Raw genomic sequence first — 144,179 nt, 5'->3', positions numbered from 1 at the left:
GTACTGGTCAAGAAATTTCTCCTGAACACACTTCAGAAATTCTTCCCCTCTCTGCCCTTTATACTACATGTATTTCTATCCCATTCTATATTATGATAGTTGAAGTCCCCCATTATCAGGGGAAGACAGCAGCAGCCAGGTTCATGGCACCATGGGTGGCTCTGCTGCACAGAAGGGCGGGAAAAAGAGTGGGAGAGCTATAGTGATAGGGGACTCTATTGTAAGGGGAATAGATAGGAGTTTCTGAGGCCGCAACCGAAACTCCAGGATGGTATGTTGCCTCCCTGGTGCAAGGGTCAAGGATGTCTCGGAGTGGCTGCAGAGCATTCTGGAGAGGGAGGGTGAACAGCCAGTTGTCGTGGTACATGTAGGTACCAACGATATAGGTAAGAAGCGGGAAGAGGTCCTACAAGCTGAATTTAGGGAGCTAGGAGATAAATTACAAAGTAGGACCTCAAAGGTAGTAATCTCTGGATTGCTACCAGTGCCACGTGCTAATCAGAGTAGAGGGAGCAGGATAGTTAGAATAAATACGTGGCTTGAGCAGTGGTGCAAGAGAGAGGGATTCAAATTCCTGGAACATTGGAACCAGTTCTGGGGGAAGTGGGAACTGTACAAAAGGGACAGTCTGCACTTGGGCAAGACTGGAACTGATGTCCTGGGGGTAACATTTGCTAATGCAGTTCAAGAGTGTTTAAACTAATATGGCAGGGGGATGAGAACCTATGTAGCGAGACAGGGCAAAGTAATATGGAGTCAGAAACAGATGGTAGAAAGGTAAAAAGCAATAGTGGAAGGCCGAGTAAACAAAGGCAAGAAACAAAAAGGGCCACACTACATCATAATTCTAAAAGGACAAAGGGTGATAATAAAACAAGCCGGAAGGCTTTGTGTCTTAATGCAAGGAGTATCCGTAATAAGGTGGATGAATTAATGGTGCAAATAGATGTTAACAGATATGATGTGATTGGGATTACAGAGACATGGCTCCAGGATATCAGGGCTGGGAACTCAACATCCAAGGGTATTCAACATTCAGGAAGGATAGACTAAAAGGAAATGGAGGTGGGTTAGCATTGCTGGTTAAAGAGGAGATTAATGCAATAGTTAGGAAGGACATTAGCTTGGATGATGTGGAATCTATATGGGTAGAGCTGCGGAACATCAAAGGGCAAAAAGCGTTAGTGGGAGTTGTGTACAGACCTCCAAACAGTAGTAGCGATGTTGGGGTGGGCATCAAACAGGAAATTAGGGGTGCATGCAATAAACGTGCAGCTGTTATCATGGGTGACTTTAATATGCATATAGATTGGGCTAACCAAACTGGAAGCAATACGGTGGAGGAGGATTTCCTGGAGTGCATAAGGGATGGTTTTCTAGACCAATATGTCGAGGAACCAACTCGGGGGGAGGCCATCTTAGACTGGGTGTTGTGTAATGAGAGAGGATTCATTAGCAATCTCGTTGTGCGAGACCCTTGGGGAAGAGTGAGCACAATATGGTGGAAATCTACATTAGGATGAAGAACAAAGCAGTTAATTCAGAGATTATGGTCCAGAACTTAAAGAAGAGCAACTTTGAAGGTATGAGGCGTGAATTGGCTAGGATAGATTGGCGAAAGATACTTAAAGGGTTGACAGTGGATGGGCAATGGCAGACATTTAGAGACTGCATGGATGAACTATAACAATTGTACATCCCAATCTGGCGTAAAAATAAAAAAGGGAAGGTGGCTCAACCGTGGCTATCAAGGGAAATCAGGGATAGTATTAAAGCCAAGGAAGTGGCATACAAATTGGCCAGAAATAGCAGTGAATCCGGGGACTGGGAGAAATTTAGAACTCAGCAGAGGAGGACAAAGGGTTTGATTAGGGCAGGGAAAATAGAGTACAAGAGGAAGCTTGCAGGGAACATTAAAACGGACTGCAAAAGCTTCTATAGATATGTAAAGAGAAAAAGGTTAGTAAAGACAAACGTAGTCCCCTGCAGTCAGAATCAAGGGAAGTCATAATGGGGAACAAAGAAATGGCAGACCAATTGAACAAGTACTTTGGTTCGGTATTCACTAAGGAGAACACAAACAATCTTCCGGATATAAAAGGGGTCAGAGGGTCTAGTAAGAAGGAGGAACTGAGGGAAATCCTTATTAGTCGGGAAATTGTGTTGGGGAAATTGATGGGATTGAAGGCCGATAAATCCCCAGGGCCTGATATTCTGCATCCCAGAATACTTAAGGAGGTGGCCTTGGAAATAGCGGATGCATTGACATTCATTTTCCAACATTCCATAGACTCTGGATCAGTTCCTGTGTAGTGGAGGGTAGCCAATGTAACCCCACTTTTTAAAAAAGGAGGGAGAGAGAAAACAGGGAATTATAGACCGGTCAGCCTGACATCGGTAGTGGGTAAAATGATGGAATGAATTATTAAGGATGTCATAGCAGCACATTTGGAAAGAGGTGACATGATAGGTCCAAGTCAGCATGGATTTGTGAAAGGGAAATCATGCTTGCCAAATCTTCTGGAATTTTTTGAGGATGTTTCCAGTAGAGTGGACAAGAGAGAACCAGTTGATGTGGTATATTTAGACTTTCAGAAGGCTTTCAACAAGGTCCCACACAAGAGATTAATGTGCAAAGTTAAAGCACATGGGATTGGCGGTAGTGTGCTGACGTGGATTGAGAACTAGTTGGCAGACAGGAAGCAAAGTGTAGGAGTAAATGGATACTTTTCAGAATGGCAGGCAGTGACTAGTGGGGTACCGCAAGGTTCAGTGCTGGGGCCCCAGCTGTTTACATTGTACATTAATGATTTAGACGAGGGGATTAAATGTAGTATCTCCAAATTTGCAGATGACACTAAGTTGGGTGGCAGTGTGAGCTGCAAGGAGGATGCTATGAGGCTGCAGAGTGACTTGGATAGGTTCGGTGAGTGGGCAAATGCATGGCAGATGAAGTGTAATGTAGATAAATGTGAGGTTATCCACTTTGGTGGTAAAAACAGAGAGACAGACTATTATCTGAATGGTGACAGATTAGGAAAAGGGGAGGTGCAACGAGACCTGGGTGTCATGGTACATCAGTCGTTGAAGGTTGGCATGCAGGTACAGCAGGCGGTTAAGAAAGCAAATGGCATGTTGGCCTTCATAGCGAGGGGATTTGAGTACAGGGGCAGGTAGGTGTTACTACAGTTGTACAGGGCCTTGGTGAGACCACACCTAGAGTATTGTGTACAGTTTTGGTCTCCTAACTTGAGGAAGGACATTCTTGCTATTGAGGGAGTGCAGCGAAGGTTCACCAGACTGATTCCCGGGATGGCGGGACTGGCATATCAAGTACGACTGGATCAACTGGGCTTGTATTCACTGGAGTTCAGAAGAATGAGAGGGGATCTCGTAGAAACGTTTAAAATTCTGATGGGTTTCGACAGGTTAGATGCAGGAAGAATGTTCCCAATGTTGGTGAAGTCCAGAACCAGGGGTCACAGTCTTAGGATAAGGGGTAAGCCATTTAGGACCGAGATGAGGAGAAACTTCTTCACCCAGAGAGTGGTGAACCTGTGGAATTCTCTACCACAGAAAGTTGTTGAGGCCAATTCACTAAATATATTCAAAAAGGAGTTTGATGTAGTCCTTACTACTCGGGGGATTCAAGAGGTATGGCGAGAAAGTAGGAATGGGGTATTGAAGTTGCATGTTCAGCCATGAACTCAATGAATGGCGGTGCAGGCTCGAAGGGCTGAATGGCCTCCTCCTGCACCTATTTTCTATGTCTCTATGTTTCTATCACTACTCTATAGTTCTGTAATTTCCCTGCAAATTTGCTCCTCTATATCCTTCCCACTAATTAACAGCCTATAGAATTCGCCTAGTAGTTTAATGGTACCTCTATTATTTCTTAACTCTAACCAAATAGATTCTGTCTTTGACTCCTTCAGGACATTCTCTCTCTCCACCACTGTAACATTCTCCTTATTCAATATTGCCACTCCACCTCCTTTCTGTCCTTCCCTATTGTTGTGTATGCAATAACTCAATAGACTGAATACTGTAAACTCCGAACGGGTACAAATCTGGCTCTACTTTATTAGTGCCCAAAGTGATTACATTACAAGATGGCTTGCCTTTTATACCTGGGCCGCACACACGTGCGCACAGCCCAATGACCTCAGACAGTGGCGCCACCTGGTGGCTGGTAAACCCAAGCATACATACATGACAATATCCCCCTTAAAGATATTAGCAACGGGCTTTTTACAAATTGAGACGGTCCAGGGCTTTCTGCTCCCGAGTTGAATGTCTCAGTTCAACTCCAGCCTTGGGCGAGCGTTCTGAGTCTGTTATGACTGGGGGCTGGGTAGCCGATCTGATGGGAGTGACAATGACCACGTCAGTGATTGAAATTCCAGATTCATTGACCATGTCAGTGATTGAAAGTCCAGATTCATTGATGACAGCGGAGTCCTCTGATGACTGAGTTGGTCACTGATTGTGTCTTCCTCAGACTGTTCCAGTTCATCCGTGTGCCACAGGTTTATCTGATCGACATGTTTCCTGCATGTCTGCCCATTCTTGAGCTTAACGATAAACACTCTGTTACCCTCCTTGGCCGTAACTGTACCGCCGATCCATTTGGGACCTTGACCATAATTCAGAAAAGGATCATTGATAGAAATGTCGCATGACACAGTAGCGCGATCATGATACCCTTGCTGACTTTGACGTCTGTATTCGACACGATTATTCAAGTCAAGGTGGCCAAGAGAGAGCCTGGTCTTGAGACCTCTCTTCATCAATAGTTCAGCAGGGGAGACCCAGGTAAGTGTAACTAAGCAATATGCGTGACAAGCGAGTTTGCAGTGAACCTTGAGTTATACGTTTCATACTCTGCTTGATGGTTTGGACTGCACGCTATATTGGATGCGGGTTTGAATGGTGCTGACTTCACATGTTTGATACCATTGAGTTTCATAAATTCTTGAAACTCCATACTGATGAAGCAAGATCCATTGTCACTTACAACAATGTCGGGCAGACCATGCATAGCAAACATGACACGAATGCTCTCAATGGTAGCTGTGGATGTTTAGATGACATGATTGTACACTCTATCTGTAGTGTATAGAGAAAGAGTCAGACTCAACACTGTGAGCTCAAAGTAAAGTGTGACCTTAGTCTTTTATTGCAGGTCTCCAGAGTGCCTCTCCAACATGTGAGGCCTCCTTACATACCTGTGCTCCCAAGGGATTATGGGATCACTTGGAACTCCAGGGGATGAGCCCTCTGGTGGCTGTACAGAGTAAATACAAGTTCACATATATAACAACAATGTCAATAAAAACATAGAAACATAGAAACATAGAAAATAGGTGCAGGAGTAGGCCATTCAGCCCTTCTAGCCTGCACCGCCATTCAATGAGTTCATGGCTGAACATGCAACTTCAGTACCCCCTTCCTGCTTTCTCGCCATACCCCTTGATCCCTCGAGTAGTAAGGACTTCATCTAACTCCCTTTTGAATATATTTAGTGAATTGGCCTCAACTACTTTCTGTGGTAGAGAATTCCACAAGGTTCACCACTCTCTGGGTGAAGAAGTTTCTCCTCATCTCGGTCCTAAATGGCTTACCCCTTATCCTTAGACTGTGACCCCTGGTTCTGGACTTCCCCAACATTGGGAACATTCTTCCTGCATCTAACCTGTCTAAACCCGTCAGAATTTTAAACGTTTCTATGAGGTCCCCTCTCATTCTTCTGAACTCCAGTGAATACAAGCCCAGTTGATCCAGTCTTTCTTGATAGGTCAGTCCCACCATCACGGGAATCAGTCTGGTGAATCTTCGCTGCACTCCCTCAATAGCAAGAATGTCCTTCCTCAAGTTAGGAGACCAAAACTGTACACAATACTCCAGGTGTGGCCTCACCAAGGCCCTGTACAACTGTAGTAACACCTCCCTGCCCCTGTACTCAAATCCCCTCGCTATGAAGTCCAACATGCCATTTGCTTTCTTAACCGCTTGCTGTACCTGCATGCCAACCTTCAATGACTGGTGTACCATGACACCCAGGTCTTGTTGCACCTCCCCTTTTCCTAATCTCTCACCATTCCGATAATAGTCTGTCTCTCTGTTTTTACCACCAAAGTGGATAACCTCACATTTATCCACATTATACTTCATCTGCCATGCATTTGCCCACTCACCTAACCTATCCAAGTCACTCTGCAGCCTCATAGCATCCTCCTCACAGCTCACACTGCCACCCAACTTAGTGTCATCCGCAAATATACCACATCAACTGGTTCTCCTTTGTCCACTCTACTGGAAACATCCTCAAAAAATTCCACAAGGTTTGTCAAGCATGATTTCCCTTTCACAAATTCATGCTGACTTGGACCTATCATGTCACCATTTTCCAAATGCACTGCTATGACATCCTTAATAATTGATTCCATCATTTTACCCACTACTGAGGTCAGGCTGACCGGTCTATAATTCCCTGTTTTCTCTCTCCCTCCTTTTTTAAAAAGTGGGGTTACATTGGCTACCCTCCACTACATAGGAACTGATCCAGAGTCAATGGAATGTTGGAAAATGACTGTCAATGCATCCACTATTTCCAAGGCCATCTCCTTAAGTACTCTGGGATGCAGTCCATCTGGCCCTGGGGACTTATCGGCCTTCAATCCCATCAATTTCCCCAACACAATTTCCCGACTAATAAAGATTTCCCTCCTCCTCCTTACTAGACCCTCTGACCCCTTTTATATCCGGAAGGTTGTTGCTGTCCTCCTTAGTGAATATCGAACCAAAATACTTGTTCAATTGGTCTGCCATTTCTTTGTTCCCCGTTATGACTTCCCCTGATTCTGACTGCAGGGGACCTACGTTTGTCTTTACTAACCTTTTTCTCTTTACATACCTATAGAAACTTTTGCAATCTGCCTTAATGTTCCCTGCAAGCTTCTTCTCGTACTCCATTTTCCCTGTCCTAATCAAACCCTGTGTCCTCCTCTGCTGAGTTCTAAATTTCTCCCAGTCCCCCGGTTCGCTGCTATTTCTGGCCAATTTGTATGCCACTTCCTTGGCTTTAACACTATCCCTGATTTCCCTTGATAGCCACGGTTGAGCCACCTTCCCTTTTTTATTTTTACGCCAGACAGGAATGTACAATTGTTGTAGTTCATCCATGCGGTCTCTAAATGTCTGCCATTGCCCATCCACAGTCAACCCCTTAAGTATCATTCGCCAATCTATCCTAGCCAATTCACGCCTCATATCTTCAAAGTTACCCTTCTTTAAGTTCTGGACCATGGTAACTATTTACAATGTGAGTCAATGTGAGTCAATCTAGGGTCCTTCTTGCCCTGGTTGATCGTCTCGGTGTGAAAGCTGGTATTGTTGAATCATTTGTTGGGTCCTCGCTGGGCTGCTGTACAGCTGGCCTTGCTGGGCTGCCTAGTGTGTTGGGTCCTGCTGGGTTGCTGTGGATGATGGGTTCTGCTTCATGGTCAGCCGTGGTGCTGGTTGCCACTGGTGTGTACCTTGGGGCATCAAAAAAGGTAGGGTCCAAGATGGGTTGCTCAGGATAGTCCGTAAATCTGAGTTTGATTTGGTCCAAGTGTTTCCGGTGAATGAGTCCATTTGAATGTTTGACCCGAAACACCCTGCTCCCCTCTTTGGCCATGACAGTGCCGGGAAGTCACATATATAACACGATCCACTTGGAATAAGCATCCACCACATCTTTTTCAGGAAGGGACCTGCAAAGTCGATGTGGATCCTGGACCATGGTTTAGTTGGCCACGACCACAGACTCAGCGTCGATTCCGCTGGTGTTTTACTCAGCTGCATGCAAGTGTTGCACTGATGCACACATGATTCCAGATCCGAGTCAATTCCAGGCCATCATAAATGAGACCTGGCAATGGCTTTCATCATGATAATTCCGGGATGCGTGCTATGTAGATCATGCACAAATTTTTCTCTGCCTTTCTTGGACATAACAACACGATTACCCCACAGTGTACAATCTGATTGAATGGATAGTTCGTCTTTGCGATGGATGTAAAATTTGGTCTCCTCAAACATTTGCTTGGGTATGGCAGACCAATCACCACTAAGGATACAACATTTCACAACTGATATAATCGGTTCCTGGCTGATCCAGGTCTTCAGTTGTTGGGCCGTGACAGGGGTTCCTTCACTTTCAAAAGCATCCATGACTAACAGTAGGTCTGCCGATTGTGGCGTTTCCACCTCCGTGGTGGGCAATGGCAGATGGCTCAATGCATCAGCACAATTCTCAGTGCCAGGTCTATGGCGAATGACATAATCATAGGCAGATAATGTCAGCACCCACCTCTGGATGCGGGACGATGCATTGTTATTGATACATTTTTTTCCAAAAACAATGCATTGAGTAGCTTGTGATCTCATTCCAGTTCAAACCGAAGACCAAACAGGTACTGATGCATCTTTTTAACCCCATACACACAGGCCAATGCTTCTTTTCTTACCATGCTGAAGGCTCTTTCCTCATTTGACAAACTTTTAGAAGCATATGCAACAGGTTGTACTTTACCCGACTCATTAGCTTGTTGGAGCATGCAACGAACTCCATATGATGAAGCATTACAGGCCAATACAAGACACTTACCTGGATCATAATGTACCAGCAGCTTGTTAGAGCAAAGCAGATTAGTAGCTTTCTCAAAAGCGGCAGTTGGTGAGTCGGAGAGACAGCGTGGGGAGGCCTATAAATAGGCCCAGCGGCAGTTGATGAGGCAGCAGCAGTTGGTGAGTCGGAGAGGCGTGGCTTGTGCAGCTGCAGCAGGGGCAGAAGGCAAAAAAGAAGTAGAAAGAAATTGAAAGGTGATGTCACAGCCAAGGGGGTAAGTGATTGGCTGGTGATTGGTAAGTAGTTTTTCGATTTCTTTCTTTATCAGTAAGTAACCTTTTAACATTGTTGTTGCCCAATTAAGTTAATCCAAGGGTTAAGTCATGGCAGGAGAGCTCAGACACGTGTTATGCTCCTCCTGTATTATGTGGGAAGTCAGGGATGCTTCCGGTGTCCCTAACGACTACGTGTGCGGGAAGTGCATCTGCCTGCAGATCCTGACAGACATCACTGCAGCACTGGAGCTGCAGGTAGCTTCACTCTGCAGCATGCACGATGCTGAGAATGACGTGATTAGCACATTTAGCGAGTTGGTCTCACCGCAGATAAACGGTACACAGCCAGATAGTAAATGGGTGACCAACAGGAAGAGCAGTGCAAGGAAGGTAGTGCAGGGATCCCCTGTGGTCATCCCCCTGCAAAACAGATACATCGCTTTGGGTACTGTTGGGGGGGATGACTCTTCAGGAGAAGACAGCAGCAGCCAAGTTCATGGCACTGTGGGTGGCTCTGCCGCACAGAAGGGCAGGAAAAAGAGTGGGAGAGCAATAGTGATAGGGGATTCGATGGTGAGGGGAATAGATAGGCGTTTCTGCGGCCGCAATCGAGACTCCAGGATGGTATGTTGCCTTCCTAGTGCAAGGGTCAAGGATGTCTCGGAACGGGTGTAGGACATTCTGAAAAGGGAGGGTGAACAGCCAGTTGTCGTGGTGCGTATAGGTACCAACGATATAGGTAAAAAATGGGATGAGGTCCTACGAGAAGAATTTAGGGAGCTTGGAGCCAAATTAAAAAGTAGGACCTCAAAAGTAGTAATCTCAGGATTGCTACCAGTGCCATGTGCTAGACAGAGTAGGAATCGCAGGATAGCTCAGATGAATGTGTGGCTTGAGGAGTGGTGCAGAAGGGAGGGATTCAAATTCCTGGGACATTGGAACCGGTTCTGGGGCAGGTGGGACCAGTACAAACCGGACGGTCTGCACCTGGGCAGGACTGGAACCAATGTCCTCGGGGGAGTGTTTGCTAGTACTGTTGGGGAGGAGTTAAACTAATATGGCAGGAGGATGGGAACCTATGCAGGGAGGCAGAGGGAAATAAAAGGGAGGCAGAGGCAAAAGATAGAAAGGAGAATAGTAAAAGTGGAGGGCAGAGAAACACAAGGCATAAAACAAAAAGGGTCACATTACAGCAAAATTCTAAAGGGGCAAAGTGTGTTAAAAAGACAAGCTTGAAGGCTCTGTGCCTCAATGTGAGGAGGATTCGGAATAAGATGGACGAATTAACTGCGCAGATAGCAGTTAATGGATATGATGTAATTGGCATCACAGAGACATGGCTCGGGATGACCAAGGCTGGGAACTCAACAACCAGGGGTATTCAACATTTAGGAAGGATAGACAGAAAGGAAAAGGAGGTAGGGTGGCGTTACTGGTTAAAAAGGAAATTAATGCAACAGTAAGGAAGGACATTGGCTTGGATGATGAGGAATCGGTATGGGTGGTGCTGCGGAATACCAAAGGGCAGAAAACGCTGGTGGGAGTTGTGTACAGACCACCAAACAGTAGTAGTGAGGTTGGGGACAGCTTCAAACAAGAAATAACAAATGTATGCAATAAAGGTATAGCAGTTATCCTGGGCGACTTTAATTTACATATAGATTGGGCTAAACAAACTGGTAGCAATGTGGTGGAGGAGAATTATCTGGAGAGTATTAGGGATGGTTTTCTTGACCAATATGTCGAGGAACCAACTAGAGAGCTGGCCATCCTAGACTGGGTGATGTGTAATGAGAAGGGACTAATTAGCAATCTTGTTGTGCGAGACCCCTTGGGGAAGAGTGACCATAATATGGTAGAATTTTTTATTAAGATGGAGAGTGACACAGTTAATTCAGAAACTAGGGTCCTGAACTTAACGAAAGCTAATTCGTCGGCATGAGGCGTGAATTGGCTAGAATAGACTGGCAAATGATACTTAAAGGGTTGACGGTGAATAGGCAATGGCAAACATTTCTAAATTACATGGATGAACTTCAACAATTGTGGAGTAAAAATAAAGCAGGGAAGGTGGCTCAACCGTGGCTAACAAGGGAAATTAAGGATAGATCCAAGGAAGAGGCATATAAATTGGCCAAAAAAAGCAGCAAACCTGAGGACTGGGAGAAATTTAGAATTCAGCAGAGGAGGACAAAGGGTTTGATTAGGAGGGGGAAAATAGAGTACGAGAGGCAGCTTGCCGGGAACATAAAAACTGACTGCAAAAGCTTCTATAGATGTGTGAAGAGAAAAAGATTAGTGAAGACAAACGTAGGTCCCTTGCAGTCGGATTCAGGTGAATTTATAATGGGAAACAAAGCAATAGCAGACCAATTGAACAAATACTTTGGTTCTGTCTTCACGAAGGAAGACACAAATAACCTTCCGGGGACTGAGGGTCTAGAGAGAAGGAGGAACTGAAGGATATCCTTATTAGGCGGGAAATTGTGTTCGGGAAATTGATGGGATTGAAGGCTGATAAATCCCCGGGGCCTGATTGTCTGCATCCCAGAATACTTAAGGAGGTGGCTCTAGAAATAGTGGATGCATTGGTGATCATTTTCCAACAGTCTATCAACTCGGGATCAGTTCCTATGGACTGGAGGGTAGCTAATGTAACACCACTTTTTTAAAAAGGAGGGAGAGAGAAAACGGGTAATTATAGACCAGTTAGCCTGACATCAGTAGTGGGGAAAATGTTGGAATCAATTATTAATGATGAAATAGCAGCGCATTTGGAAAGCAGTGACAGGATTGGTCCAAGTCGGCATGGATTTATGAAGGGGAAATCATGCTTGACAAATCTTCTAGAATTTTTTGAGGATGTAACGAGTAGAGTGGACAAGGGAGAACCAGTGGATGTGGTGTATTTGGACTTTCAAAAGGCCTTTGACAAGGTTCCACATAAGAGATTTTTGTGCAAAATCAAAGCACATTGTAATGGGGGTAATGTACTGGCGTAGATAGAGAATTGGTTGGCAGACAGGAAGCAGAGAGTCGGGATAAACGGGTGCTTTTCGAAATGGGAGGCAGTGACTAGTGGAGTGTCGCAGGGCTCAGTGCTGGGACCCCAGCTCTTTACAATATACATTAATGATTTGGATGAAGGAATTGAATGTAATATCTCCAAATTTGCAGATGACACTAAACTGGGTGGCGGTGTGAGCTGTGAGGAGGGTGCTAAGAGGCTGTAGGGTGATTTGGACAGGATAGGTGAGTGGGCAAATGTATTGCAGATGCAGTATAATGTGGATAAATGTGAGGTTATCCACTTTGGAGGCAATAACACGAAGGCAGAATATTATCTGAATGGCGGCAGATTAGGAAAAGGGGAGGTGCAATGAGACCTGGGTGTCATGGTTCATCAGTCATTGAAAGTTGACATGCAGGTATAGGAGGCGGTGAAGAAGGCAAATGGCATGTTGGCCTTCATAGCTAGGGAATTTGAGTATAGGAGCAGGGAGGTCTTACTGCAGTTGTACAGGGCCTTGGTGAGGCCTCACCTGGAATATTGTGTTCAGTTTTGGTCTCCTAATCTGAGGAAGGACATTCTTGCTATTGAGGGAGTGCAGCGAAGGTTCACCAGACTGATTCCGGGGATGGCTGGACTGACGTATGAGGAGAGACTGGATCAACTGGGCCTTTATACACTGGAGTTGAGAAGGATGAGAGGGGATCTCATAGAAATGTATAAGATTCTGACGGGATGGGACAGGTTAGATGCGGGAAGAATGTTCCCGATGTTGGGGAAGTCCAGAACCAGGAGACACAATCTTAGGATAAGGGGTAGGCCATTTAGGACTGAGATGAGGAGAAACTTCTTCACTCAGAGATTTGTTAACCTGTGGAAATCCCTGTCACAGAGATTTGTTGATGCCAATTCATTGGATATATACAAGAGGGAGTTAGATATGGCCCTTACGGCTAAAGGGCTCGAGGGGTATGGAGAGAAAGCAGGAAAGGGGTACTGAGGTGAATGATCAGCCATGATCTTATTGAATGGTGGTGCAGGCTCTAAGAGCCGAATGGCCTACTCCTGCACCTATTTTCTATGTTTCTATGTTTCTATCTTGAGATGCACCCCACACTCAGTTGTCATCTTTTCTTAACAGCATGTGCAGTGGCTCTAATAAGGTGCTCAATCTAGGTAAGAAATTACCAAAGTAGTTGAGTAGACCAAGGAACGAATGCAGCTCCGTTACATTCTGAGGCTTGGGTGCATTTGTGATGGCCTTGGTTTTCGAGTCTGTCGACCTGAAGCCATCAGCAGCAATTTTCCTCCCCGGGAATTCGACTTCCGGTGCCATGGAGACGCACTTCGAAAGTTTCAGTCTGAGTCCCACTTTGTCCAGACAATGTAGAACCTCTTCCAGGTTGTTCAGATGTTCGGCAATGTCACGACCTGTGACCAGGATGTCATCTTGGAACATGACGGTTCTAGGGACGGACTTCAGTAGACTCTCCATGATCCTCTGAAATATGGCTGCAGCCCAGCAAATTCCGAAAGGACACCTGTTGTAGATAAACAGTCCTTTATGAGTGTCGATGCACATAGGTTTCTTCGACGTCTCGGCCAGCTCCTGTGTCATGTAGGCTGACGTCAGATCCAGTTTAGTGAATGACTTCCCCCCGGCTAGCGTTGCAAACAGGTCATCAGCCTTCGGTGGGTATTGATCCTGTGTAGAAACTCGTTTGATCAAATCCTGACAGTTTCAACACGGGAACAATGGGGCTGGCCCATTCGTTAAATTCAACCGGTGATATGATCCCTTCACACTGGAGTCTTTCCAGTTCAATTACGACTTTCTCCCTCATCATGTACGGAACTGCCTGAGCTCTATGCTGGACGGGTCTTGCATCGGAGTCCACGTGGATCTGTACCTTGGCTCCCATGAAATTGCTGATGCCTGGTTCAAACAGCGAGGGGAACTTGCTCAGCACTTGAGCACATGGAGTACCCTCCTCCATCGACAATGCTTCGATCTCATTCCAGTTCCATTTGTTTTTTTCGAACCAGTTCCTGCCGAACAGCATTGGACCATTGCCTGGAACAATCCATAACAGTAAATCGTGAACCGCACCATCATACGACACCTTGATTAATGTACTGCCAATCACCGTTATGAGTTCTTTAGTGTACATACGCAACTTGGCATTGACTGGATTCAGCTTAGACCTCACAGCCTTAGTATCCCACAGCTTGTCGAATGTCCTCTGGCTAATTATTGATCGCACCCGTGTCCAATTCCATAGATGCCAGCACACCATTAAGTTTTACATTAATCATTATCGGTTGGCTCTTTGTTAGGAATGAATACAGTCCATACACTTCCTCCTCTGGTATCTCGGATTGCATATCCAGATCCACACTAGACTGGTCATCAACCTCCACGTAGTGTGTCGCAGTACGTTTGCTCAGTTGCGGACACATGCGCTGGAGATGCCTCACTTTCGAACAGCCTTTACAAATATACTGTTTAAACCGACACTGATGATGCCGATGATTTCCCCCACAACACCAACACGGTGATAACGGATTCATTCCCGTTGGCGGACTTTGAGCAGCCACATGTTTCGCGTACGCAGTTGGGTAGGCCCTGCCATATGCAGCTCTGCCAAACGACGATACTATCTTGTTTACAATACTTGCCGAGTTCCGATTTTTCAATATCTGATTTAAGCTTTTGTCCATCGGCATTCATGATTGGGCAATCGTGATGGCCTTGCTCAAATCCAGTGTCTCCACCACTAGTAGCTTACAAAGGATCACCTCATGTTTGATGCCAATTACAAAGAAGTCCCGCAGCATGTCTGCCATCGCAGTTTCGAACTTACATGGTCCAGTTAGACGTCTTAGGTCGGCAACGAATTCCGATACAGCCTGGACCTCAGAACGAACATGCGTATAGAATCAATATCTTCAGATGATGATGCCTTCATCTGGTTTGAGATGATCATGTTACAGAGTACACAATGTTTCATGGTCCTTGTCTGTTGGACTTAAGGGCGAGAGGAGATTCTTTATGAGTCCATAGATTTTCGGACCACAAACCGTGAAGAGGACTGCCCAGCGCCGAACTGCGTCTGCCTCTTTCTCCATTTTGTTGGCCACGAAGTACTGGTTGAAGCGGGCTACAAAGTCTGTCCAATCTTCTCCCTCCACGAATTGCTCCAGAATTCCAATTGTGCTCATTTTTGCATGCGAAGGTTCTTGTTATCTCGTCGCCAAATAACTCAATAGACTGAATATTGTAAACTCCGAACAGGTACAAACTGGCTCTACTTTATTCGGGCCCAAAGTGATTACATTACAAGATGGCTGGCCTTTTATACCTGGGCCGCCCACACGTGCGCACAGCTCAATGACCTCCGACAGTGATGCCACCTGTTGGCTGGTAAACCCAAGCATACATACATGACAACTATCTTTCCTGAACATCTTATATCCAGAAATATTTAATACCCAATCTTGCCCTTTTTTGAGCCAGATCTCCATTATCACCACAACATCATATTACAATGTGTACAAAGATCTCCATTATCACCACAACATCATATTCCAATGTGTACAAAGACACCCAAATCCCTCTGAATACCAACATTTAATGGCCATTCATCTTTTAAACAATATTCTGCTTTTCTATTCTTCTTACCAAAGTGGATCATTTCATATTTCCATACATTATACTAATTCTGCCACCTTCTTGCCCTGTCTATATCCATTTGCAACCTCTTTGTGTCCTCCTCACAGCATACTTTCCCACCAGCTTTGTTTCATCAGCAAACTTGGATAAATTATACACGGTCCCTTATCTAAGTCATTGATATTGGATTGTAAATAGCTGAAGCCCAAGCACTGATCCTTGCGGCACCGCACTAGTTACAACTTGCCAATCCGAAAATGACTCGTTTATACGTACTCTCTGCTTTCTGTACATTAGCCAATCCTTACTCCAAGCTAATATATTATCCCCAATCCCATGAGTCCTCATCTTATGTAACAACCTCTTGTGTGACACCTTATCAACTGCTTTTTGAAAATCCAAATATATTACATCCACTGTTCCCCTTTATCCACCCTGCTAGTTCCGCCCTCAAAATTAATACATTTTTCAAACACAATTTTCTTTACAAAAAAATGTTGACTCTGCCTAATCATATTATGATTTTCTAAGTGCCCTGTTGCCACATCACTAATAATAGATTCTAGCATTTTCCCTACTACTGATGTCAGGCTTACTGGCCTATCATTCCCTGTTTTCTCTCTCTGTCCTTTCTTGAATAGCAGGGTTACATTCTATGATTATTTAAGAAAGGATATTCTTGCATTGGAGGCTGTTCAGAAAAGGTTCCCTCGGTTGATTCCAGAAATGAGGGGGTTGACTTATGAAGATAGGTTGAGTAGGTTGGGTCTATACTCATTGGAGTTCAGAAGAATGAGAGGTGATCTTATCAAAATATATAAGATAATGAGAGGGCTGGACAAGATGGATGCAGAGAGGATATTTTCACTCATGGGGGAAACTAAAACTAGGGGGCATAGTCTCAGAATAAGGGGCCGTCCATTTAAAATTGAGATGAGAAGGAATTTCTTTTCTCAGAGGGTTGTAAATCTATGGGTCCTTGAATATATTTAAGGCGGAGATAGACAGATTTTTGAACGATAAGGGAATAAAGGGTTATGGGTAACAGGCAGGGAAGTGGAACTGAGTACATGATCAGATCAGTCATGATCTTATTAAATGGCGGAGCAGGCTCGAGGGGCCAAATGGCCTACTCCTGCTCCTATTTCTTATGTTCTTGTGTTCTTGTGTTTTTGTGATTCTATATTTGCTACCTTCCAATCCATGGGGACTGTTCTAGGATCTGGGGAATACTGGAAGATCAAAATCAATGCATCCACTATCTCTGCAGCCCCCTCTTTTAAAATCCTAGGGTGTAAGCGATTAGGTCCAGGGGAATGTCAGATTTTAGTCCCATTAATTTCTTTAGTACTTTTTCTTTACTAATATTAATTACTTTGAGTTCCTCACTCTCATTAGGCCCTTGGTTCCTCACTATTTCCAATATTTTTATTTGTGTCTTTGACTGTGAAGACTGATACAAAATATTTGTTTAATGCCTCTGCCATTTCCTTATTCTCATTGTAATTTCTTCTGTCTCTATCTCTAAGGGACCCATATTTACTTTAGTTAATCTCTTCCTTTTTAAATGTTGTAGAATCTCTTACAATCTGTTTTTATATTTCTTGCCAGTTTATTCTCATTCTATTTTCTCCCTCTTTATCAATTTCTTGGTCATCCTTTGCTGATTTCTAAAACCCTCCCAATCCTCAGGCTTATTACTCTATTTGGCAACATTGTAAGCTTCTTACTTTAATCTAATGCTATCCTTAAGTTCTCTAGTTAGCCATGGTTAAGCCACTTTTCCCGTGAAGTTTTTATTCCTCAAGGGAATGTACGTTCATTGAGAATTATGATTTTTTTTCTTTAAATGTTCACCATTGCTTATCTACCATTATATCTTTTAATCTAATTTCCCAATCTAACTTACCCAATTCACCCTTCATATTTACGTAATTTGCTTTGATTAAATTTAAGACCCTAGATTTGAACATAACCACATTACTCTCAAACTCAATATGAAATTCTTTCACATTATGATCACTCTTCCACTGAGGATCCTTTACTATAAGATTACAGGTTGAACCTCCCTTATGTGGCACCCTCAGGACCTGGCCTGTGCCGGATGAAGGATTTTGCCAGATGAGGGGAGGTCATGGGATGGGGGGAGGTCACCCAAGGTCTGGGGGGGGAGGAGGAGGAGGTCGGCGGCCCAAGCAGGCCCCGAAGAGCCAGCGGGCCATGAAGAGCTGACGGGCCGGCGGGCCTAGAAAAATTGGCCCGACCCCCCCGGAGGGAGTGCGATGGGGAGGAGCATCCGCCCCGAGGACTGTGGCTGCAGGAGTTCCAGCAGAGCAACGAGGAGGAGGCAGCTGATTGAGGAGAAAGATTATATTGGTGAGTAGGATTTTGACCGGCCGTGTTCTGCACATATGCCACCTGGCAGCCAGGAATGGTGCCGGACGAGGGATGGTGTCGGATAAGGGTGTCCCGGATAAGAGACGTTCAACCTGTACTAAATAATCCTGTCTCATTATACAATACTAGATCTAATATAGCCTGTTGCATAGTTGGCTTTTCGACATATTGTTGTAGAAAACTGTCTCAAATGCATTCAATGAACTCATCCTCCAAACTAAATTTGCCAATTATGTTTGTCCAGTCTATGTAAAGATTATAATCCCTCACGATTATTGCATTACCCTTGTTACATGCTTACGGACTGACCGGAGGTATTCAATAAAACAATCACCAAATCTATGTTTGGTCTACCCAATGTAAAGGAGACCACATTGTGAGCAGTGAATACTGTATAGTAAATTGGAAAAAGTACAAGTTAATCGCTGTTTCACCTGAAAGGAGTGTTTGGGGCCCTGGACATTGGAAAGGGAGGAAGTGAAAGAGCAGATGTTGCAGTATTTCCAGCTTTTTCTGTTTTTGTTTCAGATTTCCAATAACCCATGATATTTTGCTTTTTTTTTAGCTGTGATCTAAGTAAGAAGACAATAGATGCAATGGATGGCTGTCGTGAGGCATTAGGATAAGAAAAGGCATCAGTGACAAATGAAACGGGAGTACTGAACAAGTATTTTCAGACACTGGTTACGTATTAGAATGAATTATAAGGCAGTATGGGATACCAGGCAGGATTTGTCAGAATACCATTAATTCGTACAAGAAAGTCATTTTCATTTGCCCCCATAAAATATCAAATTTTCTAAATGAACTAAAATGTGCCATTAATCTATTGCAAGACATACATGTTTCTGAATAGGATGGGTGCTGTTGGGTAAAGAAGCTTTTGTCTGAGATTCTTCCTCAATAGAAGTATGATGATACTAGTACAAAAATATCTCTACTTTTAAATTATGTAAATAATTCTCGATGAAGAGGGGTGATAGTTGGTTACAGAATGAGAAGAGTTGCTACTGTACCAGCATTGGTTTATGAGTGTGGTACCCCTGGTGCAATCTGGGACCTACTGTGCCCCACCTCCCTCACACATATCACCATCGCCCCTCCAGCACCCACCCCCGCACCACCACCCAGGAGATATTCTACTTTGTGTCACTGAGCCTTCATTTGCAACCCACAGGCACAGAGAGGGAAATAAATGACCCACTATGTAAAATAAGTGAATAATCTTGATTTATCTTCACAATAGGAATTACATTTGCTTTTGATTCTAATTCAAAAACATTGCGTTCAATTTTCCCCAGTGATTTGTGCTGTTCTTTTGGCACATGCCGCTTTTTTTGGTGTTAAGTTAAAAAAATGCAAATTTCCCCAAGGAATCTGCGCCAGTGTAACTGAGTTAATTACGATATTTTAGGTTAGGTTTTTTTTGCATCATAGGGGGCGTAACCCGATGTCTGCGCCAGTTTTTGGAAGTTTGCTCCAAAAGAATTTCTCCTAGGTCAGCGTATGTGACCACTTCGGAAAAACCTTCTGGTGAGTTAAGAAAAAGCAGCGCACATTGAAAAATCTGCCCTGAAAGGCACCATTGCTTTTCAGCAAAATTTTGGAGGGAGTCAAGAAGACTTAAATATACATAATAAAGATTTTTTTTTTTACCTTATAACGCAGTAAATGGAAGTCTGATGGAATTCTGTAACTTTTCATATTCTTTCAACTGACACGCTACCACCGAACGTCTGCAGACAGGTCTCGAGGGTTGGAGCTTTGGCCGGCAGAATCGGCCCCACGCCCGGAAATGGGCTCGGGGCTCGGCTGCAAAAGAAGCCCCGGGAGGGAGGTGGGGTGCTGTGGAAGACGATTGGAAGGCATCACAAGATTGCATTATGCATCAAATGTAGCCCGGTGGGCTGCGGAGGGGATCACTGCGCCTGCTCAGACCTGGGTGTGGTCCATACAGACCTGTGGGGAGAGAGAACAAAGAACGTTGGGCTAGATTTTCCACTTTTTTTGCATGCATAACGTCCACTTAATGTCCATTTTAACACTGAAATGATGTAATGCCCAGATATCGCCCATTTAGCCACAAAATGGAAACTGACACCCATTTTTCGGACACTTATCGCCGAGCGTTACTTTCCCCATGTGTATGATGCCGGGAAAAAAATAATACCTCCCGCCCACTTTTTTGGGGCGGAATAATCAGAATGGGCGAAACCAACGCCCATAATATCGCCCAGCTTTACTTTCCGCACATAATTAACGCCGAGATTCAATAATACCCACTTTATTTTGTCGTAAAGATCACATTTGTCGAAACTAACGCCCAGGAGATCGCCCAGCGTCACTTTCACCACCTCGTCCACATCTCGCCCACAATATTGCTCGCCCAAAAGACTGCCCAGAAAAAGTGGAACTAACCGGAACGAATCACAGCGTTATGGACGTCATGTTCCAAATCACGTCACATCATTTAAAAGGCTGCTCTGCTTCAACCTTGGGGGAGTTCGGATGTACTCTGGAGGTCTTTGGAGGTGATTTGAACATCTGAACAAACATCTTTATCATACTGTGAATGATTGGAATTTAATAGGCGTCTTCGTCGGGACATTCATTCTTTGTGACCAATCGGTGGAAAACAAATAGCTATTGGAATGGGGCCTGTCCTTTCTCACCCTCTCTTGATGACCAATTACATGCTGCAGACTCGAGATAGCAGAAGGTACGCTCCACAGCATTATGTATTCAATGTAAGACATGCCAGACTAATGAGGAGGATCAGACATTACACCCCCTGCAAGTACAGGGAGAAGCAGTCTTACTTCAACTTGCCCGACACCACCTGCCTTCGGAGACTGCGCTTCCACAAACAGGTTATCACTGAGGTATGCCAGCTCATAAGGGAAGATCTGCAGCCTGCCATCACCATCAGTACTGCACTGTCCGTCGAGGTCAAAGTCACCATGGCACTGTCGTTTTACGCGTTGGGTTCGTTTCAGGCCTCAGCTGCATTCGCAGTCTGTCTCAGCATGTACGCATGCAGGATGGACTTTATCAGCTTCCCTATGACCAGGGAGACTCAGACTGAGAGGGCTTTAGGATTCTACCGAATTGCTAACTTCCCCAAGGTGCAGAGAGCAATAGACTGTACGAACATCGCCATGTGGGCACCTTTTCAGATGCAGAGGTTTTCAGCAACCGCAAGGGATTTCACTCCCTGAATGTGCAACTCGTTGTTGACCACCAGCAAATTATTATGGCAGTGAATGCTAAATTTCCGGGCAGCATCCATGATGCTCACTTCCTGCATGAGAGCACTGTATCTGACTTGTTTACCAATCAGCCACAAGGTCAATGCTGGATGCTTGGTGACAAAGGATATGGCCTTGCCACCTGGCTGATGACCCCCCTGCGTGACACCCACACCGAAGCCGAGAAGCGATGCAATGAGAGCCGCAGAGACACTTGCAATATTAGGGAGAAACCATTGGAGTACTTAAGCAGCGCTTTAGATGCCTGGACCACTCAGGGGGCGACCTCCAATACCACCCTGAGCAGGTAGCTCAATTCGTGGTAGTGTGCTCCATGCTGCACAACTTGGTTATCAGGAGGGGAAAAGAATTGCCTGATGAGTCTGACGGTCCGCCTCAGCAGACAGAGGAAGAAGAGGACGAGGAGGTGGACGCTGACATCGGCCCAGACAATCAGGCTTATGCTGAAGCCATACCCCGCCCCCCTGTAGACCGCATGAAAGGGCCCGTGGTGGCATGATAACTCCCCCTCCCCGACCTGACCTCCCCCTCCCCCCCTGACCTGACCTCCCCCTCCCCCCCTGACCTGACCTCCCCCTCCCCCCCCTGACCTGACCTGACCTCCCTCCCTGACCTGACCTGACCTCCCTCTCCCTCCCTCCCTCCCCCTCCCTCCGCCGACCCAAACCGAATCTCTCTTCCCGACCTGACCCAACGCCACCTACCTCTGGTGCTGGGGACGGGCCCTGCCCGAAATCTCGGGCCCGGCCCGTTCAGCCTTCGGTCCCGACGGCAAACCGCTTCCTAAAGGTAGGAACATGGTTTATTTAATCTTTTCTTTGCTTACAAATTTTTATTCAGGTTGGATTTATTTGTATAATATTTGTATAAGTATAACTAAGGATTTATTGTAGAATTTAATGACTTCCCTTCTCCCCCCCTCGTTCCCTACGCCTAATTTGTAACCTGCGCCTGATTTTTTAATGTGTAGAACTGGTTTTTTCAGTTCTATAAAAATCTTCACCATTCTAAGTTAGTTTGGAGTACGTTTTCACTGTGGAAACTTTGAAATCAGGCGTCAGTGGCCGGACACGTCCTCTTTTGAAGAAAAAATTCTGTTCCAAAGTGGAACTGTTCTAATTGACTAGAACTCAGAGGCTCCACCCCCTGAGGCTACTGGTCAGGCTGCGTGGCACCAATTTTGAAAAATACAGCAGGGAAACATAGCACATTTATTTTTGGAGTAATTCTGGCCTGGAAAAACAGGCGTTACTCTGGCAATACATCAAAAAACGGCTTTGGACAAAATTGAGCCCAGAGGATGTGAAAGGTGGGGGGAATAGGTTTCAGTCAAATTAATAATAATGTGCTGAACAGGTTGATCACACTTTGTGAAAAGAACTCCCTCATATTATTCTTAAATTTATCTTTTACTAGTTTGAACCTCTGTCCTCTTGTCCTCCTCTTGCAATTTAATTTGAAGTCATTTTTCAGATGTGAATTTTCCATACCCTTCACTATCTTGAATAGTTCTATAAGATCATCTCCGGGCACCTTCTTTCATGGCTGAAAAGCCCATATTTCTCCTGTCTTTCCTCATAACGCAGACCCTTGACACTGGGGATCAGCCTTATGGCTTTTCTCATCACTGCCTCCAATGCTGAATTGTCTCCCTTTTTTGTCGGTGACCAGAACTAGATACAGTACAAAAAGGAGCAGTCTGACCAGAGTACTGTACAGTTTGATCATGATTTCCTCTAATTTATAATGTACTCCTTTAATTCAATTGGCTTTGTTAATTGCTGCTCTGTATTAGTTGGACATGTTGAGCCATTGAGGAAAGACATCGAGTTTACTCAGACTCTTAATCTTTCAAATTCATTCTTTAGCCATTTCAATATGATTCATGAAGTATGTGTTTTGTCCATTTTCTCTTTCTATGTGCAGTACTTTATACTTGCCTGCATTAAATTTCTTCTGCAATTTTTCCTGCAAGATACATAGCTAGTCTAATTCATTTTGTAATGTCTTAGCTGCCTGTGTTGATTATACTGCCCCTCTTAGTTTACTAGCACCTGTAACTTTAACTAAATTACATTTAGTTTCTGAATGCAAATCATTGATATAAATTAGAAACAGTCGTGGTCGCAATATTGAGCCATATAGCAACTAGCTCACTACTCTCCCCCACCTTGACCTGACTACTCTAACAGGTACCTGTTGTTTGCTACCCTTCAGACAATTTCTTATCCATTCCCAGGTTTATCAGGAATTTTTAACATTGTGAGTTTAACTAACCTTTCATGTGGAGCTTTGTCAAATGCCTTCCGGAAATATAGATAAACTAGGTCGTAGGGTTCCCAGTCTACTTGGTTGTCACTTCCTCAGATGTCAAAGAGATTGATCACGCAGCTTTTTCCCCTCGGCTGCCATGCAGAATGTTGTACAGATAATCCCCAAATTTACTACTGATAATCATTTCCATTATTTTACATGGATTTTAAGAAAGCCTAATGGATTTGTAGTTGCCTTTGTCTGTTCTGCCACCCTGGTTGAATATGGACACCGCATTAGCCTGTATCCAATCGAATACATCCCCAGTGACCAATGACTCCCTCATAATCATTATTAATGTTCCTGTCTCACTCTCTCAACACTGGGATAAATACCATATGTCCCTGGGAATGTATTTGTTTTCAGCCCTTTTAGCCTTTCTAGAAGTTCCATTTAATTTGTATCAAGGCTATAAATTTTGCTTTGGGTATCACTTGTTAGGGAGGGCGTATTGTACAGATCGTCCCCAGTGAATACTTGGAGGAAGCAATCATTTAGAATATTTGCTATCTTGTACTTATTTTCACTTTAGAGCCTTTTTAAATTGTTTTCACCTCCTCTCTGACTGACCTCTTACTATTGTATTACTGAAATAAATTTTTACTGTTATTTTATTTACCTCCAGGTTTTTTGTCCAGGTTTTCCTTTGCTCCTTTGATCATCCTATTAATGAGGCCAATTTCGGTTTGCAATCATGGGTTGCAATCATGCCATCATCATCACAGGCAGTCCCTCGAAGCAAGGATTACTTGCTTCCACGCCAAAAAAGGATGAGTTCACAGGTGTTTCAATGAAGGATCTAATATTCCAGGTCCTGAACTACATTCTGAAGGGTGGAAGATGCCTGTGCGTGAATTTTTTAACGTGTGGTGACCATTGCACGCCAGCCAACACACGGGCTTGACAGAGCTAGGTCTTGTTCCAGTGGCAAGGATTAACTAAGATGACTGGAGACCTGCTCTGCTGCACAGGGCTAGTGCGCACACATATCGCAGTGTGGACTGGCCCGTACCGCCCCTGGGCCCCTGGCTCCGAACTCACGCCTCTCCTGGGCCTCGATCACATCCCTCCACAATCTCTCGCCGCTCCTGCTGTACCTGCCCAGGCTCCAATCAGCGACCTGGATCTTGATGACGTCACTCTTTGCTGCCATCGCCCTCCTGCACCAGCTAGCACTGCTCCCAAGCCGCCGCATCTAGGAAGAGTCGGCGTTGAACATGTCAAACACAGGGACGCGTTGCAAGAAGCAAATACCATCAAGTCGGAAGATCCTGGCAAAGGACCAAAAATTAGACTCCCTTTTTTTTTGGAAGATGCCTTCATTTTTTCTGAGTCACAGGAGCCTCCAGATCCCTCACACAGGCACAGAGCGAGGGCCGTCTCCCTTCTGAATAGCGATTGCAATCATGCCACCCACCCAATCGCAGGAGGCCCAAACCATTTTGGCAATCAAGCCTTATTAGCACATGACTGGCAAGCTGCGAGCAGGTGCTCCGAGTATGCTTGCTGTTCAGGGAATGAGGGAAATCAACAGGTTCCTACACTGGCAGTACAGACCTGGGGGGAATTCAGAGTGGGGGCCATGGAGAGAGTGGCAGCAGGCCAGAACATTCTTGTGCGATCAGCTCCTACTGACCCCAGAAAAATGAAAAAAAAATTCCCATTTCTGGAATCCCTTTAAGGACTGCTCATTAGGCCACTCCATGCAGGACATTCTGAAAAGGGAGGGTGAACAGCCAGTTGTCGTGATGCATATAGGTACCAACGATATAGGTAAAAAAACGGGATGAGGTCTTACGAGACGAATTTAGGGAGCAAGGAGTTAAATTAAAAAGTAGGGCCTCAAAAGTAGTAATCTCAGGATTGCTACCAGTGCCACGTGCTAGTCAGAGTAGGAATCGCAGGATAGCTCAGATGAATACGTGGCTTGAGAAATGGTGCAGAAGGGAGGGATTCGAATTCCTGGGACATTGGAACCGGTTCTGGGGGAGGTGGGACCAGTACAAACCGGACGGTCTGCATCTGGGCAGGATCGGAACTTACTAGGGGGGAGTGTTTGCTAGTGCCGTTGGGAAGGGGTTAAACTAATATGGCAGAGGGAGAGGAACCTATGCACGGAGACAGAGGGAAATAGAAGGGGGGCAGAAGCAAAAGATAGAAAGGAGAATAGTAAAAGTGGAGGGCAGAGAAACCCAAGGCAAAAAGCAAAAAGGGCCACATTACAGCAAGATTCAGGAAAGGGCAAAGTATGTTAAAAAGACAAACCTGAAGGCTCTGTGCCTCAATGCGAGGAGTATTCGGAATAAGGTGGATGAATTAACTGTGCAGATAGCAGTTAACGGATACGATGTGATTGGCATCACGGAGACATGGCTCCAGGGTGACCAAGCCTGGGAACTCAACATCCAGGGGTATTCAGCATTTAGGAAGGATAGACAGAAAGGAAAAGGAGGCGGGGTGATGTTGCTGGTTAAAGAGGAAATCAATGCAATTGTAACGAAGGACATTAGCCTGGATGATGTGGAATCGGTATGGGTGGAACTGCGGAATTCCAAAGGACAGAAAACGCTAGTAGGTGCTGTGTATAGACCACCAAATAGTAGTACTGAGGTTGGGGACAGCATCAAACAAGAAATAAGGGATGTGTGCAATAAAGGTACTGCAGTAATCATGGGCGACTTTAATCTGCATATAGATTAGGCTAACCTAACTGGTAGCAATGCGGAGGAGGAGGATTTCCTGGAGTGTATTAGGAATAGTTTTCTTGACCAATATGTCGAGGAACCAACCAGGGAGCTGGCCATCCTAGACTGGGTGAAGTGTAATGAGAAGGGACTAATTAGCAATCTTGTTGTGCGAGGCCCTTTGGGGAAAAGTGATTATAATATGGTAGAATTCCTTAGTAAGATGGAGAGTGACAAAGTTAATTCGGAAACTAGGGTCTTGAATTTAAGGAAAGGTAACTTCGATGGGATGAGACATGAATTGGCTAGAATAGACTGGCAGAGGATACTTAAAGGGTTGACAGTGGATAAGCAATGGCAAACATTTAAAGATCACATGGATGAACTTCAGCAATTGTACATCCCTGTCTGGAGTAAAAATAAAACTGGGAAGGTGGCTCAACCGTGGCTAACAAGGGAAATTAAGGATAGTGTTAAAACCAAGGAAGAGGCATATAAATTGGCTAGAAAAAGCAACAAATCTGAGGACTGGGAGAAATTTAGAATTCAACAGAGGAGGACTAAGGGTTTAATTAAGAAGGGGAAAATAGAGTACAAGAGGAAGTTTGCAGGGAACATAAAAACTGACTGCAAAAGCTTCTATAAATATGTGAAGAGAAAAAGATTAGTAAAGACTTGCAGTCGGATTCAGGTGAATTTATAATGGGGAACAAAGAAATGGCAGACCAATTGAACCAATACTTCTGTTCTGTCTTCACAAAGGCAGATACAAATAACCTTCCGAATGTACTAAGGGACCGAGGGTCTAGTGAGAATGAGGAATTGAAGGATATACTTATTAGGCAGGAAATTGTGTTCGGGAAATTGATGGGATTAAAGGCCGATAAATCCCCGGGTCCTGATAGTCTGCATCCCAGAGTACTTAAGGAAGTGGCCCTAGAAATAGTGGATGCATTGGTGATCATTTTCCAACAATCTATCAACTCTGCATCAGTTCCTATGGACTGGAGGGTAACTAATGTAACGCCACTTTTTAAAAAAGGAGGGAGAGAGAAAGCAGGTAATTATAGATCGGTAAGCCTGACATCAGTAGTGGGGAAAATGTTGGAATCAATCATTAAGGATGAAATAGCAGCCCATTTGGAAAGCAGTGACAGGATCGGACCGAGTCAGCATGGATTTATGAAAGGGAAATCATGCATGACAAATCTTCTGGAATTTTTTGAGGATGTAACTAGTAGAGTGGACAAGGGAGAACCAGTGGATGTGGTGTAGTTGGGCTTTCAAAAGGCTTGTGACAAGGTCCCACACAAGAGATAGGTGTACAAAATCAAAGCGCATGATATTGGGGGTAATGTACAGACGTGGATAGAGAACTGGTTGGCAGACAGGAAGCAGAGAGTCGGGATAAACAGGTCCTTTTCAGAATGGCAGGCAGTGACTAGTGGAGTGCCGCAGGGCTCAGTGCTGGGACCCCAGCTCTTTACAATATATATTAACGATTTGGATGAAGGAATAGAGTGTAATATCTCCAAGTTTGCAGATGACTCTAAACTGGGTGGCGTTGTGAGCTGTGAGGAGGACGCTAAGAGGCTGCAGGGTGACTTGGACAGATTAGGTGAGTGGGCAAATACATGGCAGATGCAGTATAATGTGGATAAATGTGAGGTTATCCATTTTGGGGGCAAAAACACGAAGGCAGAATATTATCTGAATGGCGGCAGACTAGAAAAAGGGGAGGTGCAATGAGACCTGGTTCATCAGTCACTGAAAGTGGGCACGCAGATACAGCAGGCGGTAAAGAAGGCAAATGGTATGTTGACCTTCATAGCTAGACGATTTGAATATAGGAGCAGGGAGGTCTTGCTGCAGTTGTACAGGGCCTCAGTGAGGCCTCACCTGGAATATTGTGTTAGTTTTCGTCTCCAAGTCTGAGGAAGGACGTTCTTGCTATTGAGGGAGTGCAGCGAAGGTTCACCAGACTGATTCCAGGGATGGCTGGGCTGTCATATGAGGAGAGACTGGATCAACTGGGCCTTTATTCACTGGTGTTTAGAAGGATGAGAGGGGATCTCATAGAACCATATAAGCTTCTGACGGGACTGGACAAGTTAGATGCGGGAAGAATGTTCTCGATGTTGGGGAAGTCCAGAACCAGGGGACATAGTCTTAGGATAAGGGGTAGGCCATTTAGGACTGAGATGAAGAGAAACTTCTTCACTCAGAGAGTTGTTGACCTGTGGAATTCCCTGCCACAGAGAGTTGTTGATGCCAGTTCATTGGATATATTCAAGAGGGAGTTAGATATGGCCCTTACGGTTAAGGGGATCAAGGGGTGTGGAGAGAAGGTGGGAAAGGGGTACTGAAGGAATGATCAGCCATGATCTTATTGAATGGTGGTGCAGGCTCGAAGGGCCAAATGGCCTACTCCTGTACCTATTTTCTATGTTTCTATGCAAAGGACCAATGGTCAAGGCATGCATAGTGATCATCTCCCTTGTTTCCTTCTGTACTTTTGGACAGTGCCTGGTATCTGTTAGTTGTTGTATTCCTTTGGATAGTGTTGCAAGTGTTCCCTTTCACTTCAGCTTTTCTTCACTGCTGCCTTTTAAAATTAAATACTACAACAACAACAACAACAACAACTTACATTTATATAGCGCCTTTAACGTAGTAAAACATCCCAAGGTGCTTCACATGAGCGTTTCCAAACATAATTTGACACCAAGCCACAAAAGGAGATAATCTTGGTCAAAGATTATCTTGGTTTAAAGGAGGAAAGGGAGTTGAGAAGTGGAGAGGTTTAGGGAGGGAATTCCAGAGCTTTGGGCCTCGGCAGCTGAACGCATGGCTGCCAATGGTTAAGCGACTAAAATCAGGAATGAGCAAGAGACCGAATTGGAGGAGCGCAGATATCTCAGACGGTTATAGGGATGGAAAAGGTTACAGAGATAGAGAGGGGGGAGGTCATGGAGGGATTTGGAAACAAGCTGAGAATTTTAAAGTCAAAGCAAGTTCTTCCTTTAAGTCTACCTCTGCTTATTCTGTCATTTCTGGTGCCTGAATTCTCACAACATGCTTGATGTTTTCAACTTTTTTGTGGTGTGATATGGCCTGGTGGACTCTTAAATCAGTTGGCTTTAATCCTTTTTGGAGACAGATTGGAACCTGACGCAAGTTACAGAGCCACGTTTGCATCCATAATTGTTTTGTTGCAACAGATAATTGACGAGCAGTGCAATGGCACAGCATGTTGAAGCACCAAGTGACATCATAGGTTAGTAGGGGTCAATGGGGTCGAACATTTAGGACTGAGATGAGAGGTATTTCTTCACTCAGAAGGTTATGAATCTTTGGAATTCTCTATCCCAGAAGGCTGTGGATGCTGAGTCATAGTGTATATTCAAGGCTGAGATAGATTAATTTTTGGACTCTCGGGAAATCAAGGGATATGGAGATCAGGTGGGAAAATGGAGATCAGCCATGAACTTATTGAAAGGTGGAGCAGCCTTAAGCAGCCACATGGCCTACTCTGTTCCTAATTCTTATGTTCTTATGTTCTTAGAACCTAGATTGGCATCCATGATTCCCACGGCTTTGAATTACTGATCCCTGTTGTGTTGCATGAGGAAGCCCCAACTGAAGGCTTGGTGCTTTCCTACAGAAGGAAGGGAAAATTGGAAGAGAGTCAACTCTTGGCTGTTCCATGCACATTTTTACAGTCAGTTTCAAAGTAGCAATGATGGAACGATTGGTTTCATTTGACATCAGTTCCTGCTCGCAGAGATGGAGAGGCGGCAGTGCCGAGTTATGGGGGCAATTGATAATAACATTGTGATTCTCAAGCAGTTAATGAGTCAATACAAATATTGAAAAGTTTGAAAATCCAGCTGTGGAATGGGCAATTGTTGGAGAAATTCAACCTGAAGTCAACCTGTCAATAAGGCCCTGCAAATGCTAGTAAACACAGTGATGTAATGATAGCAGCATAGTATGCAAAGAAGCTGTGAAGCATGGTTGTATGAGACAGACTGGGTCAACACTGTCTCTGTCATGTATCTCACACTACTGTATATAACTGTATCTTACCATGCTATACATGACTGTAACTAGATATGACCTGTAACCGCAAGCATACTTTACCACCAGGGGTGCACTTGCAGGAGACACTGCATACCTGTTCCACACAGGTATATAAAGGTAGGTCTCAGGCAAGTGTGGCACTCGAGAGCTGTAAAATAAAGGTGCAGGTCCTGAATGACCTTGACTTCAGCATGTGCCTCGTGTAAGTATGTACTGCAGAGTCAGGGCTTTACAGTGGCGACGAGTTATGGGATCACAGAATCCACAGAATGGTTACCAACGGCTCAGATGAGAAATACAATGCCGGAGACAATTGGGAGGACTTTATAGAAAGGCTCCAGCAAAGCTTTGTAACCAAAGACTGGTTGGGCGACGATAAGGCAGACAAGAGAAGAGCCCATGTCTTGACCAGCTGTGGCTCGAAAACATATGCCTTAATGAAGGACCTGCTGGCACCCGAGAAACCAGCAAGCAAGTCATTTGAGGAGTTGAGCACGTTGGTGAGAGACCACCTGAAGCCAGCGAGCAGCATACACATGGCAAGACACAGGTTCTACAACTACAGATGCTGTGTGGGCCAGAGCATACCCGACTTTGTGGCGGAACTTCGGAGGCTGGCTAGTTTATGTGAGTTCTCCGATGAACTAAGGAGAGAAGTACTGAGAGACTTTTTTATTGAAGGAATAGGCCACGCAGGCATATTCCGAAAGCTTATAGAGACCAAGAACTTGACCCTAGAGGCAGCAGCAATGGTCGCACAGACATTCTTGGCAGGAGAAGAAGAAATTAGGTTGATCTATACTGCGGGTACGACAACTAACGAAACATCGGAACAAGAGATTCACAGTGTGAAACAAGCCGCTACCCTCACACACAGAGAAAGGCAGGAGAGCAGGCCTTCAACAGCAGGCAGTGGCGCCAGAAGCCATCAAGGGCCACATGAACGGCCGTTCACACCTCATCAACCCACAATGCGAGCAATCAACTACAGACTGAGAGAAGCTCAAGAGAGATCAGCCAGACGCAGCTCATCCTTCGGAAACAATGGAAGCGGTCTGTGATGGAGATGTGGGGGAAGGCACTCAACAAGGAGGTGTCGGTTTCAGCATGCTGCTTGCAGAAATTGCAACTATACAGGACATCTGGCTCGCATGTGCAGAAAAACAGCAGCTCGGCTGGTATACGAATCAGAAGGGTCGGAAAGCGGACCAGAAGACGGTGGGGACAGTGCCCGGGACACCGAGGTACAGCGAGTCAACACGATCAATGTCCACTGTTCTTACAACAAGATGCCTCCAATAATGATGAGGGTCCTACTCAACGGGATACCCGTCAACATGGAACTGGACACGGGAGCTAGTCAATCTCTCATGAGCGTACAACAATTTGAACAGCTGTGGCCGCACAAAAGCAACAGACCAAAACTCACAAGGATCGACAGCAAACTAAGGACCTATACCAAAGAAATCATCCCAATCCTTGGCAGCGCCATGCTCTCAGTCACACACAAAGCACGGTGAACCGACTTCCCCTCTGGATTGTCCCCGGAGATCTCCCAGCACTGTTGGGGAGAAGCTGACTGGCAAAATTAAATTGGAAATGGGATGATGTTCAAGCTATGTCGTCAGAGGAACGAACCTCCTGCTCAACAGTTCTAAGTCGTTTTCAACATCTCTTTCAGCCAGGTGTAGACACCTTCAAAGGGGCTAAAGTTAAAATCTACATCACACAGGATGCCAGACCGGTCCATCACAAGGCTAGAGCTGTGCCTTATGTGATGAGGGAAAAGATTGAACATGAACTGGACCGGCTTCTGCGGGAAGGCATTATCTCACCCGTGGAATTTAGCGACTGGGCAAGTCCCATCGTTCCCATCATGAAGCCTGATGGATCCGTACAAATCTGTGGGGATTACAAGTCTCCCTACAGGACCAATACCCGCTGTCCAGAGCGGAGGACCTATTTGGCACATTGGCTGGAGGAAAACTTTTCTCGAAACTAGATCTTACATCTGCGTATATGACGCAAGAACTGACCGAAGAGTCTAAGCTACTCACCACCATCAATACACATCGAGGCCTTTTCATGTACAATCGATGCCCATTCGGCATCAGGTCCACAGCTGCTATATTCCAGCGCAATGTGGAGAGTCTGCTCAAGTCCATCCCGGGGACGGTTGTGTTTCAAGATGACATACTCATCACGGGCAGGGATACCGACTCCCATCTCCGCAATTTGGAGAAAGTACTAAGTCGATTGGATCGGGTAGGCCTAAGAGTTAAGAAATCCAAGTGTCTGTTTCTCGCACCCGAGGTTGAATTTTTGGGCAGAAGGATTGCCGCTGATGGAATCCGCCCAACAAAATCCAAAACTGAAGCAACTCGTCTGGCACCCTGGCCCCGGAATGTCTCAGAACTGCGCACCTTTCTCGGGCTACTCAATTACTTTGGGAACTTTATGCAGAACTTGAGCACGCTGCTGGAACCTCTCCACGTGCTACTCAGAAAGGGGTACGATTGGTTTTGGGGGGATGCCCAAGAACGCGCCTTCAGTAAGGCACGCAACCTTCTATGTTCCAACAGAGTTTTAGCCTTTTTTGACCCAGGTAAAAAGCTAGTTCTTACATGTGATGCGTCAGCGTACGGGGTCGGGTGCGTTTTACAGCATGTCAATGATGCGGGTAAATTACAACCCATTGCTTATGCCTCCAGGTCACTTTCGTGGGCGGAGCGCGGGTACGGTATGGTTGAGAAGGAGGCGCTCGCGTGCGAGTACGGTGTCAAAAAGATGCACCGATAACTTTTTGGGACCAAGTTCGCGTTAGAAACCGACCACAAACCCCTCACGCCCTGCTATCCGAGTGCAAGTGTATTGTAGCCAAATTTGCTGATGATACAAAGATAGGTGAGAAAGCAAGTTGTGAGGAGGACACAAAGATTCTGCAAAGGGATATAGATAGGTTAAGTGAGTGGGCAAAAATTTGGCAGATGGAGTATAATGTAGGAAAATGTGAGGTTATCCACTTTGGTAGGAAGAATAGAAAAGCAAAATATTATTTAAATGGAGAGAGACTACAGAATGCCATGGTACAGAAGGATCTGGGTGTTCTCGTACATGAAACACAAAAAGTTAGCAGCATGTAATTAGGAAGGCAACTGGAATGTTGGCCTTTATTGCAAGGGGGATGGAGTATAAAAGTAGGGATGTCTTGTTATAAATGTGAGACCACACTTAGAGTACTGCGTACAGTTATTGTCTCCTTATTTAAGGAGGGATATAATAGCATTGGAGACAGTTCACAGAGGGTTCACTAGGTTGATTCCTTGGATGAAGGGAATGTCTTATGTGGAAAGGTTGAGCAGGTTGGGCATGTACTCATTGGCATTTAGAAGAATGAGAGGTGTTATTGAAACACAAGATTCTGAGGGGGCTTGACAGGGTAGATGCTGAGAGGATGTTTCCCCTCATGGGGGAATCTAGAACTAGGGGGGCATAGTTTCAGAATAAGATGTCGCCCATTTAAGACAGAGATGAGGAGGAATTTCTTCTCAGAGGATTATGAATCTTTGGAATTCTCTATTCCAGAGAGTTATGGAAGCTGAGTCATTGAATTTATTCAAGGTTGAGATAGACAGATTCTTGGGGAACAGGCAGGAAAGTGAAGTTGGGGCCAAGATCAGATCAGCCATGATCTTACTGAATGGTGGAGCAGGCTTGAGATGCCGTATGGCCTACTCCTGCTCCTATTTCTTATGTTCTTATGTTCTAACAGCACTTCAAATGCCCTGCCCCTTTCCCATCAAATATCCTGCCACTTTCAGGCATCAATACATTCCCTGCATTTGGTCCAATGGGACCACGCCTCCTGCAGGGGGCGAAAGTAAATTTTGGGGCAGGGACGCTAACGGGGCGATGCGCGCCGCAATGACGTCTCGATCTCTGAATACAGGAGATTGAGGTGCAAAGCCGGAGCGCCGCCACTAAACTCCCACCCAATATGGCGGGAGTCGTTGCCAGTGCCACATCCGGGCAGTAAGGCATTTGCGCCCCATTAGCACCCCCGGGGTGCTAACAGGAGACGCAAATGTACCATATTTCTAGCCCTTGAATTTGCAGTTATATAATAACTTTCACAACTTCACAATGTCCCAAAACATGTTACAGCCAAAAAAGTATTTTTTGAAATGTAGTAATTGTTGTAATGTAGGGAAGGTGGCAGCAAATCTTTGCACAGCAAGGTCCCAAAGGCAGCAATGAGATAAATGACCAGTTCATCTGTTTTGATGATTTTGGCTGAGGGATAAATGTTGTCTGTGACATCAGTGGAATTCTACGCTCTTCTTTGATCAAGTTCCAGTCTTGTCCTTGTTATATTAGGTTTTCCAGCCAGAAACCCAAAGGCCAGAATTTTGCAGTAAGAAAAATGGTGCAGCAATCAGCACTGTGATTAAGGAGTAAATCGGACAACAACTTCCGGCAACCACAGTAATTACAGGCCTGTCAGCCTAACCTCAGTGGTGGGAAAATTATTGGAAAAAATCCTGAAAGACAGGATAAACCTACATTTGGAAAGGCAAGGATTAATTAAGGACAGTCAGCACGGATTTGTTAAGGGAGATCATGCTTAACTAACCTGATTTAATTTTTTGAGGAGGTAACCAAGAGGGTCGATGAGGGTAGTGCATACGATGTAGTATATATGGACTTTAGCAAGGCTTTTGATAAGGTCCCACATAGTAGACTGGTCATGAAGGTTAAAGCCCATGGGATCCAGGGCAAAGTAGCAAGTTGGATCCAAAATTGGCTCGGAGTAAGGAAGCAAAGGGTAATGATCGATGGATGTTTTTTGTGACTGGAAGGATGTATCCAGTGGGGTTCCGCAGGGCTCAGTACTGGGTCCTTTGCTTTTTATGGTATATATCAATGATTTAGATTTGAATATAGGGAGTATGATTAAGAAGTTTGCAGATGACACTAAAATTGGCTGTGTGATTGATAATGAAGAGGAAAGTCATGGGCTGCAGGTGGATATCAATCTACTGGTCAGGTGGGAAGAGCAGTGGCAAATGAATTTAATTCAGAGAAGTGTGAGGTGATTCTCTTTGGGAGGGCTAATAAGGAAAGGGTATACACAATAAGCGGTAGGCCACTTAATAGTGCAGATGAACAAAGGAACCTTGGAGTGCTTGTCCACAGATCCCTGAAAGTAGCAGGCCAGGTGGATAAGGTGGTTAAGAAAGCATACAGAATGCTTGCCTTTATTGGCCGAGGCATAGAATATAAGAGCAGGGAGAATATGCTTAAATTGTACAATGCTTTAGTTAGGCCACAGCTGGAGCACTGCATGCAGCTCTGGTTGCCGTATTATAGGAAGGACGTGATTGCACTAGAGAGGGTGCAGAGGAGATTTACTAGAATGCAGAATCTTAGTTATGAGGACAGCTTTGATAGGCTGGGTTTGTTCTCATTGGAACAGAGGAGGTTGAGAGACCTCATTGAGGTGTACAAAATATTGAGGGGCCTGGACATGGTGGATAGTAAGGGCCTATTTCCATTGGTGGAAGGAATATTATGATGGGGCATAGTTTTAAGGTGGTTAGTGGAAGGTTTAGAGGGGAGTTGAGGGGGAGCTTTTTTACGCAGAGGGTTGTGGGGATCTGGAACTCGCTGCCTGGAAGAGTGGTGGCTGCAGAAACCCTCATCACTTTTAAGAGATGGTTGGATGGGCACTTAAAGTGCCATAACCTGCAGGGTTATGGACCTAGAGCTGGTAATTGGGATTAGACTGGATGACCTTTTGTTGAATGGTGCAGGTATAATGGTAAATACTGCAGGGAATAGAGTATGGCCAGGATGACCTCCTAGACTAGTTTCGATCACCTGGATGGATCAGAGAGGAATTTCCCCAAATTTTTTCCCCCAAAATTGGCCTGGGTTTTTATCTGGTTTTTGCCTCTCCCAGGAGATCACATGGCTCCAGTTGGGGTAGAGTGTAGAATGTTTCAGTATAAGGAGTGTCGCAGTTGTGTGAGGCGGTGTGGTTGGGCTTGGTGCTCTTTGCCTTTCCATCATTGTTCATAGGTTTATATGTAACCTTTAGGGCTGTTAACCAAGGGCCTTGCAGCTCTTTGTCGGCCAACGTGGACACAATGGGCCGAAATGGCCTTCCTCTGTACTGTAAATTTTTATGTTTCTATGTTTCTAACTACACATGCACAGTTAAATGCAGAAGTCAAGAAGTTGCTGTTCGAGATTCCATGCTCCTCCAGAAGCTGCCCTCTACTGGTATCTCACTGAGAGACTTAGCATTCAAATACATGCAATGATGGGAAGTTGGATATTTACCCACAAGGTACCCACTAAACACACCACAAAAAGTTAGAGCTGTCCAGTTAAGTATAAGTGAATTTTTAATGGCGTGGTAAATCTTAATTACTGCCAAACAACCTCTCTGGCACTGAGAATTTATTTTAGAAGTGTGGAATCTCATTCCTTCAGATTTTAATTATTGTTGAAGATTTAATCAAATTAAAATATTTTTTTAATACTTTTTCTATCTTTCTCTTTTATTTCTCTCTCTTAATCCAATCTTTCTTTCCTTCTCTTCATTTCGCTTTCTGTACATGATTTTACATTGCATTAAATATTCCAACTTACACTTCCTGATTCAGACTCTGTGCCTCAGTAAGTATTCTTCAATCTGATTGGTTGAGGAGACACACCGTTGCTTGTTCTGTTCACACAGGTACCAGTTCTCCAGCAGGGAGTGCCGCGCTTTTCAGCGCTCTACTTACCACAAATTATAGTGTAAAAGTCCACAAAAAGTCTGTGGGCAAGTGGAAGTGCAATGAATAATGCGTGCCATTCATTCACCACTGATCGCAAAATCCGGGCCAATATTATTAGGAATCCATTGCACTATTTATAGCCATATATGATAAATAGGACTCATTGGTTGATTTTCTTAGCTGTTTATTTTTTATTATAAATAGTAAATATTCACTGTGTTTGTACAGGAAAGAGAATCTTTACATCAAGGCTGTATTTTGCAGTCAAATGACAAACAGAAGGTTAGATGACAGACACTACAAAACATTCAGTTCCATTCAGTTCCATCACCCTTTAAAACCAGGATGTGACAAAAGAGGTCACATCATCTACATCATTGTACGTAATGGCAGTAATTATCTAACTTGTTTCTACATGCTAAGCAAAAATGTACATATCATGAGATACATGCTAAGTTCTAAAATAGTTGAATATATAGGAATAAATAATAGCCTCTCTATGAATGCCTATGCTGCAATGCAACAACTTAACAGGTTGATATCATAATCATAATTAAGTTTATGAACAAGATCATGGGAAATATTACCACAAACTTCTACAAGTATATAAACATCAAGCTACCAAATGTTCTGTGTGATTTTGGAACCATATTTGTGAAAGGTTGTATGATAATGTCCATATTGCCACTATATTTTAAGCATTTAGCAGAAAGGTAGTAACAGTCCATTATGAACGATTCCTGAAATTCCTACTATCTACAAATACCATTCCTCTAGTCTTACTAAAATAAGATATGGTTTTCAGTCTGTGATATAAACATTACACATGTTGTTTTTCTACACATCAGATTTTAAAGTTGAGAATTTTATGTACAATATCAATGGAATGTATATTTTCCTCAGCTCTTGTATATTCTTAACAATGGCCAAAATACCTGTCAGTAAACATCTTATATAGTCAACCAATTAAATTACAATGATGTCAAGAAAAAAATAGAATACAGTACAATACTTTCAAGAAATACCATGGTAGACACAGAAGTACATAATATTGCACATTGCTGTTTCATCACTAAAGCTAGAGTTAGTTTGTTGCTTTTGTTCTTTTTGCACTGAATACATTTTGATAATATACCTAATTATGGAACTTTAAACAGCTCCATTTATTTCTGACTAAAGGACACCCTTCCTTCATATTACTTGGTCCTTTATTTGGGTGATTTTAAACCATTCATTGGCAGAGACAGAAACCAGAGTGGCCCTTGTGGTAAACGTTTAGATTAAAAAAGGAAATGATGGTTGTTTACATGTTGTTTTGTCATTGACTACTACTTCAAAATACTTCAGTTGTAATAGTTTAATCTATTGCCATGGGGACCAACCCTAAAAATGATCAGTGAAGTTTGCCCTCGAAGTTAATTTTGGAGTCAAGCCACATGTGGTGTCACAATTTAATGAGAATCAATGAGCCATTGGTGACTAAATGAGTATTGTTTGGTAAATTGGTAACCAGCAAATAGAGGTTAATGTAGTGGAGAGCTACCATGTAGTGGATATTATTCCACTAGCCAGGATCTGCAAGCCAAGTAAACCATGGCAAAATATTCTACAGGTCATTCATAATTAAATGAACAGGATGTTTTGAAGTAGAAGTGTTTTTCTTTTGTGAGAGTGGTTCATTGAATTAACAGCCACCCCTGTAGAAATGGTTCTAAATCAGTTTTTCACTATAATCCTGATCAAGTTACACAGATATAATTAATATTGAATGCTTGAAGCATGCACAATATTTCATTATTGTGGCAATAGCATGGAAAGCATTCTTACTCATCATTTACTGAATGATTGCCACAAATCCTTAATCGTATGTGTGGGCCACAAATGGAAATTAAATTTCTCCACCTTCTCTAAACAGAAGAGCCAATGTCTAAGGCAAAAGAAGTAATATTAAACCAAAACTTAGAACAAGGGACTCTTCTTTTGATCACAAATGAAAACCATTATCAGAGAAAGACAAGAGTTGGTTTGTTTCTGAGGAACAGATCCAACCGTTGTGGGCATCATAGTCCCATTATGTTTGTGTGTCCAGAACAAGGGTCGTTTCAACTTTTTATGGACATTTTCACTCATGCTATATCTGGCTTCAGATAATGAAAGGCACCTGTAATGGAAGTAAAAGAAACTTAGGAATGCTTCTTGTGACAACATCGTTGCAAGGGGCCATGTCAAATGCAGGTACAATGTTGTCAGGGGTAATCATGACCTGCCAAAACTATGAGGGTTACTTTGTTTATATTAGGACAAGTTTGACAGTACCACACGGATCCAGGAATATTGTCCAAGATGATGCCTGATTTGGCCTTTTTTGGAACATGTGTTTTTAATAGTGACATTCCAGTGGCTGTTTTATTTTTTGACAGACCTTGGCCTTAGGTTCTACATAAATGGCAAGCATATATTAGGTCTCGGCAATTAATCATATCAAGATGCTGCTGACAGCACTGAAGATAATTGTATATAGTGCTTTAACTCAGCCCGTCAACAAAATTATTTTATTGGAAATAGGCAGAACTTTTAAGTGCATGGCAATGTTTATTTGTGGATATTTTGTACCCATTATCTGAGTGATCTAACCCAATTTGTTGACTTTCCAGTGAGCTCATTATAACGAAGACTCTTCTTGCCAAAATGAACTTTTATTCCATTTGTGCTAACTCCCTTTTATGAACCAACAGGAGCACTGTAATCACAACCTTAGATTTGTTTAGCATCTCAGTTGTGGAGGAAGGGAAGCTTAAGAGGAAAGATTTACCAATTAATGTTAATATATCAATCATAGCATCTTTAAGCCTTCACAAGTATAAAAGACATGTAGAGTGCAAAAAACGTTAACAGGTTGAAATTCCAATCTGTGCACTGGTTAATGCGTCCACATCAAATTTTTCTGTATGTTCTTTTGCTGGAGTTGTAAACCTGTCTAGTTAAATGAGTTAATGACTGTTCAAATAGCATACACAGAATTTGATAACGCAATAACCAGTGGATTAAAAAGAGTAGGCAGAGAGTTTTCAATCCCTGCATTATCACTGAATAAAACTCGTATTTCTGAAGTAAAATATGATACAATTCACAAACCTTCCATTCCAGTGAAAATCAAGATAAAAAAGTAATGGACTGAAGTTTTGCACTGCACGCCAACTAAAAACAGATACTGTGTCACTTAGTTAGAAAGGAATATAAGAGAGATGTTGACTAAGCTTTAGTTAGTATAGTTCAAAGCAAACATTTCTTTTAAAAAATCTGGGTTAAAACTATAATAGGACAGCCTATAAATAATTAAAAAGTTAATGTTCTTTTTTCAGTAATTAAAGCAATAGCCCAGCTAATATAAGAAATAAAGTATCATCTGGCTGCATGCTATAAAGACAGATGTTTACAGCCATGAGATTAAATATTTTCATGGTAACAGATTTTTGGCAGCCTAATAGAACTAGAGGGGAAAAAAGTTGAATGTAGTCCGGCCAGACTGTGGTAACTTTCAACGTGTAGACTGCTATCCGAATACAGGGCAAGACATTACATTTTCCGATCTTAGAACAACACAGAAAAATGTCAACCTTACTTTTGTTTCTCAAATTTAGCATCATTTTAATTCTGAAAAGTCTGTGTGCTGATATTGGCCCGTCCCCTCATTATGGTTCCTCTGAATCAAATAAAAATGTTGACCGAATACTAATTTTTCTTTCCATTAACTTTTGTATGCTCTGCTTGTGGATATGGCTGGGATGTTGCACTATGTGCCAAACATACTAAATGAGCAATATACTTTGCAATTATTTCAAAACATATTTTTACACAAGACTAATAAGTCATACTGAATTTCACATTCATCATCAAAGTTTGTACACTGAGTCACACATTTTAATACAAATCGATGAAGGATGGGGTGGGTAGGCATTTTTATAGCTAAATGTATTGCTTAGATTTACATGGCACTTACTTTGCCCATATTGTCCATACTGGTATCCTGCCACTGAATCCATGCTGTAACCTGAGGAGCTGTAAGTTGATGGGCAGTATGACTGAGAGGTGGGCAAGCTGTCGAGAGATTTCATAGGGTCCAGCCGCTGACTACAGCTGGCAGAAACTGAAGTGGATGGTTCCAGACCTCCAGTTAGTGGTGACAGGGCATAGTCAGTTTGTGGTTGGTGTGGTACACCACCAGGATTTGCCAGGAGTCCCATTACCTGCGGAAATGTTCAATTGCACTGTTAATAATATACCAATACCAAAGCTATATTTTATTTACACATTATTATTTGTACAGTATTTTAATGCACTTCACACAGATCATTATGCAGTGAGGTTGTGATCCCTAATGTTAAGTGTTGCAATTTTGTCCAGCACTCTTGGTGAATCTAACAATATGAGCACAATAAAAAATTACAGAACATATTGCAGTAATCCAAAGGTAGTTTTTTCATCCTATACTTCATTTTCAAGACAAACCAGAAAAGAACAATGAGACATGATTTATAAACTGAGGAAACTGTGAGGAAAGAATGATCTGTGGCATTATTTCTTTTAAATTAGGACTGCAAACCTATGAAATAAGCCCCTAAGGACTGTAACAAATTCAGTTAGATCATTTAAAACATAAAGTTGACGAGTTTCTGGTTCAGCAAGAAGTGGAAGAACAATTGATTTGATTCTGGAGCAGGATGATGCTGACACTGCGATCTGGATTTTCCTCTACTATCCCACCTCAAATCAGACAGGACAGTGGTAGAAACAGTGAGGAAAAATAAGAATGTAAGGGCTACCACAGCCTCCCTGCTCCAGCATGATTTCCCTCCCCAGCCAACCCCCACCTGGACCATTGCTAGCCGCCCTTTCCCTACACCTTGCATGTAAAAGCCAATGGAGGCAGGTCCCAAGTTCCAGCTGCACTTTCTTCCTGCCTACCATTCTTTCCACTGCTCCCCAGCACCACCATGTAAAGCCTGGCGATAGACCTTGGGGTACTGGCACAAAGGTCACAAAGTGTCCTGATGGTGGAAGAGGGGCTAGGAGCAGCTTCTTATCCATCCATTTTGGCCCAATTCCTCACCTGCTGAAGGTCTCTACCAAGGCCTTTGGTAAGTGAGTTGCTACAGTCTTCAGAGCCTTGTGGCCCCTTTAAAATGGCCTCTCACTTCTGGTGCTGCAGGGATCCTGCCAGGAGTTCGCCATTAGTAGATAATGACTCCTGACCCAGGAAGCTGAGCCATGGTCATGGTGGGATTGGGATAACAGAAAATCCAGCCCAGTCTATTTAAACAATGCCAGAATGAGTACAAAAAGAATGAGCTGAGTAGGCCAAATGGCCTTTCTCTTTCCTAGTTTTCTTTATATTCTCAAGTGGAGCATGTAGAAAAAATGAGAATGGTTGCTGTTGAGTGACTTGGAGATTTGGCAGGTATCCAAGACATTGTGCCAGGATGTAGGAGCAAGGAGTACACACAAACACACAAAAGTAAAGGACCGGAAAAGACCAGCTGGTCCACCAAACTTGTCCGTTTGACTTCTACAGACCATCACCGTTATCCCCACCAACACCACCCCCACCCCCACCCCCAACACCACCACCACCTCATCAACAGCAAGAGAGACTCTCCACTTCAACCAACCTAATGTTCCTATATTTTCCAGATGTTGAAGATTTAGCAAAGACTGCTGGATAATATTAGATGATATGATTGGTTTGCATTCAAGGTCAACGTCTGTGATTCAAATAGCTAACTTTAAAATAAATATATATATTTTTTTATTGCATTTTTAAGAGTTCTCTTAGTTTCAGGTACAACTTTAGACACAAAAGTAAAAGAGTATTGTCAGCTCCTACAGATTACACTCAGTCAATTTTTGAAAGGTTACAATGGAACGTATATCTTTGCTTTAAATTTATGCAGTATCATCTTCCACAAACATAAAAAGCAGCACTCAAAAGTAAAATTGCTGCCAATTTATAAACAGGTACAGGATAGTCGACTGAAGAGTAATTTCTTGTCAAAGACAATTTACATCTATAGACCAATTTTCTGATCAAATAACAGTGAAAAGGTGAAATCCTCATAAGAATAATTTTAATTGAGAGTACATTTTTTTGGTTGGGAAAGGACAATGCTACTTTTTCCTAAGAGGAACTTGATACACTCTCTTTAATATTTCTATAACCCAAGGCGTTGTGGTATTCTTTCAATTGTATGAACCTACCCAAAGGCAAAACCTTAATATGTTTGGAGGTATGCCAGTGAAAGGATTAAATATGTTAAAGTTTCCTGTTGCTCACACAAATTCCGTTTATGACCCTGAATGTCCACCAATGCAATTTATTAAGTGCTAATTGTTCTTTGGCAAAGTCGGAAAAGGGAAAACTTGCTAGGAAAATAAGATAACTTGAAAGTTTGCAACACAACCTCCACTTCAGTGTAAGTTGTTCCTAAATGTTGCAATATAAACAACCAACCTCGTGTGCTGAACATTTAAATTACTTTTTTGTAAATGAACAATTTTAATTATTTGTCTGTTTCCTAAAAAGTGGAGTTAGACAAAAAAAAGTTACACTTGGCTTTCTATAAACTACAGATTATTTTCTTTAAAAATTGCTAAATCTTTGTACCACAATCAGATCATTCAATTGAAACAAATGCGACAAAGAATGTTGAACAAAATTAAACATTTACACAAAATTGCACTCCCCCCTCTAGGCACAGTTTTGATAGTGGATTAATCATATTTAGTTTGCTAAGGATTAAAATGAGATAAAATGGGAAACTTTGATGCTCAGAGGAGGATTGTGTATTTAAGTGTCACATTTGGATTTTAGATATCAAAATAGCGGTCAATCAGAGGTGATTTTATATGTTGAAATTCTATACCTGCATCAGGATTTTACTCATAAGGTGGGATGGTTTGCACTCGTTAAATTTTAATGGCCCAGAATTTGCAGTTGTAATGATGGCATAACTGTCAGCGCTCGCCATCATTACTGTGTAAAAGCGACAGCAACTTCTGGCACATGTGCAGTTAAATGCAGAAATCTGGAAATTGCTGTCAGTGATACCCTGCTCCTCCAGAGGGTGCGCTGTTGCAGTCTTCACAGATGGAGTCAATTAGAAATCACTGATTTGACATGAACTTCAACTTTTTATGCACTATTCTCTCTGTAAAAACCCTTGAAAAAGTTAAGCATTGTTGAATGAGGTACAACTGAGTTTTTAAATGATGTACTGAGTCATAATTCCAGTTGAACAACCTCTCTGGTCCTGAAAATTGTATATGTGTGGAGTGTCATTCCTTCCAGTCCATGATTAAAAAATTCCATGAATTAGATTTTATTTTTATAAAGTTTGTTTATGATATTTCATCTTCTATCTTAATTGCATGTGTATGTCACAATCTTTATTTTGCTTTCTGTAAAATGATTAAAAAGTGTATTGATCAAATTTGTTTTTTACTTCCTGGTTTGCTGTCTGTGAGAATTCTTCAATATAATTGGCTACTCAGCCTGTTTGATAACATCACTGTTACTGGACACCACAGATCCACTACTGATGGCGCCAGATGGAAAGTCACGTCAGAAAAGGGGAAATCGACACCTGCGTTCCCGCTAAAACTTTGTTGGCTGCTTTCTTCGCAGTCCGCAACAAGCATCGTCACTACACAGGAGAGTGGGGGCAAGTGGTATCTTGGTCCCTATCACTAGTCATTGATTCTTACTGGAAAATGTATGTCTATGGGTGTAGGGTGTGATCTACCAAAAGTTGAATAACTTGTTAAGATTCACAGTCTCGGCTCACATGTGTAGAGTGGCAATTCGGATGAGGTGCTGAAGGGTGACTAATGCCTGTGGAACTGTAGTCTAGTTTGAGTCAGCACCTTCAAGAGGAGAACAGAGAAAGTTAGAGGGTAGATGGAAAAAAAACACTTAAAAATAAGTTCTGGAAATGAATAGCATCTTTTATGTTTGACTTTTGTTGAATAATTTTGGAAACTTCACTCTTTCAATTTGTCACAAGACTTCTTCTGAAAGCATAATTCAAGGATTATTTTGAAAATTCGTTTCCATGATCAAAAACATTATTTGGATTAAATGCACCTTTTGTGTGTTTTAGTTAGTGGTCCTGCCGATGCAGTATTATCACAAGTTAGCCATCTACCAATGATAGCCATTTCAAATGCACGTTGACTATGGAATCCATTAACTGCTTACATTGATTTCCAATAATATTTTAGCATAAAAATTCAGAAAATCAATTTTTTTAGAACTGTTTGTGACAAACCCTTACATGTCCATTGAGTAATGTTTTCTGCCGTGAGTGGTTTACTGCTGATAAGAATGCTCCAGGAATCAACCTGCAGTTGATTAACAGCAAAATAATTAGATTTTAGTAATTTCTGCATGGTTCTTTGAAAACAAGAAAAAGAAAGTAGCCTGGAGGCACAGAGTGTCAGCTAAGGTATTTCAATGTGACCTTCTCACTTAAAGCATGGAGTTACAGGAAGGGCAGAACTAGTCTGCACCAAATCATACTGCAAATACTGAATGAAAGCAGGACTAGTCTAGAGCATCCACCCCCTGTCTGTGGGTACCAGGGTGTTTCCATCAGTAAATAAATGATTTTCTGAATGCCCAAGAGTAAAAGATTAATTTATTGGAGAATTGACAATTTTCAGTTTTGAATTTTGTAAGACTCATAGTTTAGACAAAATAAGAAGTATGTTGGCGTTCAATCAACAGTGCATTACTCCTTCTCTCCAGAAAAGAACCTTTCCAACATTTTCAACCTCTGGCCTCTCTCAGATGAGATTACTAAAAAAGCACCATTTTATTCCATAGACTAATGTCCACTGGGAACAAAGTTAAGACAACAAAAACTCATTTAACTTGGTATTAAGCATTGAGATGAATTCACAAATTCATGGGGAAATTTATAGTGAATGGGAAAGAAACTAAAACCTTCTCAATAGTCTAAAGGCTGTATTGGTTTTCAATTTTATAGCAATTTAACCTCAGAATGAAATCATTGAAATATATTATGTACTTTATTAAATCATATTTATGAGAAAAGAATGAGATAGGTACCTTTATTGTGATACAATAGTTGTGATGAATTGCATAGATCTATGACACACTATAAAACGGCACATACACTCTCAACAACATACATTTTAATTGCAAAAAAGTTCACATATTTGGCAAAACTAGCCCCTGTTTACCTTTTATAAAATTTGATTTATAAGTTACATTTGAGGCTGTTTATTATTGGTTAACTGTGGCTACAAGATAAATGTTAGCTGTGCACTAAAAAACATTACTAAAAACATTATTTCCATTTTGTAAGTACTGTAACTAGTGTGGATGCGAAATACTGTCAGAATCCATTGAAACCCTTCTGCAAAAGCTGAGAGCAAAATCTTAGTATATTATTTATGTCATGTTAAAGGTATATTCTACAGGTAAGCTAAGGGTTTTTGATCAGGGCCCAGGAGAGGCATAGTTCAGGGCCCAGCAGAGGCGAGGGTCATGGGGCAGCACGGGCCAGCCCACACTGCAATATGTGTGAGCACTAGGTCCGTGCAGCAGAGCTGGTCTCCAGTCATCTTGGCTAATCTTTGCCACTGGACCTAGCTCTGCCAAGCCCGCATGGTGGCTGGTGTGCAACGGCCACCACACGTTAAAAAAATCCACGCACAGGCATCTTCCACCCTTCAACATGTAATTCAAGAGCTGGAATATTAGGTCCTTCATTGAAACACATGTGAACTCATCCCTTTTTGGCATGGAAGCAAGTCATCCTCGATATGAGGGACCGTCTATGATAATGAGGGGTTTTTGTTCCAAGGAACCCTTGTTTACAAAAATCTATGCACCATTTCATATCAGGAAGTGACAGAACACTGCTTAGTGACCTTTAACAAACTGAAGGCAGTAACAAATTCATGTTCAGTTACAGTTAACAGCTCAACTTGAGATTGAACTATACTGCCTTTATGCTGCAATTTTGGCACTAGTACCATGTCTAGAATTTTGGTGTGCTGGAAAATGTTAATACTAATACAGCCTCCTATCTATTATATTTTTAATAATCCAGAGAGCTGCTGACCTGGAAATCTCAGCGGGTCAGGCAGTATCTGTGGAGAGAAATCATTGACCTGAAACGTTAACTCTGCTTTCTCTCCACAGATGCTGCCTGACCCGCTGAGATATGCAGCATTTCCAGTTTTTATTCCATATTCCAGCATCTGCAGTATTTTGCTTTTTATGAGCTGTTGACCTGGTTGGCTTATCTCAATAAGTAAAAGTCTCACGAGCAATTAGGGGCCTGCCTTATTATGGACCCTTGCTCACATCACTCCACAATTGTTCTAAATAAATGAACACAGCATTAAAGAACATTGGCCCCAAAAATGTACAGGCCTTCTGGTGAACTCCCCATAACTTCAGCTTGAGTTCAGTGGAAGGCCTTAAAAATAGGCCAGTACTCGGATACGCTGGTCCCAGCCCTTCCTGCAAATTTTGGGAACCTCTTGTCCATCCCCAAACACGATCCCATGCATTAAAGGAGGAAGCACAAGAGCAGAGAGTTCCTGCTTCTCCTGCTGCTTGCCCAATGTTAATTAGGTGCTTTTCCATTGACCCAGCAACTCTGGCAGAGTCAGTGCTGGAGGGCACCGTGAGTACAATCCCGGTTTGTAACAATTTGGAGCCAATGACCGCTTTAGGTTCTAAGTCTAACCTGAAATTGACTGCATCTATAGCACATGTAAATACTGTGAAACTGTTTCCTGTGGCTGAATTAGAATAAATGCTTTTAAAATATGTAATCAATACCGTAATTATACTTTGAGTTCTGCATCAGAGTAGGCCATGCCACTCTGTTGCAGATCTACAGCATAATTCCAGAAATCTGGAGTTCTAGTGTGTTTAGTACTTGCGATCCTGCATCATATCATGCTTTTAAAAGATCTTACCAAGCCTCCTACAGTCATTTTCATCTCTAATGACTAAAAAGGGCTCACTATCTTGCCAGCTTTTTCTAATCATTGGAAATCTTACTGGTAGTCAGAAATCAGTACCTACAAATCTGTGCATGTGATTACATGAGCATTCAGATTTTGATATTTCCTCTACACCACAACAGTAGAACTGAGCAACATTACTTCATCTGCCTGCTCACATTGCTGTTCTAAATGCAGCAGATTGTACATCGGTTCCTACAGTATACCTCGACATATAAGATTCAGTGAATGTCAAGATTATATGCTTTAAGATTGGAGGCACCAGTTTCCATTGATCTGTGAGATACATCCCACTGCTCTTTATGTGCTAACAATGGAGGATTAGGTCTACTATAGCAGGTAGTCACTTCATTATAATAGGAGCTGTATTTCCAAATTCATTTAAATGGTAAGTGAATTGGGAGGCTGGAATTGTTTCACTCTAAATGGAAATTCACGATATCGAGTTCACTTTAAGCAAGTTCCACTGTATAAGCATTAATTCTATATCTGTACTGATTTCTGGAAGGTAAAGCAGTAAAAGCTAAAATGGTATGAGTATTAAATTTAATAATTTTACTTAATTATATTCAAACATCCATAATAACAAGGAAAAACTGAACTACGTAATTCTTCAAACAAGCATATACATTCTTCCGACTTTACAATTGGCCCAAAATTGTAATGGGACTGATAACACCAAAAAAGAAGCTTACAATTTCTCTTTTCTTGGCCAATATTTTTAACGGGCCATACAGCTGTCTTAAAGTAAATAAGGAGATAACCTTGAAAACATCACAAACTGCTTCCAGTGCATGAACTGTAATATTTGTCGTCATGGTTCACAAAACTGATCATCCATGCAAACGTATTCCAGCTGCTACGGCTAGGAGAATGACCAGAAAAAAATCCACATTTAAATTATATAAATTATACAAAGGTCACCATAGTAAACTTAAACAATCCTCGTCTATATAACAAATGCGCAGCCTTAAAGTGCAGGTGAATAACAAGGATCAGCTGTTGCTGTAACTAGACCCCGGTATCATTCTCATCATCCCTGGTGGAGCAGTAAAATACTTCAATGTTAACACCACCTTAGGTGCATTTACTGTAGACTCACATAACATACATTTTCTTTGCAATTCTGCGAAACTATTTTTGATGTGGATTTTGTTTTTAAAGTACCCAATACCATATTATTTTGTCTTCAGTTTGTAACAGAACTTCTAAGGACTTGAGTTATATGTAAATCTGGAGAATGAAATGAAATCTGTTTTGTGACCTTTTGTAACTTTAAAATTAAAATTTACATATCTGATGGTGCACTGCGGTACGCGTGCGCACTAGGTCCATGCAGCAGAGCTGGTCTCCAGTTGTCTTGGGTAATCCTTGCCACTGGACCAAGACCTAGCTCTGTCAAGCCCGTATGGTGGCTGGTGTGCAACGGCCACCCCACGTTAAAAAAATTCACGCGCAGGCATCTTCCACCCTTCAGGATGTAGTTCGGGACCTTCATTGAAACACCTGTGAAGTCGTCCTCTTTTTGGCATGGAAGCAAGTCATCCTCGTTTCGAGGGACTGCCTATGATAAGTGCATCCAAATGAGTTACTGGCAAACTGAAGTTCGTTCATTTTCTTATCAATGCTGTTTTAAATATTTTGCTCACTTATGCTCATATGGTCTTAATCATCAACTTCCATAATATTTTCATATGTAAAAAAAATGACAATGAACTATGACTATACAATGCAGGAAAAGGTTTTTTTCCATCGTATCATTTTACATCTTTAATATATCCATTATGGCCGTTGCATAACTTGAATGCGTTTCTGTTTGGAATAAGTCAAAATATGTCTACATAAAGAAATAAGCATATGTGTCAACTCTGTGTCAAAGAAAGCTAAAGAGGGGAATGGTTAGCATGAAATTTAGATTAATGTAGGCATTTATCCCATTTCAAAATTAGACGGAATTACATAAATAAAAATAAACACTACAACACATGGTGATCATTGGACTATAAGTTTGATAAATAATGGCTAAACTCAATCACCTTACCAAAAAAAGTATACATATATTGGAGTTTATTTTGTGTATGTTTTTATTTTGCATATTATAGTTGTAAAATAGGTTTTTACTTTAAATAGTTTTCTAGTTCTTAGTTTTGTGTTCCCCATTACAGTCTTTCAATTTAGTCTGCTAACAAATTACCTGATTGTTAAATTTGTTTTATTAATAAATAATTAAAACAGATATGATAGTTTGGATAAGTTAAATTTTAGTTATCCTAAGGTAGACTGGGATGAGACAAAAGTTTGTGTCCAAAACATGGAGGTGGTCTTGGAATATATCCAGGTCTGTTTCCTTAATCACTATATGCCCGTCTTCGCCCCTGCCTCAGCTCATCTGCTGGTGAAACCCTCATCCATACCTTTGTTACCTCTAGACTTGAATATTCCAAAACACTCCTGGCTGGTCTCCCACATTCTACCCTACGTAAACTTGAGGTCATCCAAAACTCGGCTGCCCCTGTTCTAACTTGTACCGTCCCATTCACCATCACCCCTGTATTCGTTGACCTGCATTGGCTCCCAATTAAGCAATACCTCGATTTTAATATTCTCATCCTCATTTTCAAATCCCTCCATGGCCTCACACCTCCCTATCCCTGTAATCTCCTCCAAATCCACAATCCCCAGAGATATCTGCACTCCTCTAATTCTAGCCTCTTGAGCATCCCTGATTTTAATCGCTCAACCATTGGTGGCCGTACCTTCAGCTGCCTAGGCCCGAAGTTCTGGAATTCCCTCTCTGCCTCTCTACCTCTCTTTCCTCCTTTAAGACATTCCTTAAAACCTGCCTCTTTGATCAAGCTTTTGGTCATCTGCCCTAATTTATCCTTATGTGGCTCAGTGTCAAATTTTGTTTTAAAACACTCCTGTGAAGCACCTTGGGATGTTTTATTATATTAAAGGCACAATATAAATACATTGTTGTTGTTGTTGTTGTTGTACGTTCAATAAAGAAGGATGCAGTCCTAGATCTAGTTCTAGGTAAGGCAGCAGTTAATTTGAACAGAATGAAAATAAGAGAGATTCTGTAAGGGGTGTGGGATCTGTTCTGCCCAGGCGATGCTTAACGCCCAGACAATAAAAACTAAAACCTACCTAAAGTGTAACATAAGAGACCTATCATGAAAATGAAAGCAGATAGCAATAAAGAGAAAGTAGTTGCTGGATTAGAGTGATGGGTGGGGCAAGAAAGCAGAGAGTTGGGATAAATTAATTTGTTGTTTGGATTAGTAGGTGGGATCTCTTTTGTTTCCCATTTATATTAATGATTTGGACAAAGGTACAAGAGAAATGATATTGAAGTTTACTGCTGATACCAAAGTAGGGACACAGAAAACTGTGAGGAAAATTCAGGAGGATATAATGGACAGAGAGGTAGTAGATCCAATTGTCTGCAGTGAGATGTAAAATAGTACATGTTGGGAAAAAGAATAGTGAAAGAAAGTGTATGCTAAATGGTAAGATTCTTAGCAAAGTGGAGGAACAGAGAAATATAGTTGATACATAGATGTTTAAAGGTGAGAATGCAGGTATAAAAGGTTATAAAAAGGCAAATGGGATTCTGGGTTTTAAATAACATTGAATTTGCACAAGACATTAATTAGGCCGCTGTTGGTACACTGCTTTCAGTCATGGGCACCCCATTATAGAAAGCCTATAAGAACTATGGAAATGATGCAGCAAAGACTCACAAGCAGTAGACTAGGAATGAGAAGTTATAGTTATGAGGAAAGGCGTGAAAAGTATGAGTTTTTTCATAAGATCAGAGAACTTCCAAGGGGATCTAATAGAGGTTCTAAAAATACTAAAAGGTTTGGAAAGGATAAACAGTGAATGATTGTTTTAACTGGCTGGCGAATTAGGAACAAGTGTGTATAGACTGGATAATTACTTGAAAATTGAAGGGAGATGTTAGAAATATTATCACAAAAAAGTTTATTAGAATATGGAATGCTTTATCACATGTAGCTATTAAGCAGAGACTATAACATAATTTAAAAAGAAATTGCATAAGTATTTTAAAAGGATAGAGTAAAACAGTAAGGTAATGGAATTAAAGTAGAAAGCTCCAGTTGAAGATTTCACACTACAGATGGCCTCCTTCTGTGCTGTAATTTCTATAAAAATCAAATATCTTATTTTAAGTCACCACACACTGCAATAATTGCCCTGACACATTTTCCAATATTTAAAGTCTATGTTGAACATTATCAACAAACCTGCTTTGAATGACTTCAACTCCGTGAAAAATGTAATCAACAACTAGACAACTTGCCAGCAAGTGTTAAAATTAATTTCGAGTCTGATGTGCCTATCAGATCTGTGTCATTCAACTTCACTATGATAAGTGGCTCACTAATAGTTCAGTACTATAATGAGACAATTGCAGCTTTCAATGAGAACTATAATCTGTATGCATTCCATAGCTGCATTAATTTTATTCCCTTAAAATTCAGTTTTCTTCACTGGAACCTCTGGTGAAGATAAATAATTAAAAGGTGTTGTAAATTGTTCTTATTTTTCAGTTCATCCTTTTTTAAATAAAGTGTAGGAAACATTTGTTTTTGGTGGATTTTACAAGTTTTTGCTTGTCTATAAATTTAAATAACTACCTGCACAGTATTCGGCCATATTACAGAAGGCATTTAAGTTTGAGGAACGGCAAACTAGGTAAGAAAGCAGTTATTTCTGGGCTTCTCTTAGTTTTAACTGTATGTTACCATGTGCACTTGAAACAAAGCAGCATAAATAAACTTTATATTATTAAGTTATATTCTTTTTCGCTTTGAACATTGATAGGAAAGAAACAAAACAACATGCTAATTTTTAATCAATAATCTTTAAATTCTATATTAAATTAATACTTTTTTTTCCAATCAAGGCATTAAAGTAAAGATGTTAATCCCGATCAATAATCTTTAAATCCTATATTGAAATAATACTTTTTTTTAAATCCAGGCAATAAATAAAGATGTTTCAATGGCAAATAAAATCTGAAAACGAAAGCCTGTAACTCTGTTGTGAGATACTGAGATATGACCACTGAACACAATTCTCTGAAATTCTCCTTCTGCTAATTTAGCACAGGCACGAAACCAGTTAAAATAAATGGATTAAGTTCTTCCCTAAAAGAGCAGAGAGGGGAATTTCTGACAAATGCATTAAGTGTTTGGACACTCATATCCCACAGTGTAATTTCAGAACAAGTTGTTAACATGGCTGCTTGAATTATTGGTACGTGAATGGCATTTAATGGATACAAACTGCAGCTGGAAAATGGAGAGTTACTTTCAATAAGCAAAGATATTGGCCCAGAATTTGCGGTCGGAGGCTTCCCACGGGCGGATGCCTCCGACCACAAATATTTCTACGAAAGTACCTGTTGTTCCCGGAGTTTTGGACACTTCGGTCCTGGGCCTCTATGCAAAGGTCTGCATAGAGACCCGCGTATCCCAGCAGCGTATGCACTTCATACGCATCCCTGGGATCACGTGGGCCGGCCCAACCTATCAGAGTAGGGGTATTCCCATTCATATTTATGGTGATTTAATCACCATAAGTATGAATGAGAGAGAATACCCCCCAAAAAACACAAACACTTAAGATAAATTATTTTTAATAATCACATATTTAAGATTAATCAAATGGAATTTAATTAATTATTTAAAACAAAAAATTTATATTTTGAAAATAAATTTACTATTTTAAACAGTCTAACACTAAACTTATCTTATTTAATAGGATTTTAAATGTTCACATTATTGAAAAAAATGTATTATTCTGTGCTTTAAATGTCTTACGCTGATAAAAGCAGGCTTTTATCAGTCCTAAGCATTTCAAGGGCATTCGCTGGACAGGAACCCAACTCTACACGGTGGAGGCCCTTTACTTTCAGATGTGGTGGATCTGTCGAAGATTCCGGGTTTAGGCGCATGCGCTTCGCATGCCTAAACCGTGAACTTACACGGCTCCTACATGCGCCTATGCATCTTGTGCACGCATGTAGGGGCCGCAAATTCAAGGCCACTAAAAGTATTCTTTTTGCACACCTACGGAGAAAAAAAAATCTAGTAAAGACTCACTCATTTTTTTCAACTAGATTAATTTCCCTTCTATTTACATTTAAAAATAATATAAAATTCAGATTTCTGCAAAGAAGCTGGCATTGATCTGAATAAGCAGGCTTGAGAGATGGATGTACACTCTTCCAAACTGAATTAAATGGAAAAAAATAGAAATCCTTGGCTTTCACCCTCGAAAACAAACACGCATGACTTGTGCACACTTTGCCATCAGCTGATTTAAAAATAAGATCTAATGGGGGTCAAGTTTCAGGCCGCGCCTAGAACGGCGCAGCCCCGACCTGGATGCCCGTTTTTTGCGCCTAAAAGTGCGACAAAAAAATACCTCTTAATTCTCCGGCTCCTTGCTGGTCCCTGGGAGCTCGGCTTATCGCGCACACAGCAGCGGGGCGCGGAGCCATAGAGTCGCGCCGATTCTGCAAGTGGAGGGAGGCCGGGCTAAGTTAAATGAGGCAACGTCGTACCGGCAGCACTGCACGTGCGCAGTAGCCCAGAAACATTGGCACTCGGCCATTTTTAAAGGGACTTAAAGAAAAGTGTTGATTTGTCTCGTGGACCCTTGGAAAGGCTTGGGATTGAATTTTGATGATTTTTTTTGTGTCTAAAGAGTGCTTTTAGCAGCACTATTGAATAAATCACCTGCTGAAATCAGTGAGTGCTGCTTTTCACTGCTAAACTTCCAGAACAGTTGCTGCATTGGTGCATGCAAATTAAGGACTGTGTGTTTTGAAAAATAAGAATATCAATTCAATACAGCAATGGAACAACGTCCACCAAGAACAAATAATTTCTTGCATGAGGAAGTGGAGATATTAGTCAACGTCATTGAGCAGAGATGGCAGGAACTAGATACCAGCAACAGAGGTCGCATAAAAGTGCCACCTAAAGAAATGAAGAAACGTTGGAACTAAGTTGCAGAAGATTACTGCGCAGTGGTGCATACCATGAGATCTGGAAGCCAGTGTAAAAAGAAATGGCACGACCTTGGTCAAGTAGTTAGTGTAAGTAATATTTTCCATTTTTAATGTAATCGTAATTGTAATGTGACTATCTGTATGTCCCACCCTGCAGAAAGACGCACTCTGTAAAAAGTTATATTTTACTCTTTGCAGAAGAAATTGGCCCACAACAAAAGGAAAGCAACTCAAACAGGAGGAGGCATGCCCAATCTGCATCCACTGACACCCTTGGAACAGAGGGTAGCTGCTATGATGAGTCATACATGGAGAAAAGCAATCAGTACAGCACAAGCTGGGCCAGCAGGCAAGGAAGAGGGTAAGTCCTGAAAATGCATCATGGCCCTTCAAATCAACCTGCTGCCTGGCCTGCTATGTGTGAGAGTACTCATGCCATCCATCCTGCCCCCTCCCTTGCTGTTAAACATTTGACTGTTGTGATGTATTTTGCAGAACATGATGATGCTGCTGCTGCTGCCAACCCTGAGGATCCTGAAGATACAGAACAAGAATCAGTACAACCAGATGCGGATGATCCAGACTGGATGATGGCGACGATGACTGAAATATCTACAGGGGAGAGCTTCCAAATTAATGTTTATGAACCCCCATTAAGGGGCATCAAAGTTTCAACCCCTTGCATAGGTTCTGGTTCCACCTTCCATGGTTTTGATTCCGATGTTGCGGGTCCCAGTGGTGCTGCTGGTGTAATGTAGCAGTTTACAGCCAGTGCACCACCGTCCGAGCCTGCGCCTCCCACTCGCATAGGTTCTGGTTCCACCTTCCATGGTTTTGATTCCGACATTGTGGGTCCCAGTGGTGCTGGTGATATAATGGAGCAGTTTACACCCATTCACCCACCATCCCAGCCCATGGCTCGCACTCGAGTGCTGTCATCTGGAACACCAAGCGCCCCACCGTCCCAGCCCGCGCCTCTCTCTCTAGTACTGCCATCTGGAGCACAGAGTGTCCCACCGTCCCAGCCCGCACCTCTCTCTCTAGTGCTGCCATCTGGAGCACAGAGCGTCCCACTGTCCCAGCCCGCGCCTCTCTCTCTAGTACTGCTGTCTGGAACACAGAGCGTTTCACTGTCCCAGCCCGAGCCTCTTTCTCTAGTACTGCTGTCTGGAACACAGAGCGTTCCACTGTCCCAGCCCGAGCCTCTTTCTCTAGTACTGCTGTCTGGAACACAGAGCGTTCCACCGTCCCAGCCTGCGCCTCCCTGTGTAGTGGTGCCGTTTGGAACACCGAGTGTCCCATCGTCCGTGCCCACGTCTCCCAGTGTAGTGGTGCCATGAGGCAGACCCAAGCAGAGGAGAAGGAGATTGGAGGCACGCTCTCCTGAGATGCAGCGTGCAACAGATGCGGCTCAGGTTGTGGCAATGGGTATGGAGACCAATGAGCTTACCCGATCACTCATCGGTAGCGTCAGTGCAATGGGTGAAGAGGTGACGGTCCTGACGGGAGAAATAGCAGTAATGACACGGGAACTTAGGGAGGGAATGTCCGAGGGAGTGCAATCAAATGACACCCCCATGAAGAAGTGAATATTCACTGAGATGTGGATGAGAGATGATTGCAGCCTTTCTTTGCTGCTTTTGTTCTTGTTCTTGATGTAGCTGTAGTAACGTTTTTCAAATTGAAATTGTTTGTAAGTTTTGTAACTTTACAACTTATAAGTGATCTTTGGGTTTTTAAGTGATCTTATAGTGTAAATGCTCTCACATTTTGTATCTTATTTAATTTTGCACCTAAAAAGTGATCCTGAAGTCTAAGTGATCCTAAGAGTGTAAGATTTTTCACATTGAAATTGTTTTTTAAGTTTTGTAACTTTACAACTTATAAATGATCTTCGGGTTTTTAAGTGATCTTATAGTGTAAATGCTCTCTCATTTTGTAACTTATTTAATTTTGCACTTAAAAAGTGATCCTGAAGTTTAAGTGATCTTGAGAGTGTAAGATTTTTCAAATTGAAATTGTTTTGTAAGTTTTGTAACTTTACAAGTTTATAAGTGATCTTAAAGTTTTTAAGTGATCTTCAAGAGTCATATTAAAAAGTAAAGTTTTAAGTGATCTTATAGTGTAAATGCTCTCACATTTTGTATCTTATTTAATTTTGCACAACAAAAATTTTATTACAGTGACGTTAACTTTTCAATAAAATATTTTTTCACTAAAACTGACTCATCTTCCATTAACACAACACAACGTAGGAACAACTGCAAAGAATAAACATGTCCATGCGCAACAGTGGTCACAGAGCCCTCAGGAATCAGTAATTGAAGCGTTCACGGATGAGCTGCTGGCGCAGGGCTCGAGCAATCGTTAAAGGAGCACGATGGACGGCCCTCCTCCGACCTCGTGCTCCGGCATCAGTCACTTGCATGCTTTCCTGATCGTCGTCATCATCCACATCCTGCTCTTCTGTAATACTATTATCATGCACTGGACCCTCACGTGAGTCTTCTGGTTTCACTACCAGCTCCTGCTGCCTCATGATGGCTAAGTTATGGAGCATGCAGCACACAACAGTGAAGTGACCGGCAATCTAAGGAGAATATTGCAAGTGGCCTCCGGAATGGTTCAGGCATCGGAAACGCTGTTTCAATGTGCCAATGGTCCTCTCAATGATGCTGCGCCTCGCAATGTGCGCCATGTTGTATTGACGGTCAGCTTCTGGCCGTGTCATGAGTAGGGGCGTCATGAGCCAGGTGGTCAGGCCATACCCTTTGTCTTCCAGTAGCCAGCTCTGCCCTTCTGGCTGCTGCTCAAACATGTCAGATATAATGGGTGCTGCCAGGGTATCTCGCATCGACTGACATGATGCGCTGCTTGTCTTCACACACGAACTGCACATTGATGGAGTGGAAACCTTTTCTATTACTGTACTGCTCGGAATCCTCCACAGGTGCTCGCAAGGCTATGTGGGTAAAATCAATGCAGCCCTGTACCTTTGGGAAGCCGGCAATCCTGAAGAAGCCCACAGCCCTTTCATGGATCGCTTGTGCGGTCATTGGGAAATTGATTAAGTCATTCATCCATGCATACAGTGCAGCCGTGACCTGGTAAAAGCAGGCATGTATTGCACATTGAGAGATGGCGCACACATCTCCAGTTGCAGCCTGAAACGATCCTGAGGCATAGAATGCAAGTGCAGCTGTTACCATCACTTCAACAGACAAGGCAGTTGGCGTTCTGCTTCTGGGCTGCAAATCTGCTCTCAGCATATCACAGATCTCAGCGACAACTTCTCTGTGGATATGCAGCCTTTTGACACAATCAGCCTCGCTCATGTCCAGGTACAAGCACCTGGCTCAATATTGCCGACGTGGGTAAGGTCTCCTGCCCTTCAGTCTACGGGCTATGAGGTTCCTGGTGCGGGGAGCTCCAATCAATTCTCTCCTATGCAATGAATTGCTGGCAAATCATTGCATAATCCATGGTGTTGACAATGCAGCACCCATTCTGCAAATTTAGTTTCAACCTGGTTATCTGGCTGCCTCTCCCTGACCCTGGCCGAATCGCCTCAGCTTCCCTCGCAGCTCGAAGGCTGCTTGCTGTGTCTTCGGCCGCCGTCAGCCACTGCCGCTGCCCCTATCCCATGGCTGAATGGCCTCAGCTTCCCTCGCAAATCGAAGGCTGCTTGCTGTGTCTTCGGCTGTTGTCGAGCCACTGACGCCACCCCTGTTTCCTACATGGAAGGAAGGCCTGCCTGAAGCACCGCAGCTCGAAGGCTGCTTGTTGCTTTTGTTGTTGGGCTGCCGTCGAGTCACTGACGCTACGCCTGTCTCCAACATGGAAGGAAGGCCTGCCTGAAGCACCGCAGCTCGAAGGCTGCTTGTTGCCGTTGTTGTTGGGCTGCCGTCGAGTCACTGACGCTACGCCTGTCTCCAACATGGAAGGAAGGCCTGCCTGAAACACCGCAGCTCGAAGGCTGTTGCTGCTTCACACAGGTAGAAATATTCAATATTTTGTCTTTGATTTGTTTATAATTTTTTAGTCAGGATGGCTCTTTATTTGTATAAGAGTTGAATGCTTGTAGAATTTAATTACTTCCCTTCCCCCCCGCCCCCCCCACTCGTTCCCTACGCCTGATTTGTAACCTACGCCTGATTTGTAAAGTGTAGGCAAGGTTTTTCTGAGCGTACAAAAATCTACACTTACTCCATTCTAAGTTAGTTTGGAGTAAACTTTCAAAACAGGCGTAAGTGGCCAGACACACCCACTTTTGAAAAAAAAAATCTGTTCCAAAATGAAACTGTTCTAACTGACTAGAACTGGAGCAAACTAAATGCCAAGAATTGCAATTTCTAAGATACCCCATTCTAAACCAGTTGCTCCAAAAAAATAGGAGTAACTCAGGCTGAAACTTGGCCCCATAATTTGATGACTTCAGGACTGTTTGCATATCTCAGAATTAAAATGTTCGTATTCATGCATCAGAGAATTCTTCAGAAGAAATTATTGAAACGATCTAAGTGGGTGAAATTGATCTTCGATGATAACACGAAACAGGCACTTAGGAGTCAGCAGTACATTTTACACCCCACCTGATTTTCTTTTCGGTTGAAGCCAATTTCACCCTCATAGTTTTTTATATTGGCAATTATTAATCTACAATTATAATCAGCACTAGATAAGCAAATTAGAAAAATTGGAAGGTAATATGGAAACGGGAATGTAGATTAAATAATCGCCATGCTATTCGATTTTAAGTGAATGCTCCTTTGTTTTCTATTGCTAATATTTCTGATGTTTGTGATTTGTAGAAAAGTACTTGAAGATTATGAGATTGAGGTACTTTCTTTTTATTTAGATTAGGTGTATATAGATATATATCAAAGTAAAATGTACAATGTTCACAATCATCACGTAATTCACTTCTAGTGGTGCCAATTTAACAATATTCAGGGTTGAGACTGAGCAGCATTTTAATAGTGATCTGAGAAACAAAGGGCTCTTAGCATAAAATTTGTGAAATCAAGTTCTAATTTGTAGTAAATGAAACAGTATTACAATGCCTGCACAGATTCTATGAGGAAGTGTTGAATTAAATTGCTCCTGACATCATTAAAATCACAGCCGTTAAGAATAATTTGATGTGAATAAACAGTAAAATATCTCACAGCTAGATATCATACAAAAAGCTCATGGAACTGCTAGAGCCAGTGAAGGAATGACGCCTTTAATACCAAAGCCCATCTGTGAAAACCATAGACCATGTTAAGTGAATCAAATTTTCTGATGGCCGATTATATTTCATTTCTCTTTCCCCTGAACCAGAAAACTGCACTGCATTAAAAAAAACATTTTATTCACAGATTAATCTTCCATCTTTTGCCACTGTGGTGCAGCGTCTCGAGAATCAAATTGCTAGCAAAAGCTATACCGTATTTCTTATTTTCAACCTAAATAAGGTCTTCCTCATACATAATATATTTTCTTGCAGCGAATTAACATTCTTGTTTCAAACTCCACTGACAGTTTTTAGATTCAGAAATGTATTATACAGGAGCTGATGACATACTCCTTTCTGACCCTTACACATTTGCTTTCTGTCATTTACAGAACATGCTGTCAGTGGAATCCTGATAAATGCTCTTGAAGATGTCACAGCAAAGCTTGGCCTTAATGCGAAACACATGCGGGTCAGTAACCCTCCATTCATCATCAAGAGGAGGGTCAAGCTACTGCTGGATCATTGATGGTCAAAAGCAATTAACTCTTTCATTTACTATTTCTGACAAGAGTATTTGGGAGTGAGTTTCTCCATTTGCCCTGGATTAATCACCATTACCGGCAGTTTCATTTTTTTATAGCTTTACAAGCTGTTAATGTCAGAGCAAACTTTGGCAGGTCAAAATAATAAAAAATAATAAAATTAGTTTCCCGAATTGTCAAAGTATTTTGCATAAGTTTGAGGCCATGCCCTCTTGTAGAACCTACGACATGTTAAGTATTTTGACATTTATCTTACCTATACCTTTTATAATCTCAATACTTCCATTGAAGTCAATAGAAAACAAAATTGGACGGGGTGTAAAATGGCCGGCTGGTCCGATCCCGTCAGTTTCTCTTCAAGCAGGTTAGGTTAAAAATACCCCTAGAGAGTTTTCCTTCTGTTGATGTCCTTGTGGGCTAGTCACCTATGTGGCACTTTATCAAAAGCTTTGCTGCAAGCTGATTAAACAACATCCACTGTGTTTCCCCATCCACAGAGTCTGTTATCTCCTCAAAGAACTTCAACAGATTTGTCAGGCATGATCTCCCACTTATAAAGCCACGCTGGCTCCCTCTCATAGTGCTGTGTTTCTCTGGGTTCCTTCAGAAAGCCCTCCAGTACTTTCCTTATCTATCTCTTCTCAGCTATTTTTTTATGGATTTTGTGATTACATCAAAGATATTATTAGGGTTTAATTTCTCTATGGCCTTTTGAATGTTAAATGCCTCAGTAAGGTCTCCGGTGTAAACATTTCCACTTTCCACAGCTTTTCCACATAGCTCTGGTGCCGAATCCAAAGTGTTAATTTAGTTTCCCTTTGCTGTACCCTTTTCAATGGCAAAATGTTCAGTTAATATGGTGGTCAGAACTGTACACAGTTTTCTGTACAGGGAGGGGAACAGACCATGCTTTGAACAAGTTCATTGTCGCAGTCTGAGACGTAAACTCCATCCCTCCAGCTATACAGATCAAAATCTTGTGTTGCCTTTTTTTTTTAAAACCAGACACTGTGTGGATGGTTTCAGTAAGTTGTCCATGAGTATCCCGAGATCATTCTTCTGTCGATTAATCCCATTTACCTTGTAGGATAAATTCATTGCTTCCACTTTCAGATGAATTTATTGAGCATTAACATGTAGCATTGATTCTCTCACCAGTGCTCCCTTTCAAACTCCCCGCTGAGAGCACAGGATGAGTGAATTTACCCCCCTGTTCCCACTGCTTATTCCCCTTCTCCAGTCTGATCATTTGTATCATTCCACCAATTAAATAGCATCTGCCACTTGCCAGGCCAGCTGCCAAATCCAATAAAAAAAATTACCCTAAGCATTACTTGCATGAAGTTTCAGAAACATTCTGATTTTCTATATTGCATAACTGATGTTTTTTAAAGGCCCTTTCATCTTTTGCAGTTATATGTCTTAGTGATTTATAATTTAAGTACAGTATTAAAGCAATGCTTTTGGAGACTAAAATGAAACATTAAAAAAGTCACAATGTTTACAGTTTGCTAGTTACTCGTGTAAATTCAATCTGTGTTAAATTTTTCTTTAGACAGACATTTTTTTAATGCATTCATGGGATGTGGGAGTTGGTGGCAAGGCCAGCATTTATTGCCCATCCCTAATTACCCTTGAGAAGGTGGTGGTGAGCCTCCTTCTTGAATTGCTGCAGTCCGTCTGGTGAAGGTACTCACACAGTAGGGAGTTTCAGGATTTTGACCCAGCGACGATGAAGGAACACCGATATATTTCCAAGTCAGGATAAGTGTGACTTGGAGGGGAACTTGCAGGTGATGATGTTCCCATGTGCCTGCTGCCCTTGTCCTTCTAGGTGAAAGAGGTCACGGGTTTGGGAGGTTCTGTCGAACAAGCTGTGGCGAGTTGTTGCAGTGCAACTTGTAGATGGTACACACTGCAGCCATGGTACGTCGGTGGTGGAGAGAGTGTTTAAGGTGGTGAATGGGGTGCCAATCAAATGGACTGCTTTGTCCTGGATGGTGTTGAGCTGCTTGAGTGTTGTTGGAGCTGCAGTAATCCAGGCAAGTGGAGAGTATTCAATTACACTCCTGACTTGTGCCTTGTAGACGATGAAAAGGTTTTGGGGAGTCAGGAGGTGAGATACTCACTGCAAAATACCCAGCCTCTGACTTGCTCATATGTCCACAGTATTTATGTGGCTGGTCCAGTTAAGTTTCTGGTCAATGGTAAACCCCCAGGATGTTGATGGTGGAGGATTCGACAATGGTAATGCTGTTGACTGTCAAGGGAGGTGGTTAGACTCTCCCTTGTAGAACATGGTCACTGTGTGGCACTTGAGTGGTGCAAATTTTATTTTCAAATTCCGACCAAAATTTGACTGAATAATATGTAAATTAGAACTAAATTGCATGAAATGGTTGTTTGTGTCTCAATTACATCATTACTCAATTAGCAGTGAAAAATTGGATTTGCTTCAGTACCTGGAACAAACTATTTGGTTAAAAAAATGTATAACTTGATATTGAACCTGGAATTGAAACGTACAAATGTTTCAAATAAGTAAGGAACAAAAATTATTCAATAGGTTTGCAGCAGTATGGATCAATTTTTTTTTCCTACCAGTTGAAAAATTCTCCATTTGAATTCAGAATGTAAGAATTTAACAAAGACTCCATTTTGTGGTGCTACACTCCCTCCTGCTCATCCACTGCAAATGTTATGCTGCTACCTCATTGAATTATTTTCATTTAAAGAATGTATCTTCTCTTCTTCTTCTTCTTCTTCTTCTTCTTCTGCTTAGGCAGTCCCTCGTATCGAGGATGACTTGCTTCCACACCAAAAAGTGATGAGTTCACATGTGTTTCAATGAAGGACCTGACATTCCAGGTCCTGAGCTACATATTGAAAGATGGAAGATGCCTGTGCCTGGATTTTTTTAACGTGTGGTGGCCGTTGCACACCAGCCACCACACAGGCTTGTCAGAGCTAGGTCTTGTTCCAGTGGCAAGGATTAACCAAGACGACTGGAGACCAGCTCTGCTGTATGGACCTAGAGCGCACACATATCGCAGTGTGGGCTGGCCCGTGCTGCCCCTGGGCCCTCGCCTCTTCTGGGCCTCGAACTCACGCCTCTCCTGGGCCCCGATCACGTCACTTTACAATCTCTCGTCGCTCCTTCGCCCCGACCTCGCCGTTCCTCTGCTGCTTGCTGCCTCTCCTGCTGTACCTGCCCAAGCTCCAATCAGCGACCTTGATTTTGGTGACATCCAATCCAGTCGCCCTTCTCCAAGTCGTCGCCCTTCTGCATCAGCTCATGCTGCTCCCTGAAGTGGCACACCTCCACGCTGCTCCCAGGCTGCCGCAACTCCGCTCCTTTTATGGCCCCGACCTGCGGCTGGTGCTTTCTCACAGGTCAGGGTCTCCACGCTGCTCCCAGGCTGCCGCAACTCCGCTCCTTTTATGTCCCCGACCTGCGGCTGGTGCTTTCTCACAGGTCAGGGCCTCCACGCTGCTCCCGAGCCACCGTACCTCTGCTCCTTTTATGGCCCCAACCTGCGGCTCGAATATTTCTAGCATGTAAATGAATGGCAGCCAGACAAGGAGAAAAAAGTGTAACCTGGTAATGTTTTGAAGATGGAGAACTAAACATTTGAGATTTTGCCAAACAGCAAAATCATATTACAAGAGTAGCATGCAGAGAGTTGTTGCTTCAATGCATTGTAACACAGAATGGCAGGATAACATTTTTCAATATTGGCTGTACTTTCAGAAGAAGTGCAAGTTGAAGAATATTTACAGCATTGTTGGGAGAGGAGAACCATTGGGAAAGTCATCCCAGGCTGGTTTAATTTATCTTCTAACAGTCAATCATAAGGAGCTTTTACATTAGGTGTGTCAGATGCATTTTAATGTGCCAGTTAATCTCCTGTGATGTTGGGGTCAAGGTAATCTCCTGTCTGGCTTTGATATTTAGTTGATAAGGTGGAGCTGTATTTAAACTAACCTGCCCCTTTAAGACCACTTCTCAGGTACTCCCTGTGGTATAGTCTAAATAGACACATCCTGAGGTCCATTAGAGGGTAATTGTTGAAGATTGGCAGCATGCAAATTTCCAGCTCCTGCCATTGGGAAAAGGCCAGGTTATCAGGTCAGAAAGAACTGGTAGGAAATGACTGACTTTCTTTCTCTTTGATATAATTTTGATGGATAGAAGGTAGATGTAAGATTTTAATATTGATATATATATAAACCACTTTCTCAAAGGCACTACTGAAATTTTCCATGCTGCATTAAGTTTGTAGCATATTCTGGCTAATTAACTATGTAACTGTAGCACACTACAAAAAAAAATGTATAACATTCTTCTACCAAGTATTGCCATTTGGTATCATGCGTTGTAATATTTTTGTCACAATGGCTTGAAATATGCATTCATTCACATTACAGATCAAAAGGCACGCATCAGCAACAACAAACTCAAGAGACTCTAAGACTGGGAAGTCATTGAGAGTCTTAACCTTTCACACATAAAAACTGCATTCACATGACACTCTCAATAAGGCTGTCTTTGGAAGCTACACAAAAAGTATGTTAGTCAAGGATGAAGTACAAAGAAGTTATTTGACTTGTTTTTTTTCTATTAGGAGTCATAAGCAATGTGTTATAGCAGAGGTAATGATATATCTGAGTTTAAGGTAGGTGTATAGTAATGTATGATTTTACAAAATCTATTTTTAAAATATTTTGTAGATGCCTAGAATGAAGTTAAAGGCATTATCATAACTTTGAATTTCAGATGATGCATATGAATTTTTCCAGCTTCAGTCTTGTGGTTTATGACATGATCTGAATGCCTTGATACTGTGCATGCTTTGTAACGCACTCCTGTGTATCCATGATTCTCTATGTATCACATGGAGTTGAGCTAGATCTTATTACCTATAATATCACTGCTTAGAAGTGAAAGGGCACTTAGTTCCCACACCAATGTAGACATAAATTTTAGATTCCTTCATGGTTTCAAAACAGTAAAAGACATTTAATCCATATAGTAATAAAACTAAACTTGATGGATTACATACCAGAAGAGGATTCTGATCAAAGAGTTATGTGATATTACTGCAGCACATACGTTTTAACAACTGCTCATATTACTATCGTTGAAGAAATGCAGTTTGTAGAATAACATTCAAAAGTAAAACTAACTTTGAAAAGTGAATGAATTGCAGCATCTTGTAAAAAGACTATTTGTTTTAAAGTCATCAAAATGTTGGGATTTGTTGGAAGTATCAAATGACTAAGTAAAGAAAATTATAGGAATTTTAGTGTTCTAAAATAGGTATAGAATGGTACTTATATATCTTTGTTCAACAATACTGTTAGACTGCTTCTTATTCCCCCAAAAAACTACATGTAAAATAAATGACTAGCACATGTAATTGGTCTATAAAAATGAAGAATGGGGCTTACTAATTACACAATTTATGTACAATATTCACCCCATGAGTCAGTGATGATATAACAACCCTGGTTCAACTCATCCTTCCTGTCTTCTAAAGCCCTAGGTCATAAAGACAAAGGCCCACCCTCAGAAGCTATAATGCTGAAAACAGATCAGAGACTTTCAGCCTGTCACCTTTGAGCAGACACTGGTTGATAACATCTACAGATGTGGAACTGCAAATTAATTCTTTATTTATTTTCCAAATGAAAGCACACTAACATTTATGGACTTTGTCACAGACACTGTGATAAATGGTGAATAAAACTTTGGAGGAAAAGATGTTTCAGATGCCCATGTTTTGAATGCGGAGGTGACATACCAAATGGCCTTTTCTCACTTTATACTTTCCTATTTTCTTATGAGATTAGTAAAAGTTCAAAGAGCAGATTGTTTGCAGAAGTATGTGTGTTTTTTTTAACCAACTCCTTGGTGACATCTGTGATGACTGAGGAGTTGCTTTGAAATAAGATGACGTGGGTTCACGGCATTTATGGAACTACCAGCATCATGCTGACATATCAGGTCTAGTGGCCTAGAAAGTCTTCAAAATTAGAAATTTATACCATTTGGTGACTCAATTTAGTCCAGTGTGTTGGTGTATGACTCAATGTGCCCACCTCACTTGACAAAACATGAGTTTGGCCATGTAATTCACATGTGGTGAATTCCTGATTTTGGTCATCTGTACTCCCTCTGGCACTCTCAGCTGGTTAAATGTGTGGGAGGCTCAAAGATGGTGAAAAATAGGAAATATGAAATAAACTATAAACAATTGGAAGCAGTTAGGACTGGAATATCACAAGCTTTTTTTAAAAATCAACTTTGGGCTTTTTTTCTCAAAGGGGCTGGAATACAAAATTGAGAGCGTTATGCTTCAGTTGTATACAGCCTTCGTCAGACCACATCTGAAGTACCGGAGTACTGGCCACCACACCTCAGGAAGGATGTATTAGCTTTGGAGGGGGTGCAGTGTAGGTTTTCCAGAATTATACCAGGGCTTAAAAGGTTAAATTGTGAGTAGAAGTTGCATAAGCCTGGCTTGTGTGTCCTTGAGTTTAGAAGATTGAGGGATAATCTAATTGAATTGTTTAAAATTATAAAAGGATTTAATAGGATAGATAAAATAATCTTTCCTCTGATGGGAGAATCCAGAACAAGTGGGTATGATGTTAAAATTAGAATGATTTTTGTTGGGTAAGATTATCAAGGAATATGAGTCAAAGGTGAATAAATGGGGATGAGATACAGATTAGCTGTGATCTAATTGAATGTCAGAACATGATCGAGGGGCTGAATAGCCTACTCCTGTTCCTATATTCTATGGTTTTACACACCTTATGAGTGCACTTATTAAGTAAGATTTTCACATTCCTTGATGGTGAAGCATCAAGATAGTCACATAGCAAAAGTACACAAATGTAAATCATTTGTGATTAATGGACCACACTTTGTAAAGAATTCTTCTTCACCCCAACCCAACAATGTCCTCAACGGAAATAAAAGGCTGCAACTAATGATGGTGCACTGCTGTCATTATTTCACTTGAGAGGCAATCTTCATATTATAGCTCAGGAAATGACAGTATCAAAGCATCTCCAGAGGTCACAATATTCATGACAGCAAAACCAATCAATGAGGTGGCAATGTGAGGAACATTTGAGTATTTTGAACACAAAACATTTAGAATTTCTAATTCCGTCCCAAAAGCAATGTGTTTGATATTGCTACACTCTTAATCAATTTCTCGTGGAAAAGAAAAATAAGATGTCAATTAATTGTGTGCTCAATCTGAAAGAAATCAGGAAGGTTCCTATTTGCCCAAAGGGTGAATTTGTTTATTCAGTCTTTATAGTTTTTACAATACTCTGAACTGTTGGGTCTGTGAGTTATCAGCGCACTGCAGAAAGCAGAAACAACATTCGTGATGCAACTGCACATTAAATAAAGAATAAAAAAGCCACAGATGCAAGCAGTCATTTTGGCCACCCTTTGTGCCATTAGAATCTAATTTTCTGCCTATTAAAATGTCTCTTACTGTTCAGGCGGTAGCAGTAGCCAATGATTGGTGTGTAATTGACTATAATTGTCTTTTCACTTTTCATTTATGTCATTCCCTGCTTCCTTCTGTTCTTCAATTTATAGAAAGCTTTTCAAGAAAATCGCACCTTTAGCAGTCTATCTCTTAGCTCTGAAATTACTCACTTTTAATTAGAGGTTCCAGTCCCTTGTGACCTATATTAAAAATTAACTGGTATACATATCAGATGACACCTGTGTCCGACTTATGCTAACAAATGAAGACAGTATATTTTAATAAAATGATAATGTCAACTTTCCACCAGCTGGTAATACATTAAAAAAGTTTAAGTCTCTTACAATAGTATCTGTGATAATTTCATCTGAGGATCATTTACTGACCCTATGGTAGAAATATGTATATTCTACAGAGTAGTAACATTATGATATTTAAATTGCTTAACAACGCATTGAAAGATAAAGCACACATTTTAATAAATAAGGTTAAGTTCATATTGTCAGTTGCAATTTGTATACCTAATATCATTTCATGAGGTACTTACAGCAAAAAAGTAGCTATTCATGAAAAAATTATCATGTAAATTCATTTCAGTCTTACATCTAAAGAGGTTCTCGTAGTAATGCTCCACTTAGAGTACTGTTTGTGAAGCACTCTTCACTGTTTAGCATTTCTCTCTTGAAATTCTCAGTTCAGTTTATAGATTTACAATGTATAAAATAGCACTGTTGAATTATATCTTAAACACAGTATGCTGCACATATCAGTAAATGTCTGGATTGAAATTATGAAAGTACGGTAAAGTATAGAAACAATAGCAAAAAAAATTAAAGCATGTGTTAAACAACTGAAAAGAAATAATTTAGTGAACTGCATGGTAATCTATATTGATGAACGGTGATGTTATAGTAATCTAAAAATTGTCATTGAATTTCACATTGGAAAATGGTTTTAGTTCCATTTCAAATGTTTCTTTGTAAATGTTGTCATTAATTCTTAGTAATTATTCTTAATATTTTGTTCTTAATACTTATCTACTTGTGTGACTGCATATTATTTTTTCCAATATTCTAAAAGATGATAGATGTATCAAAAGATTTGTCTTACAAAGTGTCAAGGAAATCAAGTATCTGAACGATTAATTTGGAAAATGAAAGGCCACAAACTAACATAGTCACATGAGCTGCACAGACAGCACTGAATTAAATTTAGAAATGCTTCTTTAGTTTTGCCTTGGGTAGTAAACTATTTGGTTCACATATACAGTAGACACCCTGTTTTGAATCACAAAACTGACCTGAGGTGAGAGGCCGTTGCTAACCGTTGGGTTCATGGGATTGGTAGACCCTGCAGGAGACACAAAGCTGTCTGTGTACCCTGAAAATCCATGCCTGCTGGTGGATAAGCAGTAAGCTGAACTGCTGTCTGGAGTAGAAGGGAGGCTGCTCTGGTGAACTGATGTCGGAGGCAGAGGCTGTGGCCTGTGAACTGTGTTGCTTGGATCTGAGATTGCTGAAAGCACAATAACATTTATTATATCATTAATGCTGCATCATTTTCCCTTCTTAAGAAATTGCTCAACTAGGTCCAAAGGCAATAAGCTCATGTATCTACTAGCATTTAAAGTATTTTTCTACAATTTTTCAAATTCACCAATTCCTTATTTCAGAATTCAAAATATTATAGCTTAAAGGTGCAGTGTCATCGGGAAAAAGTGATTGGCAGGCCTTTTTTCATTTGTTTATAAACAGCTTCAGTAATGTAATGTAAATTCTATCAAAATGTACCATTGTGTCCCCTTGCATGTGATGTTATGGGGAACAAAATGATGAAAAGGCAAATTTTGTGAGGCTACAGTGCTGGCAGGAGCATGGATCAGAGAATCAGGCACAGAGATCAGCGCACCCTATTAGGAGCCCTCCAATTTTCCAGTGGTTGACTTTAACCACTAGAAAACCAGGAGTGCTATGAATTGGATGCAGTGTCTTATATGCCCAAATCTTCAATCCGTGTTCCATCAAGCGAGGCTCCATATCGGAAGCCTAGCCTTGCAAAATTTATCCTATAGTCTTTTGGCTCTTCTTCCTCTCGAGCAAGAAAAGCATTTACCAAATGCTTTTTCATGGAAGTATTGCTTTTATAAATACAATTCCATCCTACTTACTATTACAATAGCAATTGTACCTTACTTAAATGCCTAATACAAATTATCTGAAAGATAGCCTTAGTGTGATTGACTGAGGATGCCTTGATAATATCTTCTATTATATATTGTTGGATTGAACACCTCACAGTATAAAAAGCATAGTATTGAGCATAATAAACATATATTTGGATGTTTTCTTATCACATAACAAAATCTTTACACAATGACTGAATAATATTGGACTTCAGCTGTGTTGAAAAATGTATTTTTTTTTCATCCATACTGCCATTTTGTATCTGTATGAAGGGCGCAAGTATAGAAAAGTTCATGTCGGCTTGGGGATTTTGAAGATTTGGAAGCAATTTTATTCTTTTCCACCATTATGCCAAGGCATTGCTTCCTATTTTAGTATCAGTTCATCTGAAATGTGTTGGCACTCTGACCTTTCAACTCTGGGGCCTGGTTTAAAATCCTGCCTGCATGGATGGGATGAAAGTCTCCAATGTCTGCTGACTGCCAGGGTCCCATACAAAAGAGTTTGGTCTTTCTGAACTTGGTTCCTAGTGAATGTCGATCCGTTGACATAATTTGTGCTCAATTGAACATCTTGGGGATGAAATACATCTTTGGCAGTAGCATGAAATGAGCGATTTCAATGGGGAATAAAAATTGGGTGCAGTGTAAAACGGCCTGCCAATTCGCAATCAGTCATTTTACACTATGGCCAAAGAACAATTTCCCCCCCCACCTTATTTAAGATGGCAGATGTAGTAAATGTCACACAAGAGCAGTGGTGATGGAAAATGAGGAAAGATATCATGGCGGGAAAAGATTTCCTCCGTGAGCTATGTATAGTGAAATTGTTAGCATTCTTTAAGAGCAAGTTTATGATTTTGTTACACATTGAGCACAGAGGAAATCTTCCACCATTGTGGGGCAGTGTAAACAGAGTTTTACTCTATATCGAATATGTGATTTAACTAGAAGTGATTGATAGTGAAACTGGGTCACAAAATGGTAAGTGTTCCATTTCCTAATGCCAACATCTTGAGGACAAAAATTCAACCAAGAATGCTTTCTTAAATGTATACACCAAAGTTGTTGGATAGCTATTAAGCATAACTAAAGGTTATTTCAATGCCATGAAACATCTGGAAGAAATGACTGCAACAGAAACTTCAAACTGCTTTTAGGAATCATGCAGAGATGCCTTGTAGGCACAGAGATCAAGACAAATGGGAAAACTTTGTATTACTGGGTATCAGAAATAAATTAATAACAATTAATCTTTTCAGTTTCCCCACAATTTTAAGAATGAATGACTTACTCTTAAATAATTTTGCAGAACAACCACTTTATCACCAGAATCACGGACCTCCAATATTTAGAAAGTATAGGGGAGAAATTCGACTTTGGCGGTAGTGCTGAGCGGGCATTAAAGCATCAGCCGCTTGTTCTAAGCCCCACCTGATAGTCAGTTCTATTGAAGTCAATGGAATTGAGTATCAGGAGGTGAGTATAATAGGCGGCCGATGCCATGCCACCCATTTTGCACTACAGCTGAAGAAAGATTTCCATCCCTATATCTTTATTCTGCCAAGCTAGAGTAACACAGGATACAGCTGAAGGAAATACCACCACAGGTGGTGTAGCCATTGCAAACCTACTACGTGCTTTTCCTTTCTTTCTGGAGGATTTCACTTTTATTTTTAATACACCAACATTGTAAGCAAATATTAAGCCAACACTAAATTCTGTTTTTTTTAAACTTCTTTGCTTATTCTGAATGATCCTGGAGCATGGGTCTAGTCAGATACTTTTAACTGACAATTCTGAGATCTTATGCTGTAATAATATTCTTTTCAGAATACAGACATCAAATGTTCCCATGGCTCAAATATAAGGATTTGCTTTACCCTGTGGTATGGATGTAGGTGGATAACTGGCATCAGACAGCTGGTAAGGAGACAGTGCTGGCATTGCTGTGGGCGGGAATCCTCCAGGGATCAGGTGATTAAATGCCAATAGTTGATTGGCTCCTGCTTGTTTCCTCCAACGAGCTCGGCGGTTGCTGAACCAAACCTAATAAATTAAACAGGATCACTTCCAGGACAATTTTAATTGAATTCAATTACTTTTAGTACAATTATCACCGTAATTAAAGTATGAATAATAAAATGAAAATAAACAAGGATGAACAGATTAATGCACAGTTCACGTGCAAAAAACAATAACCCAACAACCCAATAGATATCAAGCGAAGTATTGCAATAAGCCAAATACATTTTGAATTATATTTGCTTAAAACTATATTGGTATTATTGAAAATTAACTTGATGTACTACAAAGTGCTCTAATTGAGCCAAATATTTTATATATTTATATACCAGTTTTAATAATGCATCATTTAAAGATTTATTTTATTAGGCATTTTTTTGCTACTATCCTGGCAGCAATCAGACTATGCAAATAAAGCTGTAAAAAAATTAAAAATTACCTAAGCAAACTCTCCAGGATCAGACCTTCAGCAGATACCAAATGGTTTCTGCAAAGTGTAGTCTCTTCTAACTCTCTAGCTGAACTTTGCAATTCTCAGCCCGAGCTGTCACTGAAATCAGTGACCTTTTGGCTTATTCAATAGGGCATGCTCAAACAAAACGCCAAACTCACTAGGATTCCGGAATTTCAGAGGAGGGGAAACCTTCAGTAATCAGGCACAATTCTATGATCGTGTTCCAGTTTATATGCAGGTGTCAAATGCAGAACCTGAGCACTTTCTGAATCAGTCCAAAATCTGCTCTTTTTATGAGCAATGTGTTTTTTCACAAAGATGTAAAGTTCCTGATTTATTTCTGTACATATGATAATTGTGTGGAATTAAACCTGTTGAAGTTCTTCAGCAGTTAACTGTCATCGGGTGTTTTATTGTGGTACAGATGTTTTGTGAGCACATTCTAGATTTAAAAGGAGTAAAGAATGGTAGTATAACTGTCATTTAAAAATGTTTAAATTTATTACAAGAAATAGCTCAATAAAAGTTGGCCGATTCAGTATTCCTACTGTCTGAGAAAAGTTAAATTCCCAATACTGAACCGTCATGAAGAAGTCACTGATTGACTTAAATCTGTCATTCATGCTGGGTTTAGTAAAAGATCCATATGTTAGTTGTTCTGGGGAATTTAGCAGGGAAGTAGATCACAGCAAGCCACATAAGAGATGATAGGCCTCATGAGACCAGATGAAGCTGTGAGGAATGCAGAGAAGTCACAGGGTTAAAGCTACACTGTGGCAGCTGCTGCATTAATGTGGCTTCTGCATGCACTGAGGGGCAAGTACTTAGAAAGTGTTAGTGCTCGTACTTCACTCATGATCATTCTTTGAACTGTGAAAGTGGAATGTACGTGTAGATATTACAGATTTTGATGGTGAATGACAAATACATTATGGATTGCTGCTTTTTTTATTTTCCAGCGCTCTTCTCTGATGTTAGACAAGTGGTCCTATAATACTTCGGATAATACAAATATAGAGAGAGGGAACTAGTGTTGCTAAATTATTTTCTACAGCTTTTTTCCTTCCTCTTCATCTGAAGAAGTTGAAACATGATGGAGTGTGGTTCCACAGATGTCTACCGCTTTCTAGTACCTCGGCAAAGCAGACAGTTCCTTATGTGTGTAACTTGACTATAGAGTGCTGGGACTGGACTGGCTAATTTCTCCCCTCTTTTGCCCAGAGGCATTGAGGCCAATTTATAGTTCCTAACCGAGATCAGCTTACTCAACACAGTACGGGGATCAAACGCGATACCTTTCTGGTCCATATAACTGAGGACCACGTCAGGCACTAATACACTAAGCCATCAGGGCAGCAATGCAAAATGATTAAGGAATCAATAATCTGCTTAATGTCATAGTGGTGCTGATGTGCTGTCCGCTGGAGGAGCAAGCCACTGGTTCTTGCTCATTATTACTAACCTGCTTAGTTCTCGAGATCAACCATGCCATCAGTGAGAAATAGTGGGGACTATTTTAATGTGTAGCATACATCAGGCAGGCAGTGAGTGAGGAGATTAGGATGCCAGCTCAATGGCACTTGTAGGAGCCCAAACCATTTTGATGCTCAGGCTTCACCTAAGTTTGAAAGGGGAGCTGTCCGTGTGTTTCCAGTGCTGACAAGCAACTCAACGATCTGGGAGGGAATGGTGAGAAATTTAGCGACCCCTTCACCAAACCGAGCCGGAATTCTTATTGAAGGGGAGCTCCAGACTGATTTGGAGTGGGAGAGGAGTGATGGAAGGTGAGTAAGCAAATGAGCAAATGGATTTTTTGTTATACAGGAAATGTTACAGATATAACATCCCGAAATCGGAAACCTCGGGACTGAGGCCATTCTGGTTTTCGGGTTTATCCGAATTTCAGAGAATAAATCCGACGTCCCCAATCCGGAAAACCCTGGTCTAAGTTTCGGGTATTTTCGGATTTTGGAGAAGAAAATCTGACGTCCTGAATCCGGAAACCTTGTGGACAATTTTCGGGTATTTCTGAATTTTGGAGACAATCCGACATCCCGAATCCGGAAACCCTTGAACCAAGTTTCAGGTATTTCCGGATTTCGGAGACAATCAAACGTCCCAAATTCGGAAACCTTTGGGCCAACTTTTGTGTATTTCCAGATTTCAGAGCATTACATCCGGCAGCCCGAATCTGGCAACCTCAAGGCCAGGCCGTGCTGGGCTGCATATTTTTTTGGATTCCTGCTTGGAAAAAGGTATGTACAGCTTAAAAGTCCAGTTTTCAGGAAATATTTCCGGATTCCGGACAACGACTTTTGCAATTTGCACAATATCCGGTTTTTGGACAATTCCGGTTTTTAGAACTCCGGATTTCGGACGTTCTACCTGTATTATGTTCACACTGGCCTCGAAAAATGCTCCAGAAAGCATGCAGCAACCATTTGTTAAGTAGCCTCCGACAATCCCTTTAAGTTTGTCCGCATTCCGCTAATGTTGCGGTGGATGGGGATTACACAGTGCAGGTATCACATAGTTACCCTTCAAATTTGCAGCAGGGTCTTATATACATCAAAAGGACCCCAATTTGTATGAAGTATTGAGAGTCCAGCATGTTTCTGGTAGGAGTCTTAACCCCCTACTTCAAGGCCTCGACCACAATGGAAGCGGGTGCAAAGACAGCGGTAAGTTTTCCATTGCAATTTTGGTTTCTTGGAACAGGGCGGTCAAGAGACTAAATTCGCTCCCTGCTGGAGAACAGCAGTCCAATAGCCCCAAGGCCTTAAATTCATGCTGCGGGTGGGGGAAATATATTTTCGTGCTGTCTGCTTTCTTCGGTGAAGTGTTTCCGCGGCCCCTGCAGAAACACGGCTCTGAGGAGAGTTCCAGCATAATCTCCACTTTGAGCTTTCATGGGTCACCCCTCCATTAATGCATCCCACATGTACACACAGAAAGGAAAATAAAACGAAATGCCAGAATTGTCCTCCCACCTCATTTTTAGGCTAACGCTGAACCTGTGGTTAATGCTGGTCCAGTTATGCTGAATTTGGGAAGACCTAAAATTCCTGGAGAAGGATAACGGGAACAGAGATCTTACATGACCGTCTCTGCCCCCATTTTCTCTTCCCTAGGCACAATGAAGAGGAAAATCTTTGATACTTTCAGGGAAGAGCAGGCAAATGGAAATAGAGCATTGTGATATAATGCTCTGGTTCTTCAAAGCTTTTCCTCCATCCAAATGGATAGTTAAAGACAGTAATCCCTCAATACAATATATTGTCTGCGAGCAGTCAGAATCTGTGGTATAACGAGTGTGCATTAATGTGCAGTTATTTCCCCAGTTCAGGTCATAACCTACATCATTAGCATAGATAAAACTCTTCAGGTATGTAGCAGTTTAATTTATGTAGTTCATAAGGCCTAACGATAAACTACACAGTGTTCTCATCTACACTTAGTAGCATGCATAATATAATTTGGTCTTGGGTACTATATGCATCTTAGCATCAGTAAAATCCTTGCATAAGATACCAAATCAGCCTGCTTTAAGATGATTGAGAACTCCAAAATATTATATTGCATCCAAAGATCTCAATAAACAAGAGATTGGTTTATAAAAGGGCACTGTATGTAGCAGCGAATTGGATAGTATTTATTCAGGTCACTATTTGAGCACAAGATATTTGGGGGCCCACAAAGGCACTTCAAAATATATTCAAAAATCCAAACTGGCTAAACTAGGTTTTTCACATAAGATGTAATGTAGTGATTTAATGAACAAGTCAAATTAATTTTGAATAATATGTCTTTTGTAAAATGTCAGCAATTATTATAGTATTTAGTGTATTTAGAACATATGTAGCTAACAAACCATGGTGTTACCTGTACTCGTGCCTCTGTAAGCTTAGCTCTCTGTGCAAGTTCCTCACGCGTGTAGATATCCGGATAGTGAGTTCTCTCGAATGCTCTCTCTAATTCCTCTAGCTGTTCTGCTGTAAAAGTTGTGCGACTACGACGCTGTTTCCTCTTTAGAGGCAGGTCTGGCTCCGAGTCGATATCTGATGCCTCGTCTGAATTATTTGCTGTAGGAAGCAGATTAAATGAATGATCTGTATTACAGAAACATGCAACAGCAACTTCACAGTTGGGTTAATCCACAAAAGTAAACTTGTGAAACCTGTTTTGCATTTACATGTAAACCCCTCACAGAACATCCATTCACAAATGAATTTGTATAAAGTGCACTGTCCAAATTATACACCCAGAAAGAAAATATGTCGCTACTGGTAAAACTTCAGTGAGCAAGAATTTTCTTTAGGTATCTGTTGATTGCTTTATGTACAGTTTAAAAGAAGGGAAGACTTGGATTTATATAGCGCCTTTCACAATCTCAGGACATCCCAAAGCACTTTACAACCAATGAAGTACTTTTTGAAATGTCGTCACTTATTGTAATGTAGTAAACACAGCAGCCAATTTGTGCACAGCAAGGTCTCACAAACAGAAATAAGATAATGATCAGGTAACATGTTTTTTAGTGCTGTTGATTGAGGGACAAATATTGGCCGAGACATCGAGAAGAACTCCCCTGTTTTTCTTTAAATAGTGCCAAGGGATCTTTTGCGTCCACCTGAGAGAGCAGCCAAACACTCGCCTTAATGTCTATCCGCAAGACAGTATCTCCAATAGTGCAGCATTCCCTCAGTACTGCACAGGAGTGTCAGCCTAGATTATGTGATCAAATGTCTGGAGTGAGACTTGATCCCACAACCTACTGACTCAGCAATGAGAATGCCATTATTAACATTTTATATTCTGTGATTATAGGAAAATACTGATTACAGACTTGCTAAAGCAGTCTGATACAGGCAGAAGCCTCTGGCAACTGAAAAGCATGTTTTATGTGAGGGTTGAAAAGTTGAGGTGTTAACAACAATTTTATACCATTAAGCTTTAGAAAACATACTTTACAAAAAAAAAAGCCGATTATTTTTGTTTTCTGTAAACTATTCCTGGGTAGAATTTTTCCCCAATGTCTAAACAGAAGCTGAGCAGTTCAACACTAGTGCCACCTGCTATGACCAGTCAATTTCAGGAAAGTGCAGTTTGTGACTCTCGTCACCTGACCTCTGCTCTTTGACCCTGGTCTCTGGAACAGGAACAGTTTTAGTGAGTAAGAACAAACCAAGGCTTCCTTGAATTGACCTCCACTGTAAAATTTGAATAGCTTCATAATATACAGCGCTTGGAACTAACTTTTATAGTCAGTTACTTCTATCTCCTGTTTGTGCACTAGGGCTTCTTACAACACTTCATCTTTATGTATGAACAATAAAAGAAACTATGATTTTATTCGGTTAAATAATCATCATCCTTCTTCACTGATAGTAATTCCAATCAGATTTAATAGATTTATCTTCCCCTTCACTGGATAAAATACAAACTACTATATTGCGCGAATAGTGGAAACACATCATTCTAAATGAAATTTTAAAGTAACCCGCAGAAGATTAAGTTGAAGCACTCAACAGTGGTTTTAACCACGGCTCCAACACAACAGCTTCATTTTAACTGAAGCTGAAGAGATGTATAACGATTGTATCCGTCCCACAAATTCAATTGCACTCAAGCTGAGTGAACTCATAAATGCTCTTCGCAGGTGCGTACTAATCTGTTTGCACAGATTTACGTGGGAGAAAGCAACAAGGCCTTTTGGAGGCAATTCAGCAGAAGAGCTCCTGAATTGGAATCTATAAGCTTTTCAAGCTGCTTCGCTGCTATAGCAGGGTTCCCCCAGGTCACAGGCACTTGGCTGGAAATGTCATTAACCACTATATTCCTGAATTTGCTCACTAGTTTTGGCACATTTTCTGCCTTAAAGTAAGCATACTAACATTTTTGTAGGTGGATTCTGGGATGGGACTTGTTTCTGCCCTGTAATGACTGCACTGTTTTTTGCAACGTAATCTGGGGCCTTCTGTGTGTGAGTTCCATGCATGGATAACAGAACACAATGTAATTATACAATGCTTTAACACCAGGAACTCAAAAGTGACCATAGGCCAAGCTACTGTTCCCTCATGACCATGTCTCGCCGGATGTCCATGTGTGCCTTTTTTCTTATTTTAGTGCTTCACCTAGGTGCAACGTGGTGGCCAGTATTACAACAGGTGGTTGGTTGCTCCTGTGCTTAAAAAGGCTCATGGGACTGAGCTGGCCCTCTTCTCATGGCAGCTTGGTGCTGGGTGGGCACCACTACTGGCTGCATCTCTGAAGATGGTGCCTGGGCACCATACACACTTGCATAGTGTACTCAGGAGGAAGGCTGGTCGCTTGGCATGTTCTGCTGTCCTGAGAAACGGCAGCCTCTGGCAAGTCACCTTGATTCCATTGGGCCCTGGATCTGTGTCCCCACTGATTAGTGGCCTGGCTGGTCTAATGGCGCATATTTGATCCCCAAAGCCCTGAGGCACAGCAGCTTACATCCCGTCCTACAGGATCTAAAATCCAGTAGGAAGGATGCTGTCCAATCCATCCCCTATTGCCACCAGGGCAGCAGTCTATGCTTCTGGATATAGTAGATGTAGACTCCAGAGTTCCAGCCATCAATTGTTGCACACCCTTGGACACCGACCTCACAATTTTCACATGGGTGGGATATTCATTTACTATCCTTCTTTTCATGCAATTACAAAATAGTTCTGGGTCCCACAACCCCATGGCCATGAGCAATCTTTTCCTTAGCCACCGCCTGTAAAGTGGAACATCTTCACCCTATTCCTCCACCTCCCTTGTGCTCTGTGGATCACCCGGTGCCACTCCTCACTGACAATGCCTGATTCCCCCCCACCCACCTCACCACACCCCTCAACAGGGTGAAAGTTACTGAGTTGGTGCATGGAAATAAGAAGGTGCATGACAAAGGCATGATATGGGCCAGAGGGTCATGGGGTCGTATCTTACACCTGGGACTCCTGCGTGGCCTTGTTCTCAACATCGTCTTCCTTATTGCCATCATCAAAGTCTCCAAGCAAGAACTTTCTTCCCTCCTCCTGTTCCTCCTCCTCACCATCATCATCTTCCTTTTCTTTTTCATCCTCTGCCCCCTGTTGCTGTGATGGATCTACAGGCAAGGAGGGCACAAACTAAGAATGAATGCACATAACCCCCTTGGGAATAAGAGGACAGAGAAGGATATGGAAGCTACTGCTTGTCTGCTGCTTCACAAGTTACCATGGCTACTCTGTACATGTCCACCCACTTACCTGACACCTGCACCGTACCACCAATCTCGTTATTTCTCATAGCTCGAGCAGAATGCTCTTAGATAGAAATAACTTACATTTATATAGTACCATTTCTGACCTCAGATCATTGCAAAGTGCTTCGCAGCTAATGAAATACCTTTGAAATATAGTCACTGTTGTAATGTAGGTAAACTTGGCAGCTATTTTGCACACAGCAAGGTCCCACAAACAGCCAAAATATAAATGACTAGATAATCTGTTTTAGTGATGGTAGTTGAGGATAAGTATTGGCCAGGACACTGCTCTCTCAGCACCATACTGAAGTATCACCATAATTATGTGTTCAAGTCTCTGAAGTGGGCTTGAATCCACAACCTTCTGACTTATGATGTGAGATCATGAACAGTGCTATATAAATGCAAGTTTTATCTTTTTTCTTTTAGAGGAGAGAGTGCTACCATTGAGCAAAGGCTGACACTATCCTTTTCTACCTCTTTACAATGACCTGCTCCCTTCTTTGTGTGATTCTGCCAGATCCTTCACTTGAAATCATGCTTTAAAAATGTCATAGAATTACATAGGGGCCATCCATTACAGCTGCCGGAAAGTTAACTCACTGTGCCAAACACTTTGGTACTTACCTCCTGCTAAAATCTTCAGCCTATCTTGCCTTTTTAAAGGCTGCACTTCTAATTTCCAAGACCCCTCCCCACTGCGCACTATTCAGAATTACACTACTGAATTGCAAATGGATATTTAAATGAACTGACCCCGCAATTTATGGTAGGGTCAATGTTGGAGAGGATCAGTGGGCAAAATTTTTGCCTTCAGGCGCAACAGCAATATAAATGGTGCTGTGGATTTTCAGGGCCTGTAACTTTACTGAGTATGAAGTGAACTCAGGGTGTGCAACTTTTAAACAGAGCAAATGTTTTCTTCTCCTCTTAAACATGTTTGCAGTATAAGAAATTATATACAGAGGAATTCACAATTTATAAGGGGGAAACTCTGGAAATATACACGTAGAACAGCAGAAGGATTTACTGTGAGTCGACAGTTTACATTAGAGAGTATGGATAAATGGACACTTAATGTAGCAGGGCGATTCACTGTGAATGGTAACTTTACACAGGGGAAGATTTACCATAACTATACACTTCATTTACAGTTTTTCTCTCTGGCTAAAGATTATTGTAAAACTCTCTTGCATAAAATGTTAATTTACAGTGAATGAACCCCCTGCATAAAGTGTCAGTTTACAGCAAATCTCTGGCATAGATACTTTATACAGTAGAAGAATTTATTGCAAATGGACAAGTTAGACAGCGAATTTAAAATAAATTGATCATTTCTGCATGAGGTTCACTGTAAATAGATCACATACAGGAAAGATTCATTTTAATGGTATATTTAATGGGAGGGGCGGTCACTGTAAATAGACACTCAATACAAAGTGAACTCACTGTGAATAGACACTTTATACAGCATGGAGATTCACTAATTCAGGGGCTACACTATGAAAGAGCATTTTATTGAAGGGAGATTCACAGAAAATGGATACTTTTTACAGGGAGACTCTGTAAACATTCAAGTTATGCAGGGAGACCCGTTATAAACAAACCATTTATTCAAGGAGGTATACCATAAATGGACCACTTATACAGGAGAAGATTCATTTTAATAGGATGTTTCAGGGAGGGGAGGTTCACTGTAAATGAACAGTCAATACAAAGTAAATTCATTGGTAAGTGGACACTTTATAAAGCAGGGAGACTCACTGATTCAATACTTTCTATAGTGGAGTCACAGTAAGTGAACACTCGACACAGGAAACTGACACTTTATACAAGATTCACTATAAACAGACACTTTATGCAGGGAAGTTCACTGTAAACAGATAGTTAATGCAGCGGGGAGATTCACTGTAAATGAACACTTATGCAGGGGATTCATTCCAAATTAATGCTAGGAGATTCAATGTGAATCACACTTAATGCAATGGGATTCAGTATAATTAGACACTGTAGGGAAATTAACTGTAGATGGACTGTTCGTACAGCAGTTTTCTTTAATTAGCTATGTAGAGGAAGGAGGAGAGGTTTACTCTACATGGGCTACCAGTACAAAAGCAAACTCACTGCAATTGGACCTTTTATATAGCAGGCAGATTCACTGAATTTACACTTCATGCATGGGGGATTTACTGTGAACAAACTTTGTACAAGGAATTCACTGTAAATGGACACTTTATGCAAGGAGATTCATTGTAAATCCACCGTTTATATAGGAGATTCATTTTAATCGAATACTTTATAGGGGGTGTGGATCATTGTAAACGCGCGCACAATATGAAGGGTACTTACTGTAACTAAACATAGAAACATAGAAAATAGGTGCAGGAGTAGGCCATTCAGCTCTTCGAGCCTGCACTACCATTCAATATGATCATGGCTGATCATGCAACTTCAGTACCCCATTCCTGCTTTCTCTCCATACCCCTTGATTCCTTTAGTCGTCAGGACCACATCTAACTCCCTCTTGAATATATCTAATGAACTGGCCTCAACAACTTTCTGTGATAGAGAATTCCACAGGTTCAAAATTCCCTGAGTGAAGAAGTTTCTCCTCATCTCGGTCCTAACTGGCTTACCCCTTAACCTTAGACTGTGACCCCTGGTTCTGGACTTCTCCAATATCGGGAACGTTCTTCCTGCATCTAACCTGTCCAATCCCGTCAGAATGTTATATGTTTCTATGAGATCTCCTCTCATTCTTCTAAATTCCAGTGAATATAAGCCTAATCATTCCAGTCTTTCTTCATATGTCAGTCCTGCCATCCCGGGAATCAGTTTGGTGAACCTTCGCTGCACTCCCTCAATAGAAAGAATGTCCTTCCTCAGATTAGGAGTCCAAAACTGTACACAATATTCAAGGTGTGGCCTCACCAAGGCCCTGAACAACTGCAGTAAGCCTTCCCTGCTCCTATACTCAAATCCTCTCACTATGAAGGCCAACATGCCATTTGCCGCCTTCTCTTTATGCGGCACGATTTATTGTAGGTCCAAGGTGTCCAGATGGGCCTGTGAATCTTGGCAAACCAACCTATGAAAACCCATTTCAGGTGGTTTGCGCCTCCTGTTAGCACCCCCGGAGGCCGCTAACAGGGCGCAAATGACTTTTTGCCCGGGCGCAATGCCACTGACGACTCCTGCTAAATTCCGCGGGACTTTAGCGGCGGCAGTAACCTATAGCATGCCCCTCAGCCACGTCGGCGATGACAAATTGGGGAGCGTCTCGTGAAGCTGCGCCGGGCAATGCCAGTGACAACTTCAGGGACGTGAACCGGGCTGCAGGCTGCGCGGGGCGCTGCTTAAAAGGGAGGGGGCGACCATGTTAAAAAAAATCTGACATTTTTCTTCGGGGCCCCATTGGCGCCTCGATCGCGGAGTCCATGGTGCGATCATTCAGCCCAGTACTCTGCTTGAGTGTCAGACTGTTGGCATGGCACCCCCACTCCCCGGTTGTCCATGGAGGCCTGTTTCATCCCTTCAGAGCTTGCAGCTTGGGCCCTTCCCTTAAATGAAGCCCCTCCTAAATATCAGCGCTACGCAGCTCATTGCATAGCACTGCGTCCTGCTCCCAACCCGCCCACCGCACTACCACTCCAGAAAGGAAGTGAAGTGTGTTATTTTGCACTCTACTTCCTTTCGGGGTCGGTAACCTGAATTTCTCAAGCAAGACGGGACTTCCACGCCTGCCGCAAAATGTCCCTCCTCCTGGATGTTACCGCCCCCAAAGTGGACGCAACGGAATTTCATCCCCATTGACTTTCTCTCCTCCAACACAGCTATCCATCCCACTTCTGTTTCCAGTTATAAATTGTATGCTGCTATGTGAACTTGGTGAGATTGGAAATTCAGTAAGATCTGTTCTCATATTCAAACAAGTGAATCTTGCAGTATTAAAATATATAAACAAAGCAGTGAATTTAGCAGTACCACCAAATTCAACAGTTTATAACTTAAATTGATAGGGGATGCTTTTATACATTTTAACATACAACATTTAATTTAATTTAAGTCGGTATTCTTAACTTGAGATGTGCTTTTGTGTGTCTATTTAATTACATAGATTTTAATTTGGTAGAGATGATCAGTTAGGACAATGGCTTTGCATCAGCCAAAACACTTCAAAAGTGATAATGATGCCATTTTTATATATGGTTGAAAGAAACTAAATATTCCACTGAGACAGAAAGTTTGGATTCCACTGCTTTGATGGGAGGAGAGCTAATTGTAAATAGACATATTATATACAGAGGGAGATTTACTGGAAAATGAGTACTTTATACAAGGAGATTCACTCCAAATAGTCTATTTATAGAGGGAGATTTACTATAAATGGACACTTTATATTGGGAATTCACTGTAAATGGATTCTTTATATATAGAAAGATCGACTGTAAATGGACATTTTATGCAAGGGAATTCACTAAAATGGACACTTAATGCAATAGGGATCTCATTATATGTACATGCTTAATATTGTTTCTGTTACTATGGAATTATATTCGCTTTCATCAACAAAAGCACCTGAAAATCTTTACTTTTTCTGATAATAAATGTCTGAACCATGTATGTTACTCAAATTAATTTGTGTTCAAACTGTTAACTTATATTGTTCACTGTAATAACTAGCCCATCTGTTATTTCACCATAGTATATGTATACTAATATTGTGCTGTAAATCCCGATAAATAGGAATTCACTCACAGCGCTCAGAATATCCTAACATCTTTCTGAGCAAATTTCAATTCAGTGTCCAGATTGTTATACTGACCATAATCCACTTTATACACAGTGCCAGTTTTTAATGCTGGAGTCGCTTGGGTAGTAAATAATGACACATAACCTGATTTTTTTCATAAAGTAAATAAAAATTGAAAACATAAAGCTCTTGCTCAGTTTTACCATGTAAACCCACTACTAATGCAGCACTTTTTAAAAACTGGGCCAATTGATTTTGAATCGTTGCTTGCAATGAAATCATTTCACTCTGTCAATACTTTCAATGAATCCAGATTGTCACATTGATCATTATTTACTGATGAGATGAAGAGGTTCAGAGTTCAATTACAGTTAACACTCAGATCAGCTTGAAGTACATGAATTCACATCTAAAGAACATATTGTATTCACCACATTATGACTCTCATCATCATCATAGGCAGTCCCTCGGGCTTGACAGAGCAAGGTCTTGGTCCAGTGGCAAAGGGATCCAAGATGACTGGAGACCAGGCTCTGCCGCATGTGCCAATACATACACACAAACTCAAACATATGCCTACTGTCCTCCTTCCTTCCTCCTTCCCTCAGGACCTCTCTCTATGTTGAATTCATAGTACGCAATGTGAGCCTCACGACCTCACAGCCTCGTTATTGGCCCGTACTGCACCTTCCCTTGGTCTTGTCCACGCTGCTCCACCTCTGGGCTCCAACCTCTCCGCTCCTCCATGCCTCGTCCTTAACTTGTCCATGACTCTGGCCTTAAGTTAACTGTGTACTTCACAAAAACATTTCCCTCCTATAGTTCTAAATATATGTTTGAGGAGAACCCATATATCAATATATACCAACGAAATGGCCTACTCCTGCTCCTAATTCTTATGTTCTTATTTTGAATATCATAGTCCCTAGTGTGTTCAGAAACCCATTCTGGCTTCTTGTCTATATGACTTATTAATAATGTAATTAAAATATTTTTATCACAGAGGGGACACACCAGTAAGTAAGTGGCTGTCCTGTAATAGATTGTTTTAAAAGCTGTAGAGACTCATTAATGACCAAGTTTCCTTTGGGATAAGTCTCAATGTAGTTAAGACCTAAAAATATAGCACTTGATTCTGTTCCAAACTGTTTAATCTGGAATTCTTAGTCCTAAACTATATTTGATCACTGATTCAGGTTGAGTGCAAGATTGTAAATGATGCCCCTTTTGTATATTAAAATGGTTATGGGTTATTTACATTGCCTATGCATACAGGCATAACTTCGATATATCTGAATCATACCAAAGTGCATAAACAGAAGTGGAAAAAAATACAATCACATCATAGGTAAAAATATGGGAGTACCTAGAAAATTATTCATCTGACATGTTCACTTCTGATTGCTATTGTAGGAAGGTTTTTTAAAAGTATAATTAAGAAGGCTATCCAGTATGCAAAGTTTAAGTTGGAAATACTAGTCATTTTAAACATATTCCATTGTCTTTAATATTCTAACTAATCATAGAATCATAGAATGATACAACACAGAAGGAGGTCATTTGGTCCATCGTGCCTGTGCTATTCAATTAATCCCACTCCCCTGCACTTTCCCTATAGCCATGTATTTTTTTCCTTTCAGATATTTATCCAATTCTCTTTTGAATGTTACTATTGAATCTGCTTCCACTACCCTTTCAATCAGCGCATTTCAGATCACAACGACTCGCTGTGTAAAAATTGTTTCCTCATGTCGACTCTGGTTCTTTTGCTAATAACCTTAAATCTGTGTCCTCTGGTTACTGGTCATTCTGCCACTGAAAATAGTTTCTCCTTATTTACTCTATCAAAACATTTCATGATTTGAACACCTCTATCAAATCTCCTCTTAACCTTCTAGGCTCTAAGGAATACATGCAACCCCGGTTTCTCCGGTCTCTCCACATAATTCAAGTCTCTCATCCCTGGGACGATTCTAGTAAATCTCTTCTGCACCCTCTTCAAGGCCTTAAAATGTGGTGCCCTGAATTGAACACAATACTCTAGCTCTTATTTTCACTCCAGTAAGGAGTAACAATTATTATGGAATTGTTCAATTTAGTCAAGTGAATTGGGACATGCAAATTTTATGGAATTTCAGTATACTGTACCAGATCACTGGTAGCCAATTTAAACTGTCAAACTGTACAATATAAAGGCTAGACAAAAATGACAATTTTTCTGGACAGATGACAGTCAGTTTCTAACAAGTTCTATGCAGTCATTTGGTATAACTTCTCCTGTGGTCAATAATGAGTTTGCAGAAGTATGATGTGTTCACATCTCGAGTGTTGTATACAATTATGTTACTCCAGTAAGGATAGCCAGGCATTGAAGACAATGCAGAAGAGTGCAACCAAATGGATACCTATCATAAAGCATATGAGCTATGGAGAGACATTGAAGGCCCTAGAATGTTTTACCATGGAGTAGAGAAGACTTGAGAAGACAACTGTTCAGGTTTCTTATGTGAACAAATAATGGGGGTAATTTTCAACTTTCGCGGGGTCAGAAAACTTGTCAGTAGCAAGTTGTCCACCCATTGTCCACCCACTGCCAAATTTTCCTTTCTATTAAAGTCAATGGGCCGGAGAATCAGATGGGTGTATAACGGGTAGTTGATCCACTACCATCAGCTATCCTTCCTCGCTGAAGTTGAAAATTACCCCCAATATATTTGAGATTGCCACAAACCTTAGAACCAGGGACATAGGCTGAGCTTTAAAGAGGGAAACAGTTTAGGTGATGAACATGTGGAGGGGAGTTTCCAAGGAGGCTGTGGATGCAGATAATGTGGAAATATTTAAAGGGAATTGGATAGATATTTGAGGGAGTGGATAATTGGGAGGCATTAATTTTGGGACCAGTCAGATGGGCTGCATATGCTTTTTCTGTTCTGTACTTTCCTATGTTCCTCAATTGGTGCAATAATTATTTATTTAATATCAATTCCCATTTGCCAGAAGAAACAATTAGTCATCAGTGGGATCTCCATCTTACTGGATCTCCCTCTGATTTTGCACAGTTATGAAAATAAAGACAATGGTTGAACAATATCTTTCTACAACTGCATGTTGCTAGTTCCCACAGCAACTGCTGTGGTTGCAGAACATGTTCAAATTCTTAAGGTGTTAGATGATAGTGAAAGAGTCCTTCAAAACACTGTTAAATTCCTGATTTACAATCATCAAGACCCTATTGAAAAGCAACTTATTGTGCTGTGGGAAATATGTGTATATGTATATATAGAAATGTACATTTTTGAAAATACAATATAAAAAAAGATGAAGTTCTGGAGTTCTTTAAAAAAAAATTATGCAGCTACAAAGGTTTTTTTTAACATCCTGTGCTTTTTATCTAATTTTATTTAAATGACAATCGCTGATCTGGCAAACTGCTGGTGAGAACTACGGGGGTGTTGAAATGACACTCGCAGTTAAAATATCAAGGTCACTGAAAAAAATGATTATAATCACAGATATTAACGCAGCTTCCTCATACTGGCAAGTTCAGTTCCTCTAAGTGAACTCTCCTAATGTTGTATCAACACTTCTGAATGAAAAAACTCGTAAATATCAACAGAAATTGATATATAAAAATTCTATATTCAACAATTGGAGTAAGAGAAGCCCTGATCTTGAACGTTCTTCTTTTTACATGATCCCCACTGCATTTGGCTTTGTCAAAACATAAAACTTTTAAACTGGAACAAATTATAAGCAATTTAGAGGTCCTCATTTCACTGGAGTGACTACTTTATCAATCATTTACCATAACATGCATGCATTATTTTACTGTCAATTCTTGGTAATTGAATCCTCCTAAAATGAGCCAACATTCATTCTGATCAAATAGAAACCCAACATACTTAGATGATGAATATCCTAGTTACATTGATTCTAGAATTGCTTTATTAGAGTTGTTCTGCTTGAGGCTATGAATTAGTAGATTTCAGAAGTTGCAACCAGCGGTACTGGCACTGTGAAATATTTTACAAAGTTACAGCAAAGGTGTGGATACTTCAACAAACTACAGAATGACAGCGTGTGCATCACTACATTATGCATTCTCAAATGTACACAGTTCAGAACCCAAACTGATATGCAGTTATACTGCACCCAGACTCTTGGAATATCAGGCAGCAACTGGCATACTGCGTTGGTTTCACTTAGTCAACACCTATCTTGTTCAGAAACAAATAATTGCCATTGCACTTTATTTTTGGAAGTGGATTCTGGCCAATGATATTGCTGCTCTGGTTCCCAAGTGCAGTATAACCATAATGTAACTCACAATAGCTTGTGTTCTGCATATTCCTGTGTAAATATGCTACAGTTTACAAATTAGAAAAGTGAACATTTTACTCCTAATCATAATTCTATTGAATGGTGCAGCCAGTTGTTAAATTTAAATATGGCAGTCATTACTACTCTGTGTAAGAAAATAAGTTAAGCTTCTTTGTACAAAAAATTAAAACACTTCTATGGAAATGTATTCACTTTTTTATGAGTTATTATTAACAAGAACATTATAAATATGAAGTGCTGGCAGCAACTTGAGATCAGTTCAAATTTAAGAAAAGACACTATCAAAAGAACACAAACATGCACGTTTGTGTATCCATGACATTCTTCCTTAGCGAGGTTTGGTGCAGCTGAGGCTGCTTTTGTCTGGAGAGAACCCTGCCTAGGAGTAATGAAACTGGGAGAAAGTAGGAAAGACAGCAATTAGCAAAGGGATCAAGAACAGGGAAGCAATAACACTCTATGGGATTACAAATTCTTCACTATAGGAACAAATAAAAAAGGGAGGGAAACCATAAGTACCACCACCGGACAAACCGTGAAGTTTAATTAAACAAGGAATTATAGAATTAGAAGTAGTTCTTTCTACTCTGACCTTTACTGTGACTTCAGGAAATATTTGGCTTTGTTAAGGCAATGATATATGAACACTTCAGGCCAATTTCATAGGGAACTGAACACAGCATGGCATTCTGGTGCATGGCATTTTATTGAGATTTTTTTCACTTCACGCCAATTGTCTGATTATGGAAGTGTAGTTGTTAATATGAACACAAGTATGAGTCGAGAAATGCATAAACAGCGGAGTTTAAAATTAAAATTTATGCATTTCTATAAACTATTTTGAATGTTTAGACTGAATATTTTTAAGTTTCAAAGAAAAAGAGTTCTGCCCTAGGCCCCCAGTATATTTTTAGCTGATAACCAGGAAATGTTCTTTCTCCATTGCAAACTAATGCTTCTACAAACATTATTATGGCTGATGGTATTTGCAGTGAATGAATCTTTGATTATTAATGCTGAATATTTGACAACAGAAAATAACAAGCAAAGCACTATGTTCGATTTGTTGCACCTTTTCCATTGTTAAAGACAGAGTAAATGGAACAAGGGCTGTGCAGCTAGTTGTATTGTATTGTCATTTAGCTACAATATCCCACTATTAAACTGTCTCAATAAAGTACATTAATCTACTAGTACGAATAGCAGTGATATTAGACAATTACTAATTAAACATTTATATCATGACAATTATGTGCATTATGTCATTATTTCCTGGAACTTTTGCAGCGCTATGCCGATACACTTGCCAAAACCATTGAGTTGATGATCACAACTCCACTCCCATTCAAGTCAATGGTGATTACGAATTTCCTGGATTTACACTAGATTTCTTGCCAAAGCCATTTCGACTGAATAATAGTGGCAGAGGTGAGCCCTTGGTCACCTAGTGTTGCCGTTATTTATGGCTCTCTTATGATTGTCAGCCTGCGAGGACCATAAAAACTGTGAAACTTTATCTCTGCAATCTGGAATCACATGAATGGAGTTTGGCTTTGGCATTTCATGATCGAAAATATGTGATCATTGTGTTCATTCTGAAGTAGCACTCTCAAGCTAAGCACAAAATCGTTCAATCAAGTTATTTGATCTGTGAATGTATTCAAATTTGTGTTCAAAATAATTGATTGAAGTAAAATACAATCTCTGCTCTTTCTTGATATATTTAATTTGGAGCCAAACACATCCAAACACCACTTCTTTGTCATTGTTTGTTGGGTTTAGTGTATACTGTTACTATACTGCCTACACATGCTGTCAATGAAAGTAAGATTTTTTTTAAATCTGAGACTTTTTAGGTAACTTAAATTACTAATGTTATCTTCTGAATAAATGGTAAAAATAAAAAATCTCTAACTTAGAATGTTCCTGAAAACTGAATACAACAACTGAGTATATCCATAACTCAGACAATTTTCTGTAAGTGGTCACATTCAGCATAGTGATAGGATTTGAAATTCAGAATTCTATGGTTCAGTCGTGCCAATATTGATCTGCTGAATAAGTTCATTGACACAGATGAGGTCAGTCATTGGCTGAGCCACTTCTCAGGTCTCTGATTCACCATTATGCTCTCTGCAGCATATTCACATTACTTTTCCAGGAGATAGACGCACAAAACTATAGAATTTACTGCGTACATTGCAATCGTGCTGTTCTAGGAAATTTTGGGCCATTATATTTAAAATGTTTTGGCCACATTCACAGGTGTTGAAGCTGCAGAGACATTTCCCATATGGAACGAGCCTTTGGCTCAGTGGTAGCACTCCTGCCTCTGAGTCAGAAGGTGTGGGGTTCAAAACCTGCACCAGAGGGTCAAAACAATTGGAGTGCCAGCTCTGAATTCTGAGTTGACATCCAGTGGAATACTTGCCTCCAATAGGTATGAGTGGCTCTCCCTCCCACCATATAGGATCAACCACCCTATGTGCTGATATAAAGATGGCTACGGCCAGGGAAGGAGCATTCACATCATGGCCTGTCAGATTGTTAATCAGCCTTTGAATTACTCCACACTATTGTCCAAGAGTAGAGTGTGAAGAGGAAAAAAAACAGCAACAACTTCTGTACTTCCACAGCTGCTATGGCTTTCAGCAGTTTGTAGCTTTTTCAAAATAACAAAGCAAACTTTAAAAAAAATGTAATTCTTGCAAGGCACAGTGAGTTTTTGAACAAGATACACAATACCGCCTAGTGAAAAATTACTTTAAATTTCACTCATGGGTCTGATGCTTTCTCTTTCAAATTTGATACTCAAGACTAATCCAGTCAGCCACAGTATGGGACTAAAAATTGTATTTTGTGGAGATCCATGATATCTGCTGTGTCACATTCACTGTGCTTTGTGGGTCTTTTTTGTCCTGTTTTGTTATTTGTGAATGATTATCAAAAAAAAATGTGAAGGTTTTGCGAACCAATAAGAAATTATTTCAAATTAAGCCTTTAAAAAATTCCAACAAATACAAGGTAGTTTAATCTTTCCAGCTGAAAATACTGCAAAAAAAAAATTGCAGTCTGCCAACAGCCACCTGTTCCCTAAACTAAACTAAACTTCTCTTTCTAAAGAACCAGAACTATCATTTTTACTTGCCTGAAAACTAGGCATGCTTTAGTAACTCTGATACCCCATCACTGGATCAGAGTTAATGACAAATGACACTTTCCTCTTTGTGGTTCTCAGGATTTTTGTTGACATATTTGGCTCCTTTTGTTGGGGCCTAAGAAGTGGCCTATGGCAGAAGCCTATTCTGCCAATTTCCACGCTCCATCTGTGGTATACATCAACAGGCCCTTCCTCACAGTCAGCATTCTGACACCTGCCTGGCACAAAGAGACACTTAAGAGGAATGGAGTAGAGCAGTTGAGGGCTGGAGAAGGAAACTCGGCAGGGGTTAATCCAGCTCGCTCTGTTTTAGGAGCCTGCAGCACCTGGAGGTACTCATGCCATACAATGTTTCTATACATTAGTTTTAATACAAAAAGTTGCCTAATCTACAGTAAATGTTGGTTAGTGTGTTATTGCATGTATGCACTGCAAAAGGTTTTTTTTTAGGAATTTGGGATAATCATGATAACTTGTGATATAGCAGAGGTTCAGATTTTCTATTATCTATAGTTTAGTCTTATTTTAGTTTGGAGGTGGAGGGGGAAAGTAGCAGAGTAGCCACTTAATAAAATCTATTGGTGTGCTTTCATGCTTTTTTTAGGCTAGTTTCTCTTCCATGAAGATGCATTTAATTCCTGCCATCCCCCAACCAACTTTCCCCTCCTCCATTTTCCTGACTTTCAGCTCCACAGCAAGGGGTCATTAATAACAAAATAAGCTCCTGACAGCTCTGTACCAACCAAAATGGTACAAATAAACTCTGACATGCAACAACTCCCACAGTGGTTTTGCTGTGGGTGGAGAATACAGATTAAATATGAATATAGTAAACAGCAGGAGACAAGTTCAGAAGGTCTAAAGTCAGCCAGGAGCAACCCTCAAGCTTTTCACGTTATTACTGCATACAGGTTGATGGTTAACTCAGAACAAACATTGTTTAACCCAATTTCAATGATTAAATCCAAGTGCATGTTACTAAGGAGTACCTTCATCTTTAACCTGTTAATGAAAGACGTTTTTTGTGCTGTCTGTTTCAGTTGGACTGCTTTTGGAACGCACATGATTAAAAGCAACCACACATTTTATTCAGGAGAATTCACTTCAAATAGAATATTTTTATGAATTACTTTGCAGCCAGTTACATTTCTTTGTGAAAATTCAAAAGTATTGTAGCATTATGCGTAATGTTTTTGCCTGATGTATTTTGACTGATTGCGCATATATAAGATAGCGGCCAAACAAGAACTTAGGTTTACACAATTCAGCAGACATTCTGTTCAAACCTAAATATCTTTCTGTGCTATTGAATTAAGGTGCTCAAGATGTAAGAATTTTTCGGGGGGAAATTTAGGAGAAATACAAAACCACCACTTCAAAGTTTGTGGTATGTCAAATAAAAAAGTTTCTAATTAGATCTTCATTTATCTATGTAGGACACATCACAAAGCAAACTTTAAAAATCTCTTTAACCAGAGATAGCAACACTCGCAAGCACATAATCGAGTTAAACAAGTATGCTTAGAGTATGGCACTGTATGCAAGAGTATCTCAGTGAAGGAAATCCAACTCAATCAATACAATCAGAAACAGTTGCTTGCATTGTGAGGTGTAGTCCTGGTAAAGGAAACACTGAAGATAAAGGCAGCAGTCATTTTCGTTTATATAACTATCAAGCGAAGGGCCTTTACGGACCATATGTGCTCCAAGCACAGTTCCTATCATAGGCCGGCCACAGAGTCTTTTGGGAGCTGTTAATGAACTGGGTAATTGAGCTGTCGACATGTGTTACCAAAACAAAACAAAAGGGGAAAAAGACAAATGAACAATTTATTTGCAGATCAGACCAGTTTAGCTTCTCAGCAAATGGGACAAAGTGATTGACTGAGTACATATAACAGTACATTGAAGTAAAGCAGATGTACTCATGGCAATGATGGGATGACAGCTTCTGGCCCATCTGTGCCTATCGTTCTGCTGCTGTGGCTATGTCATCTACTAAAGAGATTAATTTTACACCTGCCTAAATTGTCTATAAAATAGATAAATCATTAACAAACTACTTTATATAGATCATGGCAAAAAGCAACAACTATTTACTGAAGATCTATTGTCTCCAATGACCAATACACATAAAATTATTTAGATAGAACATGACAGGATCATTTCACTTTATCTAATGCCATACATCCAGTAACTAATAATGTTTAGTTTAGAGTTAAACGCATTAAGATTAATTAAAATGTAAACAAACATCTGGAGGAGAACAACTGTGCATATTGGCTAGGGATGAACTTTGTCATTTCTTAACCTTTCCACCACTGAAAGAAACTCTGTACAATATCCTCCAATTTATTGAGAATAATACACTTTTTAAGTAGCCAGAGAAGTACAAATACAAAACTCCAGCTTTAAGTTATTGAATATATTGCTTTTTAACAAATCTGTTCTAACATAAACTGTTCAAATGCATCCATAATTACATTTAAATTTAAATTATTTTGAAAAGAAGTTGCAAAAATATGTTCGGTTTCAGAATTTATAAGACATAAAAGTGTAAGCAAGTTAATGGATGGAATGCACAGAAAGGAGTTGATTCTTGGCCCTTTACCCTTACCAAATTACTCCTCTCCATTAAGAACAGATTTGCTTTTGAAACCATTTAGCCTTTGCTGCCAAATTGTTAAAAGATTACCGGGCATCAATGTTTTAAATTAAAGTAGTATTATAAAGTTTATTCAACTGCATCTAATGGTTATCTTCTACCATCACTGTTTAGTTTTGAACAAAATTAAGCATTTAGTAAGCATGATTCCTAATGGATACGATCACAGCAACAATCATAGTCACATGTGGAGTTGGGACACATGTATCACTGGTGTGAAAACAGGAACAAATTTTCAATTGGCACCACCCCAGGAAAGTTTGCTTTTGTCATGCCAGAAAGCAGGACAATTAGAAAAAGCCATGTTGAAAAGCATAAAATGGACATTTTTATGGCCACTAGGGGCCATATGAAAGTTGAATTTTAATTATTTAAAACATGCAAAACTGATCCCTTTAATGACACCATAGAATTCTGTTTCATTATGACACTGATTCCAACCTTTTCCCCTTGTTCTTTGATTTTGTATTCTGATGTGAATTAATGAACCGTAAAAACATTTACTTTTTAAATGTAAGAACACTGAATATTTCTCTTGCTGTGAAAACTGCAAATCTACCATGAAAGTTCTGTATGCTGGCCTGGGGTGCTAACATCAAAAACAGCCTCCCCACAGTTTGTACACCATAACTATGGAAATAATTGTGTTGTTGCCCACACTCTTTTATCACACAGAATCTGCTGATTACGGGGTTCTAACTGTTGATTGTAATGACAGAAATCTCATACATTTCAGGAATTAAATTTTGGCAAGGCCCTATTTTCACTGTCATTTAAAACTAAATAGTCAGTTAATTAAAACTCAAACAGGGAAACACTGGTAGACATTGACCTTATGGTAAACTTTGACCTGTCAGTATGTTACAAACATGCCTTCAAAAGTTGTGCTGATAGATTTCCTGCCTTCAATTTGGATGAGCAACTTGCTTCTACTTGACACAAGTATTAAAACCCAAGAACATTACACTTTTATTTTGATATTTTAATGCTATTTTGTCTCTTTTGTAAGGCTTCAGTGAATTAGTGTTGGAAGCATAATTCTTATGGATGTAAGAGTCAGAAGATAAAAGCAGTTTCAATTATATGTTGGGTTAGCGTGGAACATTTTTAAACTTAGTATAAATAGACCTGGGGTGCTGCGAATGTATCTTTAAAGATTTTAATGTGGCTAAGACACCTATGTTGTCATTTCTTTTCATCTCCTCCCTATTTCTTTTTGCTTTTGTTTACTTTACTTGAAAGGGAAAATAAACAGGGGAAACAGTTGACCCTTTAACCCAATTTCTTCACCTTTGACTTCTGAGTGATAAACATTTCAGACTCCAAATTCGCACTTTCAGTCAGAGGTTTTATTTGGAAGGTTTTTAAAATCCACTGTGTATCTATAGACTGATATATACGTTGCGGGATCTGCTTCCAAATTATTCTCAAAGGTGAACAGCCTGAAGTAACCATGTCACATGACCACAAGAGGGCAATGGTCAAGAACCTCTTTTCACAGACTCAGTCAGTGCTTCTTTTCTCATATACTTGAACAGGTCAACAATCGCTGACTATAAACAAAGAGCTCATTCAGACATTTAGGTTCACAGTTTATGTTAAAGCACTTCTACAGTCCTACATAGTTCATTTAATATCCATATTTCAGTAATGGGGGAAAGGACAGGTCACAACTGTTGGTATTCTTTGCACAACAAATTGATGTGGAAATTAACATATACATCAAACACCAGGCAAGGACTTGACATCTGGCCAGTGCTGTCCTGTTGTAACATGCACCTTTCACCCATTCATTACATATTACTGGATAATACAAAATTATATAAAGGGTGTGTGATCATAAATGAGAATCTTGCTGGAGACATGTGCATTTTTCCTGGAAGCCACATATAACAAAGAAATCCTTTGGCTAACACACATGTAAAAATAGATCTGACAGTAGAGATGTTAATGAAAAGCAATAAAAATGCTGGTGCTTTAAGCCATCAACTATGGTTAATCACACAGACCTAACAACTCTTGATTACCTCCTTGAAGTATTTTCAGACACATTGCTCTGACCACAATAACCCCATCCATGCTTTACAGTTAATTGTTCTAGTTATAAATAACATAGAAAATATTATAAATATCTTCTACTCCATTTACTATGCTGGTGAGATCAGCATAGTCTGTTTATATTGTACTCAAAACAGACCAGCTCTCAGCACTGATAAATTCCATAATCACAGTATTTCCATTCATCCGTCCATCCAATCTTTACTGGGGATGAGTTGACTATGTCTTTCTAAATCTAATACAAACTGGTCCAAATCAGATCCATTTGAATCTTTGTGTCAATCCAGTTAAAAACAATTCAATCTCCAGATACCACAGCTATCCACTCAGTTGGTGCTACATCAACGCAACCCCTGAATGTAAGTGCATTGCTTTCAGATATCAAATACTCCAGCTCTTGGTACAAATATAAAAGTTCATTTTCTTGAAATGTTCATACATCTGTATATTTATTTAGAGCATACGCAATCCTCTATATGTACTGATCACTTCAGTGGTACTAATGTTTTCCTTGTCTTTTGTGGAGCATGATCATGATTCAATCTATTATCTTGAACATTCATTGGCTTATGACGGAAGGAGGACTAAATTAACAAATCAAAATATTATGACCTAATTGTGCCTTATATGGCTATATATAACCAGCTTTTTTGATTGTATAGCACAATTAGTACATAATCGCACACACATATGTGTCCTTGTGTGTACTTCTATGCAAATAGATGTAATTTTACCTTATTGTATGGTAACCAGGGAAACTGCAAAGGCTGGTAGGATCCTATAGCAGTTTTTCACTAAGTATTTTACTCTCAAGAAATAATGGTGTGAAGACGGTATGAAGCCCATAAACCTGGCAGTGAACCTTAATCCTGTTCTCTGTTAGTATTGTTACATTAGTGAGGCTTAAATTACCAGCTTCATAGAAAATATGATCCATGCCACTTTCATAATCATAAATAAATTTGATTAAAACTCACAAAACATGATTATTTCATATGAAAAAGTTCTGTGCTTTTCAAAGTTGAACATTTCTTTTGCTGCTTCACTTAAACATTAAAATGTTATTAATGTGGCAAAGTCAATGAATATGAGAAAAAAATTTTTATATATTGGTAGTAAGATGTCGATAGCTCGCTGGATATTATCTTTGTAATTAATTAACAAACTCAGCAATCTGGAATGAGCACATTATCATCACAGATGCTGAGTTTACCAAGCTAATTGGATAAAACAGTGAGCTACAGTCTATTGCTTTCCAAGATTAGTGATTGACATGCCTCTGTCTGGCTTGTCTATTAACTGTGGTCATATTGTTGCTATTTGGAGTTTTGCTCGGCTAATACTTCTAACAAATAGAGTGCTTCTTTAGCCCTTTCTCCTTGACCTTCTCTTGTCCATTTTCTTTTAGTCAATTCAAACTGCCTTATGAAGGATTTGGTCACAGTAGAGTGAATCCCAATTCAGTGCATATAGTTAACTGAGTGCAGCCAAATTAGCGCTTAGTCAACTCAGTGCAACACCAATTCAGCAACTCCCAATGCTTAATGCAATTGAGCACAATCAATTCAGTGCAATAAGTTACAAAATATAAATAAACCACTTCCCAACCTGAACTCTAAACCTAGAAATAGGCGGAAACATTAAAATAAACCTCTAGGTGCAACTGGCTGCTAGCAACACTGCCAGTACTCAACGCCAATATAACGCAATTAACAAACACAGAATCAGCTGCGCTACATTAACCACAAGCTGAAACAAAACTCCCTGAACTGGATGTACCCCTTATGAAGGGCTACTGAATGAATATAGTCCATTGCAGCCTCAGGTTCATCCTATTCCCTGCCCTGAATACCTCACTTCAAAGACAAGCCGCATTCATTAATTGCCCTTTGAATTAATATCAAAGGGTCACAATGCGAGTGCCAAAAGAGAAAGAAGCTTTAATGAAGCATAGAGCTGCCATTCATTTGCAGATAAGCATGTTTTTATGCTTGGATGGTCACCATGCTGAAGGCCTCATGAAGGGGGAGGCAGAAAGAGTTGAAGAAGCTTTGCTCTAATGGTAATTTGTACTGTAAACAAACAAGAGAAAACCAACATAAATATACTACTACGAAATAGTGCTATTCTGTTCAAGCCACAATGGCACAACAACTTTCTATCACTATGAGGTGCAGGAAAACAATGGAATTGCTTAAGTTAGATATTTCTTAGTTCTGTACCTTATTTTAATTAATATGTTATCTAACAAATGTGATAGTGCAGTACTATATTTATTGTCTTGGTATTTAAGTGCAATACTGAATCTTTGCTATAAACTAAATTAACTAAATATTGCTGCTTCCGTCAATACAATGGTAATGGCTGCATTTTAAATTACAAGATCCTGCTTACAACTTCAAATGCACGGTTTTAAAATCCATTTTCCTTAAATTTGCTGCTGTGTCTTTTTTATTTCCAATTCTATCCATTCTTTCTATTTTATTTGGTAATTTATTTTCCTTAATATTAATTCTGTACTTGTCATGAAACAGTTTACAATGTATTTCTTACTTATGCCTGAATTTATTTTTCATTTCTTATGTCTATCACATATTTTGACTTGGAAATTTTTAACAGTAAGTAACCTCAGTCAAGCACCAATAGATACAGTGCAGTCAGTTTTAAAGCATCATACAAATAATGCCTTACATCCTCTGATCTGATAAGTTAGAAAGTTGTTGCATTGTTCTTACTGACCTGCTTATTGATCTAATATTTTTTTAAACATTTATACTTGTCAACAGTTGATAAGTATTGCAAAAAGCTTTCAAAATACCACTGTTTATGTATTAATGGTATATTGTATGAAAAAATAGCGATTGCTGAAATATTGATGGCAAGTTATTCACTTTATTTACACAAAGTCCTTCTCAGTTTCTTTGATAAAAGCAGTTAAATCTTTTTACTCTTTCATGTTTTGTCAGAACTTGATTCCTTTTGTCCTCTGGCTATTTGCCTAGCTGCGGACAATGATGCAGGAAGAATAGAAGCAGATTGTTGGAATGGTCTTCAGTGAAACTAATTATGACATGTTGACTGCACTCACCATGACATATTTCAGAGATCCAAGCTTATTCAATTACCCTTTCCAGATTTCTCTTTGAGAAATATTTTATCCTTTTGAGTGTTTGTATTTCTGAAGTGCATTTATGTTCAATCTGCAAGCACAATCCCCTGATCTGTGAGGGACCGTATTGTTACCGTTATTATACCCATTTCCAAATTAAGTAAACACCAATGGGATATTGAAGACATAATTTTGTTTGAAAGGCTTAGTGGCGAAGAAAAAGATTTTTTTTTCTCCTGGTATTTTTATAGCAACTGTGATATTTTGTAGTTCCCTCCTTATGATGTGGTGCAAATCAAGGGCCATGGTGCTATGGGCTGATTTTTTGAGAGTTCACTTCTTGTTGGAATAAAACACATTACGTTTCATGTTGCTAATCACAACAGGCATTGACAGTTTGGTGAACATTGGACTTGTAATGCCTGACGATCATGGTGTGGGTTTTGCAGATGCCAACTAACGGCAGCTGCTCAGCGAGAGTACATTAGAATGGGGGCAATGAAAGAAAGCAAAAACATCTTAGTTATATACATCCTGAAATTATGAGTGCTTAACAACTTGGGAAACAAATTGAGACACTTTTAATGATGTGCACATAAAATGTTCATGTTGCTTGAAAATTCTATGTGGTTTTACAAATTTAAATGAATGCTTTATTTATTATTCTATTTATTTTATCATACTCTCTCCTCCTATAAGTCCCTATGCACCATGCACCCACCATCCAACTTAAAGGACGGCACTGATCTGTTCCCAGGTCTCTGCCAATGCTGCTCTTTTACTGGCTGGTAAGAAGTATGTAAAATTGGCTCGGGTTAACTCACCCTCTGATTATCTTCACTGCACTGTGGGGCATCTACTCATTTCCCCCTGCCCTCCCCCCACCTCCTCCCGGGGTCCAAATGTGGTGGAAAACTTACAGCATGAGGAATGACAGATTCCAAAATTCATCCTCCTACTCGCTGTTGCAGTTTGTTTGTGTATGATGTTTCTAAGTGTGTACCAGCATTTAGTAATTACTAAGACTCTCTGCACAGGCACTTGCAAACTGTGTTATGTCACAGAGAAACACAATTTAGGAAATATTGTGCTTGAGAAATCTGCAATTGAAAACAACTCCACATATTTTTCAGTTTATAAAATGGAATACGGCAGCAGACAAGAAGGGACAGCCAGCGAGGCTTCCCCTGTGACTGATAAGGCACGCCATCAAAATATATTTTTCTGTTACAGCTCTCGGGTTTCTTTCATTTCATTTAAAATTGTATTTAGTTTAATAATGATAGCCTTGAGATTTTTTGAGTGACTAAAAATTTTAAATGAGTTCTCCCAATAAATTAAGGGTTATGGGGAGATGGGAACAGCATAAAATGATTCAGTGGTATGGGAGTTGGGTCCAACAGTGAATTGTACCCCAGTCCCCATCCAATAGGTTCTTGACCTCAGATTGGCTACTTGGGGGAGGTGCCTGGCAGTGATGGAGCAAATCTCTAACACACATCCTTGGACTGGTTAGATAATGGCATAGGCCTGGCAGAAGGGCACCTGCTCACGTTCTCAGCACATTATACTTGAGGGATTTGAGGAGGAATTTAGAGAGAGAATGTTTTAATAAGATACCTAATAGTGGAATTTTGTTTTAATACTTTTGCCTTCAAGTTATGCTTTGCAAATATTATAAGAAGTATTCAACGTGACTGTATAAAATTCCTATATCTGCTATTTTATAGGAGATTCAGCCTTTTTAATATAAAAGAGATTAACTACTTTGTTAAAGTAACGGGCAGTTTAATGTCATATAAACATGCTTACTGTATGCTGATATACCGACAATTTAATTCCAAACACTTAAAATATTCTAGTGCATGCAGCATCAAACCACTCAGCTTTGTAAGTTTAACTATCCCACCAAGCATTTCAGAGTTGATTTTCTGCTAATTCTGAACTTCAAAATTGCTCATAAAATTCTGACGCAGAGTACACAAAAATAGATTGACGTTCTTCTCTTTCACTGAGAATCGGTAATCCATTTTACTTCTCTGAATTTTGCCTGGGAATAGCCAATTTTCTAGGTGAAGCATTAACCTATAACTGTCTACATCATGCACCATGCACTTGCTATTTATGTGAAGCACCTGTGCCCCACAACAGTGATCTAGCTCATTGTACAACACATGGCACAGAACTGTTGCACCACTCGAGTGCCTCTGCCTTCAGCAATTATTTAATTAGGATCTTTAAACCATCATTTAGTGCATTCATCTCCAAAATATGGAGTGAGTCAATATGGAGTAGGCAATTACTATAAAGTTAATTAAAGTATATCATTGAAAATCAAGTGCATTTCCCACTCAAAATGCAAGGTCCTGCTTTCAAAATTTGGCCTCTCTATGCACAATTTAGACTGACTTTAATAGATGTTTTCAAAATTGCACACTGCTCTATTGGACTAATTAGCCATGCTATGTAATTTATATTTTGATATTTGCTGCAGTTAGATCCTAAAGTATCTTGTGCAGTTACAATCCATCACACAAAAGCAAAAATTTCACATTTTAACCTTGAAAAATAACATAAGATGGAAGCCAGCAGCAACTTTGGACCCATCCCAATTCACAGCACCAGAAACGGTTGCTATATTACTCCTCTGGTGAAGAAGTGAACCTTCTGCAATGTGATCTATTTACCAGAACATATAGTGTAACATGTATGTAATATTCTATTCATTAGAACTAGTGTATTTAGCCACATCACTACTGAATAGCTGTTAATATCTTGCTTTTTACATTTTCTTTGTAAAATATTTTGTTCACTACATATTCCTGACTCATGTACTTAAAATATGTTATTCTGATACTTGAGCATAACATTTTCCCAGATTGATTGAATGTAAAACACAAGGAAATATTTATAAAAAATATAGCAGGATGTTTGTAGTTCATTGTGGACTTTGTGCTGGCTTCCTGAACTAAATCTTCATGAATGTCAACTCTCAGTGAGCAACATGTTACACTGCACGATGAATCAAAGAACAACGTTTAACCACAGAGATCATGAACATGCAGTGAATGACATTTTCTTTACAAGAAAGACAACAAATCTAAAGAATTAGTAAATGTTCAGCACTCAGGTAGTTAAATATACATCTTTGGTTTCCCACTAAAGTCATGTTAAGTTAAAACTAGAGCAACTCATTTTCTCACAAAGTTCATGATTTTGAAAATCACCCACAAGTTCCACCGGATTATTTCCAGAAGTTGCTGAGTGTATGTACCTACAATACCTGTATTTAACGTGAAATTTAAAAAATATTGTGCAAAGCAGGAAAAAAACTTTTGTAAGCATAATTTTCATGACAAAAAAAATGCAACAAACAACACTGTGGCGCTGCTGCATTTGGAAACCAGATCAGCATTCCAAAACTAAAAATGTGAAAGTTTGAATGATTGTGCCAGTAGTTTTACATGTCACAAAATAAATTACACAAGTACTGTTCTGTGGGAAAATAATCAGAGCATAATTTAATTCTGGGCAAAGTTAAACTACAATATTGTTTAATGTGTAATCTAAAGTAGAGCTGATTACATTTTGTATCAGCATAATTGGCAGATTGTTAAGGACAGTGGGCCATTTTGATCTGAATTTACAGAATAATTGGTAGTGACATTACTAAAGAAGGTAAAATATGGAATAATCATCAAAAAGTCCCGAAGAAATCATCTGCTATAGTGTGAAGTTATTCAAACTAGAACACAACAATCTACCTTTAGGTTAAATCAATGATTTATCCCAATCATACATCCAACTTGTTATTAGTGTACAGTGTACTTAAGTACATTGATCTTTAGTTCCCTTTACCCTTTTACCATATCATTTTACAAGGGGAATGATGAGAATAATTAAAGCTGAAAAGACTTCTTACTCCTTTATAATTATTTTCTGGATTTTTGCTTGGTTCAAAGACAGTTCAGGAATGGTTTAAATGCATGGTCGTGAAAGCCTTCTTAGCAATTTCCCAAATCTGGTGTTGATTTTAGGTAGAAGGTTTAGAAAAAGGGAAGACAGCAAAAGTGCCCTAGAGATGGGATTTATACCAAACAATTTAGATCACAATGATTTTGGTGAGAACTAGTTCTGATAAGGTTTACTTTAAATTATAAATAAAGCATTTCTATAATGAATTTAAATTACCCCAAATCATATGAAATTATACATTTTGCTACTGAAGTTACCATTCAAATACAGCCTATTATTCAAATTAATTCAATACTGTGAATATAGATTAAATAGGACATACAAACCGTATATTCAGTTTTAACCTTTTTACTTAACTCTTTCACTAGTGTGCAAAGAAATCCAATTAAGTTAATGATTAAATTGAGAAGACCTATGTTAATGAAGTTTGTCATTTACAATATCCTACATTAGACACAATAAAGATTCCCACTCTCTAATCAGTGTAAGCCAAAAAGATAGAGCTTTGATCCCTGTTGTTAAAAGGCAATGACAATAGAAGTTGAGCAACAAGGGGCAGAGCTACTGGCCCCTCTTCACACAACAATAGCATCAACAAACAAGTACTTGATCAATATTTGGCCAGGGCAACTGAAAAGTTTCTTTTCAGATTTTAATTCCAGGTTGTAAAACAGCTGTAGGGCAAAGAGGGACATAAAACTCCAATGAATTCACTTGTGAAGTACCTTTCCTGCCTCCTTAGCTGTAAATATCCGCATGTAGTAGCTGCATGACCACAGCCAGCATCAGCAGAATTTGCTCTGCAGGACTTCTCTGGGGGCACAACCAGTGGCCATCTATAAACATTTTCATTGCACTTTGTACTGATTCATACAGATTTCATAAATATGGTATGGTTTGACAAAGAAGTCAATATTGTTCTACTGGCTCACTTGATCAAAACCATACCATGTGCTACAGGCACTCTGAATACAAGATACAAGACTTTCATGTCACAATCATTTGCTGGATTCAATTATATTCAAAAGAGGTACTACAGATAAAATCTTACCTTGTATTGTTGTTCAATTCTTTACTTCAGCTAAAGTGAACTTTTGATTGGTCACATAAACACACCTAAGCAAAAGTTAATGCTTACATACAGTGGCTAAACATCAGCATTTAACAATTCAGTGTAATCCAAAGCATTCATTCGATACCCACGGTGCCAGTCAAGGTACATTGTAAAACAGAGAAATATTCAAACTTTTAGGTCACGGTTCCTTTCTAATCAATGCGTACTGACTTTATGTTAGTGCATCTCATTAAAACTGGTACAGTATAAACCGCTGTTCATGTTAAGTGATTCAATTTACTGGATTTCAGTGTGCAACTCTGGACCTATACAAAAAACATTTGTTGTCTTAAGACTTGCATGCAGCTGTTCTATATTCTTTGGAATCGATCCCATTGAGATTGTTTGATCTTGATCATATTACTAAAATACGTTGAGGATTAAAAATTAAGGAAATATTTATGATTGGTTTATCTATCAGCAATGCAATATTTCATGCCAGCAAAATCTGACAAACAACATAATTTCTGCTCTGTCCCTTAAAATAATCTAAATCTTTCAGCCTTTGCTTATGTGTGCAGTTATAACACTAAAGAGTAAATCCAGTAAAATCACTTTCATTGTAATATTTTAATCCCTAAACAGATGCCGTTCTGTATATCTTTATATTCAATTTTTGCTCGTACCTGAAGTCAAATTGTTTGATTTACACTGCTTCTCACGGTAGGACAGCAGTGATAAAGTTTGCTGCAGGTGCCATGGATCAAGTTGTGTTGTGCATATGAGGCAGTCATTCACCTCAGTAATCCATGCATTGCAGTTTATTTTTGTTGCATTTAACATTTACGAAATTAAAAGGAATACTCTGTATCTTCCTTTGTTCCAGGTGAAGAAATTCACATTAACTCTATGATGTTATATGATGATTATTTTGTGGTTAATTACTAGCAAGTAATTATCCAGCAAAATGTTGTTACCTAAGGAAATTCACACAAATGGCAATGTGACAAAGTTTATTTTATAGCACATAATATGATTCTAATTCTTGTTTTAAAGTTCTTTGCTGCAACAATAAAGCAGAAAATGGAATATAAACTCTTTTCATTATAAATTTTGTGCATTCAAAACACGAGACCTGCAAAACATCTGATTTGAAAAACATTGTGTTGTGAACTATTGACACTGATATACAAAGCCTTGCTAATGTTCCCTTGCAATCAAATGCCTGCTGGTATAAAGATACTGATGCCATCACCATGTGGCATTACACTGCAGTGCCTCTTGAGTGATAGCAGCATGAAATCTACCTCTGGAGGGGTGAGATTTCACGCTGGTAATTAGACAGGGTTATGTGACCAATTTCACTCCAGAATAGAATCCACACCAGGTTCCGTCCTATTTAATGTGAACAATAAAAACAATTACTACAGGTTTTGTTTGGCCCCAGAATTTCAGAATATTTGATAACTTCTCATCACTTCAGAATCTGGACCAAGCATAGCTTGTTTCTTCTGTTTATGAATTAACAGGCCAAATTCAATTAACTGTACTTGTAAAACCCAGAGTGCGGAGAAGGATTGCTTTGGCACACTTGAACCAGGGCCCAAAACACCTTGGTATACATTTACACACATACTTAAATATATTTTTCCTTTCCTCCTCCTGCTCTTCTGAAGGTGCTAACTTCGATTGGGTTCTGGTCCCCAACCATGCCTCACTCACATGGCCATTTGTCACGTGTGAGCCTACACTGCGAGTGTTGGCAGCCTATTCAACTGTGTAGAGCATTACATCCAAGCCTGGTCCTGTCGTCTCCTGGTTTACAGACACACACACACACACACACACTCCAGCAAGTGCTATTGGATAACCATCAAGGGTGGGAATCCTAGCTAATTTTCCTCTGTATAACCTAAAGGCGCTGAAACCAATGATTACACCCCTACCACCATTCCAGCTGAGATCAGTTAGTACAGACCAGGAATCAAGCCTGGGACTTTCTGCTCTCTGTGGCTTAATTACACATTGCCTTTCGCGGCCAAGTCATCAGTAAAACTTAAGTATATTCTAAATGGGTAGGTTAGTACTGGGTGATTTTGTAATTAAAATTACATGGAAATCACAATATATTTATAATTACATTCCATAACTTTGGTATTAGAAAATACGGTCACATCGTCTTTTTCCGCAAAGTTAAAAGATTTGCATGTATATACCGCCTTCCACAACTACCGGACGTCCAAAAGCGCTTTACGGTCAATGCAGTACTTTTATTGACGTGTAGTCACTGTTGTAATGTAGGATTATTGAATTCCTATTGAATTCCAATAATCCCGTAACTAGCTGATATGTGGAACGTCTCTTGGTTAAAATACCCACTCATTTCTAGCCAGAAAAAAAATCATGCATTTATATAGCATCTCTCACATCACACTTGTTGCTGCGTAGATAAAGCACAGCGGTTAGCTTGCACAGGACGAGAGAAATGACCAGCTAATGTGGTGTTGGTGGAGGACGCCAAAGCCTGGAATTTCCTTGGGGATTCAGCCAACCGATCGGGAGAATCTCCAAGGAAATTCCCAGCCCAACAGAACGCCCTGCTCTGGGATCATTTCCAACCATCTCATCGGAAATACATTCCCTGCAACCACGCCCCAGTACTGCAACCAAGTTCAATCTAAAATGAAGTCACATCTTCGGCCATTCGTTTCCTAATACAAAAGCTTTGATTTTACAGCATTCTTCAAAAATATGTATTAAAGGGGAAAGTGCATTTAATTAGTATCGTGATATCCCAAATCAGGCTATCGTTTTCTGAAAAAATGAATCGTTTGATACCTATCAATTTCAAATTTTACACTTGGTCTCATAAATATTCTAAGAAACTGTAGTCATTGTTGGAATCTGAGGAACGTATTGCGCCGCTGAACTAAACGAGACCATGTGCTGGGGCCATTGTTTTTATTTTTTTATCTTCCCACCACAGATTTGATTCGTTTGTTTTGCTGTGATTTTTGTGATTAGCTGATTAGCAGCCACGTGTGATTGGCTCGAAGGAAAACTGCCTGAGGAGTGGTAACAAGCTTGTCATTTTTGTATCTACGAAATATATTTTATGTTAAAAAATTGCATATAAACGGTAGAATTGTGTACATGTGAGAGCAGAATCGGCGAAGGGCTTCAATTTACTGCAACCGGGTTTACATGGGCTCCCCAAATTAATAATGTACCAATTTGCAGCTCTGCCCCATGTCCTCGTGTTTCACTGTCTGCCCTAAGGGAATTATCATAACAGCGCATTTTATATCTTCTTGTATGTAGAGCAGGACCCTTGTGATTATCAGCCCTCCTCCCCGTCCAACGCAAGTACAAATCACCCATCATCGACTCTCAAACTTGTAGCTTCCAACACTTAGCTTGTCTCGTCATCTAATGTGTATTTTACAAGAAAAAAGGCCTTATCTGCATGGTATCACACTTTCAATCTAATTGCCTTCCCTCTTCTCCCTTGCAGTCCCCATCTCTGTTACTCTGCCAGCCACTCGTACACACCAAGTCAATGAACACACTGTAATTGTAACTTTACATCTAAATATTAAGATAGGGTTTGGGAGTCGCGTGTCTGCAGTACACAGTTATCAGCTGTCAGGAATTCCATTACTACATGAACCAAAAATGCTTCGGCTTGTTCAAAACTTCCCACATTCCGCAAAACTTATTTCATCTTGTCCCCTCTCACAGCTTTACTTGTTAGCTGGGTCCAACAGCGGTCCCTGCGAGACAGAGAAAAAAAGGGGACAGAAATTTCACGAATTTGTGCCCCGGGCGAATTGGGGGCGGGTCGGGGAAAGATGAAAGTGAGAAGAAATAAAAGGCTCGATTTAATCAGCTTTAAGAGGCTTCGGTCCGGGTTTCTGATTGAATTTTGGACCTGCGCATGATTGCGGATAAATCGAGCCTGACCACGCCTGGAGCTCCGCGAAAACACTGTGTCCCATTCAAATAGGAGCTGGCAACCTCAGCCACTTCAATACACTCTTAAATCATTAAATATAACCCCGAGAACCAACAGAAACATTTACAGCGCCCCATCCATATTTAAAAAAGACCAACAGGAAGAATTAACGACCACGAGGCGATCTTAGCAAGAGAGTCCTGTTTTTTTATAGTTCTTAATTGTTCAAATTAATAAAAATCTTCAAAGATGCAATTATTATAGATCTCACTTAAAACGGGCAAGATCACGGCTTTCGATATTTAAAAAGTTCACCTAACTTCCGTAATTATAGGCAAGTTTTCACAACCGTTACTTTTAAATGCATTTAATAAATTGCAAATATCTGTTGATCTGATCTTGTGAGTAGTGTGTGTCAGTCACTTTAGACTTGTGCAAGATGTTGCCCTTAAATGCAAATAGAGAGGCCTCCTCGAACTATTACCAAGTTATAAGCAGCAAATTGGTGCACCCTCCGGTCGAGTATCCCAGCCTGTAATCCTGTCACTCGCTGGTGCAACTATGAAATGTTACCGGGGCGGTAGCGAGGGAGAGAAATCTCCAGTGGATGGACAGTTTGTTTACTTATGGACTTTAGGTTAATTACAACCTAAACTGTTTGCTGAAAAGATTAGAATGCAAAGCAGGCTTTTTTTCTCTACCAAAACAAGTTTTCCCCCTTTAAACTAATGGTGCTGAAATGACGAGACGGTCCTAGAATAAAAGCACTAATCTTTTACAGCAATCTTTTGCAAAATAAAATATAGTAATTTGCAAAGGCTGAGCTTTAACCTATTTGCTATAGGAAATCGCCGGCATTCTTCGCAGTTTTCTCTCCTCGCCTCCCAACCTAACGCCAGCCCCTAAATCAAAGCCTTCGCTCAATCGAATGGTGCCAATTGTATTTTTTTTTGAATGACAGTCGGCATCTTACACGTCTAAAAAGATGGCAAAAGAAACATTTTGTAGGTGAAAATGGCTAGTTTTCCACGGTGGAGAGAGAGTCCATAAAACTGCAAGGACTGGCTGCTTCTGGCGATCACTGAATAATTCATCCCTCATTGCAAGCCCATAATGTCTTTTCTCAGCCTTTTGTTTGGACGGTTTCTGTTCTTTTTTTCCCTGAATTACAAAAAGGTTGCCTTCTTTTGTTACGACCAAGCTGTCACTGGCATAGGCTTTGTCCCTCCAAGCCTAAAGTATAACTTTCAATGGACTCACGCTTCTTTGTTTTCCAAGTTCATCTCCAAGTGTGGATTGTGTATTCAAGGACCTCTTTGTATAGCTGGAAAAGTTGTACAAATGTTTGACCAGCTCATTTGGTCGTTTTTGTCTACTCAAGATCCTATTTGCAGCGAAATTCGGGCAGGTCTATGGACTCCAGCAACAAGCGACACTTTGTGTCAAAGCTTGTGCGCAAGGCTAATGTTAAAAAGGACTTAAATTTATACACTCTTTCCAAGAGTTTTCTAGTCTCTTTTTTTACATAGATTCGATGTTTTGATTAACAAAACATGTCTTTGCGAAAAGGTACTTTGTTAGCGGGAAAAAAAGATAATCAAATGGCAACAATGCCCAACAAGTTAAAACGAGGCACTATGATACCTTTTTTTGTTGTTGTTATGATTCATAAAGGAGCTCGTTAAATACACACCCAGGACAATTCAAATAGCAAATATGGTATATTAATCAGATCAATAAACACTGTGGACTACAGACGAACTCTCACGCTCCATGAACCTGGTCACAGGCAGCTTCACCGTCGCCTCCAGTTCCATACCAGTCTCATGGAGACTGCGCCACTCATTCGGAGCCACTTTTCTGAATACTCAGGGAGTTGTCATTTTCACATTGCGCATAGATATTACCAAAAGTGCTGTAGAGTAGATAGCGAGCAGACTTTAAGCAAGTTATTTAGGGCACAGATTGTTTTACTAAATAGTGGTTAATAGCTGAAGTCTACACATCGTTCATCAAAAGTATGTTACAAAATATAATTGGAAGAAATATGGGGTATGTCGGGGTTCTGTTTAATTGTAGCAACTAAGTCTTGCACTATTGGTTATGCAAGAGCCCCACAGTCAAATATGCGATATGTCATTTACATTCAAATGTTGTAGATCGTTTTTGACAACCTTTCAATCACAATTAAAGTCTTTTTTGAACCCGTTAAAAGGGATAATTGCGATTTTTAAACGGAGCTAAAATCAAAGCGTAAAAGCTGTGTAAATGTCCCCGAAGTATATTCGCTAACCTTACCAGGACTGGACAACTTTCTAGTTTTCTTTTGAGAAACAATCTAGTTTTATAACCATAAATGAAGCATGACATTGCTTATGGCTTCTTCTTTAAAAAAAATTGGAGTTATTGATAGATGTGGCGAAGAAATGATGGTGCAGTTAGGTTCGCAAAGGGTTAACCCTAACTCCCAAGAAAGCAAGCAATCTGTTAAGTTTCGTTAATAATAAAATGTTTTGTGGTACTTTTCAGTGACAGCGATATTCTATGTCTAAGGATATATGGAAGGGAAATATTGAGTGGATTTCACCGATTACTTCCTGAAGTACAATCGATGGAAACTAACCAATTACTGTGAATTTCCAGTTTCACTGCAACGTTAGTGACTATCAAACACTCATGTAACGGCCACTACAACTGATGTTTTTAAAAATTACAACTGTGAATTGATTTTAAATGTTTTTGTAACGGCATCAGAATATTTATTTCGTTCTGCTGTTTGTACCAGATGCATACATCGTTCACAGTAATGTACTTTTTTAAGCTCGTTTTTCTTTTTAAAAAAATCTCCTGTTTTTCATCATATATAATTGAATATTTTCCCAGTATTAGAAAATTAAGGACTTCATTCGAATAAAATCCGCAGTGAATCAACTCAAATTGGCAGGTCTTGTTGAAACGGTATCAGCTAATTAAGCCCAGTTCTGATCTAAACCCGTGCTGAAAAGGAGTGAACAAATTTAGTCCAGGTATGCACACGTTACGGAAAATATTTATTTGTCTCCTTAACTAACGCATTTATCGTTACGTTTTTCAATTGTGCGGTAACTTTATATCGGCATAGTTGATCCATTTAAAATAATTACATCTAATGTTAGTTATTGTGTTAAAGGTTATGGCAATGATTTGGATTTGGATATTTGAAACTGTGCTCATTATCAGTCTGCATTTCAAGTTCGAAAACCGGCTATTAGATATTTAACGGGAAGATTTGAAATTACAGATCTTGTAAAATACTGTAATTACAAAAGAATGGCTTCAAAAAACTATTTTTCATAATGATTAGCTTTGAAATCGACACAAAATCGTTTTCTATTCCTCGAAAGTACCGAGGGTTATTATTGGTAATGTAATTTGATTGGGTGTGTTGCCTCATGCTCCTAACACTAAGGAAAATGTTTACATATATTACTTGCGGTCTGAATGTGATTTCTGTGTCTTTGAATTTAACAGGAAAGCAGTAAGAATGAACTGAAAAGCTCCAAACAGACGCAAACTGTTGATTATGTGGTGGAGTTGACGCATTGTAAATGGTCACTGGAATAATCACTGGAAACCGTCATACTGATAACCTATGCAACAATATTAAACCGAGTCCTCTGGACAACATTCCCGGGAAGTGAAATTGCAGTCTGATGGTAAACATTGAAAAGCATCTCTTTATCTTTGTCTGCGCACAATGAAGCGGCAAACTATCAACAGGTTGCTGTGCTGATAAGGGCTGTCCAGGCTGGATATCCAACTTTGATATCGCCGCCCTTTGCTAAACTTTTTGAATTGTTTTAACACCTTGGCGTAAACTTTACCACCTGAACAAGTTCAATAAAACTCACAGGGCAAAACAAAAGCAGTACTTCCGTCCACTTTCCCTCACTTCGGGAAATACCAGAACCACAAAACAAAGCTAAGGGCACCAAGGCATTTACAGCTGGAGGCAACTGTGTTCGTGGTCATTCTGTTGAAACCGTCTAAGGGACAGTGTGATTGTTACTACCCCCAGTGTGGGGTATATGAACTTTCATTCACATACTCCACGTTAGTTAAAGTAGTTTTATTGTTTAACTTTGTACAAAAATCTGTATTTTCCATCAAAACATGTAAATCATACAATATTTCATCGCTCTGGGATTCCCTAATATCTATAAAAATAAAAAATGTTGACACAAATATTTAATTATCACGTTTTAATTGCTAAAAAAAATATACAATTACACAAATTCCACCTCTTACCCTTGTCTGCCAGAATTCCGTCTATACTGTGTTTGGTCTTCTTATCGCCATCTTCATATTCCTTTCTTTCACAATCTTCTTCTTCGTCTTCTTTCTTTCCGAATCTACTCCTTAGAATACGACTTATTGAGCTCACTTGTTTGGAAGAATTTTGTTTTAAAAATGAACAAAATGTATTACTTCTTTTAAATGCCAGCACGATGTTACCTTCATGCAACAAAACATCACAGAGTATATCATTTAATCCCTCCTTTAGAATAACGCTAATGTATTTTACTTTTTTCGATACTTAAAAAAACATCAAGTGAAGATATTAATTCAAGGAGAACATTACATTTTATGATCAACCTCTTCGAGAAAAGCACATTCAAATTTTTGCAATGACTTATTTCTGTGTGAAATATATAGGATATGATTTAAGTCTACAAAACTGTAATTGCTATTACCATATTAAATTGTTCCCCGATAGCCTTAAGAAATAATAGCATTTAATTTAAAGTAATATATAAATAGCATTTTTGAATTTGAGGCACTGAAGTCAAGAACCTACTTGAAATAATTTGCTAACACCATGAGGTATTTTTTGCTTTCTTTATTAGTTTGTGCAGCTGGACATATTTTACATTTACAGGCAATTTCGGGGTTAATGAAACAAGAGTAATTATTTCTCCGTGTTAATTACAATGTTTTTGGATTTTTTTTTTACAATTCACACAAATCACAAATATTGAACCAACCTGAGGGAATGGTATTTCGATCACACATGCCGTCTTTCAATAACTTATCCCGGATTTCCCAGCTAAACATTCCAGGATTCTCTTTCTTGTACTCTTCGATCTTTTTTTCTACGTCTGGTATTGCCATTTGCTTTATTGAATATGTTTTGGCAGGAGAAAAAGAAGAGGCTTATTTACAACTTTGTTTCATTACCACTCGAATCTGACATGTTTCTTATTTGCAGTCATATTCGGATATGCAAAACTGAAATAAGCAGCAATGTATTATTTACAATTATTCCGGACAACAATTCCTTATACAAGTCCTGGAACACTCCTACTGCATAGAACATCATGTAAAACAGAACTAAACGCGTGGTGAACTTTCCAGATGTATTATGTCATTTGCTTTTATTTGGCCATACTGCCCCTCTCAGACACACAGAAGAGGTTGCTGATTTTATGAAGTTGACATACAGTGAACGAAAAGTCAAATTGGACAAAAAAAAATCTGGCGCAAACGCTTCAATGATTGGTAACTTTACCGCAGATCAGTACTTGAACTTTGCAGCTACGTTTATTGAAAATGCGGTGTGTAACTATAGTACAATTTCTGTGTTTAATGGTCTATATTACGATAATCGCTGGTCATTACAACCTGCGTGTTTAATTGCCTGTGACAAAACCATCGACATTACAGATTAAACTGCAAATCAAGTAATAATGTACGTTTTCTCCATTGTAAACGAGCTTTGTTCAATTTTGAACATCCTGGTCAACTGTAGTATAGCAAAGTGGAGTTTACTCTATCAGGAAAATCCACTTTTATATTAGTTTTGCTGAAATACATTTAAATTGTTCACGATTTCTCTTCATCTCATACGTTCTAGCATGCAACATCCTCCACCAAAAAGTTCATTAAAATTATAAGTTTGATCCTCATAATGAAAATATCAAACAATGTTCACTTTTTAAAATATATATATTGCATATCGGGGGAAAGGTGGAAATTAAACCGATTATAATTCTGATATTTAATAAATCCAGTTTAAACACGTTACTAAATGAAAAATGGTGTTAAATGTTATTATTTTTTCAATATACTCATTGTGAATCCAATATATAAATATACTACCCCTTAAGTTTTAGTTAACGAAAGCTCATTGTTACAGGTGCCTTCATTATTTTTTTTTAGAGATTATGTTATACTGACTTTTTGGCTCCTTAAAATGCTTAACATGCTCCCAGTTTCAGATGATCACATTTTAATATATCCCTCAACAAAACACGTTGATAAACGGAATTAAACAATACGGCCATAAAATACTGGCCTGTCAAATTATTATGTTCCAGGAACTTTTAGCCATATTTAACTCGCAATAAATTAATGAATAAAACTAATAAATTATTTGCAACACCTCAATTATGACAAGCATTTGTGAGTATTACACTTGTATGCGGAATCACATATATAGATGGGGCACATTCTGAAAATGCGGAGGTTGATTTACAGTTTTAAAAATGGTACTTCAATCCTCAGGTGGGTTTAGTCGATCTAACTTGCCTGTATTTGAGGTGCCTTTGAAAAACGCGCACAGATAACCGCGCCAACCACGACACGTTGTAGGTGGACCGGAACAACGTTTTTCATAACGCTGCAGCATGCATCAACTAAGTTGTAATACGGTAAAACATTTTTATCAAATGACTCAAGGCTTGAGTCCGACTTACCCTGGGTTTGCTCCCGGTGGCCCCTGGTCTGATGGAGCCCGTCTCTTGGTATCTGCAGAGGATTTTCGAGACACAGCCGTGGGAGACCCTCAGCTGCCGGGAGATGACACACGGTCTGATGCCGTGATGGGCCATTTCCACTATCTTGTGCCTGATGTGATTTGGCAGAGGCCGGCCGTTTATAAAAACTCCTCCGAGCTGGTTCACTCTCCCTTGACCTAAAGGCGTCGACACTATTTGCAGTAAAAAATTGCAGCATTAATAAACCTGTAACAATTTAACCTAGTACACAGACAAGTAGAGAGGAAATCAGAAGCTATCACATCAATGCTAAGAACGCATCAGTCAACGGAGGTGTTTATATATTTTACGGGATTCATTTGCAGGAAATATACTCAAGTAAGACAGAACTAAAGAGCAAAGACCTATTCCTGGCTGTCACTTTACAATAATATTTTAAATAGTACAATAATGTTTGGAACAAATAGTTCGGAGCTGTTCATTCCTATCTTTTTAACCAACGCTACTCAAGCCCTGTCATTGCAATATTTAAATTTATATTCAGCTTCCCTCTCCACAAACATTTTGTACGAGCAGAAAATCCCACCGTTACGTAAAAAGATGCCATTATTGCAATTTAAATACATCAATTCATTAATCCGGGCACTTACAGAAAACGGTAGATTACTGAGGAATTGATCACATAGCGGTCTGCATGTAGTTAAGGAGTAACACACACGGTTTCAAAAACAAACTAAACTTAAGATATTTGAAACCAACAAAGGAGATTTGTTTCTGTTTGATTTCACAGTTTGTCTCCATCAACTTTAAAGTGCTTCTATTGCATGTCATACACCAACAAATGTTCAAATTGTAACAGAATCTACTTACTGGATAAACTGAACATGATACCCGGAGAACGCACGTTATTGAGTTATTAGAAACTTAAAAAAGGCTCGCTCCCTAAAAAGGCCAATACAGTTACAGTCATATAAAAACCATTATTGAGAAACTGCAATGGCTCATAATATTCTGCCGTTGCCTCGCACAGAGAAGTTATGGTTCTGCGTATGCGCGTTTAAACGACTTCGTTTCTCTCTTTTAAAAAAAGTACCATACTAGAAAAACGAAAGAGTACTCCGACAGTTAAAGCATGTGCAGCTCACCTTCTAGTGGGAATCCGCTGCTGCGAGGGTAATTCTGTCCTGGGGCTGGCCGCATCATTCTTGGGACGGGTCCAGCCAACGTGCTCATTTTTAGACACGTTCAGTCCCAGATTTTTCTGTGGGTTGTCGAAGGGGGCAGGGGGATGGGGTGGGGGTGGGGGGGACAAAAAAATAAAAATAAAAATAAATGACCACTTTTAGTAAATCCACTTAGGCCAGACGCCGTCGGAGAAGCTGAATAGTAGCTTCAATTCTTCTCAGCAGATGTGATACCCCCAAACACTTAACCGACGGGAAAAAGAAAGTTAGCTGAGTTTTTGTTGTTGTTGAAGTTTCTGAAGTTGGTGTTGATGTTGTTTCGTGTGTTGTTCTGGTATGTGTGACAGGTACAACTGTGGTCCAAGGGTTAGGAGTTGTTGTGGTCACAGCCAGGAGTCGATGGGACGGTGACCTGCAGAATTTATCAGTTCTTCCACCCCTGGCTCCATCGAGACCCCTGCCTTCTGATTGGCGAACAGGCGAGATTCTTCTCTATGGAAACGTGTGTTTTGATTGGCCAATCCCCGCAATCTTCCTTTCCCATCACTGAAAATATGATTTAAAAATAAAAAGTGAACGTGCGGCTGCTGCAGTAATAGCAACCTGTCCTATTGCCTTTCTAAAACACCACAGCTTTCACTCATTATCTACCACAGATCTAAAAATATGCACCAATTTTTTTTTATAGCAGATTGCCTCCAGGGCAAACTCTGTATTTGGAGTCAAACCAAGAACGCCTCTGAAGGCAACGCATCATTCTAAGATAGTCTAAACTATTATTAGCAATGCGATTCCCCAACAATCAGCCCTCGTCCCTCTATACCCAAGCTCTTTGGGAAAATGAAGTTGGTGTTTGGGGGGCGATTGTTATAAAGGACAGTCCTTCCAGGAGGAGACCTGAAAATGTAAAGGCTCTCAGGTAAAAAAAAAACAGGGCACTGTGCTGATCACAGACTAATCAAGCCTTCGTATATTCTGGGGTTTATATATGTAGTATTAAGAACCGAGGAAGGACCAAAAAAGAAAGAAATGGTCTGGCTGAGAGCTGAAGCGCCACAGCAGGATATGACGCCAGGACTGTTGTAAAGCCCGTCTGTCCTCAGAGAAGGTACTATTGTCTTGAGTCCTCTATTTATAACTTGGTAACTGCCGGTAAACTCATCCTTTACACTCTGATCTTCAAGCACAGCCATCCGAGTGGGCTTTATTTGGAAGTGGCTATTCAAAAAACCCTGTCAGTCTGGCGCGGAACTTTATTCAAAGCCTTAATCAATCAAACGATGAGATAGTTAAGACTACGCTTTGTTAGAAAGACGGTTGCAAAAGAGAAACAACCTCCTTTTGGCAAAAAGTCATCGCTTTCACTTACTGATTCTTAATCTCAACAATTGTTCTCTTATACCAGAACACAATGATTAGCCAATGACGTAACAAAAAGAAAGATTAAAAGGAGCCATTCGCTATTATATTAATTCCCCCTTTTAAGTTGTTTAAAAACAGCACTTAAAACAGCATCATCCTATTTCCAGTGACCATCCCGTCCAGGACCAGAGTTAACCCATATTACAGATAAAGAATGGCCTCTGCATTTTGGGGATTGAATCAGCAACCGATTACTGTAACCAACTTCCTCCAACAAAATCTCAGTCATTTTTCAAAAGCTTTATTTCACTTCTAATCAGAAGAATTCAGATTTCTCTCTCTTCCTAAACACAGGATTAGTTGTTTGTGTATACACGCCCAGTCCAGCCGCCCCTTTCATTTACTTTATAAAACCCTATCCCAACTGTACAGGTTTTGATTGTATCCCTTTATACTGTGGATCTTTTTATAGCACAGATTTGTAAGGAACATTGTATTCGTAAGGGATGGGACAGTTATTACATATAATACATATTACTAATTTTAAGGGGCGCGATAAAATATGTTAAAAGCCAGAGGCATAAAAACGAATGCCAAAACTGTCATTGAAGCAACCAAGAGAAATATGGATTATAAAATGCACAACCAAGTGCAGCCCAATAATTAAAGGGATCTTCCAGACAAGGTGCCCTTTAATTGGATCAGGATTTAGGATGAATACGACCAGTGACTGTGAGTTACACCAATCAAGCATATACGGTTAAAAAACGTAGATTTTGAAATAACATGCCGTTTGTTTCACCTAGGAGGATTTTTGAAAATATGTATCGATTGGAATTTTAAAAAACTAGAATATTTTTAAACAAGACGACCATGGGTCCTTCTTAAATACAAATAGTCGGAATTTTATGATTTGTACAGTACGTTAAACAAAACTTCGATGTTTACTGTATTTTTTTCACGTTATTTGATTTCTTTGTGGACAGGTTGGGCTTTGGAGATATGTCAGTTGTAAACCCCTGCTCTTTCCAGTCGAGGGTTAACAAAGATACAATTAAATCGTTACAGCTGTAGTATCTCGTTTCGTTATCCATTCGTTCTAAACTAGGATTATAATGTTAATAATAATAATATTAATAATAAATGATCTGTTATCGTTCAGCTTTTTATCTTATCCCTTGCAAATATTGGCACAGATTGTTCCGTTAGTGAAATATTTACAAATACAGTTACTTTGTTTTCGTTTAACATAGCAATTGCCTCAGTAACCCATTAAAAATTCATTTCGAACATAATTATAATTATTCACTGTTTATCCGTTTACGGTTCAAACTATCATTATGCAAAATGCACGGCGATCTTTTAAAACTCCACTAGTCACGTAGTTTCCTTGCGATCTCTTATCTACCTCAAAAATAGTTAGGAAACCATTCATTAAACAATGCTACAAATAATTAAAATACATTTGCTAATTACCAATTAACACATGATACAGTATTCATATTTTAAATTAATATATTAATAGAGGAAATAAAGACTTGCATTTCTATAGCGCCTTTCACCACCACCAGACGTCTCAAAGGCTTTACAGCCAATGAAGTACTTTTTGAAGCATAGTTACTGTTGTAATGCAGGAAATCAGGCAGCCAATTTGCACATAGCAAGCTCCCACAAACGGCAATGTGATAATGACCAAATAATCTATTTTTGGTATGTTGATTAATGGATAAATATTGGCCAGGAAACGGGATAACTCCCTTGCTCTTCTTCAAAATAGTCCCATGGGATTTTTTATGTCCACCTGAGAGAGCAGACTTAGCTTAGTTTAACGTCTCACCTGAAAAACGGATGAGAGAATAAATCTGAAATGGGATGATCGCATTTAAAGAATAATCATGTTAGAAATAACAAACACAAAAATAGCAATTTTGTAGAATTCATAAAATTAATTTATAATAAAACATTAGCAAATAGTCTAAAAAATCATAATAGATACTTCAGTTCAAAGTAACATCAATGTTGTAGACAGTCTTAGCATATCAGGTATTTTAAGACACAGATTAACTTTTTCTGTTATTGAATTATGTGATTTATAATAAAAGGAACATAATTATCACTACTGATATTTGAGTTTCATATGAATAACACAACCTATGTATTCTAATGATACTGTCATCTGGGCCCCAAAACAACATAGTTTTATTGCTTCTAACACCATGTTAACACTTTTTATTTCTCCCCACGCCAACAGATCCTTAACTTTTCTCCTCACGCAGCATGATAGGAAAATATAGACCGCAAATTCCACCCCATCATTATGACTGGTATGTTTCTGTTGGGAATGGGAACAGTTTTGCTTAATATTCTTCTGACCTGAAATGGAACCCTCTGACAAAGTGAAGTGTTCTATCCACCTATTTGCACAAGAGCTGTCAAAATTCATCCCTTGAATGACACAGATATTCAGACATGTGGCATTTGAATGAAATTCCAGGACTCCAATGTTGGTTCATATATATACATTCAATATAGATTATTGACAATTTTTTGCACTCATCAAGGTAAGGAATTTTGATGCTAGGAAATTGAACTTTATCCATTTCAGAAACCCAGTCAGCAACAAGCACTCCCAGGCCACGTTTAGCACAACTAGATGCAGAGTAAAACTCCTTCTACTCTGCCTTAAGAATCCACTTCAACCCCAACCTCAGAATAGCACTTCCTACTGCACCATGATGGCATTGTTTTCATTTCCCACTCCAATCATCCTTAGCTTTCTTTCATTGAGATTGTTAAGTTAGGTATAGTTTTATGTCAAGAAGCACTTTAGGAATTGGATTAAGGACCCTTACAAACAGGAGACAGAAAATACTTTTATTCCTTCAGCGTGCGTTGGATTTGAACCCAGATCTCACTAATGATAGGTCAAAATCTATCTAACTGCACCATCGAGTTCCCTATACAGAGCTTTTGAAACAATTTAACAATGTAGATGTGCAAGGATCAGAATCAGTTTCTGAAAATGGCTCTGCAAATTACAAAACCAAATGGACTGAAGCCTTTGTAGTGGGATAAACTAAAAATATAACAATGCATAAAGCAAGAAAGGGCCATTTGATTCAGCGTACCCACTGTTTCTACAGACCATATACAATTCTCTCCATCAGACTCATTTAGGGCTGGATTTTCATCATTTTTTTGATCATTTACCAACCATTTACCACCGAAAATATCACCGGTGGTAAATTCATCGCAGATGACCACTGATTTCATAATTTAGCACCAAAATAACACCGATGTTAAATTCATCAGTGATTTACCACCAGTGGTAAAAAATACCACCGATCTTATTTTTTTTCCATTTTTATGACATCATTAAGTGTGCAACACCGAAATACCACTGAAAATTGCCACCAGAGGTGAATTCATTAGTACCACCTTTTGTACTACTGGCCTAAATTACCACAGAGAAAAGTGCAATCTAATCTGATCTTATCTGATTGAATCCAGTGCTATGGATGCCATTGTAAAAAAGGGAGTTGCAGTCCATTCCACATGAGAGAAGGCTGAGTTTTACACAGACATTTTTACGTGAGTTCAGAATTAGATTTTAAGGTTATTTGAAGCTGTTAATGGATCATTTGAGTAAATTGGAGGACATTTTAAGGATATTTAAGAAATTTGGAGGACATTTGAGGACATTTTGAGAACATTTGCTGGACATTTCAAGGATTGGGGCCTAAAATATCTCTGCCAATATTGCTGACTACTTATATGATGCAGAATAGAACTGGAAGAAGATTTATTCAAGAGCATATCCCTACAGTGTCCCATGTCCCCACAGTGTCCCCATGTCCTCCACAGTGCCCCCATGCCCCAAGGGATGCCGTGGATGCCGCTGGACCAGGCCAGCTGGCCAAAGGGATTAAGTCAGCAAGGGTGCAGGGGAGCAACGCACCTGGTGTAGGTGGTGGGGGGGGGGTAGATTGGGGGGACTTGGGGGAGAGCATGCTGCCATGGCCTCGGAGAGAGCACCAGAGGCAGCTGGGAGAGGAGGAGCAGCCGGCCCAAGGTAAGGTCATGTCAGAGAGAAGAAGAGCGGGTGGATACTGATGACGCATGTGCAAAAATACCACCCATTTTACTTTTAGTGTTGCACGTTTAAAAATTATGAAATACATTTAGTCCTACCACTGGTTTTATTTGATGAAAATAGCGTCCTTTGAGTGAGAGTGGTATACCACCGGAAAACCAATGGTAGGGCTAAATGATGAAAATCCAGCCCTTAATCTTTTAAGCTAAGATTCTGCAAATATGATCCCCACTATTCACATCCCACCAAAAGGTAAATCAAGTGAACCCCTAGGTTTAATGGTCAAGGAAACAATGCAGACACAGAATTAAGAATATCAGTATTTTAACAAGATAGGTACGTCTATAGTTTGTTTATACTATTGTCGTTGTACTAAAGTATACATCCCGAATCGGGCCCTAAACTGACTCCAAAGATTGGCAATGTGAGAATCTCTGGTGGCGATATTCTCGCACCACTTGAGATGACACAACACAGAAAAAAACAAAACTCTGATGTGGTGTCAAACCTGATTCTTGGACCACCTGGACACTTTGTAAGCCGAGTAATAGTTAATTAAATTGTTTAAACAGTGCAGTTGCTCTTGCCCACGCTCTCTAAATGTTTGAATTTGAATTGCTGGGGGAGGAGCTCTATCCATGCATGGGGTAGTGCATGGCTGAAACCCATTCTACAGCCATAGTCAGCACTGGTTTCAAGAAACCGATCAACTGCTGGATTCAATAACAGCGTATTGTACCATCATCCAACCGGCTTGACTGTTTATACAAACATTAGAAGACATGTTTTCATAGTATGTTACTGAACACAAGTAGACTTTGAATGCTTGGTTGCCATTTATGTGAATGCAGAACAATCAATGAGCTTTGCAAAGAATTATATCATACAAAATTATTAATCACATCTCTGGTTGTTTAAGCTGTTAGATATTACAGTTAGTACTATACATGTGTATGTTTCCAATCCAATATCAGTATGTTTCTAATACAACAAGAAAACAATTATTAATATAGAACTGGAAAATGAAGTGGTGCAAATAACTTGCTTGACAGCAGGAGAAATAGTGACCACAACATAGTTAGGTTCAATGTAAAAACAGAAAGGATAATGAAGAGTGAAAGATAAGGGCACTGAACTGGAAAAAGGCAATCAGTGAGATAAGAAGGGATGTGATCCAAATTAACTGAGCAGGAAAGTTAGCAAACAGGACAACAGATCAGCAGTGGGGAATCTTCAAATATGAGGTGATAAGTACAAAAATAGATACAAGATGAAAAGGGATATATCAAATGAGAGAGTATTTTAGATAAACAAAGAGATTAAAACTAAAGTAGCACTTAAAAAGGAGGCACCTGATAAAACTAGAGCTAACAATACCAAAGGAAATCACAAAGGCCATGAATGGCGAGCTGGTAAACATAGTATAAGTAAGAGAACAGTTAAAGAGAAGGTAGGACTGCTCAGGGATGAAAGGAAAATGTAATTGTGGAGGATGAAAATATGATATAAATATGGTGAAAATACTAAGTAATTGTGAGCCTGTTTTTATAAATGATAAAAGGAGAATGTAAATGTACTGGAGAACGATGTGGAATATCTGTCAGATAACTGAGGAAAAGCAAATGGTTCTGAAAAAAGTTAGCAGAACTCAAAATAGTTAAGTCACTGAGCCCAAATGACATGGAGGGAGCTGTTGAAGGAAGTCTGAGAGGGGATAGCAAGGTTCGGACCACAATTTTTCAATCATCCTTATATGTGCAAATTATGCAGAGGGCCTGAAGGGTAAACAATGTTCAAGAAGGAAGAAAAGAATCAATCGTGTAACTATAGAACAGTTACTGTAATGTCATTTGTGGGCAAGCTCTTGGAATCCATAAAGTGGTATCAAATTACATTTGGAGATGCATGGAATAATCAATGACAGCCAGTAGAAGGGTCATGTTTGGCAAATGTAATTTTTAATGAACTGACTGATTGTATAGATAAAGAAAATGCAGTACATTGTATGTATATTTTCTGAAATAATTCGATACGGTGTCTCAAGGGAATCTTATCACAAAAATTCAGGTGTATGCTATAAAAGGTCATGAGCAGCACAGAGAGAAATTTGGTTGATGGACAGGAAACAAGGAGTTGCTTGTATTGAAAAAGGAACGGAGGAAGTGCACCCCCGAGGTTCAGTGTGCTGAGTCCACTTTCAGCTCGGTATATTTAGGCATCGGGAATTTAGGCATAGGGAGCATGATTTTGAAATTTGTTGATGACACAAAAGTAGGGGTTTGGCAAATAGCGAAAAACATAGAAACATAGAAAATAGGTGCAGGAGTAGGCCATTCGGCCCTTCGAGCCTGCACCGCCATTCAATGAGTTCATGGCTGATTATGCAACTTCAGTACCCACTTCCTGCTTTCTCGCCATACCCCTTGATCCCACTAGTATTAAGGACTACATCTAACTCCTTTTTGAATATATTTAGTGAATTGGCCTCAACAACTTTCTGTGGTAGAGAATTCCACAGGTTCACCACTCTCTGGGTGAAGAAGTTTCTCCTCATCTCGGTCCTAAATGGCTTACCCCTTATCCTTAGACTGTGACCCCTGGTTCTGGACTTCCCCAACATTGGGAACATTCTTCCTGCATCTAACCTGTCTAAACCCGTCAGAATTTTAAACGTTTCTATGAGATCCCCTCTCATTCTTCTGAACTCCAGTGAATACAAGCCCAGTTGATCCAGTCTTTCTTGATATGTCAGTCTCGCCACCCCAGGAATCAGTCTGGTGAATCTTCGCTGCACTCCCTCAATAGCAAGAATGTCCTTCATCAAGTTAGGAGACCAAAACTGTATACAATACTCCAGGTGTGGCCTCACCAGGGCCCTGTACAACTGTAGTAACACCTCCCTGTCCCTGTACTCAAATCCCCTCGCTATGAAGGCCAACATGCCATTTGCTTTCTTAACTGCCTGCTGTACCTGCATGCCAACCTTCAGTGACTGATGTACCATGACACCCAGGTCTCGTTGCACCTCTCCTTTTCCTAATCTGTCACCATTCAGATAATAGTCTGTCTCTCTGTTTTTACAACCAAAATGGATAACCTCACATTTATCCACATTATACTTCATCTGCCATGCATTTGCCCACTCACCTAACCTATCCAAGTCACTCTGCAGCCTCATAGCATCCTCCTCGCAGCTCACACTGCCACCCAACTTAGTGTCATCCGCAAATTTGGAGATACTACATTTAATCCCCTCTTCTAAATCATTAATGTACAATGTAAACAGCTGGGGCCCCAGCACAGAACCTTGCGGTACCCCACTAGTCACTAACTGCCATTCTGAAAAGTACCCATTTACTCCTACTCTTTGCTTCCTATCTGCCAACCAGTTCTCAATCCACGTCAGTACTCTACCCCAATCCCATGTGCTTTAACTTTGCACATTAATCTCTTGTGCGGGACCTTGTCGAAAGCCTTCTGAAAGTCCAAATATACCACATCAACTGGTTCCCCCTTGTCCACTCTACTGGAAACATCCTCAAAAAATTCCAGAAGATTTATCAAGCATGATTTCCCTTTCACAAATCCATGCTGACTTGGACCTATCATGTCACCTCTTTCCAAATGCAATGCTATGACATCCTTAATAATTGATTCCATCATTTTACCCACTACCGATGTCAGGCTGACCGGTCTATAATTCACTGTTTTCTCTCTCTCTCCTTTTTTAAAGGATTGTGACATGCTTCAAGAGGAAATAGGAGATTAGTGGAATGGGCAGAGAGGTGGCAAATGCAATTTATTTTGGAGGAGTATCAGATCATACATTCTGGGAGGAACAACAAGGAATGTAAGTATACACATGAAGGAAAGGCACTGAAAAGTATGAATGAACAGAGAGACCTAGGAGTTCAAATACATAATGCAAGCACTAGTAGAAAAATCCATAAAAGGAGTCAATTGTATTTTATAAGTAAGGACGTAGAGTACAAGAGTACAAAAGTAGTGGTAAATTTGTGCAAATTTATGGTGAGGGCACAGTTACAGGACTTTGTGTAGTTTTGAGTACTCCATTACAGAAAGGACATTAAAGCTGTCGAGAGAGTACAACATAAACTAACTAAGATGAAACTGGAAATGGGACGCTGTAGTTATGAGGAGAGATTTGAGATGCTATTTCCACTTGTACAGAGAAGGCTGTGGAAATTTAATTAAGGGCTGGATTTTTGGTTGACTAACGCCTCAGTTAGTGATAAGAGGGGGCGTAAATGGGAACATAAGAGGTTACCAACCGGGAGCACAGCTTTTAGCGCCCCGACCAAAAATGCATTAGAGGCTCACCGGGGGAGCAAACCAGTAGCGCCTGGTTGCTGACGATCAGCGCGATCTTGACGTCAGTCCTGGTGCAACGCCCACGCTTGCATCCCGGTCGGTAAATTAGGTGTGGCTGCCTCATTTAACAGCCGCCAAGAACAAATTCTGGAAAAATAGTCGGTACAGGCTTGCAGTATCATTAACTGATGGCTACTTAAAGGGATGAGGAAACGCTTTCCTCTGAGGTCATTCTGAGTTTGCAGTGGCAGACAGACATAACAGTATCGGTTGAAAACAAGTGATTTTGAAAACCTTAATGGTTGCATTACTATCCTGAACCTTTAAGACTCAGCTGTTGCCGGGATCTGACTCAAAGTTCTGCGCATGCGCAATGGGTCTGCCAAATTTACCGACCAAACTTTCGTTATCGTCCCCGCAGCTCTGGTGTGCAATGGCTGATTTAGCGCCCCTGTCAGCTCCTCGCACGATTCTGATGAATTTCTGGTTGGAGGGCGCAAACTTTTTCAAGGCGTTAAAATTACCGCTCCGCCTTTGTTACTGCCTCAAACCGAATTTCTCCCCCAAAGGTTTTTAAAATGTGAAATATTTGGATAGAATGGTTAGGGAATGACTTTGCCCTAGTTGAACATTCAGTGATGAGGGGTCATCAGTTTGAAATTGTTACCAAAATAGTGAAGAGAGAGATGAGGAGAAATTTCTTTACTCAAGGACTTGTTGGAGTATGGAATTGCCTGGCATAGGATGTGGTTGAGGCTGCTTATGTCTTTTAAGAGATAAGTAGATGAATATTTGAAGTAGAGGGAGATACAGGACTGTGGAGAGAAAGCAATAGGATTAGTATTGGATTACTTTAGTAAAGATCTGGCAAAGATACAATGGGCCAAATGGCCGCCTTCTGTGCTGTAAATTTCTGTGTCTCCAAGAATATAAAAATCAGAAAAGATGTTGAGCCCAACTAGGCTATTCTTTTACTTAGATGAATGTGCAGGACCAGAAAGACCATTTCCATTTCTGCCCTGCCCTGGTGTCAACTCCACTCCATATTAAATCAAGAATTCTTCAACCAAGATTGATAACTGTACTAGATGGCCGGGTATTGCATTAGATAGCAATTTTAACTAAAGGCTTAAGTTGTATTTAGTTCACAATTTTCTTAGCTTATATCTTGCCTTTTTTCACATCTGGTTCTGCATAAAGAGCTTCTCCAAACATCTGCAGCATCTCCATGCATGATATTAGCCATAGACCATGTCTCCCTTTAATCATGTTTCCAAAGAGTCACCAGTGTGGAATCCTGAGTAATTCATCTGAATAGAAGCTTGAAAAAAATCAAATAAATAGTATATATAACATAATGGGCCTGAAACTGATGGACATACCGCTGCATACCTCCTGCGGACCGCTGACATGACATCCAGAATCGCAAAATTGATCAACAAATACCAACATACCGCTCGGCGGGAAATTCCTCAGCAACGTACCGCCGGGCAGTATGCATACCGTCCGTCCACATGGAGCACCCTACAGACCACCCAAAAGTCCGACATTGGTAGCATGCTGCCGCATACACCTCAAGTTGCTGGAGAAATAACATCAGCGATATCTCCGCAAGATGATACAAATTCCCTGGGAGGACAAATGCACCAACATTAGTGTCCTCGACCAGGCCAACATCCCTAGCATTGAAGCACTGACCACACTTGATCAGCTCCGCTGTGCAGGCCACATAGTTCACATGCCAGACACGAGACTCCCAAAGCAAGCGCTCTGGACTCCTTCATGGCAAATGAGCAGAAGGTGGGCAGCAGAAACATTACAAGGACACCCTCAAAGCCTCCCTGATAAAGTGCGACATCCCCACTGGCACCTGGGAGTCTCTGGCCAAAGAGCGCCCTAAGTGGAGGAAGTGCATCCGGGAGGGCGCTGAGCACCTTGAGTCTCGTCGCTGAGAGCATGCAGAAATCAAGCGCAGGCAGCAGAAAGAGCGTCCGGCAAACCAGTCCCACCCATCCCTTCCCTCAACGCTTATCTGTCCCACCTGTGATAGAGACTGTGGTTCCCATATTGGACTGTGCAGTCACCTTAGAACTCATGTTAAGAGTGGAAACAAGTCTTCCTCGATTCCGAGGGACTGACTATGATGCTGATGACCGCCGACATACCACCGGAGCTGCACACCGTCTTAGAAAAGGTGGTTTTATGCCAATGGTATGTCGGTGGTATGTAAACTACAAATTGAAGAGGATTTACTGTGATTGAAAGGCTGCATTAGAGGGAGTAATTTGCGGCGGCGCGGTCCCAGCCTGCAAGACCATCAGCAGGCCGGGGCCATCAGAGAGAGCAGCGTGCGGCGGCATACCACTGCAGGAGGGCGATGGCTGTGAAGCCAGGTCGCTGACTGCAGTGTGGGCAGGCACAGCAGGAGGGGCGAAGAAGCGGCAAGAGTTTGTAGAAGGAAGTGACCGGGGCCCAGGAGAGGCGTGAGTCTGGGGCACAGAAGTGGCGAGGGCCCAGGGGCAGCACGGGCCAGTCCACACTGCTATATGTGTGCGTGCTTGGTCCATGCAGCAGAATGGTCTCCAGTTAGTCTTGGGTAATCTTTGCCACTGGACCAAGACCTAACTCTGTCAAGCCCATGTGGTGGCTGGTGTGCAACGGCCACCACATGTTAAAAAAATCCAAGCACAGGCATCGTCCACCCTCCAAGATGTAGTTCGAGATCAGGAATATTAGGTCCTTCATTGAAACACTTATCCCTTTTTGGCGTGAAAGCAAGTCATCCTCGCTTCGAGGGGCTGCCTATGATGTTGATGATGAAACTACAATGTTCCTCCCTTCCCCAGCGATCTAGTTCTCTCCCCCTAGTGATCTAGTACCCCCCCCAGAGATCTAATCACCCCAGTGATGTAGTCCTCCCCCCAGAGATCTAATCCCCACCCCCTCAGTGATCTACTCCACCCCCCATCGATCTATTTCTTCCCCCTGCCCCCCAGAGTTATAGTCCTCCCCCCAGAGATCTAGTCCTCCCCCCAGAGATATAATCCCCAGAGAGATCTAATCCCCATCTCGGAGATCTAATACCCCCCAGTGATCTATTTGTCTTCCCCACCCCCCCAGAGATATAGTCCTCCCGCCAGCGATCTAGTCCTCCCCCAGATAGATCTAATCTCCCCAGAGAGATCTCATCCCCCCCCCCGGAGATCTAATCCCCCAGATAGATCTTATCCTCCCCCCCCGGAAATCTAATCCCCCCCTACCCCCCGAGATCCATTGCACCCTCCCCAGAAAAACACAAAAATAAAGAAAGAAATAACAATACAAGTATCATAAATAAATCAAAAATACTGCACAAAACAATTCAAAATCTAAATGTACCTCGAGACACTTACCTGTGACCCAACGTCAGCGGTCTCTGGCCTCCCGACTGCTTTTCTCAGGGTGGGGGGGAGCGGAGATCGATGGAAGAGCGCGTGCGCGCAGAACTCGGAACCCAAAGAGTCTTGAGTCCCAGACAACTTTTCCTGCACCACCGGAGCAGACCATCCATCGCACTCCACTGACACCCCGCTCACGACCGCCCGGACCAATTTTGCCAGCACTCCGCCCCAATGGTACCCGGCGGTATGAAACGACATACCACCGGCATACCGCTGAGAAATGGGCGGACGACCAATTTTGACCCCAATAACTGTAGTGTATAGAAAAATATATTGCTCATCATTTGAGCAATTCATTTCACTGATTCCATCAGCTTTCATGAATTATTCAGTCCACAGCCACATGGCACTGAAGGTTCCAATTACCACTATCTCTTTTAAGTTCTCAATTTACATTTACATAGATCATTTCTACTTTTCCAAAGCTCTGATCTCATGCCTGAAACTCTGATCTCATGCCCTCCCTCCTCCCAACCCTAGGCCTTAGCCCTTTTTGCATTTTTGAACTCGTCACCAGAATGTGAGTAAAACAGACCATAGCCATTAAATTATGTTATAGCAATATTAGTTCACAAACTGCTCCGGACCCGAGCCCATCACTGCTATTTCCATTTTTCTCTCTCCCTTTTTCTTCTTTTCACTTTATCTCTCCTACACCCCTCTCTCCTGTCTCCACCATTGGTGGCCATACTTTCAACTGCCTAGGCCTTAAACTCTGGAGTTCCCCCCCTAAACCTCTCGGCCTCTCTACCTCTCTCTCCTCCTTTACAATGCTCATCTGTCCTAATATCCCCTAATGTGGCACAGTGTCAACTTCTATTTGATAACACACCTGTGAAGCGCCTTGGGATGGTTTACTACTTTAAAGGTGCTATATAAATGCAAGTTGTATATAATTCCTTTGTCCATTATTTTAACAGTCATTAATCTGTTATTAAATGGCTTAATATTTCCGTTAAAATAGAGGGCAAAGTTATTTAATATAAATGTGTTAAGTGTTAGTACACTAATATTGCATAGCATAATTTTAAAGTGTGCATCACTGCATCTTTATTGCTTAGACATAATACCAAAAATAGTAGGAAATGGGCAAGCGAGCATAAGCTGGAAAAATAATATTGAGTTGACCAAAAGTAATTTAATATTAGAGAAAATTGCATATAAAAAGTTGGAACATTAACAATGACTAATCATAGGGGGCTGCTAGACTGAAGGCATTCAAGAAGGGATACTGCACAAGATAGACCCAGAAAGATATTTACTACATCGTTCGGCCATTTGAGTCCATATCATTGTTGAATAAAGGAAATCAAATGGTAGGCAAACCTGTACAATCCAAGAAACCAGTTTGAAACGAAATAAAGGATTTCAAAATTAGAACAAACTTTGGAAGCAATAGAAGGAACGGTTAGTTGTCATTGCATGTAAGAGAAACAGTTTGTCTCTTCATTTTATGATCCATTCTGTTTTTCTTATGGAACAAAGAATGGGTTCAAATACTGTTCAAATCAATATCTTAAATATGGGAATCCCACTATGACACTGATGAAGGATTTTTAACATTGTCAACAACCTAAGTGACTGAAATGTAATTTTATTTTAGCTCCATTTTATTTTTGAACCGTTTTTCCACATCAATACTCATCCAGTCAGGAAGGCATTGTCATTATTGCCCAAAGATATACAATTAGTGAGATGAGATGGGATCCCTACAATTTAGTCCTGCCATGAAATGAGATGGTCTGCCATTGTAAGTCTGTCCATTCAGTAGCTAAGAACCAGTGAACTCACATAATACACTACTTTGAGGATGGGATTGAAACCAGGTTTATCCTGATGTAAATCCCAAGTTTGTTTGACACTGCAGATGATTCGTTCCACTTAATGAACAAAAGGACTAGGTGGCTGATATGCCAATTATAGCCAGCAGGTGGCATATGTGCAGTGGGAAAAGGTTTTTTCATACATTCTCATCTTGATTTACTATCAATACGAGGAATCTTGGTTAAGTTTCCCCTTTCCTAGCCCAGGGACACAGACGCAACTGTAGTGCTCTCACTGCTGCCACAGCTTAGATCAGATATTATTCAAACTGACTCACTCACTCTGCTCCAATTAATCTCAATTCTCAGAAAAATCAAAGGGTAGAAAATAATGAAAACTTCTAGGCCCAAGTTTCCACTTTTTTTTGCAGCTGCAGTTATACTTTGTGTCACTTTACTCTGTACCATTATCTTATGTCAATGAAATTCCAGTCGAGCAAAATTTTAGAATTCCTTTGGTAGCCTTTACTTTTATAAATGCTCAAATCAGGCAATACTTTTCTTTGTATTTTTGCCTTAATTTATTATTTTCTTGAATAACTAAATGATAAAATAATGCAGTATGTAATTTGTGTGTCTGTTCAGGATTGTATGCATTTCTGTAAATATACAGTTATTCTAGATTACTAATAGCAGGTGGCATATGTGCAGTGGGAAAAGGTTTTTTCATACATTCTCATCTTGATTTGCTATCAATGCGATGAATCTTGGTTAAGTTTCCCCTTTCCAGTTATTAATAATAATTTAATTTATTAATAATAATAATTTACTCGAATGGTGCCAGGATTGAAGGACTTCAGTTTCGTAGCGACCAGAAAAGCTGGGGTTGTTCTCCTTAGAACAGAGAAGGTTAAGGGGAGATCTGATAGAGGTATTGAAAATCATAAAGGGTTTTGATAGAGTAAATATGGAGAAACTGTTTCCAGTGCTAGAACAGTCGGTAACGAGAAGACACAGATTTAAGGTGCTTGGCAAAAGACCAGAGGTGACATGAGAATTTAATTTTTACGCAGCGAGTTGTTATGATCTGGAATGCACTGCTTGAAAGGGTGGTGAAACAGATTCAATAATAACTTTCAAAAGAGAATTGGCTAAGTTTGCAGGGTTTTGAGGAAAGGACAGGGTAGAGGGATTAATTTGAAAGTTCTCTTTAAGAGCTGGCACAGCTGAATGGTCACCTTCTGTGTTGTAACATTCTATAAGAGCGGGAGGAGGCCATACAGCCCATCGAACCTGCTCCACCATTCAATAAGATCATGGCTGAACTTCTACATCAAGTCCACTTTCTTGCTCTTTTACCATTTCCCTTGACTCCCTTAGTGCCCAGTTATTCATTGATCTCAGATTTGAATATACTCAATAACTGAGCATCCATAGCCCTCTGGGGCAGATAATTCCAAAGATTTACAACCCTCTGAGTGAAGAAATTTCTCCTCATCTCAGTCTTTAATGGCCGACCCCTATCCTTATACTATGACCCCTGGTTCTAGATTCTCCAGCCAGCGGAAACAGCCTCTCAGCACCTACCCTGTCAAGCCCTCTAGGAATTTGATATGTTTCAATGATATCATCTCTCGTTCTTCTAATCTTTAGAGAATATAGGCCTATTCTACTCAATCTCTCCTCATAGAACAGCCCTCTGATCCTAGGAATCAATCTAGTGAACTTTCACTGCACCCCTTCTAAGGCAAGTATATCCTTCCTTAGGTAAGGAGACCAAAACTGTTCACAGTATTCCAAGTTTGGTTTCATCAAAGCCCTATATAATTGCAGCAAGACTTCTATACTCTTATATTCCAACCCCCTTAAAATAACAATAACAAAAACAACAACATGTATTTATATAGCGCCTTTACCATAATGAAACTGTTATGTATTTAACCCTTGGCAACCTGTATCACACCACCACCAGAGGGCCTACCTGTTGGAGTCCCAAGGGATTCCAGCATCCCTTGGGAGCACTGTATATAAGAAGGCCACCCACGTGGTACCTGCAGTCTGGAGTCTAATTAAAGGAGCTAAGGTCACACTTGCTCATTGCTTACTGTGGTCAGTTTCATACTTTATTATGAGCATAACAATTGGTGACGAGGTAACGAACAACCGTGCGAAAATGCAAAGAACAAGTTGGTGTCCTGGAGAAGTTCTCAGAAGGGAATGATTGTGAGGCCTTCGTGGAGAGCCTCGACCAATACTTTGTGGCCAACGAGCTGGAAGGGGACGAGAATGCTGCCAAACGAAGGGCGATCCTCCTTACTGTCTGTGGGGCAACAACCTATAGCCTCATGAAGAATCTTCTGGCTCCGATAAAACCAACAACCAAATTCTATGAAGAATTGCGTAGGCTGGTCCGAGAGCACCTAAATCCTAAGGAAAGCGTTTCGATGGTGAGGTATCGGTTCTACATGTATCAGCGGTCGGAGGGCCAGGAAGTGGTGAGCTACATCGCCGAACTAAGGCGCCTTGCAGGACATTGCGAATTTGATGGATTCTTTGAACAAATGCTGAGTGACCTTTTTGTGTTTGGCATTAGCCATGAGGTAATCCTTTGCAAACTATTGACTGTTGAAACACCAAATCTGAGCAATGCCATAACGATAGCCCAGGCATTTCTGTCCACCAGCGGTAACACCAAACAAATTTCGCAGCATAAAGAGGTTTCGGCCAGTACTGTGCACAAAGTAACGTCGTTTTCGAGCAGGAATATACATGGCCGGCTGCGGCACAACCTCAGATGACCCAGAGTCTGCCATCAATCGTTAATGCGAGGCAGTTAACACCTTGTTGGCGATGTGGAGGTGATCATCAGGCCCATCAATGCCACTTCAAGCACTATGCGTGCAATGGCTGCAGAACAATGTGACACCTCCAGCGAATGTGCAGGCGAGCTGCAAACCCTGCAAACCACCACGTTGCAAAGGAAGATCGATCCACGGTAGATCAGGCTGAACTAGATACTCAAACCGAGGAAGCAAAAGTGTACGGGGTACACACCTTCACTACGAAATGTCCACCAATAATGTTAAAAGTTGAACTGAACGGAATTCCGGTATCCATGGATCGGGACACGGGTGCGAGTCAGTCCATAATGAGCAAAAAGGCCTTCGACACGCTGTGTTGCAACAAGGCACACAGGCCCAAGCTCAGCCCCATTCTCGCCAAGCTAAGAACTTACACCAAAGAACTGATCCCTGTAATTGGCAGTGCAGAAGTCAAAGTCTCCTATGATGGAGCAGTGCACGAACTCCAACTATAGATCATGCCAGGGAATGGCCCAATACTGTTCAGCAGATGTTGGCTGGGAAAAATCTGCTGGAAATGGGATGACATCTGAGTGCTTTCGTCTGTCAATGACGCCTCATGTGCCATCGTTGTTCGAGCCAGGTATTGGAAGTTTCTCGGGGGCGAAAGTGCAGATTCACTTGGTTCCCGGTACATGACCCATCCACCACAAGACACGGGCGGTACCGTACTTGATGCAAGAGAAAGTGGAAATTGAGCTGGATAGGCTGCAGCGAGAAGGCATCATCGCACCGGTGGGATTCAATGAGTGGACCAGTCTGATTGTCCTGGTACTCAAAGGTGACAGCACGGTCAGAATTTGTGGGGACTACAAAGTAATGATTAACCTTTTTTCGCTATAGGACCAGAACCTGCTACCCAAGGCAGACGACCTATTTGCGACACTGGCTGGAGGAAAGACATTCACCAAGTTGGACCTGACCTCAGCCTACATGATGCAGGAGCTGGAGGAATCTTCAAACGGCCTCACCTGCATCAACATGCACAAAGGTCTGTTCATCTATAACAGATGCCCGTTCGGGATTCGGTCGGCCACGGCAATTTACCAACGGAACATGGAGAGGCTGCTAAAGTTGGTTCCTCGCACCGTGGTTTTCCAGGACGACATACTGGTCATAGGTCAGGACATCATCGAACACTTGAAGAATCTGGAAGAGGTTGTAAGATGGCTAAATCGCGTGGGACTCAGGTTGAAATGCTCAAAGTGTGTTTTCTTGGCGCCAGAGATCGAGTTCTTGGGAAGAAGAATCGCAGCAGACGGCATCAGACCCACCGACGCCAAGATGGAGGCCATCAAGAATGCATCGAGACCACAGAACGTGACGGAGCTGCGGTCGTTCCTGGGACGCCTCAACTATTTCGGTAATTTCCTACACGGGTTAAGCACCTTGCTAGAATCCCTACATGTGCTACTGCGCAAGGGAGACGATTGGGTATGGGGGAATTCACAAGAGGCTGCCTTTGAGAAGCCAGAAATCTGTTATGTTCAAACAAACTGCTTGTTCTGTATAACGCATGTAAACGATTAGTGCTAGCTTGCGATGCGTTGCCATATAGGGTTGGGTGTGTGTTACAACAGGTTAACGAATCGGGGATTTTGTAACCGGTCGCTTATGCATCCAGGAGTCTGTCCAAGGCCGAAACGGCCGACAGCATGATAGAAAAAGAAGCTCTGGAGTGCGTTTACGGGGTGAAAAAATGCACCAGTATCTGTTTGCTTTTAAGTTTGGCTTGAACCTGACCATAAGCCGCTCATATCACTATTCTCAGAGAGCAAAAGGATTAACACCAATGCTTCTGCCCGCATCCAAAGATGGGCGCTCACGCTGTCGGCATACAACTATGTAAACTGCCACAGACTGGGCACAGAGAACTGCGCTGATGCTCTCAGTTGGCTACCATTGTCCACCACCGGGGTGGAAATGGCACAGCCTGCAGACTTGCTCATGGTGACGGATGCATTTGAAAACGAAAAGTCACCCGTTACGGCCCGCCAGATCAGGACTTGGACCAGCCAGGATCCTTTACTGTCCCTGGTAAAAAACTGTGTCCTCCATGGGAGCTGGTCCAGTGTCTCAGCGGAGATGCAAGAAGAAATTAAGCCGTTCCACAAGCGCAAAGCTGAAATGTCCTTGCAGGCGGACTGTCTTTTGCAGGGTAATCGCATGGTCTTGCCCAAGAAAGGCAGAGATATGTTCATACGTGACCTACACAGCACCCATCCAGGCATTGTTATGGTGAAAGCCATAGCCAGATCCCATGTGTGGTGGCCCGGCATCGACTCAGATTTAGAGTCATGCGTGCGTCAACTGAGCAATACACCCAGAGAGGCACCATTAAGTTTGTGGTCGTGGCCCTCCAAACTATGGTCTCGGATCCACGTTGACTATGCGATCCCATTTCTAGGACAAATGTTCTTGATTGTCGTGGATGCTTATTCAAAATGGATTGAATGTGTAATAATGTCTGTAAGCACATCCACCGCCACCATCGAAAGCCTACGAGCCATGTTTGCCACACATGGCCTGCCTGATGCCCTAGTCAGCGACAATGGGCCGTGTTTCACCAGTGCTGAATTCAAGGAATTCATGACCCGCAATGGGATCAAGCACGTCACATCTGCCCCGATCAAGCCCGTATCCAACGGCCAGGCAGAATGGGCAGTTCAGACCATCAAGCAAAGCTTGAAACGCATGTCGGAAGGCTCCCTGCATACCCGACTGTCCCGAGTTCTGCTCAGCTACCGCACCAGACCCCACTCGCTCACAGGGGTTCCCCCAGCCGAGCTGCTCATGAAAAGGATGCTCAAAACAAGGCTCTCTCTTGTCCACCCTGATCTCCATGATCCTGTCGAGGGTAGGCGGCATCAACAAAGTATGTACCATGATCGCGCAGATTTGTCACGCGATATTGAGGTCAATGATCCTGTGTTTGTACTCAATTATGGACATGGTCCCAAATGGCTCGCTGGCACAGTCATAGTCAAAGAAGGGACTAGAGTGTTTCAGGTCAAATTGGCCAATGGACTAACGTGCAGAAAGCATTTGGACCAAATCAAATTCCGGTTCACTAACAGCTACGAGCAACTCGAAGAGGACACCACCAACTTCGACCCTCCAACACACACACAAGTAGCAACCGACATCATGGTTGAGCATGAAGCCGAACTCACCATCACCAGTATCCCGGCAAGGCCGGCTGCCCAGCAGCCCAATGAAGAACGAAAGAACTCACCCACATCTGCATTTGTACTGAGACGATCGACAAGGGAGTGAAAAGCCCCAGATCGTCTCACCTTGTAAATAAGTGTATTATTGACTTTACGAGGGAGTGATTTTATGTATTTAACCCTTTGCAACCTGTATCACACCACCACCAGAGGGCCTACCTGTTGGAGTCCCAAGGGATCCCAGCATCCCTTGGGAGCACTGTATATAAGCAGGCCATCCAAGTGGTACCTGCACTCTGGAGTCTAACTAAAGGAGCTAAGGTCACACTTGCCCATTGCTTGCAGTACTCAGTTTCATCCTTTATTATGAGCATAACAGAAACGCCCTAAGGTGCTTCACAGGAGTATTATGAGATAAAAATTTGACACCGAGCCACATAAATAGAAATTAGCGCAGGTGACCAAAACTTGGTCAAAGAGTTATGTTTTAAGGAGCGTCTTGAAGGAGGAAAGAGAGGTCAAGAGGCGGAGAGGTTTAGGCAGGGAATTCCAGCGCTTAGGGCCTAGGCAACAGAAGGCACGGCCACCAATGGTTGAGCGATTATAATTAGGGATGCTCAAGAGGGCATAATTAGTGGAGAGCAGACATCTCTGGTGGGGGTGTGGGGTGTGTGGGGGTGGAGGAGATTACAGAGATAGGGAGGGTGAGGCCATGGAGGGATTTGAAAATAAGGATGAGAATTTTGAAATCGAGGCTTTGCTTAACTGAAAGCCAATGTAGGTCAGGGGTGATGGGTGAGCTGGACTTTGTGCGAGTTAGGACGCAGGCAGCCGAAATTTAGATCACCTCTAGTTTATGTAGGGTAGAATGTGGGAGGACAGCCAGGAGTGTGTTGGAATAGTGAAGTCTAGAGACATCAAAGGGATGGATGAAGGCTAACATACCAGTTGCTATGGTTCTGTGATGAGAGTGCAAATAAATAAGACCATAGTAAAACTTAATGTGAATTTCAGACAAAGTGGAGCTCAGCTCATACATGTCTAAACACATATCCTGTGGCTCTTCACTGATATTAAGAGGTAAAGAATGTCCACTGGACGACCTGAGATGTGCTCGTACCATTTATCGTTAAACGTACTGATGTGAAGCTCACAGAGTGTAAGATTACCACCTCAAAGTGCTCTCACACCACTTGCCAAAATTTGTATAGCCTCTAGATCAGTAACTTTGAACCACAATTTATTTTACTGACAAATGTAAGTGATGGGTCATGGCTCATAGTTAGGACACCAGCAGAAAGCTTGTTGTATTGATGCAGACGCTAATATAACTGACATTATTACAAATAGGCTGCAGTTTAAAGTTTTAAGTGCAGCCCTAGAACATTGCAGTTGACAGGGCTCTACAGGGAGTATGATTTTTGAAAAGCTCTTGACTGCTTTCTTTCTGTCTGGAAGTTCTCTAGCTTGGCCCGAACACTCTGAACGGTCTTTCTTAGAGTTTAACCCCTCTGCTTGTTGCCTCGACCTGCCTTTAAGTACTTTCTCAAATCCTAATCATTTGACCATGCCTTTAGCCACCTAACTTTCCTAGTTACACTCGGCATTTATTCTTCTCATCTGTGAAGCACCTTGAAATGGATTTCTATGTTATAGGTGCTTTATAAATGCACGGGGCTAAAAATCTGGTTGCGTAGCACCTGTTGTTTCAGTGCAACGGGTGCTGATTTGCCTCGAAAATGGCATCCGAGTAGCTTTATGAGAAACTATGGCCTTAAGAGGTATAAAAACTTAAGCCAAAGATTGATCTCTCTCTTTTCCTTAGAACATGGCAAAATCAGGACCTCCCTCTACAGACAAAGAAGCAGGCTGTGTGCTTTTCCAGAGGGAAGTACAGTATACCTTTTTATATCTTTTTTATTGTAACATCATTGTGTCTGTTGTAATTAAGTAGAGTCCGTAGGATATTAATAGACTGCTGTTGTGTTCAATAGGCTATTTACATGTGAGTGTGTTTAATAAACTTATTCCAAATTGTTTTAAAAGAATTGTTCTTGCTGTCAATTTAATGCCAGAGACTTAGAAATCTTACAAAATACAGGGCTCGTCCGGGATCTGTCGAGACAGCTTTTGACAATTCTTTTGAACAATTGGACATCTCGAGAGTTGCAATTCTAACCTGGGTTGCGAAGTGTAAACTATAAACTTTTAAACGGATCAGGAGGAGTTGCATCTTAAGGAGCGGTTGTCTCGATACTTGGAACTGTTTAAGTGGGGAGCCACCAGTAGTTAACTTCAAAAGACATGGGATGAAGGGATCAGTCATGTACAAAAAAACAGCAAAAGATATACCGGTAGTCTATGAGAAGAAAATATACAAAAAGGTACCCATAAAGGATGTACAAGAGTTGCAGGCACAAGCACCATATATCTGTAAGGGCCAACATGCGTCCTTTGGGGAGCATTTATCCAGAAAGTAAATCAAAGAGAGCTGAGGCCAAAATGGGTAAACGGTCTCTTGACATACATCACACATTACTGCGCTCAGAGAGTTGAGAAATTAATGAGGCAGGATGCAAAAGAGATTCCAAATGTAAGGAAAGAGATACAAGATTTAAAAGACCAAAGGGCAAAAGAGATACAAGATTTAAAAGAATCACAAGTAAAAGAGATTAGACTAAATGAACAAGAGATTCAAAATATAAAAGAACAAAAGGAAGAAAACCTTCAACTTATCCGGCAGTTAAAGGAGGGAGAAATACAGCATTTGAGAGAAGAAATTGATCGATTTAACCACAGTATTAGGCAATTAGAAAGAGGGACCGAGCAGGCAGCTTCATTGCTACAGCAACAACGCCTTTCAAATTTAAACGCCACAGCAGCCATCGTTGAAGCGAATGAAAACAAATTAGTTAAAAAAATATAAATTGGAAAACTTGGGGCTCCGGCAAGAGGTAGAAAATGCGAGGGGAACATTAAGGGAAGTAATTAAGAATTCACATAGGGAGGCAAACCACTCCCGGTGCTAACTAGAAATAGCGAGGCTAAAAACTAAGACAGCAGCAGGCCCTGGTATCTGCAGTAACATGGGGGAGCCATAATAGAGACAACAGAAGGAGACAAATGAGAGACAGTTCAGGAAGGGGAAGGCAGGCAGTATAATCCCCAGGAGGGTGGTGAAGGATGGGATACCTTGGAAACACGAGGGCCAGCTGTAGCAGTAGTAACCAATTCTTTACGACATAATGCGCATGGTCACATCACCAGTAAGCATATCGCCTCACAGCCCATATCTGGTGCTGACGCCAAGGTGGGTAGCCACAAGTTGGGGCCCATTAACTCATTACCTTACCTGTTGTAATTAAGTAGAGTCCATAGGATACTAATAGACGGCTGTTGTGTTCGATAGGCTATTTACGTGTGTGTGTTTAATAAACTTATTCCAAATTGTTTTAAAAGAATTGGTCTTGCTGTCAATTTAATGCCAGAGATTTAGAAATCTTACAGCAGAGGCAGGAGGAGAGGGAGAAGGGCACTTAGCAGGAGGCCATATCCACCCAGGTACTTCAGAGAGCATTTCTCCTACCTCAATCTCGGCGACAAAACAGTGCATGCACATTTCTGTTTTACTAAGGAGATGCTTACTGAAATTTTCCACCTGCTGCAAGAAGACCTGCAGCCTCATTCCAGGGTGAGGACGGCAATGCCAGTGGCTGTAAAGGTGACCATGGCCTTGAATTTCTTTGTGTTGGGCTCCTACTAGGCTGGAGTAGGCGACCTCTGTAACATCTCTCAGTTCACCGTCAACTCCTGTATAAGGCAGGTAAGTGAGGTTTTGTATGCAAAGAGAGGTGAATACATTACATTTTCTCTTACCAGAGAGAAGCAGGTGGAGCAAGCACATGGCTTAACCAGGATTTCAGGCTTCCCCATAGTGCAGGGTACCATTGACTGCACACACATCACTTTGTGGGCGCCTCATCTCAATTCAGAGATGTACTGCAACAGGAAGGGATTTCATTCCTTCAATGTCCAGCTGGCGTGCGACCATACTCAGTGCATCACGCAAGTCAATGTTCGGTATCTTGGCAGCAGCCATGATGCCTTCATTCTGCGGCAGTCCGCTGTACCATCAGCATTTGAGCCATCATGACAAACCAGAGAGTGGCTACTGGGTGAAAAGGGCTATTCGCTGACCACCTGGCTCATGACTCAGCTGTGCAACCCATGCACATGTGGGCAGCATGCATATAACGAAAGCCATGCTGCCACACGGAATCTGATAGTGCAGACCATTGGCATCCTTAACAACGCTTCTGCTGCCTGGACCATTCTGGATGAGCCCTGCAGTACTCATCAGAGTGCATCTCAAGGAGGAGGAGGAGGAAGAGAAGGAGGAGCAGGGGAAGGAAGAGGAGGAGGAGGAGAAGCAGGAAACAGAAGGGAGGAGGCAACCCAGACAGTGACTTTCTTCGCAGGCTGTCCGTGATCAACTTATCCGACTGCGGCACCAATGAAAACAAGTCCAATTCTATGTTCACCAATAGTCCCAAACCTTACCTTCTTTCTGTTACTGACCATCACAGCGTGCTCTTGGCCACAATGCTACACTAAAAGCCACCACAAAACAAACATTCCAAACCAATTTTATGAACCATCCATTACAATATTTCATTCAAAAGTCAACTAATCACCCTTGCGCATTCCCTTAGTGCGTACCTTCCGTGTGCCTTTGCCTGTCCTAGTGCTCCTATGCAGTGCTGCCCCAGTGGCTGCAGCATAGCTAGTGGAAGGCTGCTGACTTTCAGTGGGGGAGACTACAGATAGTCTTGCAGGCCGACCTCAAGCAGCTCTGGGTCTAGTAGGCACAGCTTAGGACTGCTACACCTCGGCATTAGCGACAACATTCTGGGCTGGCTGTCTGACAGGCAGCAGCAAGGGCACTGCTGGAGTGACAGTGGTGGGAGGATGAATGCTGTCATCCTGAGAGAGAGCAGCAAATTTGTGCTCTGCGGAGCCTTTGCCATTCCCTTGGGGCAGTGTCTCAGCAAGCCTGAGGACAGAATGCTGGACTGCTTTGACACTTTGCAAGCCCCTTTCAATACTGGTACCAACAGCCATGATGGCAGCAGTCTGTGTTTGTGTGGCCGCAAGCTAAGCTTGCATGACTTCAATCTGAGCTTTCATTGCAGCACTCAGACATTGGGTGGCTTCTGCTTGTGCTGCAATGGAAGCTGAGACATCTGCCATCAGATGCTACATCCTAGTTGGGTCCACAAGTGCACCAATGGATCTGCCCACCCCTTCCAAGCTGGAAAGGATGTGCTCCAAGCTCTGAGCAAAGTCCTCCGCAAGGTTGGAGCTGGACACCTCCATGTTCCTTGACATTGTAATCAGGCTTCCTGGCAGGCCTGCCAATGCACCAATCATTTCGTTGTGCCTACCCACCAGCTTTGTTCTGTAGGCCGTCCCATCGAAGTCCACATCTGAGTCCTGTGCAGCAGAACTCGTGTGCGACCACACCCTCCGGGGAACTGGTACCTGCGCTACTATTTTCTCCTGCCCTGGCTGCAGCCCACTCATACCTGGTGACTTACCACGTGCAGATCCCGCCTCTAAGCTACCCTTTAAAGTCCACGCAGTGCCAATATCTGAGCTGGTGGCTGCGAGTGTCAGATCAAGCGACAGTGTTTCTTCTTCATCGTCACGCTCCTCTTCCTCTT

The 144,179-nt window shown here is 40.9% G+C and overlaps 1 protein-coding gene across 4 annotated transcripts; it reads right to left on the bottom strand.

Annotated features, from left to right (window-relative positions):
* Positions 1–39,232: 39,232 nt before the first annotated feature.
* On the bottom strand, positions 39,233–117,484 carry LOC139265382 (paired box protein Pax-3-like). Of its 4 annotated transcripts, none has more exons than XM_070882360.1 (10): positions 117,397–117,484; positions 116,231–116,463; positions 114,521–114,650; positions 113,784–113,918; positions 107,454–107,462; positions 77,045–77,244; positions 72,567–72,732; positions 69,802–70,016; positions 41,107–41,353; positions 39,233–39,267 (listed from the first exon to the last, which is right to left on the bottom strand). In XM_070882360.1, the coding sequence occupies exons 1-10, from the start codon at positions 117,482–117,484 to the stop codon at positions 39,233–39,235; spliced, it is 1,458 nt and encodes a 485-aa protein (XP_070738461.1). The 4 variants fall into 4 exon arrangements, with proteins under 4 accessions (XP_070738461.1, XP_070738462.1, XP_070738460.1 ...); XM_070882361.1 differs by lacking the exon at positions 107,454–107,462 and adding an exon at positions 103,891–103,899; XM_070882359.1 differs by lacking the exon at positions 107,454–107,462.
* Positions 117,485–144,179: the final 26,695 nt, after the last annotated feature.

This window comes from Pristiophorus japonicus, chromosome 6, assembly GCF_044704955.1.
Source record: "Pristiophorus japonicus isolate sPriJap1 chromosome 6, sPriJap1.hap1, whole genome shotgun sequence".
In the NCBI taxonomy this organism is placed as follows: Eukaryota; Metazoa; Chordata; class Chondrichthyes; family Pristiophoridae; genus Pristiophorus; species Pristiophorus japonicus.
Note: the sequence above shows the minus strand (reverse complement) of the source record. Positions and strands in the feature narration are given on the sequence as shown.

What these genes read in the sequence shown, in the direction of transcription:
- LOC139265382 (XM_070882358.1), bottom strand. Translation starts at nt 117,484, where the DNA reads ATGAGCACGTTGGCTGGACCCGTCCCAAGAATGATGCGGCCAGCCCCA. An exon ending in CCACCGGGAGCAAACCCAGG is followed by an intron (nt 114,651 to 116,230) that starts GTAAGTCGGACT and finishes TATTCAATAAAG; the next exon opens with CAAATGGCAATACCAGACGT. An exon ending in GCAACGGCCTCTCACCTCAG is followed by an intron (nt 41,354 to 69,801) that starts GTCAGTTTTGTG and finishes ACATTTCCGCAG; the next exon opens with GTAATGGGACTCCTGGCAAA.